Source organism: Dermacentor andersoni, chromosome 3 (assembly GCF_023375885.2).
Source record: "Dermacentor andersoni chromosome 3, qqDerAnde1_hic_scaffold, whole genome shotgun sequence".
In the NCBI taxonomy this organism is placed as follows: domain Eukaryota; kingdom Metazoa; phylum Arthropoda; class Arachnida; order Ixodida; family Ixodidae; genus Dermacentor; species Dermacentor andersoni.
In genome coordinates, this window is record NC_092816.1 from 149,070,573 (window position 1) to 149,214,751 (window position 144,179).

Sequence of the window (144,179 nt, forward strand, 5' to 3'; positions counted from 1 at the left end):
CATTAAATGCCTTTTCATCACTATCATCATCAGCATCATCAGTATCACCATCATCATCAGCCTTTTATCTCCACTGCAGAACGAAGGCCTCTCCTTGCAATGTCTAATTACCCCTCTCCGGCGCCAACTGATCCGAACTTGTGCCTGCAAATTTCCGAATTTCATCGCCACACCTAGTTTCCTGCTGTCCTCGTCTGCGCTTCCCCTCTCTTGGCACCCATTCTGTAGCTCTAATCGCCCACCGGTTATCCATCTTACGCCATTACATGGCCTGCCCAGTTCCATTCTTTCCTCTTAATGTCGATTAGAATATCGGCTTACCCCGTTCGCTCTCTGATTCACAACGCTCTCTTCCTGTAGCTTAACGTTACCCCGAACATTTCTTATTTCATCGTTTCTTGCGCGGTCAACAACTTCTTCTCGAGGTTATTTTTCAGTCTCCAAGTTTCGGCCCTATTTGTTAGCACCGGTACAGTGTAGTGATTGTACACCTTTATTTATTTAGTTATTTATTTACTCTCAGGGCTTTTGGGGCGTTACAGAGGAGGGTGGATGCATGGTTGAACAAGAACAGAATCTAAAGGTGCGGATGAAATCAAGGAAAACGAAGAAAAAAAAAGCACACACAGAGAGAAAGCACATAGTGCAGAGCTTAAATAACACTCAAAGTTTCCAATGATTCTTTCCAATGATAGGGGTAAGTTACCAGTCAGGATCTAACAATGTCTGCCGTGTGCGCTCCAACCTATTTTTGATCTTCTCTAAATTTTATTCTCATTATCAGGGTCACCTGTGAGCAGCTGACGTAGGTTAACGTACTCCTTCACAGACTCTAGAGTCTGCCTGGCTGTCCTGAACTCTTGTTCTCTTGCCAGGTTACTGATCTTTGTCTTGTGCATAGTAATCTTTAAACCTACTTTTACTGGCATACACCACAGAACTAAGTGTCGTTTATACAGCCTCGACCCATCATCATCAGCTTGGTTACGCCCACTGCAGGGCAAAGGCCTCTACCTTACTTCCCCAACTACCCTGGTCATGTACTAATTGTGGCCATGTTGTCCCTACAAGCTTAATCTCATCCGCCCACCTAACTTTCTGCCGCCCCCTGCTACGCTTCCCTTCCCTTGCAATCCAGTCTGTAACCCTTATTGACCATCGGTTATTTTCCCTCCTCATTACATGTCCTGCCCATGCCCATTTCTTTTTCTTGATTTCAACTAAGATGTCATTAACTCGCGTTTGTTCCCTCACCCAATCTCCTCTTTTCTTATCCCTTAAAGTTGCACTCATCATTCTTATTTCCATAGCTCGTTGCGTCGTCCTCAATTTGAGTAGAACCATTTTCGTAAGCCTCCAGGTTTCTGCCCCGTACGTGAGTACTGGTAAGACACAGCTGTTATACACTTTTCTCTCGAGGGATAATGGCAACCTGCTGTTCATGATCTGAGAATGCCTTCCAAACGCACCCCAGCACATTCTTATTCTTCTGATTATTTCAGTCTCATGATCCGGATCCGCGGTCACTACCTGTCCTAAGTAGATGTATTCCTTTACCACTTCCATTGCCTCGCTACTTATCGTAAACTGCTGTTCTCTTCCGAGACTGTTAAACATTACTTTAGTTTTCTGCAGATTCATTTTTAGACCCACCCTTCTGCTTTGCCTCTCCAGGTCAGTGAGCATGCATTGCAGTTGGTCCCCTGAGTTATTAAGCAAGGCAATATCATCAGCGAATCGCAAGTTACTAAGGTATTCTCCATTAACTCTTCTCCCCAATTCTTCCCAAACCAGGTCTATGAATACCTCCTGTAAACACGCTCTGAATAGCATTGGAGAGATCGTATCTCCCTGCCTGATGCCTTTTTTATTGGGATTTTGTTGCTTTCTTTATGGAGGACTACAGTGGCTATGGAGCCACTATGGATATGTTTCAGTATTTTTACATATGGCTGGTCTACACCCTGATTCCGTAATGCCTCCATGACTGCTGAAGTTTCGACTGAATCAAACACTTTCTCGTAATCAATGAAAGCTATATATAAGGGTTGTTTATATTCCGCACATTTCTCTATCACCTGATTGATAGTGCGAATATGGTCTATTGTTGAGTAGCCTTTGCGAAATTCTGCCTGGTCCTTTGGTTGACAGAAATCTAAGGTGTTCCTGATTCTATTTGCGATTACCTTAGTAAATCCTCGACCCATCACCGATACGTAAGTTACCAGCAAAACTTTCACGAAGTGACGCAACACTGCTGTGTCGGCAGTGAGTAGGAGAAGCATTCACAACTCCTACAGCTCTCGCATTGGAATGGCTGGCTCACCAATCTGCACTAAGTGCAAGTGTGAAGAGACCACCAGACATCTTCTCTGCCACTGTTCTCGCTTTGACAACCAACGTCAGACTCTCCAGTGTGCCTTGAATAAACTGGATGACAGGCCATTTACAGAAGCAAATATCTTGGGACCCTGGCCTCACAGTGCATTACCCTAGAAAGCAGTTCGAGCACTCCTTCACTACCTGAAGGCCACAGACTTGAGTGCCCTACTATAGACATCCTACACCTAACTTAGTGCATGTGAAAGTGCTGTATGGACTCATGTTATCTCTCTCTCTTTCACTCTCCATTCCCCTCCCCACGTGTAGGGTAGCAAACTGGACTCAGTCTGGGTAACCTCCTTGCCTTTCCTTCCTCCCTTCTTTCTCTCTCTCTTTCTCTACTCTGATGCTTTGTCTGTTAAAGTCCTCAATCATTTGTTGTAACTCGTCGCCAGTGTAGCTGAACAGGACAATGTCATCTGCAAACCGAAGGTTGCTGAGGTATTCGTCGTTGATCCTTCTCAGTTAAGTAGCTTGAATACTTCAAAGTACGCAGTGAATAGTATTGGACAGACATGTCGCCTTGTTTGACTCTTTCATATAATTTCCTATTTTCTAGGGTAGGATTCAGGGAGCCTGTGGAATGTCCTTAAATATTTTCCAAGGTATTTATGTAAACCTCCAGGACTCCTTGACTACGTAATGCCTCTATGACTGCTGGTATCTCTAATGAATTAAATGCCTTTTCGTAATCTATGATAGCGATATCGAGAGGCTGATTGTACTTTGCAGACTTCTCGGTTACCTGATTGATGGCACGGGTGTGATTCACTGTAGATTATCCTTTCCAAAAGCCAGCGTCTTCCCTTGCTTGACTGAAGTCGATTGTTGCCCTTATCCCATTGGGAATTAGCTTGGTAAATATTTTATAGAATACTGAAAGTAAGCTAATGTGTCTCCAATCAATTCTTTCATCATCATCATCCTCATCATCATGAGCCTGTTTTGTGTCCACTGAAGGACGAAGGCCTCCCTCTGCGATCTCCACTTACCCCTGTCCTGCGCACGCCGATTCCAACTAGCGCCTAAAAATTTCCTCATTTCATCGCTCCACCTAGACTTTTCGATTGCGTTTTCCTTCTCTTCGTACCCATTCTGTAACCATAATGATCCAACGGTTATCTAACCAGCGCATTACATTACCTGCCCAGCTCCAGTTTTTCTCTTGATGTCAATTAGGATAATGTCTATACCCGTGTGCTCTTTGATCCAAACCGCTCTCTTTCTGTCTCTTAACGTTATGCCTAGCAATCTTCATTCCATCGCTCTTTGCGTGGTCCTTAACTTGTTCTCAAGCTTCTTTGTCAGTCTCCAAGTCATTGCCCCATATGTCAGCACTGGTAAAACGCACTGATTGTACAACTTCCTTTTCAATGATAACGGTAAGCTTTCAGTCAGGAGCTGGCAATGTCCCCCGTATGCGATCCAACCAATTTTTATTCTTCTGTGAATTTCCTTCTCATGATCAGGGCTCCCTGCGATTAATTGACCTAGATAAACGTACTCCTTCGAACACTGTTGAGGCCGACTGGTGAACTTGAACTCTTGTTCCTTAGCACGGCTATTTTTCATTATCTTTACCTTCTGAATATTAATCTTGAACCCCACTCTTACACTCTCTCCGTTAAGGTCGTCAATCATTTGTTGTAACACGTCTACATTGTTGCTGAATAGAACAATCTCATCGGCAAACCGAAGGTTGCTCAGATATTCGCCGTGGATCTTTACTCCTAAGCCTTCCCAGTTTAATCGCTTTAACACTTTTCCTAAGCACGCAGTGAATAGCATTGGAGAGATTGTGCCTCCCTGTCCGACCGTTTTCTTTATAGGTATCTTCCTGCTTTTCTTATGTAGAATTAAGGTAGCTGTAGAAATTCTGTAGATATTTTCGAAGGAATTTACGTAAGCGTTCGGTACTCCTTGATTATGTAATGCATCTATAACTGCTGGTATCTCCACTGAATCAAAATGGATTTTCGTAATCTATGAAAGCCCTATGGAGAGGCTTATTGCACTCTGCGGATGTTTCGGTAACCTGATTGATGACATGAATGTGATCCATTGTAGAGTATTCGTTCCTGAAACCAGCCTGTTCCCTTGGTTGACTAAAGTTAAGTGTTGCCCTTATTCTATGCGACATTATTTTGGTAAATATTTTATATAATACGGGGAGTAAGCTAATAGGCCTATAATTTTTCAGTTACTTAACGTCTCCTTTTTTCTGGATTAGTATAATGTTTACATTCTTCCAGTTTTCTGGGACCCTTGCAGTCGATATAGCCGCCAGTTTTCCAATCATTATGTCTCCTCCATCTTTGAATAAATCGACTGTTACTCCATCTTCTCCTGCCGTTCTTCCTCGCTTGATGTCTTGCAGAAGGCCCTTCTGACCTCATCGCTAGTCATAGGAGGAGTTTCTGTGTCCTGTTCATTACTGTTTGTAATTGAGGTATCCTGACTCTTCTGGGTACTGGACAGGTCAGTATAGAATTCTTCCGTTGCTTTTACTATATCGTCGAAATTGCTGATGATAATACCACCCTTCTGTTTTAGTTCATATATCTTTGGTTTGTCCTATGCCAAGTTTCTTTCTCACTGATTTCAGTCTGCGTGCATTTTTTACGGCTTCTTCAGTCTTTCTCGCGTTAGAGTTTGGAATATCACTTATTTTCGCCTTGTTGATCAGTTTTGACAGTTCCGCGAATTCTATCTTATCTCTTGTGTTGGACACTTTCATTTTTTGTCGTTTCTTTATTTGGTCCTTTGTTACTTGGGAGAGCTTTCCTACTGGTTGTCTAGGTGCCTGGCCTCCCACTTCAAATGCTGCCTCTGAAGCCAACCTAGTTACAGTTTCATTCACTAGCTCTATGTCATCACCACCTCTCTGTTCTAAGGCTGCATATTCGTTTGCAAGTACCAGCCTGAATTTGTCTGCTTTTACCCTTACTGTCTCAAGGTTTACTTGTTTATTCTTGACCAATTTTGCTCTTTCACTCTTCAAATTGAGGTGAATCCTAGCCCTCACTAACCTATGATCACTGCACTTTACCCTACCTTTCATTTCTACATCCTGTACTATGCTGGGATCACCAGAATGTATGAAGTCAATTTAATTTCTTGTTTCACCATTAGGGCTTTCCCAGGTCAACTTTATGTTGCTACGCTTCTTGAAAAAAGTGTTCGTTATTCGAAGCTTATTCCTTTCTTGGAATTCTGCCAGCATCTCTGCTCTAGCGTTCCTAGAATCGGCGCCGTAGTTGCCAATTGCTTGTTCTCCAACCTGCCTTTTACCTACTTTTGCATTGAAGTCGCCCCTTACTCTAGTATACTGAGTTTGCACTTTTCTTATCAATAATTCAACATCTTCATAAAATTGTTCTATTTCTTCATCATCGTGAATGGAGGTTGGAACGTAGGTTTGCACTACCTTTATTCTGCACCTCCTATTCAGCTGTTTTGCGACTACTGCTGCCCTCATTAATGCTGCTGAAATCGTCAATGTTGCCCGCTAAGTCTTTATGGATTAGCAATCCTACCTCGTATTACTTCTTATCTAGGAGATCTATATAGGAGAGGATATGTCCGTTATTCAGCAATGTATAAGCCTCACCAGTTATTCTAATCTCACTAAGTCTGCTGATATCCCAAACAATGTCTGACAATTCCTCAGAGTCCTGCCAAGCTAGCCTCCCTCGAGATGGTTCGGGTGTTAAACGTTGCAAGGGTTAGTTACCATTGGCGGCCTGTCCTTGTCCAGCGATTCTTAGCACCCTGGATCTGTTGCCTTACAGGTCTGACCACCGCCTTGGTCAGGAGCTCCGCAGCTGCTAGGGACTCAGGGTCATTGGGTAATTGAGTAAGCCATGTGGGAGGGGGTGGCCGAATACTGCACTAGGTAGGCCAATTCCTGTTCTGCTGAGGGAGTGTCTTGTTTAAGCTTAGCTGGCCTTGCTAACTTGGTTGTACCTGGATTAGTATAGCCCCACTCGCCTGCAGATGTTGTGCACTCGAGGATGTGAATTTCAAGCTCAACATCATAAAGAAAACCTCTTATAGCGGCATGTGAACTTCCGACTATTCGACAGCTCAGTCAGCTAATCCCACATGCGGCGAGGCTACTTTATCGCCGAAAAGTACAGCACCGACGCCCCTACATGCCTAAACAATTCCTTCATTCGTCCGCGATAGATGCCTTTACTTGATCGCGCTGGGTAACTCGCTATAGAGCGATTTTTAAACGGTTCTGGCCTCGTAGTTCCGGAATCGCACGTGCGCAGCAAGCCGAGAACCCGACTAGGTATAAAGGGTCTCGGCCACCTTTGACTGCGCTTAGAACGTGGACGGTTAAGATTATGGTGGAAAACTGGTCGCTTCTCTCACCGGAAAGGCGACTAGACATGGGGCACTTCCATCTTGCGCTCCTTCGAAGGCCGAGCCGAGGAGAATGGATAAGCTGCTCAGTCGCATGCACACACACATATTACACACGCGCGTATGCATGAAAACATTCGCTCACGGGCGATTCGGAAGACTGCGATACCAGATTTTTCTACAGCACGGAGCTCATAACGCGCTACCCTCATTCAAAAATGATAACAGCATAACGTTCACTATGTACTCGCTTTCACCATAGGTTAATGTTCGCATTCTTCCAGTTCTCTGGTGAACTTTAAATCGGGGAGCATCGGTTGTAAAGGGCCCCAAGTTTTTTAAACATATCTCCTCCATCTTTGAATAAATCGACTGTTACTTCTTTTTCTCCGGCCGCTTTTCACCGGGTCATGTCTTGCAAGGCCCTTCTAAATTTAATTCTACTCATAGAGGGAGCTTCTGTATCATATTGATTACTACTTCGAATCAAGGTAGCGCGCCTTCTCTGGGTACTGCACATGTCAGCATAGAATTCTTCCGCTGCTTTTACTATATTTTTGAAGTCGCTGACGATATTACCCTGATTATCTTGCCGTGCAAAAATCTTATTTTGTCTTATGCCTCGTTTTATTCTCAATGAGAAAATGCTGCGTCCATTTTGTGCTGCTTCCTCAGTCTTTCTCACGTAATAATTTCGAATATCCCTTACTTACTCCTTTTTGATAAGTTTTTATATTTCAGTGAATTCCTGCTGATCTCTAGAGTTGGACACTTTTATGCTTTCTCGTTTACTTATAAGGTCCTATGTCACTTGGAAGAGCTCACCTACTGTTTGGCATCACGCCTTACCTCTCACTTCAGTTGCTACTTTTGAAATCAGCCTAGTTGCAGTTTCATTCATTACCCCTAAGTCCACTTTGTCTCTAAAGCTACATACTTGTTTGCAAGCACCAGCCTGAATTGGTCTTCTTTTACCCTTACTGTGTTTAGGTTGGCAGGTTTGTTGTTGACAAATTTTACTTTTTATCTATCCATATTGACGGAAATCCTAGACCTCACCAACCTATGACAGCTGCATTTCACCATACCTAACTCTTCTAAATCCGGCACTATGCTGCAATCGACAGAAAGTATGAAATCTATTTCATTTCCTGTTTCTCCATTAGGACTATTCCAGGTCCACGTCCAGTTGCTACGCTTCCTAAAGAAGGCATTCATTATTCGGCGCTTATTCGTTTCCACGAATTCTACCAACATCTCTCTTCAAATGTTCTTTGAATCGATGCCGCAGTAGCAAATTGACTGTCCATGAATCTGCTTTTTACCAACTTTTTACCAAAATTCAATTATTGAATTACGTCTCAATTAAGGTTTACTGGCCCTTCAAAATTTCTTTGCGCCTAGACTAGTATAGCCCCGCCGGCTCTCAGAATTTTTTCTACTTGTGTCAGGCGCCTCTGCTGGCCGGAAGTATATTCTACTGGAGGAGGCTTGGAACTTACGACTTTCAGATTTGAGGCCTGTTCTACCTCTGCTCTAGGCCACCACCTCAGTCACATAGCTGCAAATGGAACACTTTCAATGGATTATTAAACCATACGTCATACCCCTCCAACGCGGGCTCTGACGAGCCGCTTGAATGACATTTTAAATGGGCAAGTAGGCACTGACTGATAATTGCAATTGATGACACTCACAGAACCAAAGTAAGCTATAAGGGGAACCAGCAAAAGCAAAAGCGTCCCTATGCTTGCAAGGGGCTTATTTCCTGTGGCGGCTGACTTCCCTAAATAAGAAGGATTGAACTTCCGGCTTTAGCATTCGATCATCCTGATGGCTCAGTCAAATAACCCTGTAGGCGGCGAGCCCACCTCAAGGCGCAGAAGACCAGCCCAGAGGAACCTATATACCTAAAAACTCACTTGCAGTAGGTGCGATAGACGAGCTTGAACAAACTTGAACAGCACCAGAGAAGGAACAGAGAAGGAAGGGAAAATATAGCGGAACGCGTCTCCGCGCTAAACCGAAGCGCACGTGACACGTACGCACGGGCACGCAACCAGCTGCTTACTGGCACATGTAGCTGCAACAAAGGCCGGAACCTTTTTCATAACTAGTCGCCAACGAATCAGGAATGATATGCCACGTATGAGCTACAGGAAACGTGCGACGAACCGTCGTGGTTCCCCAAGAGCAATATGTTCGTCGCTTTACCATCTGTTTCGAAGGATTTTGCAGGAAGAAAAAAAATATGCTTATGTTTGCGGTGCCACCAGCTGCGATGCGAGCATGGCCTAGCCGGTTCGCTGTGCGCCGTCACCATGTGCTTGCAACTGAACTTGACTTCTATTGGAACTCTCGTTGGTGCTAAACTTTTGGCCGTAGACATGGTCTTTATGAAACTGAAGATATCGTGCCAATTTACTCTGGTGGACCTCATTTTGCCTTGAATAGAAGCTGCCTAACCAATGTTCGTATCATCGATTGCAGCGACGCGCCGTTGCACCGTCGATGCGCTGTTTATGTAGCAAACCTCAGTAAACACAATGTGTTCGCTGTTTATGTTCGCTGTGAGATGTAATGCTTAGCATTGTCATTTTCTTCCTTTTCCATTTGTCACCAGGCACGTTTTCCATGCACCACTGGAAACCAATGGGCATTCATATGCCGCCTGACTCTAATATACCTCTTAGCGTCCCAGAAAGAATTCCGGATATCTATATTCCTGTCATAAAAAATTACTGGATCTCCCGTAATTGAGAGTAGATGTAAGCATAAAATGGCAACGGGCAAAGCAGATTGGTTGGACATGGTACTAACCTCAATTTTAAAATGGCTGTAGTGCATGTTCGCATCGGTAAAGCCCACCACACCACGCCGTACCACGCCATACTGCGCACGGATCCGTATTGACGCTGCGCAGCTGGACGAACAAAACACACTAAAGGCTGCAATATAGGCACCGAAAGACGTCACGGAGACAGAGTGCACTGCGCAGCTAGAAGAAAATCTCCTGAAGGTCGCCGACAATGCGAGTAAAAGCATTTTATGCTTAAAACATGTATGTACTTTGGTACTTTAGATGCATTTCTATTTTAGTCAGGCAGCGTGGCGCTATCTCTCGAAGCGACGCAAAACCCGTGCCGCGGAACTCGCGGACCGCTGGTGGTAAAAAAAGCACAGGCAACCCTGTTTCATCGCCAAACGCTGACAATGAAGTGTATGGTGCCCAGTATCTGCCTGTTGAGCGTCAATATTAGAAATGACAAATAAAGCTTCAGTATACTAGAAGTTACAGCTTTAGTGATATTGTGAACAAACATTAGGAAGAACGCAGAAGCAATATTTTTCGTTAATTGTTTGGATAGTAACTAGCGTACGTAATGCAATCATGTACGAAGAGTTTTAGGTCAGAGACCGCATTTTCTTCACTTTTGATTGGTTGCGCAGATGATCTCGACTTGTTCTCGCAACTTTCCCGGATGTTCTCGTTTGAGTGCCAGAATAACGCCTCTGGCTCTTGGCTCAATATCCCTGAAGGTCGCCGACAAGGCGAGTAAAAGCATATTATGCTTAAAACATGTATGTACTTTGGTACTTTCGATGCATTTCTATTTTCGCTTTCAATAAAGATAAGATGCACACGGATATTTTGCCGGAGACGCTGTAGAAATCGTTTAAAGGGCCTGCGATGCCAGCTGCTTAAATACAACGTTGCCGTCACTCATACTCGTAGTTTTCATGATAAATAATTGAAGGATAGGCCTAAGTTGATGATTTTCTAGTTGTTGCAATGAACAACCAAGGACTAATGGTTGACCTCCAAGCATATTTAACACAGTTTTTACAAGTCGGCCACCGCACCGCCTCTGGCCATTTTCTTCTGTCTGTATGACTAAGCAATGTGCGCGATGTGCGCAAGGGGGAGCTGTGTGCCAGCCCGAGTGTAGATTGGTGGAAGAAAAGTAGGGAAATGACAAAGAACGGTGACGCAGAAAAGCAAAGTTCGCAATAGGGAATCATAAAAGTTGGCTGTGGGAGTTAATAGTGTTCTTATTTCTATTTTAACCTAGGTAGGACATCAGGCAGTTTAATAGCAAAAGCTTGGTGGCTCAACCCACTGACCTGTTCCAAAGGGAACGCTCATAACATGTGTCGATCCATCCATCCATCCAGTGTGCTTATTATTTGTGGCCTGTGGACGTGTATTTTTTTTTTTTTCAGAACTCCGTCGCAGCGATGTAAGCACGTTTTTTGTGCATACTCTGAGCTCGCTTTTGGTTTTTTACATTTGCTGATTTTTTTCCATCCTCTAAATAGTGCATAGAAGTGGCAAGGCTAAGCGCTGTTAGCTTTTATTTTCTTTTTCCTGCGCACATGTGTCTTTCAGGTGTACTTGGCTCTGTAGGATAGAGCTTCCTTTCATGCCACATGTTTCAACACGTGCACTCATGTGGTGCGTCAGCTTTTTTAGCGTTTAAATAGTAGATTGGAAGTGCAAGGCTTTAGTGTGCGCTTTTAGTGCAGTGGTTTAAGTGTATGGATAGTTGTATTAGGAATATAGCTTTTCTAGTACAGTCTGAGCGTGGCCACGTGTTTAAACACGTGCAAACCTGTGTCGTACTTTAAGTTTCTGCGGCATTTATTGCTTTTAACATATTCATACTAAATAATTTGTGACATATTCAGTATTTAGGTTTAATGGGTATCGGGCTTTGCTTGTAGGTACGTGCTCTGAAAGGTTTGGTGCTTCACATTAGAAAAAGGTAAGTGCATGGTATGGCTTTATAGAGCGTAAAGCGTGCAGCGTGCTGGGGGCCCCTCAAGGTAGACGAGGAGAAGAATGAAAATAAAGAACAAATGAAGACGATGGACAGGCACTGCGATATCATTGTTAGATTACGGAAACTAGAGGACACAGGATGAGCTTGTGAAGCGGATTGAAGAGTCTGCATGGAGCGAGATACACGGAAGACATTAGAAGATACACTTCGAGCAGTGCAGCAAACAGTGAACAGATTCGACATCATGAACGGAATTGGTAGGCACGATTGAACACCGTATGCCGGCGTGAAAGAGCAGGGAATGTCAACAAGGTACGTGGATTGCGTGGAACGGGCGCTGAGTTCTGCTGAAAAGAGCCTCACCTACCGTGAAGCGGCCACAATGGAAAAAGAGGAACGAAGGCGTCAACGCCCCGTGTCGAATCCAAGTCACACAGAAGAGAGGGGCAAATGAGCGCAAGAAGAGGCTTTGGCAGTAGGAGTAAATGAAGATGTGCTTTTCGCCGGTGACTCAAATAGTTTCACCAAAAGTGTGCACAAGGCACGTAGAATTCGTGGAATGTGGGGTGAGTGCTGCTGGAAAGAGCCTCACCTAATAAAAATGGTTTTAGGCGCAAAAGATAAGAAGCGGACAACCGATTAAAAAACACGAACACTCACCTTGAAGTAGCCAGAAAGGAAAATGAAGAACGAAGGGGTCAGCGCCCCGTATCAAACCCGAGTCATCCAGAAAAGGATGGCAAATGGATGCAAGAAGAGGCCTCGGCAGTAAGCGAGAGTGAAAAGGTGATTATTGCCGGTACAAACGTGGATAGGTGATCAGAGGTAATTGTGGAGAGGGTGAAAAGCGACAAAAGAGTCGAGGTAGGGACGTTTTCACAGGGGAAATCGGTTTTGTCATGACGGGCGAAATATAAAAGCTCGCAGAAAATGCCCATGTACACAACCTTGTAGAAGCTAAGGTGGGCTAAATGGTGTGCTAAAACAGGGAAGGGTCAGGACTAGCTCAGCGCTTGGCGAAGGGGGTAGACGATTTACACGAGATGTCCTCTCAGCTGCAGATCGTGGTGTGCACGGTGCCGGAGGTGCATTTTCGTTACAGTCTAGTAAAAGGAGCCGTTGTGACTGCTTTTGAGCCTATATGGAGAATGAGCCGAGAGGAAGGCTTTGATGTTGTAGAATTAAACGAACAGGAAAAAGAGAAGGTATGGTGGTTTTGAACGAGACGGGATCCACTTCAATCACAGGCTTGGCGGAAAAGTGGGGTGGCGACTTGCCGGTCGCTCAGTTGCTCTTCTTTTTTTTCGGGGGGGGGGGGGGAGGAAGGGCACGAGCGCTCAGGAAGCCAGGCTAGGCAGTAATGGAGAAGATCTGCTTGGGAAACCTCAGACTAGCACCGCCGTCAATAACGAAAAAAAGGCGGAAAATAAGAAAGAAGAGAGCTCACCGTGCATTCGGCTACATAAACATGCAGGGCGGCAGAAGAAAATGCACTTAGAGATTGAGGATCACTTAAACAGAGAACAAATAGGTGTGCATGCGGTTAAAGAAGCGTACCTTAGAAGCTTACAAGAGCCGCGCATGATTGAGAATGAGGCCTGGGAAGGGTGCTAATGAACTAAACCGGAAAGAAAGGAAGGGAAAGTCGCAATGCTAATACATAATGAAGGGAAATGGGAAAGAATAAATTCAGTGTCGAGAACACTTTTGGTTGGCTGACGCTACGAGTAAAAAAATTACTTGGCAGGCCCTAACGTAGTTATGAACGATAAAAAATTATAAAGAGAAGAACCAACGCTTAGTGGAATACCTAAGTGCTGATACTAAGGGTTTCGGGAATAATGCCGAAATTATCCTGTTTGGTACATTGGGAGTACATAACACAACTTCGGAATTAATAGAAGCACAAAGATCAGCACAAATTCTTAGATTATCAAACTCCAAAGCAGGCAGAAGACTTCTGGATGCGGCAGGCCTCCGTCCTAGCTTCAATCAGGGAAATACCACGCAACTTGATATTCAGACAAGGAACTCCTTTATTGTAGACCCTTTACCAAGAAATGTCCAGCCCCAACACAATAAAGGTCGAAGGTTCGCGAGGGCTAGAACTTTATTAAAGAACATATCCGGAACGGAGACCTTTGTTGACGCGGCGCGACACGCCAGTGCCAACAAGTTCTCCGTAGCCATAGTCAATGACAGGGGAGAAGTCCTCTCGGCAGCCTCGCTGAAAACCTCCTCGGTCGATGTGGCGGAACAGGCTGCTATAGCTCTCGGATTACTGGATTCAAAACGCACTACGGTGTACACGGACTCCCCAGCAGCCGTCAGAGCGTTCGCATCGGGATTGATAGCCAAAGAAGCAGCAAGGATTCCAAACGGCAAACACCCCTCTGACATTGTTCACCACATACTCTGGTTCCCAGCTCACATGGGACCAGACGTATTACCGGGTCACCTGAACCCCAATGAGATAGCCCATGACCGTGCGCGAGGTTTCGTATGCCGCGACGGGATGGTGTCTCGGGTGAGTTCGGGAGAGCTCGTCCACAGTGATCCACTGGTTACTTTTCATGAAATCACCTCTCATTACAGAGGGAATAGGCAGAGTTTTCCTTTCCCCCATCATAAGCTCAACAGGCCACAAGCTAGCACGCTCCGCATGCTCTAGACGGGGTCCTACCCCTCTAGGGGCTTTTTTGAACATGCTCCATCCGGACATCGATCCACTCTGCCCACATTGTGGCACTGAATTTAGCTCATTAAATCACATGCTCTGGCAGTGCCCTGTGTTACAGGATTTTAACCTAGAAGAAGACTGGACGAAGGCCATCACAGACCCAAAACAAGAAGTCCAGCTCCTGGCTGTCCAGAGGGCCCGTGAACGAGCGGAGAGGCATGGCCTCTCTGTTCCGACATGGGACTAGCCAACGGCTGGGTAGGGACCTGCAGGCCCCCGCTTAGCTCCTCAGGACCCCAATAAAGTCGTTTGCTGCTGCTGGTGACATGAATGCCCACATTCAGGATATGGAGGGCTATAACGACCACAACGGGAAGTTAATGCTAGATCGCTACGAGCATCGTAGCCTCCTTGTCGTAAATACAGCGCCTAAATGTCATACCCCGATCACATGGGAAGTCAGAAATCTGGAATCGACTACTTATTACTGTCTGATGATTGGAGTTATTTATGATAACTTGAGAGAAATGGTCATTGACGAAGAAGGCTATGGGCTCCCTTGAATGGTCAGGCGGCGCAGCGATCGGCTCAGCCGTCAGCGCCACCGTGTCAGTTGCGCAAACCACCGAGGCGGCCACTGCTACGAAGGCAGGCTTTTGCGGCACTCGTTTGAAACCCGTCATTGCGGTTTGCAGGCAATCGAAAACATCGAAGCCCATTTTTGAGCACTGACGCTTGAGAAAGGACGTCAAGTTTACGACTACAACCATGTATATCGTGTCAAAGAAGTAAACAGCACGGACATCACAGCGAGGTGCCTAAATTATGTTGTTTTAGGTGCCAAAACTACGATCTGATAGCGAGGCATGACGTGGTGGTGGACTCCGGAATAATTTGGTCCAACTGGGGTTCTTTAACGTGGACCCAAATGTAATTACACGGGTGTTTTGGTATTTCGACCCTATCGAAATTCGGCCGCCGTGGCTGGGATTTGATCCTGCGACATCGTGCTTAGCAGCCAAACACTATGGCCACTAAGCAACCACGGCTCTCGCTTTTGGCTCAAAGTCACGTGAATGTCGCCGGCAACGGGAACTAAAAGCATTTCACGCTTAAAACCTACGATTCAAGTACTGATTTAAGCAAAAATAAAAGGTGAAAATGAACGTGATTGTCAAAAATACGTGCGATAAGCAGCGCCACACCTAGAATATTTTGGAACCGCATAAACTTATTAGGCAGAAAGTCTGGAACAATACAATAACATATCCTAGACGTAGATGAAAAGAAACAGGAAAGAGATGCGAGGGTAAATTATATATGAAAAATAACAACTGAATCATTCCAACGCTATGACGAGGCGGTTATAGAGAAAAAGATAAGCATGAAGCAGAAGCGGACGGACAATGAGCTGGTGCTGAGGAATTTGAACTGGAAGGAAATTGAAGAGAAATTTCCTAAGCGCACAGCCACAAAGTTAGACGAGGTTCCCGTTAGCCTGGTTAACGAAATAGGAAAAAAATTAAGGAAGCTCTGTTGAAAGCAGTATAAAAATGCTTGCAAGCTGGGCGAGTACCAGGCAGTTTGCCATAGGGGAGAATGAATACAATTTATAAAAGAAAAAAGAAAAAGATAGAATTCAGTCATGTAGACCATTGACCACTACATCGGTAATATACAGGTTAGCAAAGCAGGCGCAGAAATTAGGACTGCAAATATTGACAGATAATAATGATATAACGTAAGAACTTCAGAATGGCTTCAGAATGCGTAAACGTCTGGGTAATAACTTTTCTGTTCTTGTTCAGTTTATGGAAATATCCGGCGTAGAACAGAGATTGTTATATGTGTTTTTTTAGACACTACACGAGCTTATGACAACGTAGGCCACAACATTTTGTGACATTTTCTGGTTGGGGAAGGCTTAGGCGTCGATTGTATACGGCTTTTCATAGAGATATACGTGTAAAATACCGTTTGCGTTGAATGGGAGGGAATGAAGAGCTACAAGAAAGTTGGTATCAGCAAAGGACTGAGGCATGGGTGTCCTTTATGCTCACTGCCGTTTAAGATGCACATGGTAAGAATGGAAAGGGCGCCAGAGGGAAGTAATATCAGGTTTTATATCTCATACAAACAAGCAGGCAGCACAGTAGAGAAGCTTCCAGGTTTGTTTTATACGGACCACATTGTTTTGCTTGCTAACAAAGTGATGTGCAACGCCTGGTTGATATCTGTGGGCGAAAAGGTGAGAATTTGAGATTATATCTTGGCGTTCAACATCAGGTTTTATGGTACCCAATGAAAACAGTTAACAGACAGCGTTAACACAGGGTGAGGAATTACCTCGGGTGAAGGAATATTTATACCTTGGTGTATGGAGAAACGAAGGCGATATTGACCCTTTTGCGGAGCAGTTTGCTCCGAAGAAACGAGATGAGATGGCGTTTTCCGCGGCGCGCCGCATGTAGCCTCAGCGACAGAGCAGGAATACTAACCATATTTCTGTGTGATGAGCTGCCGGAAATGCAACTGAGTTTTCTCTAACGCAATGTGCCCCAATCTAGCCGGATTGAATCATGTTGATTGAAGACGTGTGCAGTAGTTGGCTGCAAAAATAGTGACTCTCGTACTAAAGAATATAATGAACGTGTGCAGGCAAGTTCGTTGGCCATTGCTGCAACTGTCCGTACGCTTTGCCGATACCTCGAGATGTACGGCTTTCTTCGAGGATAAAGAAATTTGCTCATCCGCCAGAGTTGTATCGCTAACCTTAAAAAAAGTGCTTCAGCACCAAAACGTCGGGAAGAGTGGGTACCGCTCGTTAAAGAATGGCAAAGCGAGTAGTGCCGCTTGCTGTCATAGTACGTTTCTCGCACACTATTTACATGCATGTACCCGAACTCACCCGTAATCTTACGTCCACTCTATTGTCAACGTATCAATAAGTGAATGGGCGCACACTTGAATATATGCGCACCATATGCGCAAAATAAATTACGGACTACACCGATAGTGCACGAGTGGTAGAAGCTGAATGTTTCCTGACGGTCCACAAGAATAAGCATGTTACTGGCGATAATACATCTTTGTTGCGAGGTATTACAATGTACAAAACAGCTACGTTTAACGCCTTGCCCGCATAAAGGACAAATCTGTCGGAACTGAGCACACACGCGAGCAATTAGGCAGAAAATTATCAGATAGGGACCTCACCGACTAAATTTACTGTGTCAGAAATGGGACAAGCTGCTGCTTCAAAATATTTGCCAAATAAAGAACGTAGAGCAAAACTCACTAATCCATATTCAATTCATGAGCGGAAAGTTTGGATAGCTTGGAATATATTTAGCCTCGCTTTTAAAACAAACACCATATACGTTGCTCACGACGTTTGGACATAGTTTATTAAGTCTCCAAAGCGCTTTTGTATATTCCGCGAAGCTGCGGCCAAAGCTTCGTGTCGTCCTCCCAGTCACCATCTACGATATCTCCCGAAACAAATGTTTGATAAGGCGCACCAGCGTCACGCGGACGCAAAGGAGGCAGATGAGAGAAGCAATGGACGCGTCACCACCTGATCAAACATGGCAGCGTCCATGTGATTGCCGCGAAAAGGATAAGTAAATCTGTAGGAACGCGAAAAACATAACAGCGAAAGGGAAGATAAATGGGCAGCCATAATGAAACAAAGGGCGCTATGGCGGTACAAAAGGTGTAGAGCTGAGAAAAGATACTTTGCGATTGCATTGTAATACGATGCAATGTACTCGGGCAACAATGATTTTAGATACAGATACAGCAATTACTCCATCCAATACAACTTTTTCCATTTCTATTTTAAGATACGTCGATGCATTCGCAACTCGCCCTAGTATTGATTTATAGCATGTAGCAGCAAACTCATATGCCGAAAATTGTTTCCTTTGAAATTTCTTAACTCCAACCAATCGTATTTCACTGGAACGAAATGTCTGTTAATATCTCAAAGTTTTTGTCCTTCTTGCTATAAGTATAATACATTCATTCCGAAACAATTTCATAGATTTCCTTTAGCTGCTTAACATGAAAGCTATTTATATACCCTGCTGTCAGCAGTTCTTCGTTGTCGCTTACGTAATTGGTGGGAGCCGCTGCTGTACTTGCCGACCAGTTAGCGGGCAGCGATCTAATTCCAAGAACGTCAATAAGAAGTCCCTGCACGATGGCGCCAATACCGCTGTAGATTTTTACCTTGTCTGTAGGTGTATTACCATTTACGCAATATAAGATCACAGGACAGGCGTACATCAGCAACAAAACTCGTAGTAACATCTTTTGTAACACATCATGTATAAAAAGAACACAAAGCTGCAACGACCTTTCATACTCTACTTGTCTGCTGGCCTAAGGTGTTCGTCTGCGACATATTAATTAACGCGCAATGCTTTTGCGATGTTTCTTTTACGCGAAAACTTGTGCAGCTCGAAAACGTGCCTCAAGTATCGAAGTGGCGCAAAGCCTCGCCGAATACCGCTGCTATTCTCACTACTACCACTTACTGATCCCAGGCGATTTGTAACAGCAAGAAATTTATGGGTGAGCTAAAAGAAAAAAAGATATATCGATGTAAAATAGAAAGGCAGTTACGTATGACACAAATCCCAGTGGATACTTTGAAACACTATAGAGGCGGCACCACTACTGGCTATGAAATTTGAGCATGAAGTTTTACCAACTTACCTGTTAAGGTCAGACAACAGAAAATGTAGTGCCTGTAGAAATTCATGTTATTTGGTGACAGCAGCAGCAGCTTGTGAAGCGGACTTCAGCCAACGTTTATAGTTTCGCATGGTGATATTTTCATCGGAATACCTTGTGTCTTAAGGTAGGCGATACATTATTTCAAGTATCGGAAATTCAGATACTGCTAAACGACTTGCCATATGTATCGTGATACAGATACAAGATACCCAAAGCGTATCTAAGATAGTATCTAAGATACATGTATCTTCGATACTGCCCCGCACTCAATAAATACTAAATGCTCCGGGGTATGTGGAAAGGTGTAATGCTTCCATGACTTACATTTGGAAATGCCGTTGTTTTCTTGCAGTTAGCGTACAATCAGGGTACAATCAGGGATATAGTGAAGTGCGATGCCTCGCATTGGGCGCTCACACGAACACTAGAAATGTAGCTGTGCAGGATGATAAGTAATCGACAACACATGCTCAGCGTTCTATTTTCCAACAACTTTTTGTAACAAGCTTCATTAGAACTCATCTTTGTGCTGTCAAGCGACAGTTGTGACAACACAGTACGCAATTGTAGGCCGGGGCCTCTCCTGACCAGCCTCCGCTGCAGCTTTCACTGCTGGATCTGTGCGGTACCTGATCTTGTGTCTGTGGGTGAATATAATAGAAACGTTTTATTCAAGGCAGTAGGGGAGGAACGTTAGGAGAAGGGTGGTCGGATTCTTACTGAAGAATTCTGTTGGCTAAGGTCACCGCCCTGGCTCTTTCCACAAGGGCTTGATGGTCCTCGAGGGTTGAGCTGGACAAAGCTTCGATCCATCCCACGTTGGCTCTTGTAGAGTGTCTAAGGCACTACTAGCCCGGCAGGCCTATACCATGTGGTACAGATCTGCTTTTTGCCCGCAGAATTTACATTCGGCTGAAAAGGATTGTGGCTCGATAGCATGTAGTTTGACTCTGTTAATAAATGACAAGGTTTGTAATCTCCATAAATGACATTCTTCTGCTTTATCTAATCCTTTGGTCGGGTCCTGTTATTTTCGTCGCGATAAGCGCAAGTTTGCAATACGTTTTCATAAGTTACTAATGGCAATGGGAAGTCCGAGTCTTCGGAGAGGGAGGAGGAGGGACCCCAGGGGAGAGTGAATAAAAAGCCAGACAGACGCTGGTATCTGGATTCCACAAATTATATCTTTAGCCGAGCTCGCTCAATCAAGCGGAAGCGTGATTCCGCCGATTCCACTGCTCGCGCACCGTCAGCGTGCTGGGCATGATGCCTTAAGGGTCTTTCACTTTCACTCGCTGCAAGGACGTTTCAAATGCCAGATGTTGAATTTGTGGAAGTGCCCTTAGTGCTTGTTTGGTTGCGAGGGTTCGTTGGTTTGGGAGTTGCTATTATTGGCTCTCTATGTGTAATGACTCTCAATGCAGCTGCAAAAGAAGCCCTTGCAACCGCAGCTCTGATGATCTTTTTTTGGAAAGCTTTCACTTTCTTTTGTTTCATTTGCGTGGTGTTATACCTGCGAGTGGTTTACGCCAGCTTCTCTTTCTTTTGAGTGCGGCGTGACAGACATGTTGGTTCTGCACATAAAACTTTGCGCTTGTCAAGAATTTGGTTCTTCCCCTTCATTTTTAATCCCTGACAAACGTGAAGCCTAAATACAGTATTTATCGGCGATTTCAGGCAATCTACGGTGGTAACGCTCACAATCAGGTTTCCAGAAGCACTTGCTGTAGCCGCTTTCCTTTTCCTACTGCTACACATTTTGGTCGATGTGCAGTCGTCTTCCTTCTGCTTAAAGTTTCAAAACGCGATGAATGGGCTGTCGCTTCCCTTGACTGTGACATTGTATCACGATGCAGCCAGCGGGACATAGTCCGTGTCACTAAAAGTTTGCATAGCTTAGGAAATAGAATCAGTATCTCACTCAATTCGAGCATCCATGCCACAATCACGAGGCGATCTGTAGAATTCATGAAGTTATTCAGCCTGTTATTCCGCTTCTTTTCTCGACGTCGTGACAGCTACGACGGAAAGTTTGAAAAAACTTTGGGGACGGTATGCACTCAACAAGCGACAACTTGCCTCACGGAGTGTGCACAGTTTTTCCATTGATCACATGCACGTAGCTCTTCAGAAGGTCTTGCTTGTGAAAATGCAGATCGCATACCTTGGACTTTAACGATAATTATTTATCGGCGTGTGAAATGGTTCTATTCCACGCCGAACGGAAATGCTGATCGCAGGAACGGCAAAGTAATGACGCTTGGAAGCCTTCTCATCATCCTTGTAGCCACTTCCGCAGCCGGGAACGCAACACTTCGGCATGGTTTCTCTTAGGTGACTGTTAAAACGCACAATAAAGTCATCATCGAATTGACCTTCTGTGCACGATAAACGCAAGCACTGCCGCCACACACACTCGTATTGCAGCCTTTTTCACAGCGCCAGCGAGAAAACGAAAAGCTCGGTGCGAAGGCAGCCCAACGGATGCACAGATCGGTGGCGGTTTCGTGCAACGTCGCCCAGTTTGAAAACTGAACCTAGGGCCCTATAACATAAAACTATTCCAATATGCTTTCATTCCAATCTCCTCAAGTCAAATTTACGTAACCACCGACGCAAGCATCGGTCGGTAACCCGCAGGGTTGTCTCAACATACCAATCAAACCCTCTCCTCGTTCATAGGAGGTCACTTTTGTTTACTTGAAAAACAAATAGCATTGCCTACACTGAGCGGTTTGCCTTATGTAATTGGCTGACAAGAGGCGAGGAGCACGCTCAAGTGGAGATGGATATGATAGGGCCGAGCCGCTGGACTAAAGGTCGATAACCGGATGAAGAAGGTGGTGCCGGCGTCTGCGATTGGTTCGCTTTCCCTTACTTCGCTCGCGTAGGCTGGCCGAAAATCGCGGCGGCATGCAACGGAAGCTTAAGAATGGCGCTAAAACGGATCCTCATCAAAGAATAGTTGGCAGAATGAGGTGGTAAACGTGCCGAAAGTGCTGGAAAACGTTACACTGCCACGCAAAAATTTTATTGTACGCAAATAAACGCATGCTACCCGACAGGTGCGAGTGGCCAGTGCCTGAGCGATCGGCGGCAGGCATACTTTTATTCCTTTTGGAACGGAGCAGCCTGCGGCTATTCAGAAGAAAATTCAGTTTTGTTCGGCATATTAATGCATCTTTAACCCTTACACGTCAATTTAACGCGGTGATTTTTCGCAGTTTTGTGACCTTGCGTGACAGGCAGGTGAAGTGGGTGCAACCCGAAAACTTTTGACCAATAGCTGAGGGTAATGATGAAAAGGCGTTGAATCAGAAATAATAATTTTTTTGTTCGGTACAATCATGCATAATCATTGTGTACACGTCATATCAGATGAGGAGCCAGCATGGTTTTCGTGACGTCGCGTGACAGACAGGCGAAGTGGGTGTGGTGGAAAAAGTTTTTGACCAATCGCGGAGTGCTTATTGCAGAATTGGAATAAATTTACGTTCTAGCGCCCCTGGTCTAGTAATGCTGGCTTTGGCGGCGCAGCACATATAGTCCACCACACAGGCTAGTCGTAACAACATGTAGATTTCAATTCTACGATCGGCGACTGTCCTCACCGCTATCGTTCTGCTTCCAGCGTCAGTTTTGTTCTCTGAACACAAGTTTGCCCAATAAAAGGTTGGATTCATGACTAACAGTTTTCGCACGGCCTTGTTCTTCACCGTGGTTACAACGAATCGTATGTTTCATTGTTTCGGACTAAGAATTTATATTCTGGGTTTTCATGCGCGATAACCTCGACGTGAATATCAGGCACGCCGCAGTGGGGAAATCCACAATAATTTCGACCACCTACGGTCTTTCAATCTGCACCCAACGCACGATACACGGGCGTTCGTACACGCCGATACACGTTGGTACATGGCTCGGTAAACGCCGATCCGGTGCATCAAACGGCGCCTCCTCCGTAGCGGCGTTCGACACATCTGATACCTGAACCCAGACTGTAAAACCTTGAGCGCTGGCATGAGCCGCCTCGTTTCCGGCAAGACCCCTGTTGTGCCACACCACGTGCATGTCATCGAGGCGACGGGAGCTCCCACTTCTCCGCGACGAGTCAGGAATTCGACGAAGGAGACTTCAAGAAGCACCCTGCCATTTCCGCGACGAATCAAGAATTGACGCGAGTGACGTCGGCACCTGCCCGACTGGTTCCTACCGACGAGGAGTCACCAAAGGAGACTAAAGGGAGAACCGGCCCATTGTGAATGAGAGAGTCGCTTCCAGCCGCCCAGTCTGTCTGATGCGCTCTTGCAGCTACATGTACGCTATCATCCACTATCTGTGAATATTGTATAAAGTTTTTCTTTCTTCTTCGTCTGCGGAGAGTCCATCTTTCGTCCTCCACCCCGAAGTCCCAACACCCCGTGAGCCGGAGTCCTGATTAATGCTACAGTTTGATGCAAATGATGGGGTAAAGGGAGTGAAAGGGCTGGTTTAGCGATCCTGCCCGCTCCGAAGTTGTGTGTGGCTGTTTTGGAGTTGCTAACGATTACTGATGAATTTGGCATTGTGAGGACCAGGGCTATAGCCACTCTTCTCCGAGGAATTGCCAGGATTGGAGGCACCCGTAGCGACCTGGCCGTGAGAGTTAATGATTGATTTTGCTTAATTATTTCTGTTCCAACATTTGACGGCATCAACATAGAGCACGTCGTTTGAGATGGAGAATTGTTTTGGAGAGCCTTTGCTCGCTGCCCCCTCCGCTCTTTGTGGTGCGCAGGGTGCATGTTTCTAGGTAGTGAGGGAATGTAGAGGGCCTTGTGTACGCGATGTGGAATGGTGTATTTAGTCTTGATAATGGGTGCCGGAGGGATAGAAAGAGTTTTTAGAATGTGTTGACCTGTTGCAGTGTTAGAAAGTCTGCTATACTGGGATGTGAAATGGGCGTCTGTGAGTTCAGCAAGCGCGAGAAGCAGTCAGGGATCTTTGATAGCTATCGCTTTTCACTCGTAAAGGCGAAGCTACAGCGTCCTCCAAGTATTTTTTACAGCGAGGCTGTTTACGTGATGGAACTGTACGAATGAGCAGTATGCTTGGTCTCGTAGGGGGCATCTGACCTAACTAACGGTCGTAAAGTGAACAAACTACAATCAAAGCCCCTTTCTTAAAGAGAGAAGGTTGAACGTGAAACTTGCCCCCAATGCAAACTGAATCAAAGTCCATAACCAACGACCACGCAACAAACCCAAGAAGTGCTGAGCGACGTGATGCTATGCACATGTCATTTGATTGCCTGTTTAGGATTGTATATTTTGAATGTTGTAGTTGAATGAAGACATTTCGTCAAGTTGCATAGCCTTTATTTTAGATCATGTAGCCGTGCATGACACGCACACACTCACACTTTCACGGACGACTCTACACTTTCACAGTATATATATATATATATATATATATATATATATATATATATATATATGGGTGTGTGTGTGTGTGTGTGTGTGTGTGTGTGTGTGTGTGTGTGTGTGTGTGTGTGTGTGTGTGTGTGTGTGTGTGTGTGTGTGTGTGTGTGTGTGTGTGTGTGAAGCGAGGCGGAGGTTGCGAACGCAGACAAACATGGTCACCTGAACACCGCCTTTATTCTTCGTCTTCCTCCTTCACTAATCGTGCACCTTACTGTCCTCGTGCGGTTCGTCACACGCTTCCCCCTCCGCCTGAGAGAGCCGTAGCTACAGGCCCCGATGATACCGTCGTATTTCTCACATGAATGGTGTCAGTCTGTCAGTCCGGTGACATTCAGCCGAGCTCAGGTGGCCGAGGCTGGCTGTTGCACTGCGGACGACATATGCATTCCCCGATGAAGGAAGGTCTGGACACATAGCAGCTGTGGGTACGCGGATGTAGCAGGCGTTGGTTTGCTCGTCGCGTCCTGTGGACACGCGAAATCTCACACCCGAACGTTCGGTGGTCTGAGTAGTGCAGGCAGAATCTTAATTTATCCGACATGCCAGGGAAGTGCCCATGTTGTTTTCGTCATTATGCACAGCGTCATCGCAGGAATCCTTGCGGTAGGAGCAGTCATGACAGGTGGTGCTCAAGGTGTGTTCGGCGATGTTTCTTTTTTGCAAAACGTCGTGTTTGTTGAGTCTGCCTTGGGTTTAGTTGATTTGCACACTCACGTATTCATCGTTGCAACTGTTCTTGATGTCGTTGATGTTGATCTTCGTGATGTCTTTGCGACTGTTCTTGATTTACCGTGTCTATTAAAATATGTCTTTGGTTCCTTGCTCAAGTTGACGTGGATAAGAATGGGTAACTTGTATACTGCTCCTTTTTATGAGACTTGTCTGGTGGCGACTGCAGTGTGCCAGGCTTCGTAAAAGGCTCTTCCGAGGCTGCTGCGACGTAATTCAGACTGCACGCTTTTGTCATTTGGGAGTGTGCGATGCTGCGCGGCGCGTGAGAAGCTTCTGAAGTGGGGGCAGCCTGTTGAGGTGTAGTACGCAGAAGGAGGCTTTAGAGTCGCGGTGCAACTTGTTCTCTATATGTACGTTGGCCCAAATCGTCTTCGCCTTGAAAGTTACATGCATTGGGGGTCGTACTCGTATTCTGCTTTCGTCTTGGCAGTAAGTAATTTGGCATCGTTTCACGAGAACAACTGACTGTTGCGGTATTTTCTCGATTCGTGTTGCTGAAATTGAAGTTTGTGTCTATTCTGTTTCGAATTCGTGGTGATTGAGCACTGGAAGATGTCGCAGCGGATGTGGCTCGATCATGTTCTCTCAGGAACTGCTGGGGCTTCCGGCGAAAACCAGCACACTTAGAGCAATACATTACCTCTCTCGCACCACATACTTCCCCCGATGTTATCGCATTACAAGAGACCGGAGAACCGGCTAAGCTGTCGGGATACGCGGCATACACCGCAGTTTGCGATGATAATCGCAGGCCCCAAGTAATTACATTAATTAAGCGAAACATTCCGGTTATGCAGCATCACACAGGCATTGATACAGCAGCCCACATTTTTCTGGAGATGATCCCGTCTGCAAGGCGCAAGCAACAGAGCCTCTTCATCGTCAATATGCACAGCAGCCCTAAACAACAACATAGGTATCTACGACTTTTCACCAAAGCGGATCAAGTAGCTAGGGAAGCGCCCCTGCTCATCGCAGGGGACTTAAACGCCCCTGCGGTGGCATGGGCATACCCAATGAACCGCCGAAAGGGAAGACAACTATGGCTTGACGGACAGAATCTAGGTCGTACACTTGTCATGGATCCAACTTGTCCCACTCGTATGGGCAACAGCGTTAGCAGAGATACTACTCCGCACTTCACATTCGCAAAACGAATTCCACAACCAGACTGGATCAACAGACAAGACACCTTCGGTACCGACCACTATTTAATCAAAACAACAGTTCGAGTGGGCCCTCGAAAGCCCAAGGGCCGTCAACTCCGCATAACGAACTGGGACGCTTTCCGGCAGGTCAGAGCCCTCATCTCTTTCTCCGATACCCAACCCCCTTTCGAATATTGGGTCGCATCCTTGCTGCAAGACGCGCGCGAAGCCACTAAATTGGTGCCTGAGGAAGCCTATCTGCAGGAGGCAGATAACAAGTTACTGCATATGTGGGAAGCCCTCGCCAGTCTGCAACGCAGATAGAAACATAACAAGCTTAACCGAAAGCTCAGGAAACGTCTTCGTACTCTCACCCTTCACATCGAAGACTATGCACAAGAGCTTACTCGTCAAAATTCGCACAGCCCATGCGACAACATGGAGTGACAACCAAACCTGCCCAAAATGTGGAATATCCTCCGTGGCCTCCTCGATACGGCCAACAGCAAGAAGACACAAAAGCACAATTTGCAAAAAAAAAAAATATTCACACCCATCCGCGCACGGACGCACAAGTTCTTCAAGAGCTGATAGACCGATACATAGGACCTCAACTTACTACAACCGCTCCAGCATACACAGGCACCGCTAATGACCACCTGGACGCGCCCATACAAGCACCAGAAGTACGTTCAGCCATCCTTGCACTTTGCCCTAGCTCGGCCCCGGGACATGATGGCATTACCAATAAAATGCTTCCCAACCTAGATGAGGATTCTATACTAGCCCTCATAGCTTATTTTAACGCATACTGGGAAACTGGAAACCTCCCCTCACAATGGGAAAAAGCCAAGATTTTTATGATTCCCAAACACGGGAAGCGTCTCCTACTCGTAAACCTCCGCCCAATCTCCCTCACTTCATGTGTAGGAAAGGTCCTCGAACGCGTCATCCTCACACGCTTACACAGACATGAACGACAACGACGTCTTCCCGAATACCATGGTTGGCTTCCGCCCGAAACTTTCTACTCAACATAGAAGCTCCAGGCTGGACACCAGAGCCATCTTGGGACTAGACTTAACCAATGCCTTCGATAACGTCGCGCATGAGGCCATACTGAACCAACTGGCACAACTGCAGGTTGGACATCGAACATATAACTACGTGAAGAATTTTCTTACAGCTCGCACGGCCCCCATTACCCTCGGAGGGTTGCAGTCGCCATTCACTTCGGCAGCAAAGGCACGCTGCAAGGATCGGTTCTGCCCCCTTTTCTATTTAATGTGGCATTGCTTGGACTATCGCCTGCATTAGCTAGCATTCGCAACCTAAAGCATACGCTTTACGCAGACCATATCACCCTGTGGGTCACCGGGGGTAGCGACGAGGACATCCAAGACATGCTGCAGCAAGCCATCAACGAGGTCGTTGCATAGGTAGAACCACGCGGCCTGGCGTGCTCCCCACAGAAATCGGAGCTCCTTCTGTACAAGCCCAATTGGGGAGGTCGACGTCCCGACCCTCATCCACTCGAGATAGAACTACACGTGCACCAGTAAAGCATACCTACCGTACCTAGCATTCATATCCTTGGCTTACGCATCCAACAAAACGGTAGAAACACGGAGATACTCAAGCAATTAGATAATGATGTACACCAAACCACTCGCCTCATTGCACGCATCGCAAATTGGCATCATGGCATGAAAGAAAACAACCTTATACCCCTGGTAACCACCTACGCCCTGTTCAGCATCACCTATGTCGCCCCGCACGTTAGCCTCAATGCAACTGACAAGCTAAAACTCAATGCCATGATGAAGGCCTACAAACAAGCCCTAGATCTTCCCATCTCCACCACTAACGAGAAACTGGACGCCATCGGCATTCAAAACACCATAGACGAGCTTATTGAAGCGCAGCGTATTAGCCAATACGAACGACTCGCCAATTCCACCATGGGCAGGCATATTCCAGGCACCCTAGACATAACCTACACTACCCAATTCAGACCAAACGTACCCATCTCTCCAAGCATTCGTGCTCAGCTAGTTATCCCGCCCATACCTCGCAATATAGACCCTGAACACAATCCGGAGCGACGTGCAGAAGCAGCTAAACAACTACGAAAGCGCTACGACCAAGCGGCTGACGTAACCTACGTGGACGCAGCGGAATACCCCAACCAAAACACCATGGCGGTCGTCGCAGTCGCGGGTTCGCACTACCGCCTCGCCGCAGCCGCATCAATACTCACCACGCAACCCGAAGTAGGAGAAGAAACGGCCATCGCTTTGGCCTACGCGTCTACCAATGCACACTGCATCATCAGCGATTCAAAACAAAAATGGCAATTCGTAACTACACAAGAGGACTGATAGCGCCCCAAGCGCAGAAGATACTCTTTGACACACCTCCCTCAAGGCAACGCCGCGTCCAGATCATCTGGGCCCCTGGTCACTATGGTCTGGCTGGAAATGAAGCCGCCCACGATGCCGCCCGAGCTCTCGCACACCGGGCGCATCATCCTTCTCCTGCGCCTTCCGATCTCGACCAGCCCTCTGTTCTGCATCGCTGTCCCACGCTGGACCGAATGGGTACGTTCAGAGAAATTCTCCTGCACTACCGCAGAGAGCGGTTACGCTCTCTGCGGTAGATCTGTGCGCGCTGGTTCACGCCGTAGTGTTGAGAACTTGCATGATGATGTGAGGCCGATGAGGTAGCTGCCAGGTCTCTATCCTGCCGACTTGTGTGACACGAGGAGGAGGTTGTGGACGCAGAGAAACATGGTTGTTGTTGTTGCGGCCTATTGGCCAAAAAATTGGGTGGAATATTCCACATTAATATGCTGCATAAATTTCCGAATATCTACGGAATTAGCAGCGAATAGCGCAGAACTACCTTATAAAAAAAATCAGGAAAGTGATATTGAATGAGTAATAATTTAAAAGTACAAAAAATAGAATTTCGCAGGACATTCGTTTACATTATGTAAGAAATGTTTCTACAGCGAAAGAAGCAACCCCGTGGATGGTCACCCTAACACTGCCTTTATTCTTCACCTTCCTCCTTCACCACTAGTGCACCTTACTGTCCTTTTGCGGTTCGTGGCACACACACACACACACACGCACACACACACACACACACACACACACACACACACACACACACACACACACACACACACATATATATATATGTACAGTTCTTCTAGGTAGCGTGGCGTTTTCCATCGGTCAAGAAGATGACATTGTTCCCAGAGTTCTTATCGGTACCACCGCGAATGTAAACTAGTGTTCTACGGAGATCTGTAAGTTCGTTTTCCAGCAGTGCGTTTGCGGCGCTCACGAACGCATCAGCGAGACCTAAAGCTTCACAATAAACGATGGCGGCGCTGCGTGATCTATCAGGCGTGGAGGGGGGGGGGGGGTGCATCTGGGCTGGCTAACGTCCGTAAAATGAACAAAAAAGTTACGAACGATCGTGCGGCATCGAATAAAGAAAGGACATTATTTCACCGCGCGCTGCACCTGCGCAGCGCATGCGTGCTGGCCGCCGTTGCTGTCTGCTGTCGTCTGCCCTCAATACAACGGCGTGGAAGTTGTGACGGGGAAACACGGGGATGTGCGCCGCGGTAGCCACCGCGCTGAGTAAGAACCCGATTGTGCATTGTTTATCATGCGTACGCGATGGTCGCTCGAGTCTGCGTCCAAGCGGCATAAGCGTGAGTTGCCACCACCTTCGATTTTAACTGGGGCGAATTCCAAATTCAAGAGAATGTTTCTAGACGCGCAGTTTGGCCATTGTTGATCGGCTTGCGACCGACAGCTTCGCCGGCTAATCCGTCACCATACGAATGGTTCGGGCCGAATTCTCCTCGTTTCTTTTTCCAAGACCAGGATTTTTCTCTTTGTTGTCAGTCATCGACACATTTCCCTTTCCAGCAGTTATGAAAGGTCAAGCATAAATATTGACAGTAAATGAACGACATTATTTAATTGGGCCTCCAGACTGGCTTGAGGTTGTAATTTAAAGTTTATTACAATCGGAGGTCAACCCACTGGCGTGCACACGTCTGATGCCAATGCCGTTAATTTATTCGTCAAAATTGGCACTTGCATCACGACCCACCGTTGGCCATCGTTGTAAGTATACGCCACCGTTGTAAGTATGAAGAGCGCGAATACTCCTGTCCTCGCAAATGTCTTTCGTGTTCATGAAATAGCGTACTTGCTAATAACATAAGACATAACCCACGCGCCATTTTCCCTCATTTGTTTAATTCTCGCAGCCAGCGTTCTGTACATCGCCTCAGGGATGAGCCCACCGTTCCCCAGTTCCCCCTCGTAGCAGCTAAACTATCTAGATGCTTTGCGTCACTATAACGCCTTCGGAATTGGCCCAGATTTTGAAGAAACAGCTGCTCATGTGTATTCGCCAGAAAACGAACACACAAAAAAACGCGGTTCGTGTAACCGCCGTCGTGGTCATAGTATCGGCGTCGTCTTGCTGCTGTCATCACTGTGATCCTAGCTTCATAGGTACAATTTCTATGTCTACAGAAACATGTTACTCCATTTGGTGACAATTCGCGGAACACCAAACGACAATGAATATCCAGCTACAGACAAAATATTTCGCGTAGCATGGATTTCCAAAGCGTGTGGGAGTCAAATATTTTTTTTTTCATTGATAAATAGGTCGAGTGAAGCACTATAGACGTACTTGTTAATCATATCGTGGTTTTGGCGCCCAAAACCCCAGAATTATCTTTTTTTGCTTCCCTAAAGTGCGACAATTTGCATATTTCATCTCAACTCTGGAAATGAATGCACAAGTAGCCTTGCTGGTCGTCAGAGCAGTCTCACACGCAAAATATTTCTCACAGCTGCGGCGATACATGTCAAGCAAGCTTATTTATTTATCAGCAGATAAAGAAATATACCGGCTGTTAAAAATCAAACTGTCAGCCTTTGGTAAATAAGTTCAATGCCTTAAGGTGTCATTGCTACCAAAGTGTGCGCTAAACTTGTCAATGACACTCGGGGCAAATCCGCTATGCCAGGGTGGCTGGTAGCACTCCACTGTAATATAACTAAATTTCTATCACGTACAAAATGGACATGATGCGCTTCTCAGGCGGCGCTGCTGAAACGCTGGTCTCCAACGACGGCCTCCATGCCCCGTCTACCGGTTTCGGGTAGTACAAAACGCGAGGCTATGCTGAGTAATTCCATACGCCGGGGTATATTTGCTCGACTAAGCTCCACTGTGCTGACAAATTTTTTTTTTCAGATTCGTTCATGAGAAGATTTGTAGCATGCCTTTAGCCGAGAAGGAGACAAGGTGTTGGTCAAATGCGTGCACTGCGCACGAGAAATCGTACACGCAGTTCCATTGCGCTGACATTTTTGTCTATGTACTTTTCAAGTCACAAGAGGTCAAGCCGCCACGGCAGACTGTTGCAATGTGTTTCGATTCGCTTAACGCGCATCAACTCAGCACCATGGACCCTAAACAGTGATGTGCTTTTCTAAGCAAACTCACAAAAGAATAAATAAGTAGCTATGTAATGTTAACCACTGTGACTTGGTCTTACTGGTTCTGGTGCATGTCGACGCTGGCTGCCGTTAGGCTGCTGGACACAAGCATGCTTATGCGCCACATGCTTATCTCTCGGCAATGGTCATAGTCAATCTCGCGATTATTTCTCCCTAGCTTTTGTATTCACGCGCAGGAACTTCGCTCTTAGAAAACAGTTCAAACACAATTGTTTTGTTAGTGCGACATTCATTTTTTTAATAGCAACGCATGATGTGACAACAAGTTTTTAAGCACCGCTTTCTACGTACCAGCGCCTAACTTCATGCCGTAACTTATCCCTCAGCCGGACAATTCGCGCCAATACAAATTGGACCAGAATTAGTCTTAAATAACTGCAGAAATTATTGCCATGCGGGAAGCTGCCCGTTTTGTCGCTTACCTGACACCACGTACATGAACTATACTTTCTGACGCAAGATCAGCGCCGCAAGCCACCGATTCTCTTTCCAGGAGAGACCAGTATTACATGCTAGCATTAGACATTACATTACATTAGCATTTTCAGAAACTTTTCATAGGAGCCAGCAAGCTAGCGAAATCTAACACCCTGCTTATACTGGGCGACTTTAATGCCAGGTGGCAGAGCTGGGGATATCAAAAAGACACTAAGAAGGGAACGCAAGTTAGCGACGCAGCAGAAATCACAAGCTGCACCCTCTTAACGGACGCAAACCAACCAACTCGCCTGGGCAACAGCGTTAGTCCCGACACATGCCCAGACCTGACATACGTCAGGGGAGCTAGGCAAGCCACGTGGAAGAACCGGCTGGAGAACCTGGGTAGCGACCATTACATTATAAGAACGCAAGTGTCAGCAGAGAACATGAAGCGCAAGATAGGAACAGCCAAAATAACGGACTGGAACGCTTTTGGAAAAGAATGCAAGCACATGGAGGGGGCGATAACCTCCAATGAGGAATGGTGGAAACAACTTAAGGAAATACAACAATACACCCAGGAGGTCGAAAGGTCAGAGCAAACACCGGAGGTGGACTCGCGACTCCTCAGGCTATGGGAGGCAAGGCGTGGACTAACAGAAAGGTGGAGGAAACAACGACTAAATAAGAAGCTAAAGAAGAAGATAGCAGAGGTTACCAAGGAGGCAGAGGAATACGCAGCCCAACTCACACGACAAAGTTGGTAAAAGTTTAGAGACTCTCTGAATAGAACCCTCAGCACCGCAAAGACCTGGCGTATCCTCAAGGCTCTAATGACCCAACCAAGACTAAGTCAGAAAGTAACAAGGCCATCCAAACACTAGTACACCAATTTGAAGGGACAGAAGAAGAGCAACTGGAAAAAGTCCGTGTAAAGTGCTACGGGCAAAATAAACCCGAAGCGTACACGGAGAGATACCGAGGCAAAGAAAACCCCGACCTAGACAGACCCATCACCAGGGAGGAAGTTTTCGCAGCAGTTAAGGCATCGACCCGGAACACAGCAGCAGGTGCGGACTAGATTACGAACGTACTAATCCACAACCTTACTGATGAGGCGGTCGCACAGCTGACGAACTTCCTCAACACACATTGGGAAGCGGGGACACTGCCAGAGGAATGGAAACATGTGGAAGTAGTTATGATCCCCAAGCCAAGGAAAAAGCTACTAGTAGAAAACCTACGGCCGATATCACTCACTTCGGGCCTTGGCAAGTTGTACGAGCGAATCGTGACAAGGAAGCTACAACAATACATGGAAGATGAAGATCTGTATCCCCACAGTATGTTCGGCCTTCGCACCAAATTATCAACCCAAGACGTCCTACTACAAATTAAAGATGGTGTTCTGAGCAACATCCCCTAGAACGGAGAAAACATAATAATGGCACTCGATGTCAAAGGAGCATTCGACAACGTCAGCCACGCGGCCATCCTCAAGGGACTGGACGATCTCAACAGCGGACGAAGAATCCACGGCTACGTGACAGCGCTTCTATCAAACAGAACAGCCACGGTGGGGTTAGGAGACCTGCTGGCAGACAAGTTCCACACGCCTAACAAAGGAACCGCGCAGGGATCCGTGATCTCACCGATCCTTTTAAACATTGCAATGATTGGGATAGCCCGGAAGCTGGAAGAGATCGACGGCGCACATCACGCCATTTATGCCGACGATATCACCGTCTGGACTAACCAAGGTTCGCTCAGCCAAAAAGAACGACTACAAGCCGCAGTAACATGCGTCGAAGAATGTGTTAGGGAAAAACGCCTCGCCTGCTCGACGAAGAAGTCAGAGCGCCTGCGAGTCAGAAGAGGAAAACGCTCGGAAGAACAAATCAGCGTCACCCTAGAAGGACAAAAGATACCAGAAAAAGAAGCTGTCAGGATTCTGGGAAAGTGGGTGCAGAGCAATCAACGCTGCACACACACCATAAACCTACTCAAGCAAGCGACGGCACAGGTGGCACGTATGATCACCCGCGTCTCGCAAAAAAGAAGCGGCATGAAGGAGGAAGATACAGTCAAGTTGGTTAAGAGCCTCATGATCAGCCGGATTACGTACGCCCTCCCATATTACAACACAAACAAAGGCGAACGGGACCAGGCCGACGCCATCATAAGGAAAGCTTTCAAAACCGCTTCACCTGCCGGCCAACACCTCGACAGAGAAGCTGCTGGCCCTCGTATTCCACAACACGTTCGAGGAGCTCAAAGAAGCAAAATTAGGGTCAAAGCTACGCAGACTCCAGCAGACTACCAGGGGCAGAAAGCTCCTAAAAAAACTGGGGCGCAAAGAAATTGAAAGGGAAGAACAAAGAACGGCAAACCTACCCGATGAGTATCGCAGTACCATCAAGGTAGGGTCCCCGCCAAGAAACGTGGACCCGAATTTACACAAAACCAGGCGGAACCCTAGGGCAAAATATGTAGAAAAATACCTAGCAACCAAGGCGAACACGGTATACACGGACGCCACGGTATATCCTCGAGAACGAAGGGAAACAGAACAAAGAGTCGTCGCGGCAGTAATAGACTCGGATTATAGGGAAATCGCTTGCGCGTCGGCACGGGATTGTACGGTAACCGAGGGAGAGGAAATGGCTGTTGCTCTAGCAGCTGTGGAGGGCTACCGCACAAATAGATCCCTTATAATTCTAACAGACTCCAAGGAAGCATGCCGAAACTACATTAACGGCAGAATCGGTCAAAAAGTGCTCCAAATCTTCCTCCGCTCTGGCCAACAGAATAAACGCATAGGACACACCATCTTTTGTGTACCGGGGAACACTGAGATTGAGGCAACCAAAGGGTCGATAGGATCGCTCGCGAGCATACAAACCGAGCGGACCTAAACAGAGATCCTGAGGACTTCATGACAGTGATCCCAACGTACTCTGACATACTAAATTACCATAGAGGGACGAGAATCAGATATCCCCCGACTCACAATACACTCACTCAACAGGCAGTTTACTGGCGAAAGCTGCAGACAGGAAGTTTCCCAAATTTACATATACTATGCAAAATGTTCCCAAGTCAATACAGGGAGACATGCCCATGATGTGGCGCAATAGCCACACTTTATCACATCACATGGGAGTGCAATACCAATGAGGCATTCCACAAAATAGAAAATCCGAGTGCGGAGCAGTGGGAGAGCGTGCTCTCCAGCGGCGACCCTAGCCTCCAACGGAGTCTGGTGGATCATGCCCGACGAGCAGCCACGCTCAGTGGTGCCCTGGAATAGGGGCGCCAACCATACATGCCGGAGATCGTCATCAACCAATGGAAGATGAAGACATCCGGCCCGACCGCTGAATTACTCTTTCTAGAGCAATAAAGTTTTACTTCCTCCTCTTCCTCCAACGGGTGCCTGGTCACTGTGGCTTGACCGACAACAATCTAGCTGGTGCGGAAGCAAGAACTGCTGTCTATATAGCTGCCGAAGTAAAGATCCCATGCTCGCGAAACGATGTAAGCTCTTTGCTGAATGCGCTCATGTGAGACTGCAGAGAACATTATTTGGGCTCAACGAGAGCATCGGTGCAGGCACCTGCAAGAAATAGACTCTGACAGGACTTTCCACCTCCCGGCTAAAGTCAAGCGGTGCCAATCAAGCATGCTTCAAGGAGTTCGCCTGGGCGTCGCCTTCGCGCCACGCTGTGCCCATCTCATCGGCCGCGCGGACAGCCCGAACTGTGACCGCTGCCAAGTGCCTGAGTCTCTCCAACGTCTGTTTTGCAACTGCACTCTGTATACCTCACAGCGCAACGGGCTGGCTTCTGCGCTAGCAGGCATTGGCAGGCAAACATTGTCTTAAAATACTAGTTTGTCTGCAATGTGTGACCGTGGAGTAGCACCAATAGCTACAAGGGCTGCTCTGGACTACATGCAGATGACCAGACTAGACACAAGGCTTTAAAAAAACCACACTGTTTGTGTATATATGCATCCTTTTTTCCTCTCATCATCAGCTTTTATCAATCTGTTTTGTCCCCTTTCCTCTTTCCCCTGTGCAGAGCAGCAGGCCATATCATGCTAGCTGAGGCTGACCTCGCTGCCAGCTTAATGAATTATATATATATATATATATATATATATATATTATATGTCGTTACCTATACAGGTTGAGTAGATGTTTTTTCTCAGTTGTCCTCGCAGCAGCGTATTTGGCGACAGCTTCTGCCCCACTATGACCTTCACCATGAAAGCTCTCTTAAGCCCGGTAAATTACTGTAGCTCATCAATAAAGAAAAAAAAAACACCAACACCCATGGTTTTAGAGGCTGGGCTGTATTGTTTTAAGATTTTGCGTGATTAGGCGAAGCATGGGTTGAGCTCTGAACGAGATAAAACACAGTATACTGTCCGCCAAGCCAGGTACCTTTTCTGGTGCTAAAAAGCACAATGAAGTATTCAGTGTGCGGTTAAAGAATGACATGAAAGGACTGCGATTTCACGAGGTAGAAGACGTGAGGAAAAATCAAGAGAGTAGCTACTGGGCCATCAAAACAGACGAGTTTGAAAAATGTTTCGAAGAATGGAATCGCATATTGGACAAATGTATTAGGTGTAATGGAGAGTACCTTCAAGGTGAGAAGGTTGTTTTGTAAAAAAATGCATAGATACATAGCTTTTCAATAATAATTCCAGTTACATTTGGGTACGCTCTCGTAAACTGACAACATTTAAAGGTTTTACTTCATGGTTTGTTGCATGCTTCAGTAACGTATTTGTTTATACACATACCTGATAGGCTGCCGTTGGAGTATTGCGTAAAGGTAGCAACAAATTCTGAACCAAAAGTAACATCCAACTAAACAAGTCAAAGAAAATAAGAAAATGCACACTTGCCCATGATGTGACTACGTATTTGGCAGCTAGCTCATAAAGACATTGCAATTAGAAACATTTTCATACTCATAATGCTTTAGAAGATGGAATGTTCCATTCAGGGCTTCAAACACTTTTAGGGTGACCTTTCGTGTTTTTTTTTTCTCAGGTCCCTTTCTCTGTAGTATTAACGGAATGAATACCCCCTCCCCCCAAAAAAGATGAAAAAATTTAATACACAATTTCGACTACTTAGAAAAATATAATTAGCAACACAATCTGTGCAGGCACGTACGCTGGAAGCCTACAAGAAATAGCAATAATAATGGTAACTAAAGTCCTTCTGTTTTTATCGAGGAAGTCATAACAAGGCAAAAGGAGATGCGTGCCTCACAACACAGTCCATAAAATATGTATGTCACAATACAGTGAGTGCGCAGCCTATCGTGCTTACGTACTCAAGCCCACAATCATATTTAACTCAGAGGAGGCCACTTGCGCAAATCAGTTAAGCTGAAGGCAGGACAGATTATTATTATACAATTCAAGTAGAACGAAACTGGAAATTATGACTATGGCACTACAGCAAAAATGTTGTATGTTATGTCACACCTGCCAACCTGCGAACTGTATATTTTGTAAGAATGCTGCAGACATGCAATCCTTTGTTGGGGAGATAGCATGCATTTTCTTAAAGCTTGCTCTCAGCACCTACATTGTGGAATACATACACACATTTCTCACCATTGTTTAACTCGCGATGCAGCAAACAAAACCGCAGTGAACTTGAAGAAGTAAAAACAGACAACATTGTTTTTAGATCCCACAGCTTTTCCGGTGCTTCTGCCACTGCCGATTAAGCCTGCTGCAGACATTTATCTGAACAAGCTTGTCTAAAGAAAGTGTGCCCTCTGGTTTACTCGTTATAAATGTTGTGTTGATAACGAGAAAGCAGCAGAAGTACCACCACAATTAATTTTGTCAAATGCATTTTTCAAATTTTTATTGAAAGGAGCAGGTTATCCCTAAAGCCATCATTTGAACAGCTTCTGTCTCCGCCTCCTATTATGCTGTACTTTGTCGAAGCAAATAAAGCAATTAATCGATCACCCATATTTCCACAACTTTAAATCATGATAAACGAGAGAACTTCATTCTCGTAACACCTAATGCGCCATTCGTAAAATTGTAGAGTGAGCCCAAATTTGCAAACTTCACGAAAAACTCAGGAGAGTTGCCAGGTGTGACTTATACGAAAAAAACCACTGCACATGTCAATGATAGTGACCGTCTTGTACACACCTTGTTGCAGCATGCCGATCAGATGCTTTGACGGGCTGTTCAGGCTGCACAATGTTACATCACAGGCGGCTATTTAACATGTAAAAGGAAATGGAACAAACATGAATCTACTATAAGAAGCTTCACTCAAACGCACATTTGTAGTAGGCCAAATGTGAAACGTACAATTCAGAAATTTCTTAACACATGATCCGCGTTCCACAAACTAAGTTCTTTATGCGGTGCAAGAAAACACTGTCCCAAAGGAGGATGTACTGACAAAGAACAGACTTCCTCTTTTTGAGGAAAGAAAATGTTTTCTTGGGTTAAAAAGAAACATTGGTATTGCAATCTCGGCTTCTCTGTAAAATCAGAAACCTTTCCAAATACACGAAAACACACATGGCACCCACAACAAGAAGTACAGGCCGTGTGAAGATACTCTATAAATAAAATAATTTGCATACAAGCTGAAATCTGGCCATGCGTCAGACAATGCAATCGGGTGCCATCTCACACAGCCGTTAGCTGTGAAGACGACACAACGACGTACTTGTAGAAATGCCTAAACGATTTCTCGCTGAGAAATTACGTACACAAACGGAAATTTTCCCTGCCTAAATTTTTGCGCCAATTCAGATGAAACAGTCCTGGCGCTAGCATACTTCATAAGCAGAAAGCTAATAATCGATAGATAGAGCTTTTGGCAACGTCAACACGTTTCAGGGAAATTTTCATAAAACTGTTCGCTGAATGAGTCCTGCGACAAGAACGAATATTCGAAAATCACCTTTATCATTTCTATCGCTTTACTAATCATCTTGTTATCTGTACAGCAATGCACACTTCACGGACAATAGACTACAGAAATGCGCGCACGCGCCGGACTTCTTATACTATCCAGCAGAAGTATAATGTAGTTTGCTAGCATTCCTGCCAACATATATAATGTGTAGGCATCTGTGTTGAAAAAAAGAGCAACTAATGGTTTTCCAGGAGTTAAGGTCCATTTAGACAATGAAATTTTGAACTTGCACCTGTGGCTATTACTGTTCAATAATTGCTCACCGAGGAGAACTGCCCATAACATTTTCTTCCATTATAGTAACGCTCAAGCTTTGAACAGCATTTGAACTTAGACGTGTATAAAAAAATGACCCATTTCCTTGTTCAAGTAAGACAAAGGTTACAAAGGAAGACAGAAACTTGAAGCCATCAACAGCGGCATAAATATAAACAGCGCTCAAGGTTTCGCAATCTTGCACATAGTTATGATATTCACCATCCGATTTTTTTCACAGGGTGTTCTTTACAGTTTTATGGTCATACCCAGTTTAATTTTGATGTCCTTACTTTTTAATATCTGGCCAATAGATTTTTCTTCATCGGCTTTCAACAAAATGTGTATTAATAATGTGCCTTCATTTACGATATACACTGATCTTAACCAGATACATCCTGATACAAAATTTATTTTCCTTAATTCTTCGTTGCTTTTTTCCAAATGAGCAAACCGTTTATCTTAATTCCTATTTTGATTTCCGGGAAGACTGAATCTACTGGAATAATGATTGCTTATATGTGTAAATCGTTTTCTGTTTTGGTCTGTCCTACTTTTTCCAAGAACTGAGAGCAGTGCCCCTACCCGCTCCGTCACGATCACCACTGCTAAGCATACCATTCGTGCCTTTATTTTAACACTGTGGCTTCCCTTTGTCTATTTATGCACCAGCTCTTACTCCCCCACTGAGGCTAGGGGCTAGTGAGCTATGCACAAAATAATGCTGCCAAGGAAAACATTTACTTCCCAGATGACAAGCACCTTTGTTGAAATGTCGGCTAGAGCAACATCCCTTTTTCCAAGAATGTTGGTCTACGTACATGTTTTCCTAACACAGAAGACACTGCTTTGTTGTCTTCTGTGATTATCCTTCTTGCCGCTTTCTTTAGGATGGAAATTCACGAATACTATTTGTTTCTCCTAACAGCGGCAAGCTTATCCTTGCAAGGCGTCTGGGGTCAAGAACCACTTTCACCTACAAGAAGTGCAAGACGAGCGATTGAAGTTCCTTCTGGGATCTAAAAAACTTGAGGATTAAAATTTAGCACCTTTCTTTACATATACTGTGCAATGCGTTCATAACACAAAGTGCAGTGTTTTATCTCTTCAGCTATGTAAGTGTGTTGGTAACACAATTTTCTCAATGTTGACCTGCTGCTTCGGATATGAACTGCGTTCATGATATTTGCATTAAACGATATCCATTATCGTGGACAAAAGTGCCCTGGAAGTGGAAGCGTCGACCAAATTTCGTCTCTGCGTTCAAGGCCGCTGGAAACAGTGGGTCACGTATGCACATTCCGAACGCAAATGTTAGCGCGGCTGATCCCAGCAAATAACGCACCAATAAAATTCGGTCAACTTCGCGGGTCCTGGGCAATTGTGTCCCCGATGGTACATTCTGCAAACAATGAATATGCCCTGCAAAACGAAACACGGGAAGAACCTGTACTTTAACGGATATAGTACAGATTCAGGATACCGAGTCCTTTGTTTTCTGAAGACGGGAAGAACTTGTATTGTAACGGTTATAATACAGATTCAGCTTGCAGTGTGTTCCGTTTTCTGAATACGAGAAGCATCTGTACTTTAACGGTTATAGTACAGATTCAGTATACAGAGTGCCGTTTTCCAGATACGAAAGAACTCGTATTTTTTCTTACAGTCTCTATTTTCGGCTCTCCTTTCCACGGAAATGACCGTTCTTTATTTACGGAGGAAAGCTCGGTCACACACTACCAGCAGATCTTCTGTAAAGTAAGGCTAATTTTTTTCAGTGCTTCGCATTGTACCTTAGACATGCGCGCCGCATAGCGTGAATATGTAGAAACTTTGTATTTCAGTTCCGTTATATTCCACAAGGTTTCCCGACATGTAACAGCTGCACGCTCCATGTAGCTCACCCTGATGTAGCCGGCTAGGTGAGCATTTGTCGCCATCCCGTTTCAAAGGGGATGTCATCATTATCATCACCATCATCGACATGCCCGCTACGTACCATCGACATGCGCATGTTTCGCATTGCACATTATTATTTATTATATTATTACACCGGCTAGAACGCTTTGTAACGGTACAAGGCAGCTAAAGAAGGTTTGAGGAAGAAAAATAAGTTTAAGGAGATGTATACAAGGTTGGATTGGACAAACTTTAATAAAGGTCCTGCGGGACGCTCGTCCTCGCGCAGTGGGCGTCTCCCACGCAAGGACCGACAGGGCGTACCTGGCGGCCGCTGCGCGAGCCTGCTGGACGGCCCATTGCTGGTCTTGTAGGAGCATGCTTCTTAGGGTCTTCTCCCACGTGTCGGAGGTAGAGTCGGGCGGAGCGTTTCTGCACTCCCATAGCACGTGTGCAAGTGTCGCCGTGACCCCGCACGAGGGGCACGCATCGTCAGGGTAGACGTCCGGGTAGATTATGTGTAAGGGGGCGGGGTTGGTATAGGTATGTGTTTGTAACAAGCGTAGCGTTAGCGCCTGCGGCCTGTTTAGTTTGGGGTGCCGGGGCGAAAAGAGACGTCGTCCTAAGTAAAAGTGTTTGGTAAGTTCATTACACGTTACTGGGGCATCCCTGTTCGCCTCCAACTCATCGAGACGTGGTTGCCCGGGGGTGACGGCGCGGTCAGTAAACGCGCGTGCAGCGACGTGGGCTGCCTCGTTGAGGTTGGGCGGGGCGTCCGGGGTCCGACCCAGGTGGGCGGGAAACCAGATGACGGTGTGGTGTTTGATGGTGCTCGGATCAGCGCCGCAAAAGACGCGTACGCCTGGTCGGAGACCACTCCTGTCTCGAACGTTTCGATGGCCGGTCTCGAGCCGCTGAATACTGTCTTTCGTTTGTCGTCGAGCATTGCCAGGCCTATGACCACTTGCTCCGCCACCTCGAGGTCGCGTGTGAGGACCGTGGCGGCGTTTAGGGTCCGCTGCGAGGATGAGACCGCTACCGTGGCGAAGGCTCGGCTGCATCGGTAGGCGTCGTCGTCCGCTTTCTTGTTTATGCGTTTGAGTTTGAGTTCCGGATGTGCGTTTCGCGGAATGGGTGCAATCGTGATCAGGTCGCGGAGCTCGCGGAAAATCGGCGTAAACGCCGGTGGATCCTGGGTGTTCGGTGAGAATTAGCCGAGCTCGCGCAAGACGTGGCGATCGGTCTTGGTCATCATCAGTCGTATCATCTGCGCTCTCTCCTGAGCCTCAGCGATCTCTTCGAGCGTGTTGTGCACCCCGAGCTCGAGGAGTCGATACGTCGGCGTGGTGATAGGGAGCCCAAGGGCTCGCTTCACTACCTCTCGGATGAGTGTATTGAGCTCGTGACGCTCCGATTGTCTCCACTTGTCCATTGCTGCGACGTAGCTAAAGTGACATACGACGAACGCGTGTACGAGACGCAGCATATTGTTTTCTTCGAGGCCGTAGGGAAGGTTGGCCACTCTGCGTACTAGTATTGCGTTGTCCGTCTTTGTCGTCAGCTTGCGGACCGTTTGGATGTTTGATCCGCCTGCCTCGATTATCATTCCCAGTACTTGGGTGGAGTCGACCCTGGGGATTGGGCGACCGTCTCTCGTGCGGACGCTGATGTTGTGCTCGGTCGGGGATTTCCACCCCTTAGGCCTTTTGCCTTGTCGTTTTGGACAGTACAACAGCAGCTCCAATTTGGCGAAGGAGCACTTGAGGCCCGTGTGATCGAGGTAGGACTCGGCGGTTTCGACTGCCTCCTGCAGAGCGGACTCGACAAAGCCTTCTTACCCCGCGGAGAACCGGATGGTGGTGTCCACGTGTACCGTATGGTTGAGGTCTTGCATCTTTGAGAGGCGTTCGGAGAGCCCAATCATCACCAGGTTGAACAGCGTTGGTGAGAGGACGGAGCCCTGGGGGTGCCACGCTGTCCGAGCTCGACTTCTTCCGACGTAAGGTTTCCCGCACAGAGCCCGGCCTTGCGATGGGTTAGGAAGGAGCGGACGAAATCGTAGAACCTGCGCCCCACCCCTAGATCCGCGACCGCCTTAAGTATTGCCGAGTGCTCATGTTGTCCAACGCCTTCTTCGAGTACCCCAAGTGGCCCTGGCGTCTATGATCTGGTGTTTCAGGAGAAGCATCGTATCCTGCGTCGAGAGCCTGGGTCGGAAGCCGATCATGTGGTGTGTGAAACAGTGTTGGTCTTCGAAATACTGGCCGACTCTGCTGAGTACGACACGCTCGGCCACCTTACCCACGCACGACGTCAGCGAGATAAGGCGAAGGTTATCGACGCTAGGCGCCTTGACCGGTTTTGGAATTAGGATCGTCTGGGCGAGTTTCCATGCATCAGGTAACTCGCGCCGCCCCCACACGTCATTGATGGCACCCGTGAGGTACATGACCGAGGGGTCGTCTAAGTTTCGCAGGAGCTTGTTGGTTGTGGCATCGGGGCCCAGGGCGGAATGGCCGTTCACCTCGTGGTGAGCGCGGCGTACCTCTTCGAAGGAAAATTCGGCGTCGAGGAGAATGCTCGGGATGCACGGTCGGCGGGCCTGTGGGTATCGGCATGTACTTATGCACAAGGGTCTTGACGACGTCATCCAGCGAAGCGGTGCCTCTGGCCTGGTAAAGGACTTTGGTGAGCGAGTGGTGCTGGTTCGTGCAGGTGTTGGTGTCGTTGAGCAGGTGTTCGAGGAGGTTCCACGTCTTCCCGTTGCGGACCTGTCCGTCAACCGAGTTACAGACCTCGTCCCATTGCTCTTTGCATAGGGTGCTGCAGTGTTCGCTTATTGTCTTGTTCAGTTCTACAATGCGTTTGCGGAGCCTGCGTTTGAGACGCTGGCTCTTCCACCGTGTCAGTAGAGACGGTTTCACTTCGAGCAAGTGGGCGAGGCGGCGGTCCATCTCGGTTGGCATATCCGTGCTGAATGTTTTCGTGGCTTTACCGACGTCGGCCTTGAGCTGATCCGTCCACGTCTCGAGGTTCGGTTCAGTGTCAGGAGGGAGTCGTGAGACGCGAGTCTTGCGAAAGAGGTCCCAGTCGACCCACGTGTACGACTTGGGCTTCCTGGCGATGGTGGGTAAGTGCATTGCTAGTACGAGAAGGTCGCTGCCGAGATCCTCGACAAGATTCGACCAGCGGTCATCGGCTGTGTTCTTCACGAAGCAGAGATCCGGGGTGGTTTCGCTGTGCGTGGACGTGCCGATGCTGGTACGGAACGCTTTGTCCGTCACTAGGGAGAGATCCAGGTCGTTCGCGTGCTAGCACAGCGCGGTACCCTTGGTGGTGCCATACACCTAACCGCAGGTGCGATGCGCAGCGTTGAAATCGCCAGCTATCACGAGCGGGTTTGAGCCTGCAAGACGGATGGCTCTCTGGAATAGGCATCGGAAACGTTGACTCTTTTGTCTGGGGCTGCTGTAGACGTTGAGGATGGACACACTTTCTCGGGATGCGTCGCTTGGGAGAATCTCCGTCATCATGTTGTCCACCTCGGACGTGCTGAGGTCATGCGCGAGGCAGGTGAGCTCTTCAGAGACCAGCGTGGCGGTACCACGTCCTCCCGCGAGGCCGAGTAACCATTGGTAACCGGTGAACGTCGCTGTGAGTGTGAGAGTTTCTTGCAGTAGGATTTCGTGGCGCTTGGCGTCGTGGCTGCGTAGTTATTGCTGCAGGGAGGCTTTCCGCGCAGTGAAACTTCTGCAGTTCCACTGCCCGCTGCGGAAAAGTTCATCTCGCCTAGCCATCTTGATGCTTGCTGGGATCGGCCCGGGCGCCTGACGGGTGGAAGGGGGCTGGGGGGTGGATTGAGGGTGTGGTGCTGCGGCGAGACCGGCTTACCAGCGGCAATCGTGGGGGGCTACGACGTTTTCGAGATAATGTTCGACTGTCCCCAACCAATTACCGTGGGCCGTTAAGGTGGACTGTATGCGGACCATATTCTCTTCGAGAAAGCGGAGGCTCTCTTTAATTGCCGACAGCGTACATTTAGTCTAGTCTAACTCGGTTTTCAGTTCTGGTAGGGCGCGAGCGACGGCGCGTTTCATGGGCGCACTCTGGCAGTCGGCACTACCAGCGCTAATAGATTGCGGTGGTATACAAGGATGCTAGAAAAATAATGCATTGTGTACCTGATTAAATGAAGCTGGCTAGGTGACTAATTCAGCGCTGTGTTTTAAAGACGATGCCAAATAAACACCATCATCATTAGCATTGTATCGTGCCACTTGCCTAGCAATGGGAGATTCGCACCGCGTAGCGTCTATACGTGCGCTCTTAGCATTGCAGTTGCATACTGTTACACCAGGTGTCAAGCCATCTAGTAGCTTCATAGGTAGCGGCGCAAGGTATCCTTGAGGAAGGAAAAGAAGATTACGGAGATGTATAAATATTGATGTAATGAAACACGTATATGACATACCTGGGTAATTTAAGCAGGCTAGGTGACTCTCCCGTTTCAAACGGAGTGGTATTAACTCATCATCATCATCATCACTACTATAGTATTGGGCCATTTGACATGCGCTCCGCGTAGCGTTGATAAGTGCAAACTTTGCAATGCCGTTGCGTTATATTCCACGAGGTGTCCCGACATGTAGCAGCTGCATATAGCATTTACATGCTGCATGTAGCTGGCCATGGATGTTGCAGGCTAAGTGACTATTTGTGGCCATCCGTTTCGAAGGTGATGCCGTTACTATCATCACCATCATCAGCAGCAACATAGCGTGCCGTGGGTCAAGGAATGTGACATGTGCGCCCCGTAGTCTGGATACCTATGTTCACCATTCGGTGCAGGTTATGGGGCCTCCTCGCAAGAGACGAACCTAAAGAAACGATTTGTATGGCTACGCGCACGGCTGCACCCGTGAAACAACGGGCTCATCAGACTGCGTCGACGACAGGCGGACAGTGCAGATCGTTCTCGTGAAAAGGACCCGAAGATACTTGTCCGCGAAGACCAGTAGTGCGTGGCGCCGAAAGTGGAGCCCCTATTTAGCCACTCCTCCAGCTTACGCTGGGAATGTGCTACGTGTGCCACGCAGGCATGTGGCTTTTTTTGCTCTGACGCTCACGTTTGCGAACGCCACTGCACTTGCGATCCCTTACGACGTGATCATGAAGACGTAGACAACATAGAGTCCGTTTTCTGCTGTTCTTGAGCTTCCGACGCCCAGTGATTTCACAGGCCTATTTCTCGTACAGTAGACACGAGCCACAGAAACCGCTTATGGCTGGGGCAGCATGACCGAAACTACCCGCACTAAGGTACTTGTCACTCTGACTTCGGCTTCGCATGGCTTGAAACGATGTCGAAAACGTTATTTGCACAATTTTGAGAAACAGTGCGCTACAGCAAAAAGAAAATAGAAAATGGAATTTAACACATGCACTTGTATGTTTTCCTCCGCTGCTCTTGGCAACTCGAGTTCACTGCATTTTTAAAGTGCAACCTGATTGCTTATGCAACGTCGGCTGCTCAGATCAAGTGAAAGGTGTGAATTGATAACCTCCATTGCATCATGCCCACATTGAAAGCTCTCTAAATGATTTTCTGCCACGTGACTATAGTTTACCTAGGAGGGTGTTGTAGTGGTATTCAGATCCGGAAATTAGAGACGTAAGCATGCACGGCATACCAGTAGTGATTACCTGCTTTTCTTAATGCACACATAAGCGCCGTGCGCGACTTTCTTTCATTTTGACAGCGAAGCTGTTGATGGCTAAAATCCGGGGATTCGTGTCGTCTTCGAGCAGAACTTGTCATCCTCAGCATTGGCAAGAACGTCGTGAGCGTCGTGACTCGAGCGTCGAGCTTCGTGGAAGAAGACCACCACATGCGTGTTCTTCTTCTTCCACAGCTGGCTCCGTTGTCCCAAAGACTACCATCATCGCCGATGGCTATTCCGTGTGCGGCTGACGTCACGGCTATATAGGTGAATGACTTAATTGATCTCAGTTTCGTTCAGCCGGTGCAATGGGTAGGCCGCGCGTCGTCAGGACTGCAAAAGAACAGCGCGCGTATGAAGAGTGACGGAGGCAGCAGCGATGCGATTGTGATAGTCCACGGCATACGGACGCTAATGCGGCGGCCGACGAGCGTGCCCGCGAGACTGCACGTAAGCGACTTGCGAGAACCATTGAAGCATACTGTGAGTAAGGGAATGACGCGAAGCGTCTTCAGCGTCAAGGGGTCAACGGAAATGAGTTCACGAGGGCGAAAGCGAGGTTCCAAAGAGACTTTACTGATCGTTATTTGGACTCTTCCTGAAACGTCTTTGACAGACTGTGATTCAATAACGGTCTCACTATGGTAGCTCCCGTGAAGGATGACGAGAAGCGGCTATGTGCGATGGAGGAGTTAACACGGTGCTTCTCCTGCGAGTGTGTATCGGACTTTCGTGTGTGTTACGTGTTGAGAGGCTCTACTAAAGGGTGCGTTTCATGCTCCTTGGTGACAAAAGGCTACGCGTACCCGCATGTGCCTGCACATCTTCTGAAGCTCAACGCCGATTGCATCATCTTTGCTGGTCATCCACCTTCACACACTGGAATGGCTCGTAAATTTTGTTTTTACATTTGTGCCCCATCGGAATGCGCGAGCCATTGCGTGAAATGAAATTCGTGGCCTTGTGGTGAGCGCAGGAAAATTGCAGCGCCCACTGACGCCGCATCCCGGGGACGTTCTTGGAGTGACAGGATGCCTCCCCGCTGGGCGACCCCATCTCGGCGCTCGTAAATCGTCCGTTTCCCTTTCACGTCCAGGCCATGAAGGACTTCCGAGCACACAATACCCTACGTCAGTTGTGCGAGTTCCCGGGCCTAGTGAATTTCTTGCGTCGTTTTATTCCACGCTGCCCTGAGCTTCGACACCCACTGACTGACCTCCGTACAAGCAAGTGCACTTCACTCGCCATTTCCTGGTCTTGAGAAGCTCAAGCTTCTTTTAGAGCTGCTAAACAAGCCATGGGCGATTCGGTACTGCTCATACACCCGAGCACTAACGTGCCTACTCGCATCATGGTAGGTGCTTCCAGCGTGGCCATCGCCGCTGTTCTCCAAAAGAGAATGGACCCCGATTGGCACCTGATGGGCTCCAACTGCCGAGACTGGCTACAGCGAGTTTGGACGTGAGCTGCTCGCCTTCTTCTTCACCATGCAGCACTTCCGGCACTTCCTGAAGCGCCAGTAATTTTACGTTCTAACCGATCGTAAGCCTCTGGTTTGCCTTCCATAAGAGCTCTTCCATGTACGTCGCACGTGAACTTCGTCAAATGGTATTGGAGTTCAAAACAGATATGTGGCACATCAAAGGCACTGACAACGAGGCAGCTAACGCAGTTTTACGCATAACTTCCCTCAGCACCTCTACATCTGCTGTGGACTGGAAACCTCTAGCTCGGGCCGAGATGGAAGACCCTGGGTTTCAAGCGCTGCATGGCCACCACCACTCCGGCTTTCTGCAGCTCGTTATTCACCCGTTTGTTCCTGGCTCAGTCTGGTATGAAATGTTAGCGGGCGCACCACGCCCCGTCATACTGGCTGCCTTTCGTGTGTGGTTTTCCAATAACTTTACATCTGCCATCCTATAATCGGGGCCACGCAGAGCCTCGTTGCACAGCTATACGTCTGGCCAGACAACCAAAGTGGCCGGTCACACGAGGACTCCCACGCAGTCTTTTTTGTCACCTGGCTGTCGCATTGACCACGTCCACTTGGTTAGACTGCTTCCTCCATCTCACGACGGCTGGTACATTCTATGATTGGCGTCTTCACCCGCTGTCCCGAAGCCGTGCCCATTGTGGGCATCACTGTGGAAACGGTCGCCAAAGTCTTCGTTCCGCAAGGGTTTCCCGCTTCAGCTGCCCCAGCATTGTTACAGCTAATTACGGCCGGCAATTCAACTCAGCTCTCTTCACTTTGCTCAATCGCCTGCTTGGCACTAAGCGGTGCCGTACCACTGCATATCATCCCTGTTCCGAAAGCGTATATGATCGGCTCCATCACCAGCTCAAGGTTGCCCGCACTGCGCGCCTGGATCCAAAGTACTGGGTCGACCACCTTCCTATGGTGGTTCTCGGCCAGCGGCTTTCTGAAGACTTCTTCGTTCCTTAGGCCCCCTCGGCTCAGCCAATGCAGTACCTCCAATGCCTACAGGACTGCATTCAGTAAATGCACGCTGTTGCATATGGGTCGCAAGCCCCAAGGGTAGCGTTGGCCTGGCGGCCTGGGGCACAACTGGAAGTATCCGAAGGTCCTGGCAAAGCATGAGCCGACTGCTAACAGAACAACTTGTTTATTCTAGCATCGCAAAAGAGCAGCCGGTCATGTCTACCGAAGTGGAGAGACGGGAGAGCAGGTTACTCGACGGAAGAAATCGGAGCCTCTCTCGGCGTCCGGGGGCAGCTGCTTTTATACTCTCGGAGTCGAGGGCAAGAAGGAAGGGCTTGGGATGAGGCCACGTGACGGCGGTGCTCGGGCACGTTGAGACTAGAAGGTGACACATCCGCCGGGCCGGCGCCGGTCAGACCTCCTCGCTTCACAGTTGGGGGAGCTCCTCTCCTCGGCTGCCGCGCTTTGACAAGCGTGGGAACCAACATGCACACACACGCGCACACGAAAACACGTGGCATTGAAACATGCCTGGACGCGCTTGGCGGGGAGGCGTTGCGGCAGCGCTGAACGGGCCAAAATGTCCACCGCTTTGAACGAAGCCCCGGCGTCCGTTGCATCCGCGCCGGCTATACCGCGCGTCGTAGGCGAAACGTAACAGACCGCCCCGCCGGGAGAAGGAGATCCCGATGGACAGGGGACTGCATCCACTGTCCGGAGGGATGTCGCTCGATGATGCTCGTAACCGAAGTCGGTAGTCCCTCGGCGTTTCTTGAGCGCAGCGCACCGAGAAGGCCTCGTTCTCACTTTCAGGTTCACACAGGACACTGCAAAGTGACTTCGGGAGAGTTGCCATTTTTCTCTCATTCCCAGCAAGCGTTAGAACTACGCCGAAACTCAACCGCTCAGTCAGCAAGCACGACACAACCCTCACCAAGCCATGCCAGGCTCTTTCCCCTTTTATACTACTGCCTAGTTCCTTACAGTAGTCTAGCAGCACCCAGAACACGTCCACAAATTGGAAAATTGCACTGGAAAGCACGTCATCGCTTTGAAACACTAAACAAAATCAATATGTTTAAAATCCTGCCTCAGGAAGAAAAACATCAGTAACAAACAACTCTGAGGCTGATTCCTACGTTAGGGGCTTCGACTTAAGCCATCGGCGTTACCGTTGAGACTCCCCTTGTTGTAACGCACCTCAAAGGAATATTGTTGCAAAGCGAGGCTCCAGCGCAGGAGGCGGCCATTTGTGGAAGAGATGGTCTGCAGCCATTGGAGAGAGCAGTGATCCGTCTCGAAGCATGCGAAGCGGAGAACGCAGCGAGCGACCGTACACTAGCTCAGCTGGCGAAAACCCCGTAGCCGCATGCGGCGCGGTCTTTAATGCCAACGTCACCCCAGGCAGACACAGCTCCCAGTCAGTTTGTTGTTCAAACCACAATGCACTCAACACGCGCTTCATGACGGAGTGGAGCTTCTCAACGGAATTTGACTGTGGGTGGTACACTGAGCTGTCTAACAGCTTTACCCCACACCTTTCGAGAAAGGCTGTCGTCAAAGGACTAGCAAACACTGTGTCCTGATCTGACTGGATTTCCGCAGGAAAACCAACTCGCGCAAATATGGACAGTAGTGCATTGAGTATCTCAACTGAGCTGAGTTCTTTAGGCGGCACTGCTTCAGGGAACTTTGTCGCTGGGCAGATCACAGTCCAAATGTGTCTGTACCCCGTGGTTGCTACCAGCAGAGGTCCCACTGTATCAATAACGAGCCGTCTAAAAGGCTTCGTTATGATAGGTACCAACTTCAACGGCGCCCTCGATTTGTCCCCTGGTTTGCCCACCCGCTGACAGGTGTCACATGTCCTCACAAAGTGGTCTGCGTCCCGAAAACACCCTGGCCAATAGCACTCTTGCAAGAGACGGTCCTTAGTTTTCTTAACTCCTAGGTGTCCGGACCACGAACCCCCATGCGACAAGCGCAACAGATCCTGAAGGTAGCACTGAGGCACGATCAGATGATCGAACTCCACTCCCCTGCGGTCTAGATACTTCCGGTACAGGACCCCACCTCTTTCCACAAAACGAGCATTTTTCTTGGCGATACCTACCTTGACATTGCAGCGCATGTTTTCTAGGCTGCCATCCTTTTTTTGCTCGGCTATCAAAGCCGACCGGCTGACTTTTAGCAACCTATTCAGTCCATCTGACGTAGGCGCGATGAGCAAATCTGCAGATAGCTCTTCTAACTTTTCCGTGTCGGGCATTTCCTCTCCAGTATCTGGTGCCTTCAACGCTACAGGCTCAATTTTATTCAGTTCAGACGTGCTCTGAATATCAGCTTGCTGCGCCTCTGACCCTTTCTCATTGTTCGACAACGTCGGCCCCGCAACTACCGCCTTTGCAGCGAGCTCCCGAACTCTCGATCTGGTTAAGGCCTGAACGCTAGCCTCACAAAACAAAAGCCCCTTCTCGCGCAGGAGGTGATCGGACCTGTTTGAAAATAGGTACGGGTACTGGGGGGGGCAGCATAGATGACACTGCGGCCTCCGTCTCAAGTGCACCGAAAGGTCCTTCAATAAGCACTTTTGCTACGGGCAGACACACGCTATGAGCTTCCACGGCTTGCTTGATCCATGCGCACTCGCCCGTGAACATATCGGGTTCTACGTAAGAGGGGTGAACTACATCCATTGTAGCTGCGGAATCACGAAGCACTCGGCACTCTTTCCCGTTCACGAGGAGGTCTCGCATGTAAGGCTCGAGAAGCTTCATGTTCTCGTAAGGGCTGCATAATGACAAAAACACGACTTTTGTTTTTCTTTTCCGGACACTGCGCCGAAAAGTGACCCGGCTTCTGGCACGTATAACACACGCGCGCTTGCCTCGTCTCGAACCGCTTTCTGCGTTCGGCTTCGGCTGCCGCCGTCTCCTTAGATTCGGTCGGACTGCTTTCACTCGCGTCCGCACTACGTGTGTTCCCCTTTGCTCTCATGGGTGTGAACTTCGGCCTCTCAAACTTGGAGCCAAATTCACCCTTTTGACCGTCCTTAGCTCCGCGAGCCCGACGCGTCACAAACTCCTCGGCTAGCTCAGCGGCTTTAGCCACCGTACTAACGTCTGGCCTATCCAAGACCCAGTACCGCACGTTCTCAGGTAACCGACTATAAAACTGTTCCAGCCCGAAACACTGCAGAACTTTCTCGTGGTCACCAAACGCTTTCTCTTCTTTGAGCCACTCCTGCATGTTTGACATTAGCCTGTAGGCAAACTCTGTATATGACTCACTTCTGCCTTTCTCATTTTCCCGAAACTTCTGACGGAACGCCTCCGCTGACAGCCTGTACTTTTTTAGCAGACTCGAATTCACTTTGTCGAAATCCTCTGCCTCCTCCCTCTTCAAGCGAGCGACTACGTCGGCCGCCTCGCCGGGTAACAAAGTGAGCAAGCGCTGTCGCCACGTTTCCCGAGAGAACCCCTGCTTCTCGCACGTTCGCTCAAAGTTAACCAGGAACAAACCAATGTCCTCTCCAAGCTTAAACGGCCGCATCAGGTCAGTCATTTTGAACGATACTCGTTCTCCTGCACCGTGTGCCTCACTTCCATTACGAGCGCGTTCCATCTCTACCTCGAGACGCTTCATTTCCAAAGCGTGTTGACGGTCGCGCTCTTCTTTTTCTTTCTCTTTTTGTTCTTTTCGTACGCGCTCATCTTTCTCTTTCTGTTCTTTAAGTTCGCGCTCCTGTCTTTCTTTTTGCACTTTAAGTTCGCGCTCCTGTCTTTTTGCCCTCTCCTCAATGGTCTCAAGGCATTCCGACAGCTCGTCATCCTCAGCTTCTAACTCAAGAATAGCCCTTAGCAGTTCTGGCTTTCTGAGTTTGTCTGAGACATCCAGACCCAACTCTCTTGCAAGCTCCAGCAATTTCGGTTTGCGCAACGACTTCAAATCCATGGCTGCTCTGAATGCTGCTTTCTCTACTGCCTACTATTGTCTTGCCGCAAACTAACCCGGCAGCAACGACAACCACAATTACCAGCTCTGTTTCTGACAGTAACAAAAGCCTGGCAAAACTCAGAAGAAGAAAGTCCCGCACTCACCAAACCTCGCAGCCAAGAATTCAGCGCAGTCGTTCCGCTGCAGGCAACCAGTCATCACACAGGGCTCGTTGCATTGCTCCCGGATGGTCGTTGTGCTGCTCAGCATACAGTCAACCGCATATCTCCGCTGCTGGCCTCCGTTGTCGCGATCTCACCGCTGGCAGACAGTTGTTGCATTCTCACCGCTGGCACCCGTTGTTGCATATGGGTCGCAAGCCCCAAGGGTAGCGTTGGCCTGGCGGCCTGGGGCACAACTGGAAGCATCCAAAGGTCCTGGCAAAGCATGAGTCGACTGCTAACAGAACAACTTGTTTATTCTAGCATCCAAAAGAGAGAGAGACAGAGAAGGAGATTCTTGAAGATTGGAAGGAAAGGTTGGGGTAAAGTGCAGCGCAGTAACTGTCTCTCAGCAGAGGACACCTCAACCGCGCTGCACAGGTGGTAGGGAATGAAAGTATGGGGAGAGAAAGAGCACCACAAACAGCAGTACGCCGCGGAAATGTGATGCGTGCTGCTGTTTGTGGTGCTCTTTCTTTCCCCCTAGAGCGACGGTCATGTCGACCTAAGTGGAGAGACGGGAGAGCACGTTACTCGACGGAAGAAATCGGAGCCTCTCTCGGCGTCCGGGGGCAGCTGCTTTTATACTCTCGGAGTCGAGGGCAAGAAGGAACGGCTTGGGATGAGGCCACGTGACGGCGGTGCTCGGGCACGTTGAGACTAGAAGGTGACGCATCCGCCGGGCCGGCGCCGGTCAGACCTCCTCGCTTCACAGTTGGGGGAGCTCCTCTCCCCGGCTGCCGCTCTTTGACAAGCGTGGGCACCAACATGCACACGAAGACACGTGGCATTGAAACATGCCTGGACGCGCTTGGCGGGGAGGCGTTGCGGCAGCGCTGAACGGGCCAAAATGTCCGCCGCTTTGAACGAAGCCCCGGCGTCCGTTGCATCCGCGCCGGCTATACCGCGCGTCGTAGGCGAAACGTAACAACGCCGTCTTCGCCTCGATCTTCTGACCACACCATCTATGTGCATCCGCACCTTGCTTCTTCAACGCACGTTTTTCTCAGACGAGACACTGCAAAGGCGCCTCTTGCACCCTCTTACGATGGGCCGTACCGTGTCCTCTACAAGACGCTGAAGTCCGCCACCTTCATATCGAATGATCGTGAAGAGGTCGTATCATTAGACCACCTCAACCGGCCTACCTCGAGATGCCTCCCAAGGAGCTCCCCGCGGATATCGCCGGCGTTTCCTCCGATTTGCACGTTGCCAACGCAGCGCCGTGTCTACTTCTTCGTCGAGTGCATTTCGACATTCCGTCTGGGCGGAGGGCCTTGTAACGCCGACTCACGCCGCAGCGGGGTTACATTAGAATCATTACACAGTAATTGGTGCTGGCTGCGAAAGACGACGGAACTAAAGTTGGGTGGCGCGTTCTCGAGGCGCAAGCATGACACGCCCACTTCGGTTATGGAAGCCTGCTACGCTGGTCCTCTATTTCAGACACTCCACTGCGGCCCCTTGGCTCCCGACGTCGTCATACCTATGAGTCGCCACGGAGTACAATATTTGTCGCTAGCTTTCATAATTGCACGTAGGCAGGAGGGCTTTGGCTAGCTCACAGGTACCTTGCTTTTAAATAACTTTCTGCAAACGCTCGCTCAAACGTCAAGATACGTCGAAAAAACCAACAACCTATAGGTTGGGCTTGGAAAGGGGGCAGTGTTTAGGCCTATGCTTATTGCACCCTGCCTATTTGGTCAGCTTGCCCAGACTGCTGTCCATTACACTCTATTAGCCAGTTGTGATTTTGCGACCTACGGAATCTGAACTACTAACGCGAGCTAGATGGGAAAATTATCGATTTTAACGTTATGCAAAATCATCCAACAAAAGCAAGTCGAGGTGTTGTCATATCTCATTCAAAAAAATTCATCAGTCCTTCCGCTCTGTGAAGAAGGACGGGCAGCAAAGCTGTGGTTTGTTTTACCTCAATCGACGCATCTATGTATATACACGTATTATTATTAGTGTTATTATTATTATTATTATTCCAAAAATCTATATCTGCCTCAGCCTTCATGCCGAAGTTGTCGGAACTTGACTTACGTAGGATTATTTTCAACTTCCGACAGAACAAACCACCCGGTCTTGATGGCCTTTCAGCGCGCATGCTCCAAAGAAACCTTGAAACCCTCTCGGGCATTCTTATTTTTATGCTTAACGGGTTTCTGGAGGATTCTTCTATCCCTGAAAGACTCAAAAGCGCTTTAGTCAAGCCACTTCACAAAGGAGGAAAAAAGGATGTAATTGAACACTATAGACCCATATCCATTTTGCCTATACTGTCCCAAGTGTTAGACAAGTTTCTTTTGGAAATAATGCTTTCCTTCATTAATAAGTTCTCGATTTTGTCCCTTCATCAGTTTGGTTTTGTCGCTAGTAAAGGTACTACCTTACTTTTAGAATCCTTTTCGGATGGAATTTTTTCCGCTTTCGACCAAAATTTGTTTGGCATTGCATTATTCCTAGATATTAGTAAAGCCTTTGAGACAGTTAACCGCGACATTTTGTTGAACACATTACATTTATTGGGCTTCCGGGGGCCATTTCATCACATCCTTAAAAATTATCTATCGAACAGATCACAAACAGTAGTATTAGGCAATCACTCTAGCTCTATTTTGCCTATTAAAGCTGGAGTCCCTCAAGGGTCCATCATAGCTCCGCTACTGTTTATTATTTTCATGAATGACCTTGCGCCCACTGTTTCAAAATGCACAATTTTTCAATACGCCGATGACACCGTTCTACTAGCAAAGCATTTATGCTACAAATCAGCAATCAATATGCTATAAAAAGATGTCTATAACGTATTTGATTGGTTTTCTAAAAATTTTCTTGTAATCAATAATTAAAAAACACAGTTGATTTGCTTCTGAAATTCCTTGAAGATGACGTCCATAGATGAACATATCTTTTTGCACAATAAGTCATGTTCGCTCTGTAGCTGTACTCCAGTGGAATATGTGCAGTCTTTAAAATACATGGGCGTATTTTTTTTACTCTAACCTGTCGTGGGAATCGCATTTAGTGTATTTATGTAGTAAACTCCGAAGCGTTGCCTGGGTACTCTATCACTGCAAGAGTATAGTTCCTTTTTCAGTAAAAAAAAAACATTTGTGAACGCTCTTGCGTACGGAATATTAAGGTATGGCATCACATTTTTCGCCTTCTGTTCTGCGCGTTGGGAGAGCCGGGTGGACGCTCTTTTAAAAAACATGCTCCAAAGTGTAGCGTATAATTCGCCTCTGCTTTCTTCTCGAAACATATTTACCGCCGTAGGTTTTCCTTCGTTCCGCTCATTGTTTGTTGAAACAGTGGTATTACGTCATTTTTGGGACTCGGATTTCAAGGTTGAGCATAAACCTGTGCGCATGCTCCGTTCGGGCTTGCGTTTCACTGTTCCTCGTTCCGCAACGAGATACGATGAGACCCGGCGATGTGTGTACCTTCCTAATCTGTTTTACAATCTACCAGAGGGCATTTTCACAGCAACTTCGAAAATATCACTGAAAAAGACTGTAGGTTAAACGTGTTCCATATTCACTTTGCATTGCCTTCTTATTTCGGGTAACAGTTACGTGGAAATTGTTTCAAACATTCGAATTCTTGCATTTTGTGTTCTCTGTTTTGTTCCTTTTATGTAAGCTTGAACTCTAGGTACTGCTGCAATAAATTTGCGCAGCCAAATGTAATGTCGCGCGCTTTTTGTAACAGCGTCATTATTTTTTTTATATGTGATTGTTTTCCTATTTCAAAGTATTGCCTTGCCAATTCTGCAGGGCCATGTCCCACAAGCCCTTGTAGGCTTAGACAGGCCTCATTATAATGCTGTATATGTGTTATGGCAATAGAGATATTATTATTATTATTATTATTATTAGTTATGAAAGACAAAGACAATCAATGTATCTTTTGACTGTGGAGTGACTTATGCTTAGTATTTTATGAAGTAGTGACGTGTGCAAGTACCGCGGCATGGCAATATTTAGAACTAAGTGTAGACTACGTAATTACGAAAAGTAGATGAAACTCAACCCAATGTTAGAATCTTCTTAGCGGCTAATCGTCATATAATTTTTTCGGGGTAGTTTCGACCGAACAAGAGTTATAGCAGTTTTCTTTAACCATTCTCCCTTCATAGACGGCCATGCATTGATAGCAGACGGGAATTCTGTAACGTGTACAACTTCACTGTCAACTAACTAATTAGGAAAAGTAAATGAAACTCGGTGTAATGATAGAGTCCTCTCAGCGGCCAATCTGAATATAATTTTTCCAAGATGCCTGCAATAGATCGAGAGCTACAGTGCATTCGCAAGAAACTCGAGACGAAAATTTTTACGTGTTGATGTGACGCGTAGACGGAGGCACATCGACCACCGCCGGAGGGTAGCTATACGGTTTGTATAAAAAGTATTAGGAACTGCTTCCTGACGTGACTGTACGTCGCAGCGCGCGTTCACCGCGCATGCGTGGTGGTGGGGGATTTTACCTTCAAGGCACGCCAAGCGCCAGTCGCCCGCCAGCGTTCGTTGCGGCTATATCGGGTTCTTAGTGGGCCGCTGTCGATTGACTGGGTGCAAGCGCAAAATGCAGCGAACGATTCAACAGCGGTACGCCATCGAATTTTGTGTTGGACTGGGGAAATCAGGGCCGCTATCTTGTAGCGATGCCTTATGCCTTATTCTATGCTATTCTTATCATCCACCACACAGGGCCGCCTGATCCCGTTGATAATGTGGGCAGACCGTCGCTCTGAGCACTGGCCAAGCTCGAAAAGCCGGAAAAAGCATAGAATGAGAAAAGGTATCGCTACAAAATACCAGCGCAGGTCTGGAGACGTTGCACATAACTCTGCAAGTGTTCAAGGATGAAAGGCTGTCACAAACTGCAGTGTTTAACTGGCACACGCTCTTGAAAGATGGCCTAGAAAGAGCGGAGGATGAGCTCACGCGGATGGCCGTTGACGTCAAGAACCGCCGACAACGGGCAAGATGTGCGTGAAGTTCTGAATTCGAACTGTCATTTAAGTGGGCGAATAGTTGCAGATGAAATTGGTATTGATAAGTCGACAGTGCACAGCATTATCATTGAAAATTTCGCGATGCGAAATATCTGCGATAAACTCGTACCGCAAGTCTTGATGGACAATCAAAAGCAGAGCCGAGTGTCTGCTTGCGAAGGCCTTCTGCAACGCGTTGAAGAATACCCCGGCGTTTTTCCCAACTTAATCACGGGCGGACCCGCCGTGGTTACTCAGTGGCTATGGTGTTACGCTGCTGAGCACGAGGTCGGGGGATCGAATCCCGGCCACGGCGGCCACATTTCGATGGGGGCGAAATGCGAAAATGCCCGTGTACTTAGAGTTAGGTGCACGTTAAAGAACCCCAGGTGGTCGAAATTTCCGGAGTCCTCCACTACGGCGTGCCTCATAATCAGAAAGTGGTTTTAGCATGTAAAACCTCCCGAAAAAAATCACGGGCGACGAAAATTGGATATTTGAAGGCAACCTGGAAACAAAGCGGCAAAGTTCCGAATGGCACACTCCGGCATCACCTTGTCAAAATAGGTTGACTGGTAGTCCAGAGTGAAGGCCATGTTCGTTCTTTTGTTCGACGCAAAGGGGGTGGTCCACTGCGAATTTGTAAGCGAGGAGCAGACAGTGAATGGTACTTTCTATCTAGACGTGCCAAGAAGGCTGAAGCGTAAGGTTAACAGGGTAAGGCCAGACATCGGCGGCTTTGGAAATTACATCACAATGCAACCAGCCACATATGCAACAAGGTCAGTGGCTTCCTGACGGTAAACAGCATTGCGACGATTCCGCAGCGCCCTTACCGTCCCGACTTGGCATAAGCAGACTATTTTCTATTCCGAAAAGTGAAATCCTTCCTCGAAAGACACGACCATAAGACCCCAAGTGCCGCCAAACAAGTTTGTACGTATGTCTATAAGGACCATCCGGAATACGCCTGCCTGGGTCCCTTCGGGTCGTGGAAAAGCCGTTGGCGAAAGCACGTGTAATATGATCAGTTCTGGAAGCAATGTGATCAATGCATGGTTTCTTAAGTTTGTCTTTCAAAATTTCAGCGCCTAGTTACTTCTGTAATAAAATTTCGAGGCAGAATTCAGCCAATAAATTGAAGTAATTTCCCACTCCTGTTTTGCTTGGATTAGGCGTTCTAGTCTTCAAATGATCCGCCGATATTAGGTTAGTAGCGCCGCCGAATTTTTTTTAGAGTGCCTCAAGCTATAGAAGCAATTCATTTATGACACCAATTAGCGGATGTTAAATTGTGCAAATAATGGATGTTTTTCTTTCTCCGATATTTGAATAACAATTATTTCTGGGCTTGCACAAAACGCAACCACTTTCTCTGAAATCGAACTATCTTTTATATATAGAATGATAGCATCTCCTCTTTTTCCTTCCCTACAACATAGTAGGAATGATACTTAGCCAGTTTACATGTCTCACACGTGGTTTTATAAATATTAGTGTCTGTTAAAATGATTACATCTGCTTCTTCGAACTCGGATAGGTGAACAATTAACTGGTTCCAATGCTTTCTAATACTTCTAATGTTAATATGTATCACGTCAAGGTACTTCGTGCACCCCTCTGTCTTTAAAACTCTATTCCGTGTTCTGTGCCACACTTTTATATTGAAATAAGTTTAGTCGTCATGGAAGGGTTTGCACGTCGTCAACGCATTTTATTAGGACTGAATATCCCCCCCCCCCTTTTTTTTTCTGATGAATATTTTACATTGCGTGTCCATGTAAATTCCTGTGGTTTTTCTTTCGCCGCTGTCCTGGCTGCCCAGATCAACTGCTTCACTTACTGGGTCAGCTTATGATTAATAAATATCTCTTTCGACCTTAAATTAGTTATTCTTGTAGCCCACTCATCACGAATGCACCGGTCATAAAATCTAATCAGAACGGGCTCAACTTTTCCTAGCTTAGCCTTCATTCTGTGTGCCACTTCGACGTTGTCCACATTTAGTGTTTACACACCCACTTTGGCTTCGACGTCTTCCAAAATGGTCATAATATTGTTACCGGGATGTTGGAAGTATGTAAAGACTGCATTTACAATATATATACAGGATGGGTCAGAGTAGTTAAGATGGCTGACCACCAACAACACGCAGCAGCCAATCTCTCGCGGTCTTCTTCCGATGTCTTCTTTCATTCCTCCTTAACAGGACCCTCGGAGGGTGAAGCACCTTCTCGGCGCGTGGTAGGAGAAAAATTGCGAGCGAAGTATGGCTTCAGTCGCGAAACGTGCACGATGTCAACAGGCGTTGGACTTGACGGCTGATGGCTCAATAACCCCTTTGCGGAGCATTTTCTCCAATTCCGATTGGATGACTCGACGTTCAGCATGCGATACACGATAGGGACGCCGGCGAATAGGATTCGTGTCTCCAGTTTTTAAACGGTGGTGAACGACCAACAGCTGTTTGGCCTAAAGGCCTGTCGCCGAAATGAAAGATGTCACTGTACAATTCAAGCAAGAGACCTTTGTCCGTGGCCTGTGCCGAGGGGAGCTCAGGTGCAGTAATTTTCACGAGGTCATGCGTTAAGGAATCAGATCTGTGAGCTGCAATTGGCGCTAATGAACAACTTTCGGCATTCAGACTCTCAATGTCAAATTCGGAACCACTAGAAATGCTGGCCAAGAACATGCCGGCCGGATTAACTTGAGGGCACAGACTGAAATTCAGAAGCGGTAGAACGACGTCCTTATTAGTAACCTTGACCAGCATATGCGGAACAGCAACGTTCTGGTTGAAAAGCACGTCTATGATGGGGTGAAGCACATATTCGCCGTCAGGAACCTGTGGCTGAGTGGTCAAAGTGACGTAAGTAACTGCCTCGGGTGACAAACGCGCATCATGAAGCCAGCACAAGTGTGGTGGGGCGGTGCTCGGAGCATCGGCGAGTTGACGCAGTTCTAACTGAACAACGCCGGTAGCGTAGTCGATGAAAGCAGAATTTATTTATTTATTTATTGGTACCTGAAATATCCCGTTTGGGGTTTTATATGAGGAGTGGATATAGTTAAATAATATTTTCAATGAATGCCTTGAACGATGAATGACAGGAGCGGTGCACAGCTTCAGCAGGTAGGTGACTCCAGTCTTTCGCTGTTTCAGCGAAGAAAGAGTTAAGATGAGCGGAGGTGCGAGCTGGAGGGGGACAAACAGCCTTTGAATGGCTATGACGGGATGAAGTGCGATGCGCAGGCGTGATGTCGGGCTGATGAAGTAGTGAGTGATAGAATTTGTAAAAGAGGCACAGTCTTGCTGTTTTGCGGCGCTGCTCGAGGGTAGGAAGGTTCAGAGATGACTTAAGTTTAGTAACGCTAGTGTGGTAAGAGTAGTCAGAATGAATTAACCTTGCTGCACGATTCTGTATGGATTCTAGTGCTGTTGCCAGGTTAGCTTGGTCGTGGGTCCCACACTGAGCATGTGTATTCCAGTTTGGGTCGAGCGACTATTAAATATGCGAGTAGTTTGACTGAGGGCGGAACAAGACGTAGATTACGGCGCAGGTAGCATAGTACACGATTGGCATAATTCCTAATGTTGCAAATGTGCGAGGGCTAACTTAGGTTATTGGACAAGTTAAGGCCTAGGTACTTATAAGAAGTCACAGCACATATTTCCGAATCGGCGATAATGTAATTAGCTGATATAAAGGATTGGCCACAATTCAAAGTAAGTTGCGACGTTTTTTTGACCTTGAGGCACATTAGCCAATTATTACACCAAGTTTCAACGACGTTAAGGTCGGACTTGAAGGCGCGAGAATCAGCGTCGTTAGTAATAGGACGATAGATTACACAATCATCAGCAAATAAACTAATTTTGGAGGAACAACCTATCGGTAAGTCATTATTATATATTAAGAAGGGTAGTGGCCCCAGGTCTGTGCCTTGTGGCACGCCGGAGATAATGGGTGATAAATTATACGAGCATTGGTTAGGGTCAACGAACTGTTGACGGTTAGTCAGAAAGTTGCGTATCCATTGGAGAACACAAGGGTTAAGATTAAGACATGATAGTTTTAGGAAGAGCCGTTCATGAGGAATTTTGTCGAAAGCCTCTTGGAAATCTAGGAAGAGGGCGTCTGTAGGTATGTTTTGATCAAGATGCGAGCAGATGTCATTAACGAATAGAGCTAGTTGAGTCTCGCAGAACATGCCTTTCTGGAAACCGTGTTGATTAGGATTAAAGAAATTAGCGGGTGTTAGGTAGATTACAATATGAGAATAAATTATATGCTCCATTAGTTAGAACAAACACTGATGAGGGAAATTGGATGGTAATTGTGGCACGATGACGATGATTCTTTTTTTGGTACTGGAATTGTCTTACCTATTTCGCAGTCTTGCGGCACCACTCCAGATAATAATGATTGCTCAAAGATATGGCATAAAAATACACTAGAGATGTGCGCAGTGTTCTTAAGCATTTTGGAATTGATTCCATCGATGCCGGCTGAGGATGTTAATTTGATGGATTCAATTAGCTTGGTGATACCATGTGCTTTGATTGTTATGTCTGGCATCGTTGGGTTATTGAGGTAAGGACAGTCTGGGAGGTCAGTGTTAAGTTCAGAAGTGAACACGGAAGAGAAGACAGAGTTTAGCACTTCAGATACTTTATGATCTGGAACACGGTTATTGTCGTTATCATATAATAAGAAAGGCTTACGGTTATTTGGGTTAATGTATTTCCAGAATTGTTCGGGATTGTTTTGCAGATGTTAGGGAGTGTAGTTGAGTAGAAGGTTCGTTTAGCTGTTGCGGCCACAGAATCAAACTTCTTTTTACTGACGTAATATTTTCCCAGGCCGGAGCGGTATTGGAACGCTTGGCTTTACGCAACAATCTTTTCTTTTTATTGTTTAGTCGTTTTACTGTGTTGTTGAACCATGGGCACGAAGGTCGCGCTGTTTAAATGATAGTTGGTATGTAAGTCTTAGTGAGTTCCATCATTTTATGTTTAAAAAGCGTCCAGTTGGTGTATACTGTGGGCTTCGGGAAATCTAAAATGAATCACTTGTAAAACTAGGTTAGTGCATTGTTGATGCTGATGTTATCCCCTTTATCGTAAAATGTTATTTTCTTTTCTGATTATTTTTGCACTGAGGTAGTTGCCCGAATAAATCTGCATGCAGTACCGAGTGATCACTTAGTTTTGCTAGATGAGTTACACAAGAAACACTGTCGGGATCGGATGTTAAGATAAGGTCCAGTATTTTACAGCACTGTTCGTTTTTTCGCGTTGAGGTAGATACTAGCTGCGTCAAACCAAAGGTCAGGCATGTGTTAAGAAAATTACATTCAAGGTTATTCTTAGACAGCGTCATTGCTGGTTCGGACCATGTTATATCAGGAAAGTTAAAGTCACCTAAGAGGAGTAGTTGCGCATGATTAAACGACTTCGTAACAGATTGCAGTGCCTCGTGGAAGTGAATAGTGAAGGATGCATCTGCGTCGGGGGGTCGACAGCATACACCGATAATAGTTTGTAGGTTTAAAGAACTGCAAAATAGGAATAAAATTTCTAGAGGTGAAGTGATATTGACAATGGAGCAACAAAGGCTGCGATGGGCAGCTATCAGAACACCTGTTCCGCGTTTGCCTACACGATCTCGCCTAAAAATGTCAAAATCATCGAGGAAAGAATTAAGCTCTGTGTTATCGACGGTGTAATTCAGCCACGTTTCTGTTAGTACAAGAAGCTTACAATCAGAAGAATCGATAAGGCTACAGAGTGCTTCGCGTTTGCGCAACAAGCTTCTAATGTTAGTATAAACGAATGATTCAGGTATTCTATCTGGTTTTGCGCGGTAGTGCGTGATGGTAGCTATGAAGTTAATATAACTCTATTTGTAGTGTTATCATACTTGTAAGTTCTGTTATCATTGATTAGTTTATCGTACCGGAGTTTGAAAGGTTTCTGTTGCGACTTGCCGAACTCGATTAGTTGTTTACGTGCATGCCGAGTGTTAACTAAGTAGTCTTCTGATATGCTGTAGTTGGACCCTCTTAGTTGTTTAGCATTTGAAAGAATACGTTGTTTTACTTTGAAATGTGCTAATTTGATAATTGTAGGTCTGTTTCTATTAAAGCTGGATTTGCCAATTCTGTGAGCGCGCTCGATATATAAGGCGTCTAATTTGATATTAAGGTTGGAAGTACAAAGTTTCACAATCTTCTTCTCCGATTCTTGCCACGTTTCACGCTCAGTATCAGATACCCCAAAAAACACAAGGTTGGAACGACGAAAAATTCCAATTCAAGGATAACGTCGTCAGGGCAGTTGTCGATCACAGTAAAGAGAACAGAAGTAGGGCGACCGGCTATAGTTAAACGCGCAGTACACATTCCAAGAAAAACCAGTACGCCGCCGTCGGCCACACGAAGCACTCGGGCAGCTGCTGGGTAGACGACCTTCTCTAAACGTCTACGTAGGCTAGCACTCATCACAGAAACGTGGGCTGCAGTGTCGACAAGTGCTTGGACAGGTACGCCGTCTACTTTAACGTCAGTTACGCTTCTCCTTGTGGGCTGCAGACAGAGGATTTGCTGCAGTAGTAGGCAACGCAACACCACCTCGGCGGCCTGCATTTCTTAGTTTTCCGAAAGGGTGCGGCCAAAAGCCACAGGGGACAAAAGGCGACGTGGCTTCGCGAATGGGAAGATGGACGACGTGTTTGCGGTGAACGGGACTGGTGTCGGCGTGGCGATGGTGAGCGACCGTACCGCGTGTTCCTAGCAGAGTTGTCAGCGGTGTTAGACTCGGCGGCGGGCGAAACATTACGGACATTTCCATAAAAACGTCTAATGTTGGTCGGCGTACGAGGTTCTGAGGGTCATGAGTTGCGACAGTATCGGGCGACATGAACAATGCGCCGACAGGTGAAACAAATCGGCTGGTCGTCCGCAGTTTTCCACTCTGTCGGGTTGCGATAACGCGGAGAGAAGTGTCGGGGTGGAGCGAAAATAGTAGAAGGACATTCGTTAGCTCTGGAATTGACGACAGAAAGACAGAGTGTCACCCAAAGTTTTCAAGTTCTTGGCGAACGATGGCTTGTACGAGGGGAACCAAAAAAGTGGTAGCACCAGGGCTACGCGAACAGAAAGCTGCAGGGGACATCGCATCGAACTCACGTCGAACGATTCGCACCACGTCCTCTGATGGCGACGCATGCTGCTGTACGAGTTGATCTTCACACGTCGACGTTGTGGCAGTATTGGGAAGTGCGGTGAAAGGTTTAAAGAAGCTTCGGCTTTGGCCTACTCGAATTGTCGGCACTCTATAATGATGGCATCAACTGTAGAACAGCTTTTGTGCATGAGCCGATTCTAAGGTGTCGTCAGTGATGCCCTTAAATATGTGCCCGACCTTTTCAGCTTCTGTCATGTCTCGATCGACTTTACCACGAAGTGCCAGCATGTCCTGAATGTACAAGACATAGGACTCCGTGAGGGATGGGGCACGGGAGGCCAGTTCCCGCTTTACGGAAATATTACGGCCGGCTGATTTGCCAAAAAACTGTGTCAACTTCTCTTTGCATTGGTCCCAGCTGGATAGCTCTTCGTAGTTTTCGTACAACACCTTTGCCGTGCCTCGTAGGTAGAACATCAGGTTAGCTAGCATAAGCGTAGGGTCCCATCTGTCGATTACACTCACGCGTTCGTACATAGCCACCCACTCTTCAACGTCGGTGCCATCGGTACCGCAGAAAGTTCCAGGATCCTTGGGTTGCACAACCACAACCAAAGGTGACAGCGACATAGATGGCGACGGTGACGTTGCAAGCGGCAACGACGTTGATCCCGCGTATTCACCGTCATTCATGGTGCGGACGGTGATGCGACGTCCACTGCGGAGCTTCCTTTTTAACCGTGGTACACCGCACTTCCACCAATATGTTACTTAGATGTTGGTAGTATATAAAGACTGCATTTACGATATATATACAGGATGAGTCAGAGTAGTTAAAATGGCTGACCACCACCAAGAAGCAGAAGCCAGCGTCTCGCGATCTTCTCCTTCCTCTGTATTCTTTCATCCTCCCGTATCAATACCTTCATTTGATGTTACAGGAATGCTGTGGACTTCGATATTTTTTCGGCGTGAGTATTGCTCATTGTTTTCCATAGCTGCCTTTGTTTTAGAAATTTCTTTATCTTTCTTTTCCATCTGAGCCTCAAGCTCGTTAATGTTTTTCGAAAGGTCTATAACCGTTTTTCTTTGTTCGTCTAGCTTTGTAGAGATTGCATCATACTTATCTGAAAGGTGCTGTGCAGAAACTCTACCGTCCGAATCAATCTGCGCTGATTTTCTATTGTTGTGACAACGTTGTCTTGCTTTTCCATTTGGGCACCTTTTCTGTCTTTTTCTATCTGTTCGACCCCCTGTTAGTATATTGCTTAGTTCTCGGAGTTTCTGCGCTTTGCTGGATAAGCAAGGCGAGTGAATTGCCTTCCGTCTGACTCGCTTGCGTTACCATGTTTTCCGGTTCGCTAACCTGTCGTTTCTCGTGTACCTGACATGCGGTACAGATCCTTGCTTCGGTTTCCGTGTCTTCCATCGCTTTCAATCTGTTCTTGCTTACTGCGGAACACTTTCCACTCTGATAGGTATTTCCACGGGGATGAGAGTAGCCAAAAGGGATAGAAAATTGCATTTACAAAATGTGTATACAGAGAGACGGCTGCAGGCTAGATGATAGAACAACACGAACGCTACTCTGATCGTTGTCTTCAGTGTCTTTCTGGCGGATTCTTCCATGCTCAGCAGGATGCGTGCTTCAGTGCGCGGCAATTCCGTGTAACAGAACTCGCGCGGGCGAGAGCGCCGTCTCGCGCTTAGGGAGAGGTAGGGTCGTGTACGGCAACATAAGGCTTAAGTCGGGAGACGTGCACGATATCAGTGGTGGACGCGGCAGATGATCGACTGTCCAACGGGGCGATCTGGTACGCGATGTCAGTGATCTAGCGTAGGACCTTGTAAGGCCCGATGTAGCGGGAAAGAAGCTTTGACGACAAGCCAACGTGGCGGCAGGGCGTCCAGAGGAGGACCAAAGAGCCCGGAGAGTAATTGACGACTCTGTGATGGCGATCATAGCGGGCCTTCTGGGATCGCTGAGATGCATAAAGACGATCCCTTGCTGCAATCTGGTTAGCCGTTGTGCCCCGAAAAGCTTCATCGCGGGCGTAGTCTGTAACAGGGTTCACAGGTGATGGTAAAAGAGTCTCGAAGGGCAGTGTGGTGTGGCGGACAATGAAGAGATAAAAGGGGAGGAAAGTCAGCGGTGCCATGGCGTGACGAGTTGTAGGAAAATGTCACGTAATACAAGGTGCTGTCCTAATCACGGTGGTCTGAGTAAACGTACATCGACAGCATTGGGGTCAGCGTGCGGTTGAGGTGCCCGGTAAGCACATTGGTTTGCGGATGGTAGGCAGTGGTTAGCTTGTGACGTATGGAACACGAACGAAGAATGTCCTCGAGCACTTGGCACAGGAATGAGCGACCGCAGTCGGTCAGCATCTGTTGAGGAGCACCGGGGGAAGTATAACGTCGTAACAGAGAAATTCTGCAGCGTCAGTGCCACAGCTTGTAGGCCGTGCTCGCGTGATAGCGTATCGTGTCGTGTAGTCCGTAGCTACGGCAATCCACTTGTTCCCAGTCAGAGATGTAGGGAATCGCCCGATGAGATCAAGGCCGACGCGGTAGTACGGGAAACCGGGAATATTTAAGGGCTCAAGAGCACCGGCTGGCGACAAGGAAGGATGCTTGTGGCGCTGGCAGGACTCGCATGCAGCAACGTATCGGCGCACAGAGTGGTGGAGGCCTGGCCAGAAGAACCGACACCGAATGTGATCGTACGTGCCAGTTGCTCCGAGATGTCCAGCGGTTGCGGCATCATGAAGCTGTTCGAGAAGTGTTCAACGGAGTGTTTCGGGAACAACCTCGAGAAGCTCTGGGCCATCGGTGCAGGCGTTGCGTCTGTATAAGATTCCGTCACGAACCACGAATAATAGTAGGGATGGGGCAGAGTGATGATAGCGTAGACGGTGGATAACCGACGGCAAATTGACATCGCAGAGCTGTTCACTGCGTATGTCAGTAAAATCGGATATTGGGAAGACACAGGGATCCGAATCGTGCGCTGAGAATTCGAGAGGATAGCCAGTCCGCATCCTGGTGCAGACTGCCAGACCTTTAAGTGACGTCAAGGCTGTATTCTTGCAGTTTGAGCGCCCAGCGACCAAGGCGTCCAGTCGGATTTTTTGGGGAAGACAACCAGCAAAGCCGCATGGTGGTCCGTTATGACCGAAAACGTCCGGCCCAACAAGTATGGTCGACACCTGCTGACAGCCCAAACTAGGTCGAGGTACACGCGCTCACACTGGTCGAAAATTTGCACCCTGGAGGGGAAAGAAGGCGACTGGCATGGGCGATGACGCGGTCTCGTTCTTGTTGCTGATGGGCGTGAACAGCACCGATGCCATGTGCACTGGCATCGGTGCGAAGTTCAGTGGGGGCTGATGGGTCAAAACGGGCCAAGATGGGTGGTGATATAAGTCGTGAGCGTGTGAAATGGAGTGGCCTGTTCAGGATCCAAAGAAAATGCCGTTTCTTTTTTTGAAGATTTGCGTGAGTGAACGGGCAACGTCAGCGAAGTTCTTCAGAAAACGTTGAAAATAGGAGCACAAGCCGACAACGCTCCGTGCATCTTTAGTGGGAAGTGGCATGGGGAAGTCTTTGAGAACGCGAATTTCTTCTGGGACGGGTTCCACACCTTCAGCACTCGCAATGAGGCCAAGCACAATAATTTCGCGGTGGCCAAAATGGTATTTGGGAGAGTTGGCTGAAGGCCTGCTTGTCAGAAAACTTCAAGAGCTGCCGACAAGCGGCTAATATGGCTTTCCAATGCCGGTGAGAAGACGATGACATCGTCAAGGTAACAGAGGCATGTTGAGCATTTGTATCCACTAAGGAGGGAGTCCATTATCCATTCAAATGTCACTGGGGCATTACACATTTCAAAGGGCATTACCTTTAACTGGTAAAGTCCATCGGACGTAACAAATGCGGTATTTTTACGGTCTTCAGCATCGACGGATATCTGCCAGCACCCTGACCTCAGGTCGATGGAAAATAAGTAGTCAAGGCCGTGAAGACAGTCGAGACCGTCATTGGTCCGCGGCAGAGGGTAGTCGTCCTTGCATTTTACTTTGTTTAAGTGGCGATGGTCTACGCAGAAGCGCCAACTTCTATTTTTCTTGATTAGGACGACCAGTGATGCCTATGGACTGCAGGAAGGTTCAATGACGTCCTTGGTGAACATCTCGTCGACATCACGCTGTATCACATCTCATCGGCATAGGACACGCGATAAGGACGTTATCTGATTGGGCTGGCGTCCCCAGTACTGACCTTATGAGTGACCACAGATGTCTGTCTCAAAGGACGATCATTAAAGTCAACGATGTTGCGATAGGACTTTAATATGCGCCGCATATCAGCTGTCTGAGCGGGAAGCAGGTAAGATGCTATCATCTTGTCAATATCACGGTTGACGAGATTGTGCGAGGAAGGGAAAGGGGCAGAGGGCAAAGAAGCGTCGGTGACAAATGCAGAAACGGCACACTCATCCATAGAGGAGATGTGGGCTAGAGTCCGGCCGCCTGGGATAAGTTGCGTACACCAGCTAAAGTTTAATATGAGAAGAGACGTTCGATTATCCCTAACTCTAATAAGGATATGAGGAAGAGCGACGTTTTTAGCGAATAAGGCATCAACGAGCGTGGTCAAGGTGTAATCGCCATCAGGAATGGGAGAAAAAGGCCGAAAGTTCACAGATATAATGGCTTGAGGAGGTAGACAAACGTAATCCACTAAGCACAAGCGCGGTTGGCGTGCAGTGCGAGCGTCATGTTAGCACGGTAGGTCTAGCTGAAGCAAGCTGGTTCGACAAACAATAAGGGCAGAATGGGTAGACAGAAAATCAATACCGAAGATGATCGATCAGCAACACTTATTCGAGCGGAGCACATCCCTAGCACGGGAAACGTTCCGCCATCGGCGTCACACACGGGAAACGTTCCGCCATCGGCGACACGAATGAACGGTAATGTGGATGGTGTTAGAACCTTCTTCAAGCGGCGACGAAGCCCTGAATTCATCATCGATAGCTGAGACCCAGTATCCACTAGAGCAACATGTAGGTCATCCATCTGTCTAACAGGTTCGTTCTGGTCTGTAGTGTGGTCAGAGGACTTTGCCGGTGAGTTGTCGATGCAGCATCACCTCTGGAGCTGCATCGTCTAGTTTTCCCGAGGGAGACGTTCAATCGGCCACGAAGAGCGGCGGAATCGGGGCAAGCGAGACGATTGGCGACGAGAGAAAGGCGAACGGGACTGGTGACCACGTGGGGATGGTGAGCGACGATACGGCACGGAGGGAGCGTCGTCGCCGGTGGTTTGGGGATGCCAGCGGTAGGGCTGAAGTCAGCCATGATCCATGTCGGGGCGATGGTTGTACTCATAAGGCGCCTGATACCAAAACCACCTGCTGTTACAATGACAGGCCACGTGTCCAATACGACGGCAGTTGAAGCAAATTGGATGGTCATGAGCAGTCCTCCAATCGGTCGGATTGCGAGAACGGAACGGCGGCCTTTTACCTCAGGCGTGCGAAAGTAAAAGATGGCGGTCGATCGGCTGGTAAGGAGTTGCGGCGCACACAACTGTCCAGGCCTGCATTGGCGAGCTCCTGATGAACGACAGCTTGGACTTGTGGCACCATCTGGAAGCTGTGGTCACAGGTACGGCCGCACGTAGAAGTAGAAGACAAAGCGCAAGTTCACGTTGGATGATTCTCTTGACGTGTTCTATGGCGAGCGGCACCGACGGCTACGGTTGCGTCTTCGCACGACCACGTTGCTGCCGTGTTCGGAAGTCGAGCGAAATGATTGCCAAGGCGTCGACTTTCGGCGGCCTCAGGGCGCTTGCAGTCCTGGATGATGGTATCGAAGGCGTCACAGTCTTTGAAGATTAGCAGATTGAATGCATCATCTGCATGCCCTTTAACACGTGGCCCACTTTCTGAGACTCCGCCATGCCGTCGTCGACTATGCAGCAAAGGGCAAGCACATCCTGTAAATAAGTCGGGTATGACTCTGTCGCTGTCTGCGCACCAGATGCCAGCTCCTTCTTTGCTGCTGCCTTTCTACCTCGAGACAGACTTGGCGAACAGGGAACGCATCTTTTTCTTGTATGCATCCCAGCTCCCAATTTCGTCTTCGTCATTCTCAAACCACGCCATTGCTCTTTTTTTAGGTAAAATAATATGTTTGCCAACATGATCGTCTAATGCCAGTGATTGTCCCTACTTGCACGCTCGTACAGGGGTATCCAGTCCTCGATGTCGGGGTTGTCAGTCCCGCAGAATGTGCCTGGGAATTTTAGCTGAGCCAGGACGACCGTTGTCGTTGCAGTCGCCTCGGTGGCCTCCAACCCCTCTTCCGTCATCGTGGAGAAAGCCGTGCGTCGGCCGCTGCAGACCACGGGGATGAGAGTAGCCAAAAATGATAGGAAATAGTATTTACAAAATATATACCGAGAGAAACGGCTGCAGGCTAGATGGCAGAACAAGAACAGGAGCGCTTGTCTGATCGTCGTCTTCACCATCTTTCTGGCGGATCCTTCCATGCTCGGCAGGATGCGTGCTTCAGAGTCAGGGAATAGCGCGCAACAGTGTTTTTACACTGAGCACAGCAAATATTAACCGAATCTTTAGTGACTTGCTTGCGGCATGCTAAGCATAACAGTACTTCATCACACATCACAAGCAGAGTTTCACAGCAGACCAGTGGAGCAGGAATATAGATCTTAAAGTCGGTGGAGTGAGCACCCACCTAGAAAGCAAAGAGCAGCCGAATGAATGTCGCTCGCCCGATCTGCGCACCCCGGTTGTCTAAGTTGTTCCGTTCCGTCAACGTTGCTTATGTAGCCGTCTCGAGTAGGGGTGTCGCCACATTCGTCAGATGATCAGCACACACAGCGGTTCGTGAGCATGTGCTTGCGCTGTCGAGTCCTGCTGTCATACGTGTGTTAATAAACACCGAGTTTTTATTATCGGGCTTTGCTGCTGCGTCCTAGAAAGTGAAGAACAGCCGAATGAGTGTCGTTCGCTCGATCTGCATGCCGCGCTTGTCTAACATCTGTGCATTGACAATTAGGTTACAAGTGCATGCATACTTTTCACGTGCAAACGGCAAAAATCGAGATGATTCGAACGTGCGGCCTGTTACATAGTACGAAAGAGAGCACATGCGCGCGTGGTATTTTCTGGTGCTACCCGATAATATGGATTGAAACGCGGGCATACTAGTCAGTATGATCACTGTCTTTCACCCGCGTCACTACATGTATCGCTATGTTGCTTATAAATGTGATAAGCATCCCAGTTTCTTCTATAGCAGCTATAACGATTTGAGACACTGTTAGACGGCAACGCTATCTGAACCGGCCCGCATTCGTCAGCACTTTCCTCGCAGTAGATAACGCTACGTAGAAAGTGCACAGCGGCGTCGCCCCATTCTGGATCGGGCACGCGCACACACACACACACACACACGCACACACACACACACACACACACACACACACACACACACACACACACACACACACACACACACACACACACACACACACACACACACACACACACACACACACACACCCACACGCACACGCACACGCACACGCACGCACGCACGCACGCACTCGCTCACACACGCGCGCGCGCGGTCATGTTACAAGCACAATACCTCGCCGTTACATGGACGCTTTCATCCATTTGATAACTAAGGCTCGGCAGAACCCGAATCGGACCTGGGTAGCCAGGTACCTTCAAAATGCTTGTCACATAATAAATTTTAATGGTGTATGGGACCTCCGTAATCTTTATTTGTGTGAAAACATATGTGGGGCAAAGTAGACAAATGGATTTGTTGTTTACAGTAGACACTAAACGTAAAAAAATTCTGACAAGCACCTACCAGCTGCTTTTTATTCTAGCATTGCTATGAACATGCCTAAACATACTTTTTTGTCAGGGTAGCCATATTTCTGTCTCGAGAGAAATCTAAGCCATTGCACTTTCTAATATTTCTAAATGAATGACTAAACAGAGTTGCAAGCCATGGTTCAGACATATTTAATCTTACATTTTTAAAAACTACCAGTGTATAATCCTCTTTGTTCGTTTCCAAGACTTTTCAGCAATCCATTGATGACGGCGCACTCCCTAATGATTCAGTCGAATCGCCGCCTCTTGCTTCTCATCGTACGTTTTTCCGCCCTTGCTGATTCCACAAAGTCTATTATCATATTCCGTCTCCTTGTGACACTAGTATCACTCCCCCTTCACACGTATCGGTTAGGATTGATTATATTAAATAAGTTGGTGTTATGTCATGTAGACAGAACTTGGACCGATTACTTTATTCCCTGAAGATCGTATTGCTGAAACCACCTTCCCGGATCTGTCATCCCCATAACCGTTCATGAGCGCTTTCATCTCTGAACTAGCTAACATCGCATAATGAAGTTATCCAACTTAACTGTCCTTCTTATAGCTATATCACTGTTTTATAGTATTTTAGATAGCTAACATTGCATGTGTTAATAAGACGATGTAACCACTCCTATTCATAATGCCTTTGGCCGGAGGGAAATACTCGAATAAATAAAATAAAAAAATAGAATGCCTCGGACGGGCTATAAGTATATAGATATTTTGATATTTACGTATAATATTAACCTGTGAGAAACACATAGGTCACTTATCCAAACTTCGGCCAACATGTCTGACGGGCATTAACATAGTTTATCCAACGTTTCTTCCACTGCCTTGAGAGGAAAGTGCTCGTGTTGGATGTTTAAAGTTGGTCGAAAATTTTATATAGCGGTAAACTGAAAATCGTTTGCTGAACTTTTTATCTCGTTCACTGCTTTATATGCAGTCCAAAGCACTAGTTTTTGCTGCACTGAAAAAAAATAGGACTCATGACATAACCAAAATTTACTTTCAGCTGTATATTTTGTTTATCTCAAAGTGTCTGTGCAACTACAGGACCTTCTAACAATTGAGGGTATATTAGTTATTGCGCATCCACTAGCGTCAGATATGCCATGCGTCTCCCGCCTAAATCACTAGCTCGTTCTGTATTTCACTTTAGCCCTGTAATGGGCAATCCGTGGAAATTATTAGCTCGTTTAGACGCATTACTTGCGCGAATTCGCCCAGAATAAATCAGAATCGTAGGTGAAACATTTGCGGCACATTAACAAATGTAAGTCTAAGTAATTGATTGGTTTATCTATTCACAGTATTTTGGCGCCCGAAGGGAACACAGGGGCTATGACAGACGCTTTAGCGGGGTGCTCTGGCTTAATCGTGACCGTTTGGGTCTTTTAGGGCGTAAGCCCTCAGTGGCTCATGATTGGCCGGGCGTAATCCGTGGTGGACGCAGGAAAGCGGTGATCACCGGGGAGGAGAGCAAGGAGAGGAGGCGCCATGCCAGTAGCGCTGTGAGAGTGGGCGCGTGGGGGTGCGTGCGTATGGGCGACAAACCTCGCAGCCATATGGCTGTGATTGCAGCCCATGCTTGCGGCCATGGCGGCGTCCGTTCGCCGAACAGTTCAGACAACAGCAACAGAGGCAGTCATAGATAGGCTTTCGCTTATTGCAGTTTAGCTCAGCAAAGTGTCCATAGATTCTAACTTGTACGCAAAGTCAAGCACACAAACTTTCATATTTCATTTTCTGTTTGTTTATTTCATTTCCCCTACTTGTATCAGGTTGCCATGGCATGGAACGGAAACTGTAAGCTTGCGCACAGACGGATAGTGCCACAGAAACAGAGCTTAAGTTGCAGGACAAATTTTAATTACCTCCGAATAACGATTGGTGATAGCAAGCAACGAGGAATGTTCTCAAGGTCAGGGAAAAGCTTCTTGTGTAACCTGCTGCAGATCTTTATGCCACCCGTTTTTCGCGAAATATTCTGGTTACACCAGCAGACACACGAAGAGGCAGTCTCACTGTCAAAAACAATGCTGAGTGCCACCACGACACAGTCTACTTTGTGTGATCGAAGCATCCTCAGCATAAATGGTGGTGCTTCGCACTTGCGCTTTTTACTTCCTTCGCTTTTTACTCTTAACCGGGTTTCCACTTGTTCAAGATCGGCTGACATCAATGTGAAGTGGAAGAAGTAGGTAAAAACACAAACATCGCTTTACAATATTTAAGGCTGCGTACTCCTTGCGCCACCCTGGCGCCTTCATTTTCGGAGATCGCCCAAGAATGGCGAAGTACCAATATGAAATACGCACTGCTGAAGCTGTCACTTCGAGTACATACCCAGTGGAACATACGCAGTGACCAAAATTGCCTACTAGGCGTCTAAAAGTGGTGCAGCGCAACATAGATAGGAAGAAACAACCCAAGCAGGCCAGATGAAAGTACAGAGCACTGCATTCTAAAACTTATACAGCGCAACATAGAAAGGAAGAAACAAGCCGAGCCGCCCAGATGAAAGAACAGAACGCTGTAGAATGCAATACCAACTCGCCCAATGCTGAACCCTAGTGCCTACTTGGCCACACAGCAGACAGCAGCAAGTTGTCGACTCTGGCACATAAGCAGTGGCCCCCATTGTCTGGTCGAGAATACAGCAGCTAGCCCATACCTAGTGGAGAAAGGTTTCGTTGCGTCCGGTTTTTATCGCGCGTGATTGTACGAGGACCATTCGAAATGCGCGGCGAAGTAACTAATGAAAGCTTCCGATTTAAAACACGTTGATACCGGATAAGGAAATGTATCGTAAAGCGTATAAGTTACACGCTCGGACTGATTGCGTGGCAGGAATGAGGAGCATCGCAAGTAGACTGTCAAACGCGTTAGTGGTACTCCAAAGGAATCACCAAAACGTGTGCGATGAGGTATCGCATATTTTATATGCGTTTTCCCCAGTAAACAATATCATTCTAATGTAAAGATTTCTTTGCAAACGGTACCGGACTTTGATGATCATGCCTGCCGCTGTGTTGGAAAATTGCTCACACACTGAAAGCAAATGAAAGGTGTTCTACAAATGTGGGATTGAACCGCACTCTTCCAGTAAGATACCCCGCAGCTCTATTTGGCCAGAATCGCAAGCATATTTCCCTCTTGTTAACACAAAATCACCCTTTGAAGCGATTGGCGAGTGCGTCACGTCGTGCAACACGTGTCACCACAGCGTCTGCGAACGAGAGCCCCTGCCTGCAAGTGGCTATTCGGCCAAACACGCAGCAGTGAAACGGAGGAATTATACACCATTTATCATCTGTCATTTGCGTCGTGGTCATCTCTGCCTACTCATATCGTCACCATTCGTCATTTGAAAAGCATCAAGTATCCGTTCACCCTTTTGACGCCACCGCGTCGACACCTCAAAGTCTGCATTTCCATTAACTGCTCTTAGGACTTCGCCATAGTTTGGTCTCTCGACAGAAACTGAGCATGAAATAACAAGCTGCGTAAGATGGCAATAGAAAAATGTAGGCGTCACATTGGTTTTTATAGCGTTTAAATAACTATTTTACGAACGCTTCGCTTCACGCAAATTCCACCATGTGTGTTCGGCCCACATAATTGTTTCAAACTCTATGAGGTCATGAGTTGGCGGGATCCCCATTTGTCCTTAACCACTCGTTCGCGGATGCCATACTCTGAAATTAAATAAAATTCGACGGCTGATATTGGCGCCTGAAGTTCAGCGGAACACTGATGGCCAATGCGTCCGGGCACTGGCAGGACTCACCAGTCATTCGTGCTACATGATATAAATCATGTGCTATCCTGAATAGTCATCATTGACGGCTGTCGAGTTCAGTGGCAAGAACTTTGTCTCTGCTCAGTGCGTATAATAATAAATGCACGATGTGACACTGTCATACAAATGCGGTGGTCTCTTTCACATGTTTCGTCTCCAGCGTTGGCGCAGAGGACACATACTTAGGGGCACAACATCGCCGCTGAATCAAGGCTTGAATCACCAGCACTGTAAGCAGCATGCCTACACCAAGGTTTAGTCCAGCAAGCATGAAATAGAGCTTGTCATAGGAGCCACGGTTGTCCCGGAAAAAACCTGAACAAAATAAAATAAAAAGAAAACAATTGCCTATTTTATTTTAAAACAAAAGTACGTAACCTGTGGAACAATCAATGAGTTTTGATGCATAAACAACGGATTTCAGTTTTCTCCTTATAAATGTTTAAATCTAGTGAGACATACTTTCATGAGTAATAAGGATGTCATTCTAAATAATGCAATAGCTATTTAACTCAGGGCGTTGCCTCTGAAGGATAAACAGCGCCAGAATACAAACTCTGAATACAAACTATGAATTAATGTTGCATATTACTTACCATGTCATATTACAATAAAGCAATACAAAACCAATAGTGTGTTGCTCATTTCAGGGCTTTGTACGTGTACTTACCGAGAATTGCTGGGCCAGAGAGGCACACGGGCGCACCGACAAGTCCTCCAATTCCACAGCATAAGCTGAATCGATCCATGCCGACATGGTCGGCGACCAGCACCGGCCTCATACACTGGATGTAGCCTTGGGCCACGCCTGCCATGCAAGCAAGTGCTATGACTTGTTCAAAACATGAGACGCGCGCAATGACGGTAAAACACACAGCCGTCGCAAGAAGGCATATCACGGCGATGGGAGAGCGGCTGAAAGAAATTTTGTCCGACGCCAAGGGCACAACTACCCGCCCCATAGCCTGTCCCAGGGCAGTGAACATAATAACTGTCTTGGCACGTTCGAGCTCTGCTCCCTTGTCTGCAGTGTAATCTACTATTGTGGTCATGAACGTTGAAAAGCTGTAGTCTGAGATGACTTGAAGCAGCACCAGAACAAAGAAAGGGAACCATTTAAACACTGTGAACACATTGGGAGAGCAGCTTGAGGACGTCAGCCGTTTGTTATTTGCAAACGGCACAAACCGTTCCTTCTGTTTCACTAACTTCGTCGCTATTTCCACGGTGGGAGCGCTATCTGCATTAGCTTGCTGCGAGCTCAGAGTTACAGCATTATCCTTGTCGCTTTGACAAATTTGTAGAGGGCGAGGCGTCTTGATTAGCATGACTAGTGGCAAGATGTGCATCATCAAACCACCTGTGAGAAGAAGGCTGCCTTGAAGACCGTATTCCTTTACGAAGAGCGATGTCCAGGGAACGCCTGCTACACCAGCTGCGACCGTACCTACATCTTTGATGGCGATGGCAGTGGCCTTGTACTTGTCAAAATAGAGAAGCAAGTACATGAGCACACCTAGCAGTGTGGTTCCGATGCCGGCTCCTGGAAAAAAAATGTTCAAAAATAAAAAAAAAATTTACCAGAAGCTCGCGAATAGAGCTTGGTAATAGCTTATAAAAATGACATAATAAATTTCAATAATTTAAGTGGTATTTACTTTCCTTTTGTTTGTCCAATTTCACATTACACATAGAATATAAGAAGCAAATATATCAAGTTCAAACAGGTTGTATTAATTTTTAGCAAAATTTTAATGATGTATCCGGTTTTTTAGCGTAATAGTACTTATTTTGTTGATTAGTTGTTACCTTCTATATTGGTGATACTTTAAGCTGGATGTTTTCCTTTTATAAGTTTTAATCCACCTACATATTTCTGAAAAACTGAATTTCAACAAATATTTGTGCAATATATTCAAATTGGTTGATGAAAAAAAGCAGAATAATGTAGCCATTTTTAGGGGACCGGTATCAACTTACAGTTGTTTGGCAGCTTTTCACTGCGCGACAGAGGGCACAATGAAACAACCACAAGAAAGCTCTCGCTAAGAACCAAATGCTTTCATTCCAGGAGTGGCACGTGAAGGCAAGAGGGAAGAATATGCAAGAAAAGAAAAGGCAGAAATTCTGCTAGAACACGTTTAAGAAGGAATGTCGGCGTTAATGCAATTAGCATTGAAATAGCGTAGTGACAGGTCACCGTATTGGCACCGCCGGTACGCCTCATGTACGAAGCTTGTGTGCATCCAGGCGTGTTTCTCGCGCTTCCCACTGAACACGCTGCCCCACCTAGCGGTGTCACCGCGAAGTTCGCGCTTGCCTCGATCGTGAGTATACAGTCAGACACAAATGTCTAAATATATTTGCGACGCCAATTCGATTCCGCCCCGAGGCGGATAAATTTTAATGGCCTTTTTTTGTCATTGATCAATCAGCGTCAGCTACCGAGTGACGCAAATTAGTGTCAAAATATGTGTTGGGAGAGAGAGCGAGAGATACAAGCTATAATGATATGGAGATGTTAGCCTAATGTTTACTGAAGCGACCATGGCCGGCGACAGATACCCAGTGACCCAAGTAGAAGTCAAAGAGCTTCCTTAAAAAGGGCACTTACCTAGTGTCACATACTCTATGATCCTAGTTTGATCAACGGCTCGTTTTGAACTCGGTTTTCTCAGCACAGCAGCCCGTTGCATTGCCCATCACACAAGAGAATGTATAGCTAGATACATCGCCAGCAGAAAGTGCGCGAAATATCTTATTATTGCTAAACGCAATTAAAGAGATGAGCATGACCGATATTCATTTCTTTTTGGCCAACAGGACAATGGGCGAACAGCTGATGTAAGTGCCTGTGGGTGCTAAGTTTCTGAATATTTGTCTTGAGCCGTTACGTTCTTTCTCAACTTTTGCACAGCGTGGTCATTTTACAAATATTTCGGCATGTCCCTTCTGCTTAGGCATGACGTCATGTGATGACGCAAGGGTTGTCCGCTGCCGGTTGATTTGAACCGAACGTGTTCACGCGCCTCTTGCTCACGCAATTGCGTCATTACTGTCGTGACAGGTTGTAGTAAAAGGCCGGTTAAGACTGGTGATCGATGCCGGCAATCGCTCCGCCTCATTGCTCTGCTGAAGGTGGCTTTAAAACGAAGTTTCTATGCAGCTCTCACATATTCTACAATGGGAAGTCTGTGAAGTTTCCTTTCTGTACACACCAGCAGCACTGCGCTGGTACCACTCATGTGCCTGTCACCCAGAAAGACATCGCTGCACCTATCTTCCTATGAGAAGCTCTCCACGTCCCATCAGCTGCAGTCGTCACTGTAATAACAATAATAACAATACCCATTGTCGTTATCTTTATCGTCCCTCGCATATATGCACCGCAGCCTCACGAAACTTCCACAATGTCCACATTTTAGGATGAAAGTCATTTTAAATGCGAAGCATTGCATTTCGTAAGCCACAGAGTTCAGCGCCAATGTGGGTTCGCGCCCACTCGCTGGGCGCTATTGGCTGGGCTCATCCTTGCTCTTTGCACATGCGTGCGCTCTCCCACGACATGGGCGCATGCTTGGGTGCTTTTTTACTGCACTCGTTGTATGGGTGCGCGCCTCACAAATAAGACCTAGATAGGTTGCATTCTGTGCGCTGTCTTTAGCACAGGCCTCTTTTTACAGATACAATGAGCCCTCAAAAGTATCAAGCGGGAGAGGAGCGTAAGAGTGCAAAGGCTCCGCAGACACTACAGAGGTTAGTGATGCCTACGAAAGCCGCGATGCCGCAGGCGACGAGACCGGCCAACGAGACCGGCCGACGAGATACAGGCGGCCGTGGAGCGCGAGAAAGGAGTGGCAGGCGCACAAAGGACAGACGCACGCCAAGCGGACGGTCGCTGAACAGGCCGCCGAAATCAAGTAGCGCCGATTGGAGGACCCGCACTTTAGGCACGCAGACGCATACTCAGAAAGACACTTTTTTGAATACAAGGCGTCTGCGACCGCCTCCTTTTGCTATCGTACGTCGTTTGGCCATCGAGGCCTGCGCCTGTGGCGGTCCTCGAGAGAGCGTTGTCCCGGGAGGACGTCAGTTCACTTGGGCTTTATGCCACATGCAGTGAAGAAATGCCTCTCGTTGACTTATATAACCATTGAGGATCGATTCTATCGTAATGTTCTTCTACTACACTCGCATGCACGTGCAAATGAACGTGTACAGGCAGCAGGTGTGGCAGCCGCTCCAGCATTCTCAGGCGGAAGTGCTAAATTGGATTGAAGGAACGTCCAAATTTATTGCGTGCGTGAACTTATTTTGAAGGCAACGCAAAAGTATACGCACACAAATTCTACTTAAAGTGACCTCAATTGAGTGGCATGCTTAAAAAATTCTGAATGACGCGAAATGGGAAGGGAAGTCAATTGAATAGCTCACACGAGTGACATCACTTGCCCGTAATGCAAGGCGGTTCAAAATCGTGTAGAGTGATGCCGCCGCGACCACTAACGATGAGAATTCCGAAAGCAGTAATGTGTTGCAATATTTATGCATAGCACTTGAATCTGCCTTTTCATGATCGGAAGCATCTGCCCTTCCGAAGCAGAAAGTTTGTACACAATCGGCTAAATCTTTTCAAGGCGCCTGTACAAGCTCCCCGCAGTCATCGCACAACCCATTGCCAAAGGTGTTTGCAGCCATATCTTTGAAAGAGAAAGGTATTTGGTTGTTAGTCAGTGCTCTGCCCTGAGGTTTGGTTCTAGTGCTGTGCCCTGCGTCACGCTGTTGGTAGCTGTCATTCAGAATAATGTACTAATCGGCCCAAAGGAGCGCACTCTTAGCTGGCAGCTGGTTCCATCAGGTGGTGATATTGGTGAACAATGGCTGGATACTCAGCATCTCGCCTTTACACAGCGGTCAGAACAGCTTGCACACGTTGCAGGCCGCCTATAGAGGGCATCTCGGCAAACTTTAGCCATGGTTCTAAAATATGCTAGTAGCCCTATATCAGGAAGTGACAAAAATGCCGTGTTGTTTCCTCACTGAAGCAGGTCACCCTATCTCTTTGAACTCTGTACAATTTTGCATTTAGACGTATGCATACTAGTCTAACTCCCAAGGCTTGGGTTTCCTTGAAACAGCTTGCGTGGATAAATTTGTAAAGCGTATTGTGGATCTCTTGAAATTCAGTGTTGCTATATTGCCTGGCTTGAATTAAAGAAAACGCAAACATTTAAAATCTCTTCTCATAAAAACTTAATAATATAAACTGCATAACTTTTGCGTCATGTAACTTTCTTGTTTCATGCTAAATTCTATGACATTACGGGACAGTATTACAGTACCGACTCTTCATGATGATAAAACTTGACTCCAAAGCACTGTATTGAAAATTGTGCGAATATTTTGAAAACAAGCATTACCCCGGGATTTCACGGAAAAAACACAGCCCCTACTATCACTTGAGCAAACGATATTCCGTAAAGAAATATCGTTCCAGTTACAACCGCCCGTTTTTGTTAGGCGCTATAACGACCGATGAACAATGCACGAAGATACTCTCACCACTACTCGTACCTTGTATCACTCCGAAAGTCAGACAAAGCCAAGCAATATTTGGTGCGAAGCTAGATGCCACGGCGCCTACAGAAGCCATGACTCCACCCACAAGGGTTATGTGGTAGATGGAGAACTTCTTTTGCACGACGCTGACAAGAAGCCCTGAAAAAGCAATATGTTCAATATATATCCACATCATGCTCGCTGAAGGCTGTGCTACAATGCATGTACAATGCATGCAAACATTCCTGAGCTGTAGTTATAAATTCTAAAATATGTGATAATACTGGAGGTCAAAGAATCTCCTGCGCAGGTACTTCAGCTTCGATAAACTTGCGTTGCCAGAATCATTACGTAGCTCTTGACTATTACCACCACGGACTCACCTTCGAGAAGATAAACAGACTCCTAATTTTTCCGTTACCGCACTTCAAAGCTCGGTACCGACTTTGTTCTTTCGATGTTTCAATCTTCTCCGTAACATTGCAACGCGTAAGCGGTCGTCCCATTGTCCTTGCGCATTTGCCAAGTTACACCTGCGCTTTCTCCATAACCGAAACGGTTGTCACCTTCGCCGCAGAAAACGGCAGTGATTCCAATATAGTAATGTGCAGCTGAGGGCCGAGGGCTTTATTCAATTAGCGTTATGGTGTACCAGCTTTCGCCAGCGTGAGACACAGACTCGAAAATTGGTGGCGTCCTAATGAATGCACGCTTTAAAGGGACAAACTTGGGATTTATTTGCGACGGGCTGATTAAAAAACGCTTGGCAACAATTTTACTCAGAGCGTCCGTTCAACCTTTGTGTCGCCGTAAGTGCACTCAATATTCCGGGGAAGCTAACTGAAATGAAGGTGAAGACATATTGTGTCTCTGTGCGGACGGGTATAGAAATTTCGTTACTCGGCACCGCACCTGCATAGAGGAACCACCTAAACTGTGGGCCGTTTTCACCGATTCTAAAAGTCTTCACCAAACCTTGTAAGGTGTTGTGAACTGCTGAGCTTATTGGCGACTGGTTTGCTATATTCGACCACTTTACTATCTTAACAAGCAGGGGGCACGCGAACCTACGGTTTTAGTGGAATTCGGGACACTGCCGTATTTGTTGGAGTGAACGCACCGTTGAACGCAACGTCAAATAAACTAAGTGGTGTGATCAGCGCGGTCTATCTACCGATTTAGGAATTCGTACTCATCGCCGCTATAGCAATCAAACGTTTCAGTCATATCTCGTCGCCCTGAAAACTAGATAGAGATAATAACTCTGTGGCACCTTGTTTTAAACTGTACACTTCGGGAGAGGGAATCGGAAAAAAGAAGGAATAAGGAAGTGAGGAAAAAGAAAGGAATGAATAATAGTGCGCGCATACACAGCATTGTTCTCCCTGCAGTCAAGGCTGACCGCAGAGAAGATACGCTTTTTAAAAGTGCAGCAGGGCTCCGGTGGCTTTCTGTGCAGATAGCCGTCAAGTAAATAGTTCCAGTATACTTTCTCTCGTGAACACTCTCATCCGATCGAACTAACGAGGCACGCAGACTCACTTTCGTCCTCGAAGAAAAAAAAACAGTAGTCGACTAGGATGTGTTGCTCGGTCCTGCCGCACTCACCTAACTTCAATGAGGCACTGCCTATCATGGCGATGCGAAAATAGTAGGCGCTTGTAGAAACGACGCGAGCCACAAGCGACACAGTGCAACGGGGAAGAATCTTGACAGAGGTGGCATTGACATTAAGGGCCAAGGAAGCACAGTTCCGAGTTGACACATATATTATTGAATTACAATGTTTTTATGCACCGCAAATAAGCGAAGTTGCCGTGCTGCGTCAGATGTTGAAAATGGAAAAGGTCACGCTAGACTTGTTTGGCGGGCATGCTGCTTGGTTTGTTTCTCGACCCTTTCTTTGCAGACGATGCCGCAATAACGTGGCAGCCAGTAAAGCTTGACGGTATGCCGATTTTAAATATGTCAACAAAAAGGCTGTCTTATTTAGGATACCATTTCTTTATGGACACCGTGATATAACCTTGACCGTTTAGTCTGCAGAACTGCCTTCGACTCATAGGCTATGGTGGACCGCTTCGTGGGCTGCTCATAAGTGTAGCTGAGAGCCGCAAGTACCGATCCCGTGGATATTTTAGTTTTAGTGAACTTCAACTTGATTGACACCAATCTCAATATGATTGCCGTCAGGGGACGAGTTGTTAGTAGTAGCAGAATTATTAATGTATACATGCACAGAATCAGATTACAACTGGTATAATTGCTGTATTGGAATGCATTATGTAGCCGGACAAACTAGTATGGACGAAGAATCAAACAAACAGGACAAGCGCGGAACTTCAACTCAGATTTACTCCAGGAAAGCCACACATTTCTACATGTATCGTAATCACACATGGTAATCATCGGACAACCATCACTCGACAGTGGCATGCGGGCGTGAGTGGCACAAATTTGCCTGTAAATAATTTAACGCTTTTTGATAAAGAGTTAAATTATTTACGTGCACATTTGTGCCACTCACGCCCGCATGCCAATGTTGAGTAATGGTTGTCCGATGATTATCAAGTGTGATTATGATACATGTATTAACGTGTGGCTTTCCTGGAGTAAATTTTGGTTGAAGTTCCGCGCTTGTCCTGTGTGTTTCCTTCGTCGTCCGTTGTCGTTTGTGCGGTTACACAATGCATTCCAATATCGACCACCAACAAGCCCGCCTCTCCCTGTTAAACAATTGCTGTATAGGGCTCCCTTTAGAACTACCTGGGGCAAGTTAGCCTTCTCTCGAATATCAAGAAAGCAAAAATTTAAAAACGATTGTCGGAGGAACCACAAAACAGTCCGTGTCGTTGTGGAAGATGTGAAGCGTGACGGAAACTATGAACGGCGTGCGGCCATTTTACCGGGATACGCAGCGCGTGGTCTTCTCACTGCCGGAGAGGCTAGGTTGTGTGATTGAATTTGAGATAAGTGGCGCTTCCGAGCTCTGAGCAATTCGATGATCCTATGGATTCACAAAGAATGGTTAAAAAGTATCTGTTTCTGGCAGCTTTTTGAAAGAAAACTTAGGCCTGAATTGGTTATTATTCAGCCTGCGCCGGACCATATGTCGCGCCCGAATGCGAGTAAGCTCCATTTTGTCGCTAAGCCTCCTAACTCTTGCGTCACAAGGTATGTACTTAACAGGTATTCTGCTTACTGGCGCCATTTGTGAAGTTCAAGGAACGTCACAGCGGATGTAAATTCCAAATTGGGCCTATATAAAATGAGACACTACCTAAATGAGACGTTATTTTGCAAGTCTGACAACGGCAAGGTAGAAAAGAGCTGGACAATACGTCACCCACGAAGAGCATATACCTCATTAGTAGGGCCTGTGTAAAATCAGGAACTACTTAAGTGAGATGTTATTTTAAATGTCCTTCAAAGAAATGGTGGAAAATAGTTGGGGTCAATACCTGTCCCACAAGAACCATATGCCTCATTGGTAGGGCCATCTTCAGTGGTAATCACGCAACACCATGCGTACAGGTCGCTTCTTAGCCATCGAAAAATGTGACCATCAATTTCTGCTTTCTCTAGCACATCAATATTTTCTCCATCGATGATTTTCTCAAGGCCCATTTCGTTCCAAGCAAAAGCGCTGCAGAAAGGTTGTTGTGCATCGTATCGGAGAACTTGCAGTGGCTCTTGCCGCCTCTGGGCGGTTGTCGTCGCTCAGTACAAATGAGATAACGTATGCTCTCTTATGTCAGAATGCATAACAGTCACTGTTCTATCAATACACTCAGTATTGATTTGATGGCACCGCTCCTCAGGAGTGGAAATCGGCCCGTCCCTTTTCGTACTGAAGCCCTGAAATCTGCGCTTGGCCTATCGCAGTCGCATCTGGGTGGGCAAGAGCATGAAAAAGGATGGCACTTGAACGAACCTCGAGCACCTCAACACCTGTCCTCACATCATGGCCGGCTTCCAAAGTGGTCACTGAACGGACCTTTACGGTGCCCACGGTTCAGTGAGATAAATTCACAACGCCTGTTTATGAGCCCTGACGTACAGTAAAGTCTACCGCCTAAGTCACCCCTACGCGAACGGACAAGGAAATGCCGCCTGTGTCTCAGTGTCACAGTTACTCAGCTTTATGCTTGATTCAGAGGCGTGACCGACAAACCCACCTGGAGGGTGACACAAGCAAGTCGGACAAAGGTATAAAGCGCCTTCCCTCTGTTCGCGCTATCGTATACGAAGAGGCTATTACATGCAACGTGATTTAAAGTTTCGACACTCGTCCGCTATCAAGACACAATGTTCTATGTCCGATCTATCCAAAAACTGATCGCATAATCTACACGTACATGCTGCTAGAGTTTGCGGGGTGTATGGGCTGCTCACTACCTCTGGGTAGTTTGAGCGCAATAAATTTGCCTGTTTTTCATGCAGCGCATTATAGCGAACTAGAACACCTCTGTTAAGCTTATCTACCTTTCTAGACACCCTTTGTATATATTTTTAAAGGAGGCAACAGCATGAATAATGCCGACACTAGTCCTGGTGCTAGCTCTTATAGGGTGAACTTGTCTGTTGCAGTACGGCTTGCAGTAGAGCAGACATTCTGCGCATTACCACCAGTAGTATGCTGTTCGCTTGCGTTAATGCCAGCTGAAGAAGTGTCGTCATGCCAGTCTATACGCAGCGTTTTCGCTGCCCTGCCGTCGTCATTGTGATACCGCTGTTAAGCTGTTTTTCTGCTGTCATGGTCGTCATCGTCGGCATTATGGTTTTGACCTTGTTACTCACGGATGGAGGAGTTCCCGAAGTTGTGCGAAAGTTAGGGTTCTTAGACAAGTTGGAGGAGTAACACCTGTTGCAGCGCATAAATTGAGGGCCGAAGCAATCAGCCTAACTCTGCCGTTGTTTTATTAGCGCAGCTCATGACGTTATGGCAATGAAGTCTTCGTAACATACTATATTTCTACGGTGAGAATCCTATGAAGAATATTTCGCGAAAGAAAATTGTCGTTGGCGCCTGGACAATGCTAGCGTAGATCGCCAGGTGGATTTAAATACTTACCCTTTCTTGGTTCATCAAAATGGTCAGGAATACGAAAAGCTCTTCTGTAAAAAAATCGCACATGTTGCACAATAATTTGTGCACCAATGATCTAGAATACGGGTAAAAATTCTGTTGTTGCAGATATGCCGGAAATGGCGAGACCACGGCAAGTTTTGCTGTGATAAATCCTGCCAAAATTTTAGCGACGAGTTGCGCATTTACCATTGAATTGACAGTTATTCAGATTGTACTTCAACAGTCGCAGAAACACGTGTGTGGTCGTAATCTACCTATTTTCCACAATTCTTTTCTGAAGCTGTGCAACAACTTGCGCATTTAGAGTAGGGATAGGAACTCCACTCATGCCCTAAATATTTAGGCAGCCATACCGCTCCGGAACAAGAACGTCACCGTTACACTGAATTCTATAGAGCAGAATATGGAACTGATTGCGCGTGACCTAACATTTGCTAAGCACATTCACAAGATGCTCCAAAGAATTAGAGTTATGACACAAGAGATGGGCCAAAGAAACAGCGCCATAGAATTCTGGGACGCAAAAGAAAAATATTACCACGAGTAACAAAGATCCTAACTAGAGAAAAATAAGCTGGGTGTAATCTGGGAATACTGCCAGCACTCTTTTGATAGCATTTGAGAAGCATTTTAAGCCAGCCACCAACAACCATGAGGACAGCATAGGTCTAATCGAGACGCCTAGCTGGTTAACATTACTGGGACACATTCGACTCATGGTGCATTGTTAGACTTCGAAACGCGAAAGCTCGTCAAATACGATGGGTGCAAACAGGTAAGTTTTATAGTATTTCGATTATTTAGAGTTTTTAGAGTATTTAGAGAGTATTCCGGTAAGCACGCAATCAAGCATCGAGACTGAGGAATATGGGTGAAGCTTATTACCCGCGCATCCACCAGAGATGGCGAGTGCAGTCTGCGGCCAGGCAGCTTTCTCGCGCCCAACGTGATGCTTTTCCATGAAGAGTACATATAGGTACCCATAGCTGCTTGAGGCTATGCACGAGAAGAAGGTGATGCAGGCAGTGGCTACAGGCACACCCCAGCACGTGTCCAAGTCCACGTAACGCCGCCGTCCAGTTGAGCCACTCTGCATCTGCGAGCCATATTTAGGGTGTTGACGCACGGGGGATTCGCTGAAACACAGACAAAATAGTGTGGCTTCGTGACAGCACTACGCGATAATGATCAATGACGACGCAACATATTAGACTGCACAGGGATTTCAAATATGTTAACAAGAACTCGCCGCTAAACTGCTGGCCTATCACTATAATCAGATTATTTGGCGACCTCATAAAACACGTCGTTTAATTTCGTATAAATAACTACCGCAATATTATCAATGTATTTCGTTCCTACCAGCTTGGTTAGGTAGGGGTTTCTTTTGCGAGACAAAATTGGAGATCTTCATCCACGATCCTCATGTTAAACTCGACGTTGATACTTTGACTGATGCCATTTTTCTTGAGCCTTGACTTTCGACAGAGTAGCATGTTAGTGCCTCATGGTAAATTCTCCTGCTTTATCTTATGCCCTAACGTACTTTCTTGGATCTACAAGTTCTTCACTAATCGTGCCCAGCAGGTATGTCTAGCTAACCATTTGTCTAAGCCGACATCCCTGTCATATCGTTTAAGTCTACCCTCGGCCTACTCTTATTCTTCATGTATATTAACCAACTGCCCTGTATTTATCTTATATTCGCTTGTTTGCTGACGACTATACTCTCTGCAGGACTATTACTAAGTCAAGCCATTTAACCAAATTGTCTCTAATGAACCACATCCGGGAAATGGTTCCATGATGAGTAATGACATTGAACTGTACTAAATGCACCATTGTATCCTTCAATCACCGCTGTAACTCACTGCTCTTGCCTTACAACTTCACGGAAACACAACTTGAACTGGCATCCGTTTACAAATGTCTTGGCGTTACCTAATTTTATCATCTATCTTGGAACGCACTTGTGGCTTATATCATTTCAGCAGGGATCGAAACATTGAGCTTTATTACACGTTATCTGCGCAATGGACAATATCTGAAACTTCTCGCTTATATATCGTTAGTCGGATGAAAACTAGATTACGCGTCCTCTGTGTGGAATCCCTCCGATGTTGATCTCACCAACTATATCCGATCAGTGCATAAGTATAAACCATAGTTCATTCATTCTTTATATCTCTATAACATCAACCTTCCCGCTCTAAAAGCACAATGCAATTTAGCTACACTGTCTTTTCGCCACCGTGCTGCCACCTTATCCCTTGTCCATAAGTTATTTCGTTCCACACACAATCGCGAGCCCTACATAACAGCTGCCGTTTACATATCTAATCTCACAAGCCATGCATTTCACGTGTTTCGTGTACGTGGCAGAACTAAAACAATATCTGCTTATTTTTTCCTGGACCAGCCAAAAACTGGACCGGTTTCCCCAACAATATCTGTCTTACGACCTACCTTCGTCCTTCAGACCAAATGTAACAAAGCCTGTTTAGAGTTCAGACTTTGATACAATTTTTTATACATCTTTGTGACCCACTCTCTGTAATACTGCGTCATGGTGCCTTTTAGAAAAATAACATAAAAATGGAAAAGTGGTGTATACAAAGTGTCGCTTCAAAATAAAGCCTATTGTGCTCCTTTCGCTACTTCCCAAACCGACGTAACAGTTACGGTATCTTTCAGCTGGCGTGAGTAAAAATATTTTTATAAAATCAATCCTGGTATGCTTGTGCAGTTCAATTTTGTCCACAAGAACTGTAAGATCTCACTAAATATGCTGCGCAGGAGGATGAAAGCAGCCTGCCAACTGTCGAAAGATGCAATACAGCGGTCCATGCGGTGATGCCCAAGCATGCAATAAAAAGTGCCAAAGCACTTCGCCCTCGGCTTTGCGTAATTCAACGCGGCTCTTCGCAGAATGTTGGCGAAATTAGCCTAACCTCTTAAGTGGCAGCTCAAGAATATTTTGACCTGAAATACTTTGGAAATACTAATACAAATAAAATTATTAGTCTGCGCCCTGATATTTACCTACGTTTAATTACCAGCTCAACAGTGATATTCACAAAATAGTCAACCGTGAGCACGAGCATCTATTTTGGTGACAAAAACTGCAGGCGTCGTCGTTCTTTCCCTATATAGCACGTAATGGTAATATTTCTGGCCACTGCACAAATCGTTTCCTCTGTTTAAAAAAAGCTCAAATTTTTTATGTGAATGCAGGTGCGCGTCAATACTCCACGTGGGCATTGTCTAAATGTTATTGGGGTAAGTCATTCAGTAGGCAGTGCACAATGGCACTCAACGAAATTATTGAGCTGCCAGCTGAGTATTCAGGCACGCCTTTTGTGCTGTGCACCTGACGCGCTGCCTTCCTTGGCCTTTATGAATTCTGCGCAGATAATATTTAGTTAATATCTATATTATTTTTACATTATTCACACATTATAGACAGTGTCAATCGCGCATTTGAATGCTATCTTTCGCGAAATAGGAAAAGTTTTCTATGGAACAGCAGCCAAATGTTTTCATAAAAGAGTTCGTTTGTCAGCCTATAGTAAGTATAGTACTGTTCCTTATACCGACCTGCGAACGAAATGCTATACAGCGGTTTATAAGTAAGGCAGCGAAAACTCAGCTCAATAATTCAGCACTTTTCCAGCTGCTTAGAGCTTCACTCAAGTGCGGCTAATGAACATGTAGATCATAAGTGTTCAAAGCCGTCAGCAGGCAGCAAAAAATATTCTTTGGCTGGCTTGATAGGCGGATAAGCTTTAGCTTGTAAAAAGCCGGGGACACCTAAGCAGTTCTCATGATTCCTGAATGTGAAATTATTAACGACATTTGGAACGCCGCTCAGCAGAGCTTCAAATTATGAAGTCGTCGCGGGCAAGCAAGCACGTTGAGACGTTTGGCGAATGCCTCCTAGTCGCTCAAGGTCGGTGTTGCCTTGGCGCGTTTTGATTTGGCCATACTACAGCCACCGTAGCGTTACTGGGGCGCAGTTACAACGTAGGCGAGAGCCTGCGCGTACAAGGAACGCGCGGTTAGCACAGGCGTCGGAGGGCGAGAGCGAGGGTGACATCGTGTAGATGCGATGCGCTCTAAAACCCTTTGATAATTCGAAAGTTTGAGACACTCCTTCTCAAGGCGCTTTCCTCCTCAATTTCCCTCGCCCGCCGGCTGCGCACGGCACGCTTTTTCTCCTGGGCTCCCGCGGACGGGCCGCAGCATTCTATGGAGTCGCGTTATTTTGGGCCAGTTGCGCACTCCATTGGTGTTGAAAATTTTGAGAAATGCTGATAACAGCATCCATAATACCGAAGGCAACGTTTATGAGGAGGTTGGTATTCTCTTAAAGCCGTATGAACGTGCTATACTGATGTAAAAGGAGTTTTGAGGAGAGTTCTATACTCCAGACAATTATTCGCCCGCATGATGAGATGCTTTAGTTTGTGCGTCTGATCTAGTATTGCTTGTGGCACATCTTTTTTTGTGTGGCTTATTAAGCGAAAGCCTTAGATTTTTGTTTTAAGGTCGCCCTGTCATCTAGAGAAAATATCATGTGAACGAAGCAAAGCCGGAAGCGAACCTGAGCATGTGCAGCCTTGTATAAGAGACGATTACTGATTAGCAAATTAATGATTCATTAATTATTGGATTAAGATGAATCAAGGTTTACTAAAGAGGATTAACGTTTATTGAGGAGAATTGAGGTGGATTAAAGCCGATGAAGGTGGATAAGAGTTAATGAAGGTGGATTAAGGTGCGTTAGGGAGGATTATGGTGTATTAGTGGATAAAAGTAAATAAAAAAGGATTTCATTTCATTTCATTTATTTACTCTCAGGGCCGTTCGGCGTTACAGAGAGGAGTGGGTATACAAAAATGCAAATGGCTATACACGAATACATTTTTAGTAGGAAGGTTAACGAAGGTGATCGTATACAGCAGACTTCAAGACTTCGGGTACTGCGATGGACATGACGGAGGCAGGAAGGTGGTTCCAGTCCACGCTTGTCCTCGGAACAAACGAATCAAAATAAAGATTAGTCCTGCAGCTTGGCACGCCAACTTGGAACTGGTGGTCCATGCGGGATGAAAAGTAAGTAGGAGTAGTAAAGAGTGATTGCTTAAGAGTGTCAGAGGTGAAATATATTTTGTGAAAGAGGCATAATCTAGAAATACGAAGGCGTAAGGAAAGGTCAGGAAGATCTAAAGCTTTCTTCATTAGCGTTACACTGGCTGAACGAGAATAGTTAGGGCGGATTAAGGAGGATTAAGGTGCATTCAGGGGGATTAGGGCGGATTATGGAGAATTTCCGTGGATTAAGCTCAATGAAGGAAGATTAGGTGAACTAAGGAGGATCAAGGTGCATTAAGAAGGATTAGGGTGGATTAACGTCGATGAAGGTGAATTAGGATGCATTAAGAAGAATTATCGTGGGTTAAGGTGAATGAAAGAGGATTATGGTGGATTAAGGTCATTGAAGGAGGATGAAGGTGGAGTATGTTGAATTAAGACGGATTAATGGACTACCAGCGTCAAATGAAACGTCAATAGCCGAGTGCGTGCCCCAAGCACAAGCTGCAGTATAGTGCGCGTCGCCCAGTCACCACCATTGACAGGCGCGCACATACGGTTTGGACGCACTGCGCGATCCCCCTCCAGCGAGATAATTTCGGTTCTGTTCTTGTTCTTACATTTGAAAGAGACAAAATGAAAAAGAAAGATGAAGCCGAAATATTGCAGTTCACGGCGAGTCTTATGTGGGTTTGAACTTATCGAGACTTATCTGAACTTTTGGGAATTAAAACTGTGTGGGTTTTGCAAAAAGATTGCGGAAGAACGTCTATCTCTAAACTTGTAATAAAAATGTCCAATAATATGGGTCTGATAATTGATTTGAAGGCTTTGTAAAATTCACAGGAAAGTCCATCAGGGCCGGGTGTTTTCGACATAGGCAGCTGATCAATAGCTAGCTCAATTTCTTGTATCGTAAGGGTATCACTAATGATTGCACAGTCATCATCCTCTAAAGGTTTTACAAGAGACACAAAACTCGCTAAGACTTTTGCATAGTGATCATCGGGCCGGGCACTGAAGAAAACACTGTAGTAAGTATCGAAATTAGAAATTATGTCATTCGTATTTGTTAGAAGAGTACCTTCGGAGTATAATTCCGCAATTACTTTGGAAACAGCATGACGTCGCTCGTCAAGTAGAGCTTGACGTGTTGGCTGCTCAGACTGCAGAGCACGCCTATTTCGAGATCGAACTCGCAAACCTCTGTAACGCAGTGCATCACACTTTTGTAAGTCACATTTAAGATTTTCTATGTCATCAATGTAAGTGCCTGGCATTTCGCATTCCATTTGTTAAAGGTTGTGTAGGCTTTTAAGAAGTACTGTTTCTTCATTCTTTCTATAGAATGCATTGAGCGATTCAATTTCTATAGCCACTGTACTAACCGCTTGTTTAAAGAGTTCCCAAGCTGCAAATAACGGCAAGTCAGTAGAAAGAGAATTTTTAAGGCCATGCGCACGCGAATAATAAATTTCTGACCATTTAGGAGCTCAGAGTAAAGCTTCCAGAGTGCCCATTGTGGTCGGAAATTGGTTACAGATTTCTCACCAATCTTTGCAATAACCATGCAATGATCAGAGAACGAAACTGGGATACTAATACAGGACAGTGCACGGGAGAGGAGTGATGAAGAAACATAAATCCGATCAAGGCGGGCGTAAGAGCGACCTTGAATTCGTGTATAAGAGCGAGCTCCCTGGCCCAATACTTCTGTATCAATGAGCCCTGCATCTTCTATTACGCTAGACAAAACTTCACCACTCCAGTCCCGCTGAGTGTTAATGCCGCTTCTATCCCTCGGATCACATACACAATAGAAATCTCCCATTAACACAATGCAACGATCACAGTCCATTAGACTACGCACAGTATCGAATAAGAGAATTCGTTTTGCAGCATCATTAAATGCATAGACGTTGACTAATCGCCATGCCATGGCACACCCTGCAACACAATATCACAACATATATATCGACCTTCAGTGTCTACATGATAACTAAATTCTGAACAAAGTAGGCTCTTTTTCAGAAACAGGAAACAGCCCACGGATAAACCAACAGCGTGTGAAACGCAGACGTTATATTCAGACAGAAAAGGTCGCAAAGCCCTTTCTGTCTCGTCATCACTCTCAATCTTCGTCTCCTGCACGGCGACGAAGTCGAGGCGCTTCCTAGACAAAAGCCGGCGAAGCTGCGCCTGTTTCTGCAAAGACCTAAGGCCTCGTGCGTTCAAAGTTGCGAAGAGAAGTTTCTGGGACAGGGCCATGGTGACTACCCACTATTTAGGTGTAATTCTCTATGCAGTCGGTCCTAGAGGGTAACGGTGAGGCTCCCTCCGAACCCTCACCAGGCCTCCTGGACCATGATCGCCGGCACTGTCCTGAGTGCGTCGATGTTTTGCGGCTACGTGCTTTTCTTGTTGTACTGGTCGTCTCACTGTCCGTGCTTAATTCTGATCTGTCAGTCGCACGGCGCTTCGGGATTGACGTATCCGCGTTACTTCGTCGGTCCTCTGCCAGCATAGCGCACGTATTAAGATGCTTCGGTGCAGCAGATGAGTCATCATCGGCTGCCTCATTCGCTGGCTGGGCAGCAACTGGCTGCGTGGTAACGGGTGCTTCTTTCTATTCGCTACTTTCCTTTTCCACGGGCAGTTCTGAGATGCCATTGTCTTTAACATGTAGAGGGGCCTTACTGGCACAGCTGGTATCCGCGGAAGAGGGAACGTCTCCAGTCGCGTCGAGAACCTCAGCAATGTCCATTATGTGATCCTGCAAGCTTTCATCCGGAGGCCTTGTCCTGTCTCGTAACTTGTCAGCGTATGTCACAACACATTCTTCAGCTGTGTGGCCAAAGCGTCGGCAGGCTTCACAACGTGGGGTTCTGCAGTTTCGGCGAATGTGCCCAACCTTGTTACAGCGGAGACAAAGCGGGGGCCGGCCTGGAATCAATACAAGGCTCTGCACTCTACAAATATGTAGCAGATGTGGAACGTCTCCCACGCCGACTCCATCGGCAAGAGTCAACACCACGCCACGATTTAGCGTACGCATTTGTTCCATCTGCGATACTCTCCAGCTTTCTGCTGATATAGACTTCACTTTCCCGTAAGCCTGGAGCGCATGTCAAATGTAGTCATCTTCCAAACGCTCTGGAAACCACAAAAGCTTCATTTTAACTTCCGTGGGCTCAGGATCAATAACGACGCAGCGTCGACCTTTTGCGGATAATGCCCCGCATGCGGCTAGCTTTGATTTTGTCATCCCTGATTAGCACGTCACCATCCGCACGTGCGACATCTGAAATTGACCGACGGAACTTATTTCCTTCAGGTCAATAACGTTCCGAAGGGCGTCTCTGAAGTCTTGGGCTCTGTACGGTCGACTTCTTAAGTCAGCATTCAAGAAAACGGAGTCCACAACCAGCTTACCGGTAGGAAGACGGGGCAGCACAACACGGTAGTCATTGCTGCTGGCTGAAGCATGAGCAGCACCTCGGCCAGAGGCCGATAAATCCTTTGGAGCGGAGAACATGAAAAAAGCGGCCGTTCGGAACGCCGTCTTCTCCTTTCTTTCCGGACCACGGTGGTCGGTTGACAGGACCGGATATTCAGACAGGGTTAAGCATCGGAACACAAGTGCAGCAATGTAAAAAAGGCTCGACATCTTGTGCATGCTATGCAGTGAGAGTCTAACGTTATGTGTACTTGCAACCATAAGTGACTGCGAAAAGAAATCAGCCCAAGTATTCTTAGGGTCATTTAAATTGAGGCACTAGGTGTGGCGAGCTCAAGCGGGGCATTCTATTTCTGTCGCTTAGCGTGTCCCGTTTGAGCTACACATCGCTTCAGTTCAGTTCGTAACCTCGTTGGAACAGAAGGAACTTAGGCACTATTGACCAAAAAAAATATAGCCGCCTATCAATGACTTGTGCGTTTAATGTGTATCGCTCACTTATGTTGTGCGCACGAAGGGCATGGCTCTTCACATGTAGCTCTTATGTTTCACGCAGTTTTCTCACGAAGAGGCAAGGTGCTGTTTAGCATGTAGTTCAATAGACAGTGCACGAACTTCGAGCTATTCACTATTTATAGACAATGCCGTTTTCGCCGCATCACTCCATGACGCGTACGAAAACAGCAAAGTGCGTGGGGAGTAACTGTTGTCGTTCGTCCCCCCGTTGCTCTCTTTCCGACCAGGGACTAAACACTTACTCACCGAAGTTTGCACATGGCACGCACATTCATGCAGTCAGTCCTTTTAGGAACGAAAGCGCCCTTTTTAGGACTAACGGCCCAGTTACTCCCGTTTTCCCCGGGATTTTGCTTAGAGTGTATCGCCAGCGCGTTCCACGGGTATTTTAGCCCCCCACCCTGCAAGAATTGTTCTTCGACATTCCCTGAAGCTTTGGTCACCCCACACGTGCGAATGGTGTCGCCTATCTTGCTCTGAAAACGTGAATAAGACAGAGAAGCACGATCCACGACATAGCAAACTACGGCGCGCGCCAGGCTCCTCTCCCGCGCGTTCTGCGCAAGGCCGCCACCAGTGGCGCGTCCGTCGGCGTGCACGGCGCGTATAAACGTGCCTTAAGGCCTATAGTCCAACGTAGCGTGAGTGCACGCACACATTGCGTCACGTTGGCGAGAACAACAGCGTCTGTAGTTCGACCGATGGTTCGACGCCCTGGCACCGCCAACGTAACCACACGCGGCCAACGCGCTCCGACGCGCCCGGCGTCTTACCACGCTTGCGCACGTGCCGATAACGTCGGAATGTAAACGCGCCTTTAGAGCTGCCCGAGCACTGCCCCAGCACTTGACATATGAGAACAACGAGAAGATCGCGAGCTGAGGGAGTGCGAGGACGAAGCAATCCAGCATCGTTACCTGTGGGTTACTTAACCGTGACGAAGGTTATGTGCACGCTGGACAAGCTTCGCTTACCTCGGTTTTACGTGTACATCGAAGTTTTCTTCCTGCATTGAATGCGCTGCACCGGATACCCTGCAGCAGGGGCTGTTACGTTTCGCCTACAACGCGCGGTAATGCCGGCGCGGATGCATCGGACGCCGGGGCTTCGTTCAAAGCGGCGGACATTTTGGCCCGTTCGACGCCGCCGCAACGCCTCCCCGCCAAACGTGTCCAGGCGTGTTTCAGTGCCACGTGTCTTCGTGTGTACGTGTGTGTGTGTGTGCCCTCGCTTGTCAAAGCGCGGCAGCCGGGGAGCGGAGTTCCCCGAATGAGGAGCCGGGAGGTCTCTCGGCTCAACCGTGCGCGCCGTCGTGTGGGCAGGTTGGCGATGCGTCACTACACTCGATTCAGCAGGTCTCTCGGCTCGACCGTGCGCGCCGTCGTGGGCTCATGCTCCGCCGTCCCGTGACCTTCATCCCGTGACCTTCATCCCGTGACCTTCCCTTTTGGACCGCGACGCCGAGAGTATAAGAGCAGCTGCCCCCGGACGCCAGGAAAGAGGCTCCGATTTGTACTGTTGAGTTACGTGCTCTCCCGTCTCTCCACTTCGGTCGACCTGACCGGCCGCTCTTTTGCTATGTTAGAATAAACAAGTTGTTCTGTTACCAGTCTTCTCTTGCTTTGCCGGGACCTTCGGATGCTTCCAGTGCCCCAGGCCGCCAGGCCAACGCTACCCTTGGGGCTTGCGACCCATTGGCAATAACGGGCGTCAGCACCGAGACCCCAACAACTCGTGCCAGCGGTGCGATTCCTACATCTGGTTGCCAGCGGTGAGATCGCGACAACGGAGGCCAGCAGCGAAGAGATGCGGTTGACTGTATGCTGAGCAGCTCAACGACCATCCGGGAGCAGTGCAACGAGCCCTGTGTGATGACTGGTTGCCTGCAGCGGAACGACTGCGCTGAAGTCTTGGCTGCAAGGTTTGGTGAGTGCGGGACTTTCTTCTTCTGAGTTTTGTCAGGCTTTTGTTAGTGTTAGAAACAGAGCTGGTAATTGTGGTTGTCGTTGCTGCCGGGTTAGTTTGCGGCAAGACAATAGTAGGCAGTAGAGAAAGCAGCATTCAGAGCAGCCATGGATTTGAAGTCGTTGCGCAAACCGAAATTGCTGGAGCTTGCGAGAGAGTTGGGTCTGGATGTCTCAGACAAACTCAGAAAACCAGAACTGCTAAGGGCTATTCTTGAGTTAGAAGCTGAGGATGACGAGCTGTCGGAATGCCTTGAGACCATTGAGGAGAGGGAGCTTGAACTTAAAGAACAGAAAGAGAAACAGGAGCGCGAACTAAAAGAACAAAAAGACAAAGAAAAAGAAGAGCGCGACCGTCAACTCGCTTTGGAAATGAAGCGTCTCGAGTTAGAGATGGAACGCGCTCGTAATGGAAGTCAGGCACACGGTGCAGGAGAACGAGTATTGTTCAAAATGACTGACCTGATGCGGCCGTTTAAGCTTGGAGAGGACATTGGTTTGTTCCTGGTTAACTTTGAGCGAACGTGCGAGAAGCAGGGGTTCTCTCGGGAAACGTGGCCACAGCGCTTGCTCACTTTGCTACCCGGCGAGGCGGCCGACGTAGTCGCTCGCTTGGAGAGAGAGGAGGCAGAGGATTTCGACAAAGTGAAATCGAGTCTGCTAAAAAAGTACCGGCTGTCAGCGGAGGCGTTCCGTCGGAAGTTCCGGGAAAATGAGAAAGGCAGAAGTGAGTCGTATACAGAGTTTGCCTACAGGCTAATGTCAAACATGCAGGAGTGGCTCAAAGAAGAGAAAGCGTTTGGTGACCACGAGAAAGTTCTGCAGTGTTTCGGGCTAGAACAGTTTTATAGTCGGTTACCTGAGAACGTGCGGTACTGGGTCTTGGATAGGCCAGACGTTAGTACGGTGGCTAGAGCCGCTGAGTTAGCCGAGGAGTTTGTGACGCGTCGGGCTCGTGGAGCTAAGGACGGTCAAAAGGGTGAATTTGGCTCCAAGTTTGAGAGGCCGAAGTTCACACCCATGAGAGCAAAGGGGGATACACGTAGTGCGGATGCGAGTGAAAGCAGTCCGACCGAACGTAAGGAGACGGCGGCAACCGAAGCCGAACGCAGAAAGCGGTTCGAGACAAGGCGAGCGCGCGTGTGTTATACGTGCCAGAAGCCGGGTCACTTTTCGGCGCAGTGTCCGACCGAACGTGAGGAGACGGCGGCAACCGAAGCCGAACGCAGAAAGCGGTTCGAGACGAGGCAAGCGCGCGTGTGTTATACGTGTCAGAAGCCGGGTCACTTTTCGGCGCAGTGTCCAGAAACAAAACCAAAAGTCGTGTTTTTGTCTTTATGCAGCACTGACGAGAACATGAAGCTTCTCGAGCCTTACATGCGAGACCTCCTCGTGAACGGGAAAGAGTGCCGAGTGCTTCGCGATTCCGCAGCTACAATGGATGTAGTTCACCCCTCTTACGTAGAACCCGATATGTTCACGGGCGAGTGCGCATGGATCAAGCAAGCAGTGGAAGCTCATAGCGTGTGTCTGCCGGTAGCAAAAGTGCTTATTGAAGGACCTTTCGGAGCACTTGAGACGGAGGCCGCAGTGTCATCTATGCTGCCCCCCCAGTACCCGTACCTATTTTCGAACAGGTCCGATCACCTCCTGCGCGAGAAGGGGCTTTTGTTTGGTGAGGCTAGCGTTCAGGCCTTAACCAGATCGAAGGTTCGGGAGCTCGCTGCAAAGGCGGTAGTTGCGGGGTCGACGTTGTTGAACGATGAAAAAGGGTCAGAGGCGCAGCAAGCTGGTATTCAGAGCACGCCCGAACGGGATAAAATTGAGCCTGTAGCGTTAAAGGCACCAGATACTGGAGAGGAAATTCCCGATGCGGGAAAGTTAGAAGAGCTTCCGGTCGAGCTTCCGGGACTAGGCTCAGTGACGAACAGGAAATACACCGATCAAGTCATTAGTGACTTAATAAGTAAAGCATCGCTGTCGCCTGAGCAGAAAACCGGACTACACCAGCTCTTACAGGAGTTTCAAGGTCTGTTCTCTGAGAGGCCTGGTAGGACTTCTGTCCTTACTCATGACATAGAACTTACCTCCCCAGAGCCAGTACGATCCAAGGCGTACCGGGTGTCACCCCGCCAGAGCGATATTATGGAGGCTGAGGTAAAGAAAATGCTACAGCTCGGTGTTATTGAAGCGGGTGAGAGTGATTATACCTCCCCTTTGATTTTAGTTGAGGTACCGGGCAAGGAACCTCGTCCTTGCGTCGACTACCGCAGGCTTAATTCCATCACTAAGGATCAAATTTATCCGATCCCTAACATCGAGGAGCGCCTTGAGAGAGTGAGTAGCGCTCAGTTTATTTCCACCCTAGATCTTGTCAGGGGTTATTGGCAGGTTCCACTTACAGAAGAGGCTAGTAGGTATGCGGCGTTCATTTCACCAATGGGGACATTCCGTCCTAAAGTTTTGAGTTTTGGTTTGAAGAACGCGCCATACTGCTTTTCAAGCCTCATGGATAAAGTGTTGCGGGGACAGCAAGAATTCGCTTTACCGTATCTAGACGACGTAGCGATATTCTCCGCATCCTGGCCTGAGCATATGGCCCACTTGCGGGCAGTGCTAACCCGCCTGCGCGATGCGGGCTTGACAGTCAAGGCTCCCAAGTGCCAGTTAGCACAGGCCGAGGTTGTCTACCTCGGACACGTGATTGGTCGGGGTCGTCGCCGCCCCTCTGAAATAAAGGTGGCCGCTGTGCGAGACTTCCCGCAACCGCGCACGAAGACCGATATTCGGTCGTTCTTAGGTGTCGCCGGCTACTATCAGAGGTACATCCCCAGGTACTCTGATATCGCGGCTCCCTTGACGGATGCTCTAAGAAAGACAGAGCCGCAAACAGTCGTCTGGGATGAGACGAAGGAAAGAGCTTTTAGCGCCCTAAAGAGCGCCCTAACAAGCCAGCCTGTGCTACGATCGCCCGACTACACAAAAGGGTTCGTTGTTCAGTGTGATGCTAGTGAGCGAGGCATGGGCGTTGTACTGTGCCAACGGGAAAATGGAGAAGTAGAACACCCCGTCCTGTATGCTAGTCGTAAGCTGACGAGTCGTGAGCAGGCGTATAGCGCCACCGAGAAAGAGTGTGCGTGTATCGTGTGGGCCGTTCAGAAATTGTCATGTTACCTAGCTGGCTCGAGGTTTATCATTGAGACGGATCACTGCCCTCTCCAATGGCTGCAGACCATCTCTCCCAAAAATGGCCGCCTCCTGCGCTGGAGCCTCGCTTTGCAACAATATTCCTTTGAGGTGCGTTACAAAAAGGGGAGTCTCAACGGTAACGCCGATGGCTTAAGTCGAAGCCCCTAACGTGGGAATCAGCCTCAAAATTGCTTGTTACTGATGTTTTTCTTCCTGAGGCAGGATTTTTTTTAACTTATTGCTTTTGTGTAGTGTTTCAAAGTGATGATGTGCTTTTTAGTGCAATTTTTCCGATTTGTGGACGCGTTCTGAGTGCTGCTAAACTACTGTAAGGAACTAGGCAGCAGTATAAAAGGGGAAAGAGCCTGGCAGGGCTTAGTGAGGGTTGTGCCGTGCTTGCTGACTGAGCGGTTGACTTTCGGCTTAGTTCTAACGCTTGCCGGAAACGAGAACAAAAATGTCAACTCTCCCGAAGTCACTTTGCAGTGTCCTGTGTGCACCTGAACGTGAGAACGAGGCCTTCTCTGTGCGCTGCGCTCAAGAAACGCCAAAGGACGCCCGACTACGGTTATGAGCATCATCGAGCGACATCCCTCCGGACAGCGGATGCAGTCCCCTGACCATCGGGATCTCCTTCCCCCGGCGGGGCGGTCTGTTACGTTTCGCCTACAACGCGCGGTAATGCCGGCGCGGATGCATCGGACGCCGGGGCTTCGTTCAAAGCGGCGGACATTTTGGCCCGTTCGACGCCGCCGCAACGCCTCCCCGCCAAACGTGTCCAGGCGTGTTTCAGTGCCACGTGTCTTCGTGTGTGCGTGTGTGTGTGTGTGCCCTCGCTTGTCAAAGCGCGGCAGCCGGGGAGCGGAGTTCCCCGAATGAGGAGCCGGGAGGTCTCTCGGCTCAACCGTGCGCGCCGTCGTGTGGGCGGGTTGGCGATGCGTCACTACACTCGGTTCAGCAGGTCTCTCGGCTCGACCGTGCGCGCCGTCGTGGGCTCATGCTCCGCCGTCCCGTGACCTTCATCCCGTGACCTTCATCCCGTGACCTTCCCTTTTGGACCGCGACGCCGAGAGTATAAGAGCAGCTGCCCCCGGACGCCAGGAAAGAGGCTCCGATTTGTACTGTTGAGTTACGTGCTCTCCCGTCTCTCCACTTCGGTCGACCTGACCGGCCGCTCTTTTGCTATGTTAGAATAAACAAGTTGTTCTGTTACCAGTCTTCTCTTGCTTTGCCGGGACCTTCGGATGCTTCCAGTGCCCCAGGCCGCCAGGCCAACGCTACCCTTGGGGCTTGCGACCCATTGGCAATAACGGGCGTCAGCACCGAGACCCCAACAACTCGTGCCAGCGGTGCGATTCCTACAGGGCGTAGCCAGGGCGAGGGGGGGGGGGGTGCTTATGGAGCTTCAGCCCCCCCCCCCCGAAATTTTTTCGTGCTGTCCGTGCACCGCCGACCAAAGCAACCCCCGGCGCAGGAAATCATTCTGGATTTTGTCTAGAACTTCTTTGTCATGCTCGAAAAGCCATTTCACCGCGAAAATTGCGAACTCGGGCTGGATTTCGCGGCAACGCCCATGCACCAGGAGTCACATAACGCAAGCAGCCCCATCCGAGCACAGTTTCAAGGGCGTTTTGATGGCGAGCGGGCTCGCCGCGGCATCTCGCAGAGGCCGCGAAATCTAGACTCTATCATGGAATCTACGGAGCGCGTGGATGTCAATTCCGAAACTTTGTGGGTGTAATGTTTTCAAAAACTTTTGATTTGAAAGGTGGATTGCCATTTCCAAACGTGTGCTTTAGGTTTTCAAGTGCGGAACTTCGTAAGTTTAATGTTCCCATAAATATTTGACGCCAAATGTGCAGTAACTTTTCCAAAGTCGTACATCGAGCCATACAACGAGACAAGCCAAATCAACATACTATCAGATAAGTTGACAAAGCCCGCAGCGAGGCCCGATGAGACGAAGCGTTGTGGTGGTTCATTCGTGCCGTCATGTCACATAAAAAAATATCAACATTTTTTTTCACGTGCGCCAAAGCATCCAGTGAAGACACTAAAACTAGCCAAGGTAACTATGTTCTTATTTGTTTTTTCTACTTCGACTTTTACTCGCGAGGACACATTGAGTCTCTTCAATTTTTTTGTTCACGCTCCCCTACCCGGGGGCTGCCAGAGCCAGCCAGAGCGCATGCGTTTTTCTCGTGTTGCACCGACCACCGCGCAGCGCACTTCCGTGCGTGTTCGGTTTTCTGTGGCCGAGTGCATTTTCGCTTGGCAGATTTTTGGACGCTTTCTAGCTAGCAGACGAGAAAAAGAAACAACGGCCGCTCGCCGCCATCACTTTGGGGACTCGACGGATTGCACGGCGTTCGCTTGAGCGCAACCTCTTCTGAAAGTCTTGTCTCGCCGGCGTAGGATACCGAGCAGTATGCGCATGGTTCTTGGTGGACCAAGTAACCCTACCCACCCCGCGCAATTATGGTTCATTTCATTATCTGCAAGGTCTGCGCGTAGCACGCAGGCATCTCTCATTTACAAAAGTGGCACGCAGCTGTGAGGGTAAATGTTCTTTAATGCGCTCATACACTGGGTTCAACATGGTTGCGCGACGTAATGGACGGTCCAGAAGTTGAGCAGCGTGGTGCCATGAGGTTTTTGACAGCTGAAGGTGTTTCCCAAAAAGGAATTAGTCACCGTATGGCTGCCATGTACATTGAACATTGCATTTCATCGGCCACTGTGAAGCGTTAGAACAACCGGTTCAAAGAAGGACGTGAAAGTTGCAAAGACGATCCCAGACCAGGCCAAAGCCATCGTGCAATCACCCCTAACAAAATTGCAAAGGTTGATGAGCTGATGACACAAGAACGGAGGATAAGCATCGATGAACTGGCAGGGCGTGTGATCATCAGTCACGGTTCGCTTCAACGTCACCGTTCGCGCCATAATTCATGAACATCTCGGTTATCGGCTCTTGTGTGCGCAATGGATGCTCAAGATTATGAACCACCGCCAGAATACGGAGAAGTTCGGTGCTGCCGTTGCTCATTTGATCCGGTATCACAATAAGGGTGACGATTTCTTGTCCACAATTGTGATCGGCGACCAACCATGGTGCCACTACTACGAGCTTGGAACACGACGGCAAAGCTTACAACGGAAACATTCGAATTCACCACCCCCAAAGAAAGCAAAGGCCATCATCTCCGCAAGAAAGGTGTTGTTGACTTTTACTTGTCGATAGTCAGGGGCCATTACTGATAGAATTTGCTAAATCTTGAGAGGCTATGAATTGTTTCCGATATTGTGAAACGCCGGAAAGGCTGCGTGTCGCAATAAAGAACAAACTACGTGAAAAATTGACGAATGGGATCATCTTTTTCCACGACAGTGCCCGTCCCCACGTCGCTAATGTGGTTAATATAAAACTGGCGAAGTTCAAGTGGGAAATGCTGCAATATCCGCCATACAGCTCAAATCTGTCGCCTTGCGACTCCCACTTTTTGGGGCAACCGAATAAAGAGCTCAAGGGCACCAGATTCGTCACGGACGATGACGTGAAAGTCACTTGCAGACGTTTTGAAGCGGCAACCCAAGGAGCTTTATGAGACGGGAATTACGTGACTCGATAGTCAATGGGACAAATGTCTAAATGCTCATGGAGGCTACTTTTAAATAAAGTGCCCCGTTTGTCGTATATTCGCATTGGCTCACTTTCATTTGACTCGCCCTCGTATATTCTGCAGAACTCCTGCTTTTTATACGTGCTCTCTGCTGCGACTATAAGTTCCGTGCAATTACTCACGATACACGACCGTTGACAGCTGCTCTTGCGTAATACATTGGAACAAGTGACAGCGTCATTGAGATTTTTCACTGGCCGTTGCATATGTACAAGAATGTAAACAAGGATCTTGAATGACAAAGTTTCATTAACATATTTGTCCTCAACTTGTTCATTTCATGGCCTTTACATTTTTCAGATCAGCGGCATGCACTGCTTTGCTGCTTTCGAACTGATGTAGTTCTAAAGCTCGTGTGATATTTTCTTTACTTATTAAATAGACCAAAAACATGGAAACATCGACATCAGTTATGTTGGGCCCAATTTTTTGGCACATACGAGTGTAATATTTTATGAAAAAATACATATTTTACTTGTATTGACAGTGCGTAGCATTCAGGAATTCGTTTACAGTATCTTTGGCAATGGCAATGCAGTTATTTTTCAAGTATTTGATCCCTAGGGAAATTGTTTATGAAGAAGCTTTAGCTTGGGCCCAACTCCGACGCGGCCTATTCAGATACATGTAAAACGCAGAAACGCTTTTCTGAGATAACTCTTGAATTGTTTTTAATGAAATTTGTTGCATTTGAGAAAGCAAGTTAAATTCTAGTGTCTGTTGGAAGCGAAATTTCGATTTAGGGCCGGAACTTTGTTTAAAATATTTTGAAAAATTCAAAACTTCGAAAAAAATAGAAGGACGAAGTTTTCAAATTAATAGCTCTGCATCAAGAACAGATATCGCGGTTCTGTAAACGGCATCCATTACCCCTTTCAAAGCAGACAAATTCGATTAATCTATTTCTAGCTTACATGAATTGGTCATGTTATGTACGAGGGTTCTGCAAGAGCCGTATTTCCATAATACTTAATTTCTTGAGATTCATGTGTAACATATCAATTTTGTCCGCTCTAGATGCACTATTATGTGCAAATCACAGAATTGTGATATCAATTTTCATTGCTGATTTATAGAGTTGTAAACTTCATTGTTTCGTTGTCTGGAAATATTCAGTTTTTGTCACTTCTGAATAAAATATTCACGACCTAAATCGAGAATTCAAAACAAACTGTCACTAGAATTTTAGTTTTTCTTTTAAATGCAACAAACCTCATCAAATTTGGTAGCTGTGGTTGCCGAGAGAAATGAATTCTCCTTCTACATCTATTTAGATAGGAGCATCCGACCTAATGTTTCCTCTTAGGAGGAGGCCAAGCTGCAATGTGCAGCACAACAGTACAACATAGGTATTTCTTTGCCTTTGTTATGGGCTCTTCTACTTAAAAGAGAACTGAACGGAATGTCTGATTTCTGTTTCGGTGGGGCAATCTAAGCCTGGCAAAAGGTAATTTGGCCCGATGGTATTGTAAGGATTCTTTTCGCAAAACACTTTTTCTTTCTGGTCTACCTTGTCTAATGAACAACGAATCCAGATGATAATGGCGATGGAGCACCCTTATTATGAAAAAAGTATTTGGTATTCATAATATCAATTCAGCAATTTGCTGTATGACCGCTTTTGCATGATCGCTCCTTCAAGCATGCATTACAAGCGCCAAGCCTATAGCAGAATGCACTCTGTTGGTAGTGGCATTACCTTAAAGTATTTTCGCCTAAGAGCACTACCACAGATCTAAAACACTTATAACTGTGCACCTGCTAAACAAGACAGTTCTTTATGTAAATGGGCATGGGTCTAACACGCAAAATTAGCAAACATAGGTGCCTTCATTGCGTAGTTCTTGCAATGTCCAGTATGAACGCGAATGCGTGTGCGTACAAGCCTCACGCTCGTAGTGGAAGTCAGAACACATCGCTGGTTACAGCGGAGCCCATTCAGCAAAGCGTAAGAAGGCATCGACTTCCAATCACGGATTTCGGAACCAAGGAGGTTAAAGAAAAAATTATGGACTGGAAGTCGCCTATACCCGCCTATGAGCTCGGGTGAAGCCGGCGGCGGCCATCATGCGCGGGGCAAGAAACAGCCTGCCAAGGGTTTCGCAGCGCTGTTCGCCGAATTTTCCAGCAGTTTCTAACTGCTTAATTGATTTTGAATTCCTAATGCAACACTGTGGGCTATGAGGCAATCCATATTGGAGGTCTTCGGATCACGGGTATCCGAGTACTGGAGCATTTCTTTATATTAGCGGCATATGATTATGCAGACTCGCAAAGAGGAAACAAAATCGCTCAATAGTTAGCGTTTATTCACTTTCTTTTGTGAACGCTTGAAATTGAGCAATCATGAAATCTGTCATAACAAAAACAATTGAAAACAGAAAATGTAGCATGAGAAACGGGAGCACACGCAACAAACATATGTATTCATTATTATCTTAATTATCATCAGGTGCAGCCGTCGCTTTAGAATCCCATTTCACGGAGGTGTCAAACTTTGGTAGCGGCCGTTTACATTTAGCGTGGAATATAAGATATTTTTTTTTACTCTTGAGCAAGGCAATGCTAATCTGCCGCCTGATTTATCTATATGAGAAGATATAATGCGCTTATCAAGGTTATCAAGGGAGATTCCCTTGATAACCTCCCTTATCATGGCCGCACGTGCGGCAAGAATGATGTGAAAAAAAGATCTCATGGAAACCGGTCTTCGACAAAACAACAATTCTATTGAGGCACAGAGATAAACTCGTGCGTGAGCTCGTGGAAGCCTTCCATATGCCTATGAGCGGAGATAAGTGCGTCATCCAGACTTCCGTCCGCTTCTCTGATAGGGAGCTTCAATTCTTGGCCAACTCAATCGGGTACACGGGCTAACACGTGATGTTCAAGATGCCTTGTTTTCTTCTGTTTCGGTTTTCCTATCTATTCGTGTATGTGTTTGGTATAAGCGCAAGTTAGCACTCGTCGGGTGCTAACTCGTCGTGAAGGCGGAGCCTTCCGTCGCACGAAAGGCCAGGGGGGGGGGGGGGGGTGATAGGAGGAAGGGAGGGGATGAGGCGGCATTGGGCTTAGGCAGCAACTGCCTATTTCGCGACCGGGAGCAAGGGCGACTGATGATAGTGATCTAAAGAAAGGAAGGACGCTTGATTCTGAAGGGAACTGACGATAACGGCTCATACTCGCGCACGAAACAGAGGAAAGTGGGCAGGTAGCGCAAGAGGAATGGGAGGACGGCTTCTAGTCCGCCAGCAACTGTGTATGTTGCGTGGCGGCGCGCTCCGTATCTTGAAAGAGCTCTGCAGACGGCTCATACCATTGTGCGCCTTGTTTTCTCGCTGCTGTCCGCGCAAATTATTATTTATTTATTTGCTTTGAACACATATACACATATACACAGTTTACAGGAAAGGGAAAGCGACGAGCAGGCTGGCAACTGCCACCGGAAGGGGCACAACGCCTGCCTACTCTTCTGAAGGGAGGTGACAGCAACACAGAAATGGAAGATAGGAAGGAGGGGAGGAGACAGCAAAGGAAGAGAAACAGGACAAATCTAAAGACTAAAGTAGAACACAATACACTACGGACGTTGTTCTGCCCAGTTTCGACTCTGCAGCCGCAATTAAAGTGACGCCGCGTCGAACAGCCTCCACAATTATCAATCACATCCATGGCTAGTTCGCTATGCGGCTAATTGTGCGCTCCACGATGACACACAGCCGCACGCAATCACAGTTTCACCGGTAGTCGGTTCACAATATAAACTACAAGGTGTTTGAACCCACCACTTCCCATTTTCAAAGGAAGAAGCGTTAGAACACAGTACAGATCACACACACGGTAGGGCCGGTCACTGACGGTCACGCTACTACAGAATGTTGAATGTTCACGCTACAAACGTGAACCTAAGTTAGTTAATTCTAGAAAGGTTAGTAGGGCGCGATAAGCCTAATCACGTTTAGATGCACAACCACTCGGGTATAAACATTATTCGAGTGTCGCACACCGCAGGCCAAGGAGATGATAGTTTTTCACTAGCGACATGCGCTACGCACTGAAAGCAGGACACTCAAATATAAGGTGCTGAAGTGTCTCGTAGCAGCCACAAGACGTACACAATGGACTTGCCGCACGCCCTTGCCTGTGTAAACATTCATACACGTTCACGCAACCAACCCTCAGCTTGAGCAGTTGTGCTCTAGCGCGACGAGGCAAGCCTCGACTGCGAACTCGGGACGGAAACGTTCCATTTGCGACGCGCTGATCTGGATGCTGCTTGAGTAGGTGGCGACGAATCAGGAGACGAGCGTCATCAAGCTTGCACAAAATTTCTGGGCAGTCACAGTTGTTGTGAGCGCAACTTGAAGCGAGCCGATCAGCCTCTTCATTTCCGGCGATTCCTACGTGTGAAGGTATCCATTGAGCAACGAGAGATAGCCCACGTGATGTAATTTTGCTCGCAGAGTCAGTAATGCTACGCACAAGTGGACAATCAAGGTCACTGCGTTGTAACCTGTTAAGAGCAGCACGGGAGTCCGTAAAGAAGACAACCTTCGATGTAGTTAACTCCTCTTGTACGTACTTCAGTGCAACATTAATTGCTGCTAGTTCTGCAGTTGTTGACGAAGTCGGATGAGGTATTTGAAAGATACGTCGTACTTGAGTTGATGGGCAGAAAAAAGCTGCAAAGGTGCCCTGACCATCGCTGTGCACAGATACATCTGTGAAAACTTGAAGATAATCTGGAAACTTTTCGAACATGTGAGACTGAGCTAATTGGAATATTGCCGAAACAGCCATATCAGACTTTTTGTGCATGTCAGGGATTGTGAGGTAAATGGGGAATACGTGCTTCGTGATAACTTTTGGAGGCGGAGACGGATTTGAAGCAGCATGTTCAGAAATGGTACTTATATTCTTAAATAATGCCGCCAATTTTCCCATGCGAGATAACGGGCGTTGAATGAGACGATCAAGGAGCGATTGACCATTCGATGCGCAGTGTAGACGCTCAATATGATACAGAGCTCTCTGATCTGCTTGCAGCCTCAGGGTTAACTGATGCGCTTCAGTCAGTAATGCAATAGATTGCGCCTCACGAGGTAACCCAAGCATTAGTCGAAGGGCAACGCGATGATCTCGCTCCAGTTGGGCCATCAAACTAGGTGATATGTTCAAAATTGGTAATGCGTACAGCATGCCTGAGAGCACAGATGACTGGTACACCTGAAGAGCCGGTGTTTGGTCGCAGCCAGCACCTTGAGCAGTCAAGGCGGCCACATACTTAAGGAGGGAATGCGATTTGCGTCGTACAGATTTAACGGCAGGACGCCAAGAGATGCGGTCATCCACAATTAACCCCAAACAACGGTGTTGCACCCAGTTTATAGGCGTTTCGTCGAGATGCAGTCGGCTCATTGTTCGACTAGCGCGTTGTTTAGGGTGATATGCTATTGCAGCCGACTTAGCAGGTGATATGAGCAGGCCAACTTCCCCCAAGTACTCCGAAGTAGCGTTGAGAGCACTTTGCAAGCTTGCAAGGTGCGAAGGGCCGCTTATCCACAGAGCAATGTCATCTACGTAGACAGCTATGCTCACAGGGAAGTCAGTGTCCCGAGGCAAACGACTTGGAAGCGCGGCGAGTACGGTGTTAAACAAAATCGGCGATAATACGCTGCCCTGTGGAACATTACACTTCACATCTCGGCAAATACTATATAGTTACTCTTCCGACACGCACTTTCATCCGGCGCTTCGATAGAAAATTATGCACAAATTGGAGCAGACGACCCGAAATACCCGCGGTTGCAAGAGCGAAAACAATCGCCTTATACGGAACTGAATCGAAAGCTTGCTGTATGTCTAGGAAGAGCATGTAGGCGGAATGCTTGGTTCCTTTAGCAAATTCGAGCGCTGAGACAAGGTCTGATATGCTATCCAGAGCTGAACTGCGGCGACGAAAGCCACTCATGACATCAGGGATAAAATTCAGCTCCTCTAGCCTGACATCTAAGCGAAACAAGACCATTCGCTCCATTAACTTGATGACATTGGAAGTTAGGGATATTGGTCGGTAGGACTTGAGGTGCCTTGCAGGACGCCCGGGCTTTAAAATTGGTATTACCACGGACGATTTCCATTCAGCAGGGATTACACCGGTTCTCCATACCTCATTATACTCGTCCAATATATGGTCACGGAAACTCTTATCAACGTTCCGCAATACTTGATATGTCACACCATCTTCGCCTGGAGCAGTGCGGCGTTTCGAGATGCTCAGCGTGTGTCGCAGCTCCTCAAGAGTGAAATCTGCCTAGTCCATATGGCAGACTGGACCGTAGGAAGCGGTTATGGTGCTGTGACTTGTCAAAGAAGGAAGGTCGCTAATTGCGGTATCGCTAATTGCGCGAAGCGATATATAGCACGAAGGTCACTTCGCTCGCTGCTGCTGTCGCGCTTGCTCATGCCAGCGTTTTGACAGCAAGTGTCCGCGGTCATTGTGTGTGATGTGTTCATGTTTGCCTCTGTGCGCGCATGCACAATGCTTGTTAATTGAGGAAGTAAGCGAAGTTTATACGGCCAATATTAGTGTTATCATTACTTTGTATAACTGCCCACTAATTCGCTATCGCAGTCGATGCTTAAGTTTTCGAGCGAAACTGACTTTTTTCCGGCTAGAGAATTTTAGAAACAACAAAGCAAACGGCGAATTGTGGTTTCTATAATTAAGTTATTTATTTAGTCATACTCATAGCCATCTCGTGAGGGTCATAACAGGAAGGATCAGTAATTGAACTGCACATAGAACAAATATTTTAAGAACATTTCATCTGGAAGGAACACAGTTACATACAGTGGTATAACGGTTATAAACAGGTGTAAGGTGCCTGAGAAAGGCTGGCCAACATTTCGATAGGAGGACCTATTTTGGTCAGAGGCAGCCATGTCATCATCGGCATGTTAGTTTATAGGGTTAGTTCAGTGACGTCACGTGCTGTTGTCGAATGCGGCTGGTTGTAAACGGAAAGACTTCAAAGAGAATGAGAGCTGTTGCCTGACGTCTGTGAGCGTGGTTCATAAGACGAGAGGACAAGAGCGGGAGAGTGGGAAGGTGGGGAGAAAAGAAAAGCAAGAAGAGCAGTGAAAAAACGGGGAAAGGCACTAAGAGGGAAGACAAAAAAAAGAAAGAACAAGGAAAAAGAAGAAAAAGAAGGGCATGGGAGGGTGATGGGAAGCGAGAGGTAGGGAGCATTCAGGGGTGTCGTTGGCGGCATGCTTTTGTGGCTTTAGAAGAGCCGGTCAGGCGGTCAGTGCGCGAGTAACAAAAAACACCCAGAAAGACATCAGTTGAAAGAGTGACTTTAGTATCGTAGTAGCAATGCGTCGGCTAATTTTGAAGGAGTTAAGATGGCGACAAGGAGTCTGGGGTGCAATGCATGGGATAACTGGAAGGCAGCGGCGTGGTCTTTCAAGGCACGTTAGCCCCAGTAGCTCACCGTAGGTGTCGTTACGGCGTTATACAGAAATGGCGATACCCTGTGTGGCTGAGGCGCCGACAAAGGTATACTGGCGTCTGGGACTTTGGAATGTGTTGGTGAGGGTATTTAATGTATACCTATACATATATATATATATATATATATATATATATATATATATATATATATATATATATATATATATATATATATATATATATATATATATATATATATATGTTATTTTTAATATATATGTATATATATAGCAGAATGATGGCTGTACCGTTAAGGGATAAGAAAAAAGCAGATTGGGTTAGGGAACAAACGCGAGTTATTGACATCTTAGTTGAAATCAAGAAAAAGAAATGGGCATGGGCAGGACATGTAATGAGGAGGGAAGATAACCGATGGTCATTAAGGGTTACGGAATGGATTCCAAGGGAAGGGAAGCGTAGCAGGGGGCGGCAGAAAGTTAGGTGGACGGATGAGATTAAGAACTTTGCAGGGACGACATGGCCACAATTAGTACATGACCGGGGTATTTGGAGAAGTATGGGAGAGGCCTTTGCCCTGCAGTGGGCGTAACTAGGCTGATGATGATGATAATGGTACATGTAAAATAAACAATAGACCAAAAAGGGGGAGGAACCAAAACCGGAATAACAAATAGAAGGGTGACGTGCGCAGAAGCGGGCGGGGGCAGGTGTACTTGTGAAAAGCGGGCAGTACAGTTGATTTAAACATAACATCAAGCAAGAGTATATTGAATTGAGTAGTAGGAAGGAAAATTTTTTTCTTCCCAGAATGGAGGTATGGGTGAGGTTAAGGAATTAAGGTTAGCTGGTGACATAATTTATTTTGTGCCTTGGTTGATATGACAATTTCAGATTTAAGTTACTACTTTTAAGATCTCCAAGTTGCAACGTGCCAAATTAATTCCCGTCGGCTGTAGGCAATTAAACTTGTTTATGAGGTATGATTCCGTATATTTCTTTCACAAGGTGAACGGAAATTTCTTTGTAGTATATAGAGCCTTGCTTTGTCGAACATATGACCATGTTAATTATATGACCATGTTATATGACCATGTTAAAGTGGCTGTCTACTGCTTTAAGTAAATTGTGTTTTGTAACCGCGCGGTGACCGGTGAGTCTAGTATGAATTTGTTCTCCTGTCTCGCCTAAGTATTGTTTGCTACAAGCGGCGCATTCTAGACAGCAGACTACGTTGCTTGATGTGCAGGTTAAACCCGAAGTTACCTTGTGTGAGTAATTCGACGCTGTACTATTTACTGTAGTAGTACATTGAATATGTTTGCATGTAGAGCACCTGCGGTGGCTACAGGGACCGGTTCCCACCTTCGTCTTTGTTCTTAGTTTGACATGCACAAGAATATCTTCAAAATTAGTGTTGCGTCTGTAGGCTACTCTGGGCGGGTAGGGAAAAATCTTATTCTGTTTCTGGTTGCTGGTGAGAATTGGTTAGTATTTACTGAGGATGTTATTCACGCTTGGGAGTGCGTTTGAGAATTTAGTAGTAAGAAGAGGCGTTGTTGGTCTTTTGATCTTCGGGCAGAGCTTGAGGACCTCGGCTCCATCAAGTTTGTTGGCAGTGGTGTAGGCTTTTTGAAGGAACGAAGGAATTACTAATAAGCTGTACAGTTTCAACAAAATACGTATCAAGACGAAGCTCAAAATATCTCAGAGTATTTTTTTACCATATCATTCAGTAATTCATTCCGCAACTTAATAGCGTCAGGAAAGAAAGACAAGCGCAATAAGTCTGTTCGGGCTAGTATTGCTAGTACGAATGTACTGCGTGTTCGTGGGAACGTTTTGTGGAAGCGCATTAAATAATCATCCTTGTTTAGGTTCACCTCTGTGTGTAGCATCTCAAAAAGCAGTTTCAATCGCTGCTTCGGCCTTCTTGACTCCAGTGGTTTCAAGTTACACACTTTTAGCATTAGAATTACCGAGTCACTTGATCGATATTTGGAGCAGATAAATTGAAGTGGTGTTATCTGAATAAGTTCTAAGTTTATTTTTAAGACCTTTTGAGCCGGGCTGCACACAGGACTAGCATATTCTAGGCACGCACGGATTTACGTCTTGCACGCAATCGAATTGACTTCTTCTGTTGCTTGGCACAATTTCCTTCGCAGGAAGCGCAACTTCTGATCTGTTGACTGAGAAATATTTTCAACATGCGGGTGCCAGCTTAATTTATCTGTTATGGCTACGTTCAAGTATTTGAAACTACATACTTTTACCAGTACATTATCAGCAATGCTATGACTTCGGCCACATTAAAGCACGGCTCGAGCGGGAAAATATTAGATTATTTTACTGTAGAGTTATGATGAACACTGCTTCATGTGAGTATTGGTCGCCCACAACTAGAGAAACTTTGCCTACCGATAGATACAGGGCTGCGCTCCTCCGCCAAAATTTTGTGTAACTTTCCGCAATGCAGAATCTGTAAGACGGTCTTACGCGGAAGTTTTAGCTCAAAGACTGCTACCTAAATACATGAGAACGGAGAAATCGCCTTTCTCGTCAACTACTAGAAACAAAAGACAGGCGTAAAGTTTCATCGCTTACCATGAAGCAGGACACAGTCGTTTGACCTCCGTCATACCAACCACTATGGTCACTGGAAGCACGTGTTGTGGCCCGTTAAAGCAGCGATGGAATTTGGTCTGTGCTTATCGAAGCTGTGTATCTGCCCTCTTACTCTTACGATTTCTCGCTTCCCCTCTTCACATATACGATAAAAGTCCACCTTGAGATATGTTTGCTCAGCTACCCGCCTGTAGTTTGTTTTTATTCTAGCTGATATGATGCGTCTAACGGGTTCGTTGCTCTCATTAATAAATCGATAAGCCTTGAACAAACAAAAACGATAAAGATGTGCTGTTGTAAACACAATTATATCGTTCAAGAACAGCTGGCACATTTAATCGGATTGATATCGCACCACCGTCGTCAACATCTAATATTATCGGGCAAGCGTCAAGCGCATGGCTTACGGTTGACGCCCCTCGGTCGACGCCCCTCGCCGCTACGTCCACGCAGCGGCGAGGGGCGACATCATCGGCCACAGCGTACGCAGGCGCGCGATCAGAATTCTATGTCAATCGTCATGTGCTGCTTTGTTCGCTTCAGGAGTGCCCCTCGCCACTACAAGACCGCTGACGCAAAGTGCGGTCGATGCTGGCGCGATAATTATAAAAATTGCAAGGATGTGCAGTTCTCAGCTATTCACACTTACGGAAACGCATGGGGATGCGGCGCTTCTTGCGCTGGCACATTGGTAGATTGAGAGCTGGCAGATTGCTGGGCGGCCACATGCAGTCACAATGCATCACGAAGTTTCTCGCTTTCATTGTGCACTGCGATGCATCATCTCGGTGTCCTCAGCGCCGGCCTGGTGGCGCAATAAGCGTTGGTAGTCATGAGCTCCGAGTATCACCTTTGAATCGCTCAGCATTGCACACGGTTTATTCATATCAGGTTTATGCGAATGTTGACACGAAATTGACCTACACCGCTGTCTAGTGAAAGACGGAGACAAGGTACGCGCGAACACCGTGACATATGATGCGAATATTTAAGGTGTTTTTGCAATGAAGCATCACAATGCCAAGCAATAACACGAGGTTGAATTTTCGTCGGCGTGTTAGAGCAACTAGAAGTGCCTTTTATCTGACCTAAGTTCAAGCTTGTGCATGTGTCGCCCGAAACAGTAACAAGCCGCCCACTTATTACATGACGGGTTACTGTAGAACCCGTCACTTATGAGTATTCAGGTGTTCAATATCATGTGATTTAGATTGGACAACGCATACTGAAAACCTTGTTAATAATGCAAACCGTATGCTAAGTTACTTACGTCGCAACTTTTCTGCTGCTCCCTCCTCACTGAAGCTATACAACTTCACGAAACCTTATTGACATTAAAGCTTGAATGTGCTGCTTCAGTATGGGATCCTATGCATGAACAGCTTATCACTGCCCTGGAAAGTGTTCGAAATAACTTGGCTCGTTTTATTCCCTCTAATGGGAATAGCACTGCGAGAGCATAAAAGTATCGAAAGCCAGCCTTTCCTTCCCGTCTTTAGCAGCTCGACAGAACTTTTGCTGCCTGAATTTAATTCATAAAATGCACTGTCATGCAATTCTTCACAAAAAACATATTCAATCATTACAGTACAATGCACATCGCTTTTATGATTGCTAAGGTATGCATCCTATTCTCTTAAACAAAAATATTTTCTGTTTATTTTCTACCGCGCACTGCAATTGCGTGGAACCACTTTGACACGGACATGACATCTATCAGTATAAAAGGCTCTAAGAACGACTATACAGCCAGCCTCCTTCGGTTCTCGGAAGCAAAAACAACATTGCTAAGGCTAATTGTTGGTCGCAGGCGGAAAAAAGAAAGAGGAAATGCACGTAGGTTAACCAGACTCGAGTATTTGGTTTGCCACCCTGGTCTAGGGCGGGCGAAATATAGCCTGGCAGAAAGATCAAAGGGAAAGAGAGACATGAAAAAAGAAAGAACAGGATGGGTAGTTGCATTTCGAGACATTCACACAGGCCAGTATATCACAAGAAGCGCCATAGCTCTTACGCGGCGTCCTGGTGTGACGTTAATTCCCGCCGAATGTGCAGAAATTTGTTCCGACAAAGGCCAATCGTCCACCTGATGGAGCATTGGGGAGAGTGATTGGCCATCTGCATTGTTCTACCAGGCACTGGCACAGAGCATAACGCAGAGTTTCCATGCCGCCTCAGTGACAATTGGTTGCGGTTACTATACGGACCAATTGGTTGCTATACGGAACGCGTAGGCAACGGTAAATGAATCCATATATCGCTGGGTATACAGCAATCTGTCTTCGTGATTTCACTTAGGGAGTATGCAGGAAAAATGTTGCGGCGTCTAGCAATACTGCAGTGCTTCAGTAGTTTATAAGCACTATGGATGCATCCGATGAGTGGTTGACTGAGAGAACTATGAGCCAAACAGCTTCCTCAACTGCCTCATCGTATTGCCGACCAGAAGCGAGGGATTTGCTTAGTTGTGTTTGTAAGACGTGCTTTTTGCGAACTGTTCAGAATTTCGTATGAGTGATCGTGTACTCTATAACTTCATTACTTCCTACATTTACGATGCAAATGCCAGTCGTTAAAGGGCACTTTCTCCAACTAAACGTAATCATCGTGAGGGTGACAACAGATACCTGCAAAGTCAAACAATGGGTTGTTTCCCAACTAATGAGTGGCTGTTTATGGCAACTCTCGAAGCAGGTATAGTGCAACGTCGTTGAAGGATAAATATTGAGCGTTGTACCTTACCACATGGCCTAGACGGAGGCTGTCTGTCGGGACGAGTTTGGTACTACTTGACATATAACGCTTGCCATTGAAAAACACTTGCTGTCGCTTCAAATCGGGTATTAAGAAGTAGCTCCAATGTGTACGGATAAGCACCGAAAAGTGTTTTGTTGAATATTCATTGGACCGAGTTCGATGACGTCTGTTGCACGTAAAAGAAAACGTCAGATTTTGTAGGTTCTAGAGAGCAGTTGTTTCGTATTTCGATTATAATTAATTTAAAGAAGTTGTTTATCAATGCAAAATTTACGAAAGCTTAAGCCACTAGATGTTCCAACTGCGTAACCTATCAGTAAGATGGCAAGAACAATGCGAGAAGTTCTCCTATTGAGACATATAATGGGATCAGAGTTAGTGAGTTTTTTTAGATGGCTCCTTATTTCACTGCTAATTTGGGAATCAAGATTTTCCAAAGTTTATGAAATAATAGACATTGTGACCACAACGCATTACACAGGAGACGACCGAAGAAACAAGACCGGAAAAGCGTCGCTATCGTTCCTTGTCTCATCCGCTGATTTTGCTACACAAGACGAAGTAGCCCAAATTTCCATTTTAGTTACCTACGAAATATTGTAACGACATATGTATTACGCATTGGGACTTAGTAATCATCGGTAATCCTTGTAGATAAGTTGAGGCCATACACCAGAATTCTGCCTATCATAGTAAACAGAGTTCAACTTTCTCACCTGAATAAAGCCCCACGCACCTTTTTAGACGGTAACAATTTTTCACCAAACTATCACTTACCAAGATATTGTTCGTTGTGAGACTCACTTAATCTACGCGAAAATTCTTGAATGCTCTCATATATACTGTAGGAAAGTAATTTTGTCCCATCAGATGTTTGTACATTCCTGCTTGCGAAAAAAAATTATTTTGTACATTGTGTGACGTTAACGAGCACGAGCGATCAATATGGAACGCGAGGTGATACATGTACGGATAGTGAAAGGAGTTCACCCCTGAGATAAGATTTCAGCGGCTGGTGACTCCGCTCGCCGCTATCTCTCTGCTTCTAGTAATGTTTGTTTTTCTGGCCACGAGTCTGCCTGATAAAATGTCACAGGTACAGGCGCGCGTAAACACGCGGCAGCTTGTCTCCTTGGGCTTACACGCACGCGTAAACGCTTCTATGTAGGAACCCGCGTACGTACGCTTACGTACAGCCATGGGTGCGCAAATAAATACTTTATCGTCATCATCATCAACATCAGCCCATTTTAGGTCCACTGAAGGACGAAGGCCTCTCCCTGCGATCTCCAATTACTCCTGTCCTGCGCCAATCGATTCCAACTAGCACCCGCGAATTTCCTAACTTCATCGCTCCACCTAGTCTTTTGTCGTCCTCAATTGCGTTTTCCTTCTCTTGGTACCCAATCTGTGACCCTAATTGCACAATGGTTGTCTAATCTGCGCATTACATGACCTGCCCAGCTTCATTTTTTTCTTTTCATGTCAATTAGAATATCGGCTATACCCGTTTGCTTTCTGATACAAACCGCTCTCTTTCGGTCTCCTAACGTTATGCCTAGCATTCTTCGTTCCACCCGTTCTTTGCGCGGTCCTTAACTTGTTCTCAAGCTTCTTTGTCAGTCTCCAAGTCTCTGCCCCATATATAAGCACCGGTAAAATACGCTGATTGTAAACGTTCCTTTTGAATGATAATGGTAAGCTTCAAGTGAGGAGCTGACAATGTCTGCCGTATCCGATTCAACCCATTTTTAAAGCGAAGCTTTCTTTGCCTCTTTTTTCGACTTTCCCACTGCTACTGCTGCTGCTTCTGCTGCTGCTGATGCTGCTGTTAGCTGCCGTGGCTGCTGCTTTTGCGCACACCACGTCGGGGGGTGGTTCAGAGCGTGTATATAGACGAAAGGCGCGAGTAAGATAGGAAAGGCGACGGGAGAAACTCGTTTTCACCGCACCGCGTCGAATGTGCACAATGCCTTCTGGAGCTCCCTGGCCGTCGTCACATTAGCCATTTCACAGCTGTAATTATCCGTAACTACCCTCAGAAGCATTGCAGAATCTGCAGCGCTTCCGTTTCTACTAACGTGCGAAACCAGAGGGGACGAAGATAGAACTGTAGAGAAGAGAAAAACACGAAGGAGAAGAGGGAGTTTCCATATAAGAGAGGCAGGAGGTGACGTGAGTAGGCAAGGAAACCCCACCCCTGTACGATAGTGGTAGCGGGGAAACAGGATATGCTTAAGTTGAAGGTACGGTACAATACGTTGATGCTATTTTTGAAAAATAAACACCATGCAAATATGTCAAGCGGGCAACTTACGCAGGGCGTGCAGAAGCAGAGCCGCATTAAAGAAAGCGCACCGCAACGTCCAGGGGACACTACGGAAGCCGTCGACCGTTAAATCAGCACTTCTGTGCCCGCCCGGTAGCTTTGCAGCTATTACATTGCTAGAGGTCGTGGATGTAATCCCAATCGTGGCAGCCGCATCTCGGCGGGGGCGAAATAGAAAGCGCACGTGCACTTAGAGTTTGGGACACGTGTCAAAATTAATCCGGAATCCGCCACTACGCCTTGCCTCATCATCAATATGTTGTCTTTCGTTTCAGTTATCGATCACCTCATTCTCCAATTACGGCTTCTTATGCACGCGATACCGTTCCTGAGATTATCTTGAAATAAAACAAAGTCCGCTTTCTTCATGGGTTACATAAACATTCACTTCCTTGATGCTTCTTCCTCATGCCTTCTCCAATACTTTAGTTGTGTTCACGTTTACGGCCTTGAATCTCTTCTTTTTCTACCTACCCGTTGCTCTGTTTATGACTCAGGAACAGTCAGTGATCATGCGCTGTCCATTTTCTTCTCCCGTTCTACCGAATTCACTCTTCAGAGTTTTATTACAGATAATTTCCGCATAGCTCTCTGCTTTCAGAAGTCTTCGCATCAATGACACATATTCTGTTAATCACATGCTTGATCCGGCTAAGTTTGTAAAATTATTGTCTAGCTCTGATCGGCCTTGCGTGATTTCAATGGACAATGTTGAGTCAGCGTATAGAAACTTTGCCTCAATAATAGCCAACTGTGCCACTTCATCTACGTCTGTTCAGTCCCATAGAAGTTATTCCTCTCCCAGGAATCCACGATTAACATCAATATTACTTAATACCTTACACAAAAAGGGTAACTTATATAAAAAACTAACAGGAAACCATAGAATCTTCGCTTAAAAGATCGCTACACACAATAATGTAGGATGATGATGATGAAGCAACATTTGCTGGCCCCGAAATAAATCGGTGGTGCACGCAGGCACCAGACGGGGTGGTTCCCTAGTTACGGGACCCATATGTTTCCAGCAGCTCCTGGCCCCTGTCCGTCAGTGCGAGCTGAATCGGTAGGGCGGGGCTGGATAACAAGGTCTCCCATCGCTCAAGGGGTTGGGGATTGGGGGTGTTGGTGGTGGATAATGTAGGATCTTCAATTCACAGATGAAGCCTGCAAAGAAAAGCTGTTACGAAAATAAAGTTACTCTTTCTTGTTCTGACCTAAAAACAGTGGCGTTTGATCAATTCTTTTCCCAATAAACATATAAGCCCTGCTATAACTAATATTACTCACGAAGGATCCAATATCTCTACCCCAGCCGACATCGCTAACTCATGCAGTTGTTAAGACTGGCGAGCTGCAAGGAAAAATTGCCACCAAATTACGACTGGGGGACAAGGCGCGCATCCCCCACTCTCCGTCGCTGCAGCTAGACTGCGTTCGAAGAAGCGGGCTTTGTGCTGAAAACCACCTCCATCCACGAGCCCCATCTCCGTTGTGACGAAACGGGTTCGACGGACGAACTATTGTGCCCGAGGTCCCCAGTGCGAACCTGATTTTGCTACGCATGAGCAGGCCGCGGCGGGACAACGAGCTACCCAGGGTGTCTCCGAGCTTCCCGGAACGACTCCCCTCGGTCGTCGGCTCCAGTCCTTCGCACCTGTGTGTTTGCGTGTGTGTGTGCGTCACCTTGTCGCGCGAGGCGGCTAGCTTTGCGATGACGAAACGAACATTCGCTGCCTTGTATCGCCGAAGGACCGAGCGTTTAAAAACGGCTGTTGGGCGGAGGCTCGACACACTTCTCTCGTGCAGTCAGGTTGGACTGACACACTTTTCTCTTGAGCAGTCATGTTGGACTGACACTCTTTTTCTTAAGCAGTCATGTTAGACTGATTTAATTTCTGTAAATAAACCCATTTTCCTCGTTCTCGATGAGAAGCAGTTCTTCCCTTCATCAACGTCCTCAGCGTGTTTACGTTGGACGACGGCATGGGCCAGCTACCTTCAAATTCATGCCGGACTCCAATCTTGGCAACGGATCTCGAGCGATGAGATTGAGCCCCCAATCCTGACAACTGGCTGACAGCGGTGAGATGGACTTTGCGACATGGTGCTGTATCTGCGGTGAGTGCTTGATTCTTGCTTTGACTCTCTAGGCTTCATTTTGTGGTTGTTCTGTTTAGAACTGTAGGGAAGCTAGATTGTTGTGTGTTAGCTAGGTTGTGTTTTCCTAGCTAGATTTAGAGAGCAGAATCAAGGCAGTAAAGCAGCAGTCATGGGGTTAAGGACACTGCTGAGAGACGAGTTGTTAATTGTTGGTGAGGAACTGGGCCTAGATGTACGCGAGGAAATGCTAAGATCAGAATTATTGCATATCATTTCCGAACAGGCCAGTGAGGAAGATATTGAAATGGGATTGGAACTTCTCAAAAAGAGAGAGAAACGGGAAAGAGAAAGAGCAGAACGGGAAAGAGAAAGAGAAGAACGGGAAAGAGAAAGAGAAAGAGAAGAACGGGAAAGAGAAAGAGAAGAACGGAACAGGGAGAGAGAGGAACGCGATAAAGATCGCGAGTTAACAAAAATGCAACTTGAACTTGAAACCAAACGTTTGGAGTTGTCTCAAGGAAGTGAAGGCGCTCTGGGACGATCAAGTGAGGCAGAATCGTACCGCATGGACAGGCTATTAAAGCCATTTGAGGTCGGGACCGACAGAGGCTTGTTCCTAAGCAATTTTGAAAGGACTTGCGAAAAGATGAACTTCGGCCCGAATACATGGCCACAGCGGTTGCTGTCTATGTTGCCGTGTAAGGCGGCGGAATTAATCGCCAGACTGAGTGCACAGGATGCATATGATTATGCAAAAGTTAAGGCTAGTCTCCTGAAGAAGTACCGCCTTTCAGCCGAAGCTTTTCGGCAAAGGTTTAGGAGCACAGGCAAGAAAGATAGCGAGGGATATCCGGAGTTTGCATATAGCTTAAAGGCCAACCTAGTCGAGTGGCTTAAAAGCGCGGAAGCGTACGACAGCAGAGACATGATCATTGAATGCATGTGTCTAGAACAGTTTTACAAAACCATCCCCCAAACTGTGAAACTGTGGGTGCAAGACAGAGGTAATGTAAACACTGTGGAAAGGGCGGCTGAATTAGCCGAAGAGTACGCAACCCGTAGAAAGTTGAACGCCGAGGAGGGAAACTGGAACGGTCGAAATGGACCGCGGAAACCATTTCCGTTCAAAAAGGGTGCGCAGACTAGATGATCGGAGCCTGTAGACATGGCGGAAAAGCCCGCAGAAAAGAGCGAGGAGAAACTTAACGGAGAAACCGTACAAAAAGAACAGAAAAGAAAATTCGAATCTTTTAGACCAATGCGCTGTTACAAATGCCACAAACTGGGACATATAGCTGTAAACGGCGAGAAGTCTAGCGTAGTTTTCTCCTACGTGGAGGAAAAGGATGAGAATATGGAACTTTTAAGTCCATATCTTCACGACCTGCAAGTTGATGGAAAACCATGCCGAGTGCTAAGAGACAGTGCCGCCACGATGGACATTGTCCATCCGTCTTACGTGACTGTAGGTGACTTCACCGGAGAAGTGGCATGGATAAAACAGGTTGTAGAAGAACACAGCGTGTGTCTGCCCATGGCCAAAGTCAAAATCAATGGACCATTCGGGGAGCTAGAGACTGAGGCTGCAGTTTCCAAATCTTTGTCACTGCAGTATCCTTACATCTTTTCGAATCGTTCGAATCAGTTACTGTGTGACAAAGGGCTCAAACTGGGAGAGGGCATAGTACAAGCATTGGCCCGAGGCCAAGCTCGTAAGATCGCGGCGCTTTCGGTGGAAAATGCACACGCTCCTCCAGCGGAAGCAGAAAAGGGGATAACTTCAATACCCGAATCCGAGCTAGGCCCGAGGGACAAAAGAACAGTTGAGGAGAGCCTGCCAGCTGACCAGCTCAATGAGAGCGTAGCACTTGAGTGTCAAAGTTCTAGCCTGCAGGAAGAGCAAGCTGACGCACTCACAAGCGATACAGGGTCGTTATTATCACCGGCCTCAAAGAACTTTGATCAGCTCTTACGTGTGGATAAAGAGTCACTGGCAGCTGAGCAAAAGAATGATGAGAGCTTAGCTAAATTACATGACACAGCTAAAGAAGGCATTGCTAGGCGCAATGTGACGATACATGAGAGAGGAGGTTTGTTGTATCGGCACTACAGAGATCGAAAGGGTAGGATTTTAGATCAGTTAGTCGTGCCTACTAAGTATAGGGAGGACCTTTTGAGTCTCTGTCATGGAAATGGGTGGTCCGGCCACCTAGGCATAAACAAATCAAAGGAAAGATTGCTTATGGAATACTACTGGCCTCGCTGTTTCAAAGACGTAGAAAACTTTGTAAGATCATGCGACGCCTGCCAGCGTTCTGGTAAACCAGGAGAGACATGGAAAGCTCCACTGAAGGTAGTGCCCTAAATAACAGAGCCTTTCAGACGACTTGTAATAGACATGGTAGGGCCTCTTCCAAAAACAAAATCGGGCTACAGGTACTTGTTTACCATGCTGTGTCCGGCTACCAAGTTTCCAGAAGCAATCCCTTTGAAAGAGCTCAGTTCCACCGAAGTAGTAGACGCGCTTTTAACAGTGTTTGCACGAGTTGGGTTTCCAGCCGAAATTCAGGCAGATCAAGGGTCAGTATTCGCGAGCGCACTGACTTCCACATTCTTGCAAAAGTGCGGGGTAAAGTTACTACACAGTTCTGTCTATCACCCTCAGTCAAACAGTGTAGAGAGGTGGCATTCGGTGCTTAAGCGAGTTTTGCGTGCGCTCTGTTACGAGCATAAGGAGGACTGGGAGAACTGTCTGCCGGCAACTTTGTTTGCTTTGCGAACGGTTCCACATGAAGCGACAGGGTTCTCACCAGCAGAACTAGTGTATGGGAGGACACTCCGTTCTCCACTGAGAATGTTAAGAGAGATGTGGGAGCAAAGAGGTGAGAGTCCAACAGTGGTTGAATACGTGCTAAATTTACTGGAACGGCTAAGCGCAACCCAAGAACTAGTCGGAAAGAACATGGGAGTAGCTCAAAAGAACGCCAAATTCTATTACGACAAGAATGCGAGGCTTCGTACGTTTAACGCCGGAGACCAGGTAATGATCCTCAAACCTTCAAGAAAGAACAAGCTTGAAGTTCACTGGGACGGGCCCGTTAAAGTGTTGCACAAACTTTCAGACACTAACTATGCGTTGAGAATGCCCGGTCGCAGGAAGGAAGTGAAGATATATCACTGTAATTTGATGAAGCCGTATGTAGAGCGGAGCGGAGTCGTTAACTATACCATCAAAGAGCCGGATGGCATTAGTACCAAGTTTAAGGAGTATAGGGCGACCTCCAACTCTGAAATCGGTCTAGAAGAAGTAGTCGAGCACTCGGTAAGCTCGCACGCTCTAAGACCCGAGCAGCTAGATGAGCTAAAAGAGGTGTTAGGGGAATATCTCGACAGATTCAGCGATCGGCCGGGTAGAACCGAACTGATAACGCATGAAATTGAGCTGACATCAACCGAACCAGTAAGATCAAAGCCTTACAGGGTGTCTCCAAGACAGAGAGAGATTATGGAGGCAGAGATACAGCGCATGCTAGAGTTGGGAGTTATTGAGCCCGCTGAGAGTGACTACACGTCACCGCTAATACTGGTAGAAACCCCTAACAAGGACCCTCGTCCGTGTGTTGACTACAGGAAGTTAAATGCCATCACTAGGGATCAGCTGTACCCGATACCCAACATTGAGGAACGAATTGAAAGAGTTAGCGCTGCTAAATACATTTCAACCATAGATCTCGTGCGGGGGTACTGGCAAGTTCCCCTTTCAGAAAGTGCCAGCCGCTATGCCGCATTCATCTCGCCTGTAGGCACTTTTCGCCCTCTCGCACTCAGCTTCGGGCTGAAGAACGCGCCGTTTAGCTTCTCTAAGTTATTGGATATTGTCCTAAAAGACTTGCAGGAGTTCGCCTTGCCCTATCTTGATGATGTGGCAATTTTTTCGGACAGCTGGGAACAACACGTATCGCACCTCAAACAGGTGTTCTCACGGTTGAGGGAAGCCGGCTTGACGATGAAAGCGGAAAAGTGTAGGTTTCGTTGTTCGCAGGTTACTTATCTGGGCCATGTTGTCGGTCAGGGCATGAGACGGCCGGCGGAGCTGAAAATAGCTACGATTGGAGGGTTTTCTCAGCCGCGCACGAAAACGGACCTTCGTTCATTTTTGGGACTTGTGGGGTACTATCAACGGTACATTCCGAATTACTCGCAAATGGCAAGTCCATTAACAGACGCCCTCCGAAAGGGAGCACCGAGTAACGTACACTGGGATAAGGACAAAGAGAACGCTTTCCAAAGTTTGAAAACGCTATTGGTTTCTCGCCCTGTGCTTCGCGCGCCAGACTACACAAAGGAATTCATAGTTCAATGCGACGCAAGCGACAGAGGTATGGGCGTGGTACTTAGTCAGGTCGGCGACGATAACGAGGAGCATCCTATCCTCTATGCCAGCCGTAAACTAAATGTAAGAGAGGAAGCCTACAGCGCTTCAGAGATAGAATGTGCTTGTTTAGTTTGGGCCGCACAGAACTTGTCGTGTTACTTGTACGGACCGAAGTTCATCTTCGAGACCGACCACTGTCCTCTGACGTGGCTCAATCAAATGTCACACAAAAATGGCCGCTTGCTCCGATGGAGCCTCACTCTCCAAGAGTACAACTTCTCCGTTAGATATAAGAAGGGAAAGTTGCATAGCAATGCGGATGGTTTGAGCAGGCTAATTTGAATTCTGCGTTTGAGGGTCCCGCCTATACTTTAGGGTTACTAGTGCTAATTTTATTAAGCGAAGAAGATCCCCTCTCATTTAGCAGGATTCCCTCCATGATTGCTGAATTCGTCAGCAGGAATTTGCTTCAGAAATTGGCATAGCGAAATGCAGCATTTTTTGTTTCTGCACTTCTGTTTTTTTTTTTTGAAGCCTTGCGAGTCTAAAGTGAGAGCCAATGCACGTCATCTCGGCGCAGAGCCGTGTTGTGGGGTTCATTTTGCAGTTGCCTGTCTTTGTTGGAGGTTTTGGGGCGGTGACATCAATACACAAGTGGTCGCTGCGAGCCAAGACATCAATCCCCCCCCTGACCACCTGCCGTTCTCTTCCTGCCTAGCGGTTGTCAGCGCTAGACAGTCGAGATTTTTCGGGCCATGGATGCGCTGTTAAGAATGGCGAGCTGCAAAGAAAAATTGCCACCCAATTACGACTGGGGGACAAGGCGCGCATCCACCACTTTCCGTCGCTGCAGCTAGACTGCGTTCGAAGAAGCGGGCTTTGTGCTGAAAACCACCTCCATCCACGAGCCCCATCTCCGTTGTGACGAAACGGGTTCGACGGACGAACTATTGTGCCCGAGGTCCCCAGTGCGAACCTGATTTTGCTACGCATGAGCAGGCCGCGGCGGGACAGCGAGCTACCCAGGATGTCTCCGAGCTTCCCGGAACGACTCCCCTCGGTCGTCGGCTCCAGTCCTTCGCACCTGTGTGTTTGCGTGTGTGTGTGCGTCACCTTGTCGCGGGAGGCGGCTAGTTTTACGATGACGAAACGAACATTCGCTGCCTTGTATCGCAGAAGGACCGAGCGTTTAAAATCGGCTGTTGGGCGGAGGCTCGACACACTTCTCTCGTGCAGTCAGGTTGGACTGACACACTTTTCTCTTGAGCAGTCATGTTGGACTGACACTCTTTTTCTTAAGCAGTCATGTTAGACTGATTTAATTTCTGTAAATAAACCCATTTTCCTCGTTCTCGATGAGAAGCAGTTCTTCCCTTCATCAACGTCCTCAGCGTGTTTAAGTTGGACGACGGCATGGGCCAGCTACCTTCGAATTCATGCCGGACTCCAATCTTGGCAACGGATCTCGAGCGATGGGATTGAGCCCCCAATCCTGACACAGTGCATACTTCTCCACAATTCCTGTTCCATCTGTTCCGCCTGACAAACTTTGTCGTTGTGGTCAATCATTTTTTTCTAATTTTTCCCATAACCTCGGAAGGGGTAAACAGGATAATAACCTAAAATGCTCTAGTGCTGGAATAGACAATATTCATTCTGTTCACACAAAATTGGTTGCCAAAGTCATTAAGAATGCGCTCGCCTTCATAATTCACCTAATTTTTCAAACATGTATATTTCCCAGCACGTTAAAAATAATCAAGGTAATCCCGGTATTTAAAAAAAAGTAAATAAGTCACCAATTTCCAATGACAGACCAATTTCTGTTCTTCCAGTTTTGAGTAGAGTTATTGAAAAACTAATCCACATTCGTCTGCCTAGCTGTCTCGAAAAAATTAACTTGTTGCAGCCTAAACAATTTGTATTCCCTCATGGGTATTCAACTACTCTTGCTCTTATTTACTTTACTGATAAATGAAAAATCGAGATTGACAAAGCTAACTTCATTGGCTCTGTTATTTTAGACTTCACTAAAGCATTGGATAAAATTAATCATGTTATTTTGTTCTCTATGGATTACAATGGATTCCAATGGATTCCAAGGGAAGGAAAGCGTAGCAATGGGCGGCAGAAAGTTAGGTGGGCGGATGAGATTAAGAAGTTTGTAGGGACAACAGGGCCACAATTAGTACATGACCGGGGTAGTTGGAGAAGTATGGGAGAGGCCTTTGCCCTGCAGTGGGCATAACCAGGCTGATGATGATGATGATGATGATGATTAGTTCTGTAAACTTGTTTCTTATGGCATTGAAGGAACCCATCTCAACTTCTGCTGAAGTTACCTATCTGGTCGTGAGCAAATATACACATTTTCGGCGTTTCTTCTAACAAAATAGTAATTACCTTCGGGATTCCACAAGGCTTAATTCTCAATGGCCGAATGTCTAACTTTTCAAACAGAAATCATCCTATATGCCGATAACTCCACTCTTTTATGTTCGGGTAACTGTTTAAACAATGCTATAACGACCTTAAAGGGAAGCTGAAAGGTTTTCCAGAAAAAATGAGTGAACATCTGTACATAATGGTTTTCAACCCTCCGAATTCGAATATCGTATTGAAAGAGCGAAAGATAGCGCAAATATATTTTATTTCGACGAAAAGTGCAGCAGCGGACACGCCCAGCTCACGCGTCTCGTTTCCGCCTGTGATTGGTCGGGCGCCTCGTGACGTCAACACTAGTGTTCGTCCGAACCGACCGCTGCCGCTACACATGAAGCGCGGTGTCAGGTAGTTTGGTGCTGGTTTTCTGAGACGGTAGTGGAAAATTTAGAGAGACTGCGTTTTTCTGAGGAGTTCGGCGTTACTCCCTACATGTACAAGCCGATTGCGAAGAGCCGGCCTCTCGAAGAAGCAAACGATGCTGGTGCGAGCAGTGGTTTCGACGCGAACGAAAGCGAAGTCTTGGGATCTCCTCGTGTTGGAAATGCTCTTTGGTGAGTATGTTTTTTTTCAAAGCGATCTAGTGATCTCGCCGATCTTTCGCCGATCTAGTGAGCTCGTTTCCGGTCAAACAACTGTAGTGTTGTGTTCCTGCATGCCTCCTCGTGGAACGTAAGCGTGGATGCGATCGTCAGCATTTGTGCGCTGTCCAAAGCTGTCGGCAATCTGCAAAGACGGTTTAAACGCGTGAAAACTTCCCGGTTCATGCAGTACGTGTAGTGACCTTCATCTGTGCGCCGTCCGCACACTACTCGTAACCGAAGTCGTAAAGGCGGCGAATTCCGTCGGCTAAGTGAGACGGTCGGTTTCTCGCTGTGCGCGAGAGAAGGGGGGAGCGCAGCGTCCTGGCGTGCGCCGGCTTTCCAGCACATGCAAACTGTACATTTGCACTGCGTTATGGTAGCTGCATGCAGGCTGTGTTACAACACACGTGCAAATAGAAAATTCGCGGCGCTTTGCGACGAAACCTGCGTCAAGGGCGGGAGATAAACATGCACCTTCCGTTCAGCGTGCTAACACGGAAGTGGTTGGAGCACAGCACTGTTGTTCTTGAGGGCTTGAATTCCTTTCGCTTCACAGCAGCCTCCCACTTCGTTAAAAGCTTCTTGTCTTGTGGGAAGTGATGGAAGACAACACCGTCACGGCCGCTGGTGTTCGTGCAACCGTAGGCTGCACAGAAAGCCGGCATGATCGGCCCACCACTTCAGTTGATGCTGCGCACGTTGACTACCACTCTACATACACGCAGACGCACCAACAAAGGAATGCAAGGTCGATCGAAGCAGATTACGATGGCACGCACGCAGAAACAAGCACGGTCAGGCATGGTCGCGGAGGCTGCGAAGGAACGGAACGCTAGTGTTGACGTCACAACACCGCGGTTTCCGGTCTCCGCTCGCATAGTCAGCGTCAGCAGCAGCGCGCGGCATTCGACGGGGGGCGGAGCTACAGCGCAATTTTAACCGACGATTACGTCGCTCCTAATTGACAAAAAAAACCCAAACCCCAAATTTTACCTACATGGTTTATAAGGTTCCCGCATCCGTATATGAGCGTCTTATTGAATTCGACAGACTCTTCAGCTCCCCTTTAATGCTGATCCTATATATATATCTACTAGTGCTTAAACAAACCTCTAATCAACTCTTCCACAATTAGATTTGTAATCCTCAGTGCTATAGCCAAAAATGATTCGTAAAATCTGCCAATCTTTATTGATTTGGATGATATTTATCCCTCTAATCATTATTCATTCCTTCAAGTTGAACATGTCTCACGTTTAACATTTAACTTGCAAGTGAATGAACTACAAAGTAAAACTTCATACGGATTCAGAATTCTACTCACAGCTAGGTGTTATCTTGATTTACAGTTGCTGGTTACTCTAAATTACACATTCATCGATAGCAATCTAAACTATTGCATAACTTCCTTGTGTCGAACCTATCACTTTCATCTTTCGTCCTTACAGCCCGTGCGAAATCAAGCCATCCGCATTAACTAAAGAGTAATCGCGGCTCAGATGTTACAGAACTGTACCACGGTCTCAACATACTCTGCGTCACTAATCTTGTGAAATTTAATGTTTGCACATATGCATATTGACCAAGTAAAGACCATAAACTTCTAAAATTTGTTTTCATGCTAGGACTTACCAACAGAATTTAGACGTTTTTATCTAAAGAACAATCTTCTACTTCCAAAAGTCCGCAATAACAGCGGTACCCAAACAGTTATTTTGCTTTGATTAAATGGTGGAATTATTTGCCTTATAATATTAAAGCTGCTCTTTCCGTGGCATCATATAAACATTTACTTTGTGATTTGAATCTTAATCAATATCACGATTTGACAAATGAAATAACCTGTCCTCTATGTTCTTTTTTTTTCGCTGAATAATGCCTATCTATTGATCGACTAGAATTGTTCAATCACTGAAATGAATGTACTTGCCTTATTGTTTTATCAATGATTTTGGTATTGCTCGTATTTTAATATAACTGTTTTATTACCCTTCTTTTGCTGTTTAGCAGTTTTCCATTTCATATGATATATAGAAGGGTCCCTACGGTCTTTTCACCATGCCACGTCCTTCTGTACAACATCATCCATCTTTGTATGTGGTTTTTATCGGAATAAGCTTCAAAATAAACTTCAAACTCAGTATGGCGACCGTAGACGTCACACGTGATCAAGCGGTCATGACATATACTTTATTTACGTGCCTAAGACATGTAGAAAACACCTTACCAAGCTCCCAACAGACCACTGAGCTTGCCTGCCTACAAGTAAACCCTTTGGAAGGCGCGCCAACATCATTGTACAAATCCATCCATGCCTGCCATTAGGTTTTACACCTGCTGCAGGTCGCCGCCGTAGCTCGTGCACCAACCCAATGTACACCTTACTATTCCTCGCTTCAAAAGGAAATTCGGAGAGCCATTAGCATTGTAAAACAAGCAACGCTACAACTTCTTTGCAAATTGCAGAGCACCCGACTACATGTTTATTCTGATGATTCTGGTAAGCCTGATAATTCGAGATGCGCTGTTATCATTCCAGCAAAGTCTCTTGTAATCAAGTTGAAGGCATCTGTTAATACAAGTCATACGGTTGCTCAGTTTTCGGTAGCCGTCAAGGGAAAAACTCTCTTTGCCAGTACAGTAGGCATCAATCCTTAGCTCTCAGCCGCACAGGAAGATCATATACGCAGACCTTTATGCATGTTCAGTGATTGTGTGCTTCGACGTCAAGAGTAAAAAGGGCCGTGGCTTAGCTTTGTTAAGCCTGGTGATTGCGAAGCAATAGTGTGTTATTCTCGGATCAGCTGGTAGTATGGCTGGTGGTATGGCTGACCGTAGCGCCCCTGGTGAGAGGAGCGGGAGTTAGGCCGCCGTTGGTGGCTACCGCCTCGCCTCGCGACGGCGTGAGCTGGGGCCCCGTTTTTACACAGCTGGTGCGACGTCACACCGACCGTAGCGCCCCTGGTGAGAGGAGCGGGAGTTAGGCCGCCGTTGGTGGCTACCGCCTCGCCTCGCGACGGCGTGAGATGGGGCCCCGTTTTTACACAGCTGGTGTGACGTCACTCTAGGTCACGTGGTGTGACGTCACGCACCGAGGTCACGCTGAAGGTCAATGGTGTCTACCACCGCCTCGCCACGGAACGGGCTGAAGTGCGACCTAAAGTAGTATTGCTTCGCAATAAAACGGACTTCAATGGTGGAGCACTACATTATAACGCACCACACCGAACGGCCCGGGCGTAAGCACGCCTACCGAGTGTCACGAAGAAGCATGAGGTGATTAGCTGTTAACGAAATCTTCAGTGACGACGTAAATGAACCTTTATCCAGCTTATAGGCGTCTTCCTTTATATTAGTGAAACAAAAGGATGGTACTTTTCGATTTTGTGTGAATTACCCGCAAACTGAGCCAGATGACCGAAAGTAGGATGCCTACAGTCTTCCCCGCATGTACGACTGCTTGAACCGACAAACGCATGCCCAGTACTTTTGCGCTTTGGACGACGCCTGCGTCGTCCTCTGGGCGCTGGCGGCGCGGCCTGGCCCCCGCTCGCCGTTGCCGGCACGCTGGTTCTCTGCCGGGCGAGGGCCTCGATGGCCTGCTGGAGAGCCCAGAGTTGTTCTTTTTGATTCTCGCTCCCTGCGGCTGCTTCGAGTCGGGGCGGGATCCTCCCAGACTTGGCTTCTCCCTAGTACGTGGTGCGATTCCACAGCATGTGTGCGAAGCCAGCCGTCTCCCTTCTTCAGACTCTGCACTAGTCTGTCGGGTATGTCTCGGGATACATTCTGTACATCAGCGACGTTAAGGGAGTGAGTCGATCTGCAGCAGTCTAAATCAAACGGCTTCCTCTCGACTCAACCCCGAGCAAGGGGGTGGGAGGGTTCTGCGAGCCAGGCGGGAAGCCTTGGTTATCTCGTTGTGTTCGGTCACTCGGTCCTTGGTGCTGAACGACAGCGGCCTGTCCACCGAGGCGCGGTCAGTTAGCGTGCGTGCCTCGGCGTGCGCCGTCTTGTTGTGGTTCGCGTTGCGGTCCGACGCCTCGCTCGTATGCGCCAAGAACCACTTCATTCTCACTTGTTGTTTGCTGCCGTCGTCGTTCTTTGATGCCTGCAGTAGGCGCACCGCTTCCTTCGCTATCCAGCCCTCGGCGTAATTCTCACGGCCTGCCTCGAGTCCCATAGCACCATGTCGCAGTCGCGGTCGGCGATGGCCAGGGTCATGGCCACCTCCTCCGCTTGCTCTGCCTTGGTGCATCTCGTGCTGACGGTCGTACGAACGGTGTCGGTCACGTCGACGACGACCGTCGTGAAGCCATGTAGCTTGGCGTACTCAGCCGCGTCCACGTAGCATGCGTGTCTATCGGCCACATCCTGGTCTATCATCGCCTTGGTTCTCGCCACTCTCCTCCCTTTAATATACTCTGGGTGCATGTTCCCCGGTATCGAGTTCACTCTGATGTTGCGCCTCATATCGTCGGGGACGGGAAGGTGCGTCTGCTCCCTGCCTTGGTATCCAATTACCAGGTTGGCCAAGATTTTCCTGCCGGCCTTAGTCGTCGAGAGCCTTTCGAGTTGAGTTGGCGCGTTGTGCCTCCACTATCTCTTTTAGCGTGTTGTGCACCCCCAACTGCAGGAGACGATGGGTGCTCGTTGTTTCGAACAGTCCCAGTGCCGTCTTGTAGCTCTGCGTATGAGTACATCTATCTTGTTTCTCTAGCTCTTCTTTCACTTGTGGTAGGCCGCCACATACGCTACATGGCATATGACGAACGAGTGGATGAGGCTGATCAGGCTCTCTTCCCTCCTTTCCCTTTTCTTGTTCGTGATTCACTTGAGTAGTCTCATGGCGTTCGCCGCTTTCGCCATGAGCTGGGTGACGGTCTCGCCGTTGCTGCCGTGCATATGGATCGTCATTCCCAAAACTCTGATCTTGTAGACTGCCGCGATTACGTTTCCTTCTCTGGTCTTGACTTTGGTTACCTCGTACTTTCTGGGTTGCTCTTGGGTTCCCGGTGCATCAGGGCGGGTATACGAGAAGCTCTGACTTGCTCGGCGAGCATCTTAGCCCCGTTCCGTCGGGTTGGTCTTTGATCGCGTCGACGGCCGCCTGTAGAGTGGTTTCGATGTGGGCATACCTGACCCCTTCCACCTACAGCGTTATGTCGTCCGCGCATATCGCGCATCGGACCTCCTTGATGCTCCTGAGCCTTTCGGGCACTCCTATCATCATCACGTTGAAAAGCATCAGCGAGATGACCGATCCCTGAGGTATGCCTGTGGTTCCCAGATTAGTCTGCCTTTGCAGGTCCCCCGCTCTGAGCTCAGCCATTCTGTCCGTGAAAAAGCCACAGAAGTAATTGTATGATCTTTCTCCCATCTTGAGTTTCGAGACTTGGGATAGGATCGACGAGTGCCTCACCTTGTCGAAGGCGCTCTGCAGATCGAGTCCCAATATCCCTTTGTTGTAGCCGGTGTTGCTGTCGATGATCTGATGCTTAAGTTGTATCATTGCGTCCTGGGTACTGAGGTACTGCCTGAGGCCGATGATCGTTTCCGCGTAGAGGTCTCCTTTCTCCAGGTATTCTCGCCAGCTGTTGAGCGGGACGTGTTCCAACACCATACCCACGCAGGACGTGAGCGATATGGGTCGGAGGTTGTCGGTGTCGGGTGGCTCGCCTGGCTTGGGGATGAGAATGGTCCTGGCCTTCTTCCACTGCTTCGGCAGCGTTCCGGTTGTCCAGCATTTGTTGTAGTAGCTCGTTATGCTTTCGATGGATTTGTCGTCGAGGTTCTTGAGTGCCTTGTTGGTGATGCGGTCCGGCCCGGCCGCCGACCTGCTGTTGAGGTGCTGCAGCACCGTGCGAACCTCTTCTACGTCTATGTCTCTGACGAGACGCTCGTGGGGCAGCCCCCCGTACGGCCCGTGGCGCTTCGTGGGCGTAGTTGGCAGGTATCTGTCCCTGATGCCCTTTGTCACCTTATTGGCTTCGTGTTTCGTGACTTCCCGATGGATAAGTTTCGTCAGTCGGTCCCTTTGGTGTGAATTAGTTTCGTCGAGCAGATGCCTCAGCAAGCTCCATGTTTTTCCGTTGTGCATCTGGCCGTCGGCGGCGTTGCATGTTTCGTTCCACTGTCGCGAAAAAAATAAACTGCGTTCATAATACGGGACAGTACTTACAAACCTAAACAGCTATCCTTCCGAATATGCTCACCTCCCGCGGCATTTCCAAGGGTGGCGGACACTGTGTTGTCAGGTCTTACGTGGTAATTGTGCCTTGTCGATTCAGAAAATGTCATTGTTCTTTCTCACACATTTCAGCAATAGTTCAAGCGATTTCAGACGGCGTTTCTTCCTATTCATTTGGCAGGCTTATCAGTATAAAACTCCAGAAGCGTCATTTCGGTTATTAGTAGGTGAAGTTCATGGCTGTGCTGTTAGCCGTTATGTTATTCCGCCCTACCCAGAAAAGAGTTTGGCTTCTGACGAATTTCCACCACTAGTCTACAATCGCAACGTGCGTTGCTTCGTGGGCCTCTGCACATACTGCAGATGCTTTCTGGAGAAGCTTTACAAGGTCTGCAGAACCCCTGACCCGTTTAAAGACGAAGGATATTCCGTTTGTTTGGGGTCTGGAGCAAAGGGAAGCCTGCTCCGAATTACAATGTCGCCTGCTGACAACGCCGTTACTGGGGCACCTTAATGAAGACGCCGGCACTGAAGTGCACACTCATGCTAGCAACATCGGCCTTGGTGAAGTTCTCGGGCGATGGCAAGATGACGTTGAACGAGCTATTGCTTATTCTTGCTGCACTTTAACGTCTGCGGAAACGAACTGTTCTACAAGGCAAAGGAAGTGGTTAATTGACGTGTGGTTGATAGCTGAATTGCAGCCGTATTTATACGGCTGTCCGCTCGGAGTGGTTTCCGCCCATCATGGCCTATTCTGGTTTGCCTATATCAGAGACCCTTCAGCACGTCTTACCAGATGGATCCTGCCTGTTACATTTACTCGTGCTTACTAAGATTCACGTAATTACTCGGACATCGATACTGACCGAAAATTAAGAGGACGCTTAAGTTTCAGCTTTACTAGTCGAAAGCGCTATCATTCAAAGATCACTGAGTACTTTTTCACGCCTTCCGGCGACTGTCCCTTATGTAACTGTAATGTTAACCGGTAACCGCTGGCGGTGAATGCTATGAACGAAGGCGAGCTTAGCGGTTCTTTTTTTTTTTTTTTTGATGGTGGGCAAGGAACCGATGGGGATGCACCGCTCCTACTAAGACAGACCTCAAACGGCAGCTGGAAAACGCTATCGCGTTAAAAGGGGTTTGTGTCTGAGATTCCACGTAACAGAATAATATTTTCGCGTATATTGAAATTAAAATCTGACGCTATCATGTCTGTATGTTGTGTGTAAGTTGTACTTCACGATTTTTCTGACGCATGTTACTTTGAAAGTTCAATTATTTCAGCAACATTTTTGTGATACACGGAGGGCCTCCGGGGTTGGGTATGCGTGGTTCGGAAACATTATTCCCGAGAAGACGGTGGACGCCGGACGCGGGTGGCCGTACAAGAACGCCGGACAAGGACGCCTGATTTTCTGCGACACGCGGCCCTTAATGCTATCGCATCTATAAGTGGATGATACTCATGTCAATATTATGAAACCACCCACTTGCTGATTTTTTTTTATTCTGGAGTTTTACGTGTTTACGTGAATCTGATTGAGGCACGCCGTAGTGGGGCACTCCGGATAAATTTTGACCACCTGGGGTTTTTTAACGTGCGGCCAATGCACAGCACACGGGCATGTTTGCGTTTTGCCCCCATAGAAATAAGGCCGCCGCAGCCAGGATTCGATCCCGCGACCTCATGCTTAGCAGCGCCGCGCCATTGCCGCTAAGCTACCACGGCGGCAGTGGCGTAGCTAGAAATTTCGTTCGCGGGGGACGGGGGGGGGGGGGGAGGCGCTCACGTTACAGCTCGGTCTCATCCTTCTATATTTGGTCATGGGACTAAATACATCAATAATAACTGCATTGCCATTGCCAAAGATGCTGCAAACGAATTCTTGAACGCGGAGCACTGTCCAGACAAATAAAATATGTAATTTTTTATAAAGGTATATACTCGCACGTCCCAAAAACTGTGCAGTAAATCACTCATATCAATGCATGCTTTTCCGTGCTTCTTGTCTATTTAATAAGTAAAGAAAATATCACACGAACTTTAGAACTATATCAGTTCGAAACCAGCAAAGCAGTGCCTGCCGCTTATATGGAACATGTAAAGGCCGTGAAATGAACAAGTTCAGGACAAGCATTTTGATGAAACTTTGTCATTCAAGAACCTGGTTTATATTTTTTGTGGATATGTAACGGGCAGCAAAAAATCTCAATGACGGTGTCTTGTGTTCCAATGTATTGCGCACGAGCAGCTGTCACCAGTCGTGTATTTTCCTTGCACCGAAATTATTGTCGCCACCGAGAGCAAATATAAAAAGCAGGAGTTATGCAAAATATACGAGCACATTAGCAATGTTAAGATAAAATTTAGAAATGACAAAAAAGCGTCACTGGAAACAAAGTTCTGTGCATGTATACATAAAACCTCGCAACAAGATATTTAAATATACGTATAAATCTTCCACAAATCCACGAATCTAAGAAAAAGAATCTAAGAATGCGTTATACAATGTAAATAAACATGTTGCGCAATCACAAATTCACAGATCACAGAATCCGAAGATACAATAGAATATAGCCGGTGTGCCAGTGGGCACACCGGCTGGCACTCCAGCAACATCACGATGAATCTATTCCTGCTTTTCACGCAGGTATTGCTACTTGCAACGACAGAGACGGCCAGTGCAACGAATGAAGCTGTGTGTCGAGTTGGCTCTGCTCACTCGAACGGAGTCTGCGCACAAGAACTGCCGCATCAAGTCGACACCAACAGCTGGACACCGCCCCCTTCATCGTCGTCGTCTTCACTCTACATAAGGAATAGCCCGGTCTGGGATTCCTTCAGTGGGCACACCGGCTGGCAGTCCAACAACATCACGATGAATCGATTTCTGCTTTTCACGCAGGTTAGTAACAAATATGGTTCTATTCGAACGAGTGATCATTGTTTCATCCTGCTGGTGTGCCCTCACAATGTGTGTACATTATATTCGCACTTACGGAATGTTTTTGTTGCTCTTGTCATGCTCTGCGCGGACGTTGAGTGTAACCCTGGGCCCGGTACTACTGAGGAACTCCTTCGCCAGCTAGTCGAAGGACACAAAACCATGCGAAAACAGTTGGGCGCAATAGAAGTTCAGTTAAAACAGGTGGAAGAATGTATGTCAACTGTAAAAGAACTAGGCTCTAAGATTGCCGGTTTGGAAAGCACTGTCGAAAACCTTAAAAGTAAACTGGTCGACCTTGAGGATAGAAGCCGCCGCAATAATCTTATCTTATTTGGTATTACCGAAAAGGTGTATGAAACTTCGGTTCACTTTCTGAGACAGTGGTGAACCTATTTCAGGACAAGTTGGGCGTACAGGTCTCCTCGATAGCGAAAATCCATAGGCTAGGGCGCAAACAAGCAAACAAATCTCGGCCAATAATTGTTAAACGGTTGAATCACTGCGAAAAAGTGAATATAGTTGAAAATTGTCATAAATTTAAGGGAAGCGAAATCTCTGTCTGAGGATTTTTCCGCCGCTACAAGGACAATCGCTCAACCAGTACTTCAGTTCGGTATTCACACATGGCAATGGTTTCGCACCGCAGTCCTATTCTATGCTTGATTTACCTCCAATCACTGACATTTGTATAGCTGAGGAAGGCGTGTTAGCTCTTCTGCTCAACTTAGACACCAAGAAGTCGCCAGGTATCGATAAAATACCCAACACCTTTCTAGTCCGGTATGCTCAGTGGTGTGCGAAGTACTTAACCTTAGCTTTTAAGAAATCGCTAAAACGCTCAGAGTTGCCGTCATATTGGAAATTCGCAAAAATCACTCCGATTCCTAAAGAACGAAGCCCGTCAGCACCTTCTTCCTACAAGCCGATTTCTCTTCTGTGTACTTCCGTAAAACTGCTAGAACACATCACATGTAAACACATAACCAATTTTCTCGAGGAGAATCACGTTATTGATAACCGAGAGCATGGGTTCCGTCGCGGTCTTTCCACTATTACGCAACTGATTGCAACTGTCGACGACCTGGCAGCAGCATTAGATAGGCAAAGTCAAGTCGATCTCATTTTTCTTGATTTCGAGAAGGCGTGCGACTGCGTATCGCATCACAGATTATTGCTAAAATTAAAACCCATATTAAAACACGATTGCCTTCTCTCGTGGATTGAAGCCTATCTTTCGCACAGACGTCAAAGTGTAGTTGTCGATGGTGTCCTTTCTGAAGCGATTCCAGTGGATTCCGGTATTCCACAGGGCTCTGTCCTAGGTCAACTTTTCTTTCTAGTGTTCATTAACGGCATTGCTGAAAACATACAAGTTGAACTGCGACTGTTCGCAGATGAGTGTATAGTTCATCAAAAAAATTCTAGTCCTGACGATCAACTTCTTTTAAGCGATTCCCTATCTACAATAGAAAATTGTTGCTCGACGTGGCAAATGTCTCTGAATTCGAAAAATAGCGTAGCAATGACTGTCACACGTAAAAAGAATCCCTTAACTTTTCCATATCGCACAGCCAACAAACGTCTCTCAGTTGTAAGTACCTTTAATTACTTATGAATTCACATAACCTATGACCTTCGGTGGAGTGCGCATATTTCGTATATCGAAAAAAAAAAAGCTCTAAGACAACTGCATTACTTGAGGAGAACACTAGCACAATCTACTCAAGAAATAAAGCTTTTAGCCTATAAAACCTATGTACGACCGGTATTAGAATATGCTGCGGCAGTATGGGATCGCTGGACCGAAAGTAACAAAGTGAAACTAGAAAATGTCCAACGCAAGGCAGTCAGGTTTATATTTAATTGTTACAGCTGGAATATAAGCCCAACAGCCTCCCTGTGTTCTCCCTGTGTCCTCCCTGTGTGTAGTTGAGCCCTGTGTCCTCCCTTGTCCGTGTTTCTTGGCGCTGTTTTAAATATGAATGATCCGTACCAACTAGCTCGCACCCAAACCCTTCTGAGCCAACAGCCCTGCTGCACACCGCAGGACTCGAACAGTTGGACATCCGACGTCACCGCGAACGACTAAAATTATTTTACTTATACTATCATAATAAAATAAAACTAGAGGAAGGCATTCTAGTTGAGCCCCTTACCGACCGCCCTACGCGTTCCTATTATTCTAAAAAAGTCGGCGCGTTTTTGTGTAAAACAAATGTCTTTAAGTACTCATTTTTCCCCGCACCATAGTTCAATGGAATGATCTGCCTGGAAACGTGGTCAGTTCCGAAACGGTGAACTTGTTTTTACAAGCCCTGAGTGAACAATAGGGCAAACATGTAATTTGTTTTGAGTGGAGTGTTTTGTTTTTTTATTCTACTGTGTTTTGGACTCTGGTCGAGTCTCGTTGTTTGCTTCTTTTGTTGCAATATACGTTTTCTCTGTTCCTATTATTTTGATACCTCACTCCTGCCCAAGGCTTGTAATACAGGCCGGCAGTATTTGCTAAATAAAATACATAAATAAAAATACAAATGCGAATATAGAGCTTGATAAATGGCAAAAAAGTGTGACTGGAAACAAGTTTCACTGCATGTATACACAATACCTCGCATCAACATATTTAAATATACTATAAGTATCCAATAAATCTACGTATCTAACAATAATTCACTGTATATAATACGTCATATGAGGCAAATAAACATGTTGCACAATCACAAATTGACAGATCACAGAATCCCAAGACCAGCCCCCCAACATCCCTCCACTCCCCCGGATGTATCGCGCGCGAAGGATGGTGGAGCGCTTCGTCCCCTCTTTTCTCCCTCGCGCACACAACACTGAGCCACCATCATCGGCTCGCACAAGCCTCCCCCCGCCCCGCACTTTCACTCGCAAATGCAGCATGCGGGGCGCGGTCACGATGTTATTGCCCTTGGACTTTATGCGGAACATGACGGCGACGGCAGGAATGCGCCTGGAGAGTCCATATAATAAGCGCAATAATATAATAAAAGTACCCGGCAACTGAAGCGTCCCCTAGCCCATTGCCTCAAGAAAAAAGAAAGGAAGTAACAAAATTGAACTTTAACCAGGGGACCATTTGGTGCGCCGTAACAATTACTTCTTTTCTTTTGTTGGACGGGGCCCCGAAATGAAAAAAAAAAACGCAAGGGAACGCATATTGGCCACACTCGAATGCCTACTTTGGGGACCTAATTTGGCTACCGAAGGAATGTCGAACAAAACGCGAAACGCTTGGTCCACAGATAATCATACCTATACTGCTCGGCATCCTACGCCAGCGAGAGAAGACTTTCCGGAGACGTTGCGCTTAAGCGAACGCATTGCAATCCGTAGAGTCCTCACAGTGATGGCGGCGAGCGACCATTGTCCCCTCTTCTCGTCTGCTAGCCGGGAAACGTCCAAAACTCTGCAAGGTCACAATCCACTCAGCCAAAGAAAAACGAACGCTCACCAATGTGCCTCGCGCGGTGGGCGGGGCAACAGGAGCAAAGCGCTTGCGCTCTGGCTGGCTCTGGCAGTTCGCGGGTAGCGAGAACAAGATGGTTGAAGAGGCTGAATGTGTCCTCACCAATAAAAGTCAAAGTCGAAAAAAATAAACAAGAACGTAGGCACCTTTTCTGGTTTTAGTGTCTTGACATCGATGCTCTGGCGCAGGTGAAAAAAAATGTTGATATTCTTTTCTGTGACATGGCGGCACAAATGAACCACTACAACGTTCGTCACAGAATAAAGAATCGGCTTTAGAGAAGAAAAACTGTACTTTACACTGTGGCAAGAAAATAATGCGCAGAATCCTGCGGATTTAGGTATGTGGACGACAGATGGCGCTGCTCAAACAGGAAGCGGAATTAAAGTTTTTTTGAAAGCAAAATTCGATACGCCTGCTTTTCGCTGGTAGCGTACGCTGACCTGATGGCTATACGATATGGCTCATTGCCTTGGCTGCTGCGTAGTTAGTGCGTTCTAATTGTCAGATGAGCAAAGAGCCTCTACTGGCGCCCATACAAACAAGCTACAAGTGAGTGAACAGAACGTGCGACTTTATTGGATGAAGACAAGCAGTGTGCATTCTCGTAAAAG

At 47.1% G+C, this 144,179-nt stretch overlaps 1 protein-coding gene and 1 pseudogene across 2 annotated transcripts; both read right to left on the reverse strand.

The window, feature by feature from the left end:
* Positions 1-75,732: 75,732 nt before the first annotated feature.
* LOC126524653 (monocarboxylate transporter 12-like) lies at positions 75,733-116,402 on the reverse strand. Of its 2 annotated transcripts, none has more exons than XM_050172955.3 (5): positions 116,318-116,402; positions 89,219-89,469; positions 83,257-83,400; positions 78,353-79,225; positions 75,733-77,997 (listed from the first exon to the last, which is right to left on the reverse strand). In XM_050172955.3, exons 1-5 carry the CDS (start codon positions 116,350-116,352, stop codon positions 77,801-77,803), a joined length of 1,500 nt encoding a protein of 499 aa, XP_050028912.1. In that variant the 5' UTR covers positions 116,353-116,402; the 3' UTR covers positions 75,733-77,800. The 2 variants fall into 2 exon arrangements, with proteins under 2 accessions (XP_050028912.1, XP_072143438.1); XM_072287337.1 differs by having other exon boundaries at positions 89,219-89,429; positions 116,318-116,401.
* Positions 116,403-130,433: 14,031 nt separating this feature from the next.
* LOC126524650 (uncharacterized) lies at positions 130,434-136,305 on the reverse strand (annotated as a pseudogene).
* Between the last annotated feature and the right edge of the window lie 7,874 nt (positions 136,306-144,179).

Bases quoted from the DNA above. Each gene is read 5' to 3' on its own strand.
- LOC126524653 (XM_050172955.3), bottom strand. From the start codon at position 116,352: ATGACGGAGGTCAAACGACTGTGTCCTGCTTCATG. The intron at 83,401-89,218 runs GTAATAAGCTTC...TTGCTTTTTCAG, and splicing joins CATCTCTGGTGGATGCGCGG to GGCTTCTTGTCAGCGTCGTG. The intron at 79,226-83,256 runs GTACGAGTAGTG...TTTTTTTTCCAG, and splicing joins GACTTTCGGAGTGATACAAG to GAGCCGGCATCGGAACCACA.